At 41.5% G+C, this 144179-nt stretch overlaps 3 protein-coding genes across 4 annotated transcripts; 1 reads left to right on the top strand and 2 right to left on the bottom strand.

The window, feature by feature from the left end:
* Positions 1 to 3072: 3072 nt before the first annotated feature.
* Positions 3073 to 10469, top strand: st3gal7 (ST3 beta-galactoside alpha-2,3-sialyltransferase 7). Its single transcript, XM_061228620.1, has 7 exons — positions 3073 to 3476; positions 3591 to 3764; positions 5402 to 5525; positions 6730 to 7061; positions 7619 to 7805; positions 8432 to 8572; positions 9359 to 10469. Exons 1-7 carry the CDS (start codon positions 3454 to 3456, stop codon positions 9593 to 9595), a joined length of 1218 nt encoding a protein of 405 aa, XP_061084604.1. The 5' UTR covers positions 3073 to 3453; the 3' UTR covers positions 9596 to 10469.
* On the bottom strand, positions 10072 to 22490 carry hps1 (HPS1 biogenesis of lysosomal organelles complex 3 subunit 1). Of its 2 annotated transcripts, XM_061228619.1 has the most exons (19): positions 22323 to 22490; positions 21604 to 21720; positions 21396 to 21530; positions 20653 to 20795; positions 19820 to 19928; positions 19328 to 19488; positions 18966 to 19065; positions 18371 to 18437; positions 18062 to 18123; positions 17506 to 17673; positions 16615 to 16794; positions 16285 to 16361; positions 15891 to 16019; positions 15505 to 15569; positions 14975 to 15114; positions 14526 to 14639; positions 13913 to 13995; positions 12498 to 12674; positions 10072 to 12425 (listed from the first exon to the last, which is right to left on the bottom strand). In XM_061228619.1, exons 2-18 carry the CDS (start codon positions 21718 to 21720, stop codon positions 12512 to 12514), a joined length of 2013 nt encoding a protein of 670 aa, XP_061084603.1. In that variant the 5' UTR covers positions 22323 to 22490; the 3' UTR covers positions 10072 to 12425; positions 12498 to 12511. The 2 variants fall into 2 exon arrangements, with proteins under 2 accessions (XP_061084603.1, XP_061084602.1); XM_061228618.1 differs by having other exon boundaries at positions 10072 to 12674.
* Positions 22491 to 32484: 9994 nt separating this feature from the next.
* On the bottom strand, positions 32485 to 131992 carry hpse2 (heparanase 2). The gene is made up of 12 exons (XM_061228803.1): positions 131733 to 131992; positions 126022 to 126176; positions 122212 to 122373; positions 87647 to 87820; positions 85495 to 85666; positions 75396 to 75443; positions 66810 to 66903; positions 60570 to 60676; positions 59712 to 59826; positions 48771 to 48916; positions 44151 to 44297; positions 32485 to 32647 (listed from the first exon to the last, which is right to left on the bottom strand). The coding sequence occupies exons 1-12, from the start codon at positions 131990 to 131992 to the stop codon at positions 32485 to 32487; spliced, it is 1743 nt and encodes a 580-aa protein (XP_061084787.1).
* Between the last annotated feature and the right edge of the window lie 12187 nt (positions 131993 to 144179).

Below are 144179 nucleotides of genomic sequence, written 5' to 3'. Positions count from 1 at the left end.
GTTTTGATTGGAATAAGACTAGAGTAAATAAGCAAACGCTTTTAAGGTTAGTGTGTCAGAATGCACAAAACCCTTGACATGTTATCTTCACTATTCAGTACAAGATGAAATGTATTATCTGACAAAGGAATGCATTGATGCACAATGAAGTGGTGCATCATCTTTTTCACCTCTAATATCAAGTCCTGGATTCACAGTCTTTACCTTTGACTCATCAATGTTCAACAAAATGCCCAAATCTCCAGAAATGTGTTCTTCATTTATGTTCTGTAAATAACTTTGTGCACTGCTAGAAAAGTGCTGGATAAATAAAGTTATTAGTATTACAAATCAGATATTTTGAACTTTGGCCTCATTAGTGTAGAATGGAATTTGCTGACAGGGTTCTTTGCTCCATTGAGTGTGAGTCTGGTTATACAGACTACACTTTGACCCTCTCACTTTTCCATGGAGACCTTTTTTTGGTTTGCTTTTATCTCCAAGACCAAGAGCTCTCAACTGCGCCACAGTCAATAGTAACAAAGCACTGAAGCGCTTTCTGGCATGCCTCTGAATCTATCTGCCAGTTAAGGGTTGATTGGGAAGGTTTCAATCTGTTGTTCTAGACAGACTCCCCAGCTGTTCATGTTTACAGGTCTGCTTTCTCATTTCCTCTTATTCAGAGCTGAACCTGGTTATCGTATCAGCTAAATGGGTCTCTCTCAAAAGCTTTAATGGTGTGAGAAATACAAACAAATGCTGCTATTAACTTGTTTGCCTATATACTATTGGAGAAACTGTTTATGGCAAATGAACAATTGCAAGGATTTGTAATTTTGTGAAACTAAACCTGACTCAAAGGTACATTGTGAAATCCTCTGAAGTGAGAACAAAAAAGGAAAGTTTTGAAACATAATTTTCAGATCCAGTTTGGCTTCATTTTGTCATCAACTCCAATCAACTCCTTGTTAAGGGCTGACCAGTACTCCATGATGTCCTTTGCCTACAAGTATTTTATCTACATTTATACAACAATGCGCTATGGTAGCCTCTGTGGGTTTTCAGTTCATTATATCAAGGTGCTGTTTGCACCTGAGATACTTTTCATCATTCATGTGTTTATGTCTTGTTTGCATGTGTCTGTGGGCAAAACACATTTAAAAATGTAAAAATTACTATGTTTGAAACCCATCTTAACTAATTGTTCCTGCAGAATATACCCTAATAATAGGGTTCAAAGTAAGTTCCTATATTGAAAACAACATCCAATTTTAAAACCGACTTGTAGTTTGTTTGTGTGTGTTGGGTTCTGAGATCAGCTTTGTTACTGCACTGATGTGTGAGCCACTGAAAAGATACTGAGGGTCTCTATGCACTTTTGAGGAGGGAGGGTGAGTCTTGAGCAAGTGATTTTCAGTCAAAAAGGTATCTGTAAATTCTGTAGAAAAAACAGGTCCTGGACCTTCCTGCACTTTCCATAAGGCACAGGCATATAGCTGTCCTTGCTTTTGCCACGTTCTGTACGGTTGGGCCTGGTTGCAATATTGTTTATCCAGAAGAATGCCACTTTTGTCTTTTGTCCTTGGGCTACGAGCCGCATCAAGGTCTTACATCTTTTAAACTGAGGAGCAAGGGACAACTATGATGTTACTGCATTCATCTATTTCTTCTTCTTTTTCTTTTTTTTTTTTTTTTACCTGCACCACAGTGCCCTCATGTGGGTGACTCACGTTGTTACATGCTGTAATGGCCCAATGTTGGTCGGTGTACTATCTAGCAGGACAAATGTGCTGTAAGACTTTGAAGTGTTTGCAGCTTGCTTTGTAGCCTCTACACTACTGAATCTTGAGAAAATGACAATAAACTCAGAATGCTTTGAAAGTGTTGGGATTGTTCTTTTTGTGTCACGTGAGATTATATTAACATTTTGGATACTTTCATCATGATCACGGTGGATTTAACACATCATCTTTCTTACATTATCTACCATTTATCTTAAGGCTACCTTTTGGTTCTTTTGTTAGCAGTAATAATTTCCATCGAAGTATGCACTCGTGCCCTTTTTCACATCGAAGTCCAAAAAACATATACAGTTCATATAATATAAACATTTGTCATTCTCAGGTGACCTTGAAAACACCTAATTATAGAAATGTACATTTCTGAAATTAATTAACACATTGACCCTTAGCAAGATGTCTTTGAAAAAGACATGAATCATAAATCACATGAATAGACATTGCACAAAAAATTGCACAATTGCTACCATTAAGGCTTTCCGGAACAGCCACCAGAGTGACAGTAGGGTTGGATTCGCGCATGATAATGTATAAATAACTGACACGGGTCAGTAGCTTCCAAGCCTCTGTTACACCGTGTGCTTTCGGAATAATGGCAGAATCCATGGACCTCGGTCAATATTCCACCTATTTGATCCTAGATTCCGTGGATTTGACCTTACACGAAAATCAAATAATAATTTGACATTTATAAAACTTGAAACTGACGTGACTAATGGGCACTAGACTTAGTGTGAATCGGTCGCTAAGTATGCTTATCATAGTCCAGCATGTCTCCCCCAAAGTTGAAATTAAATGTATGATAGCAGCTCTTGTTGTTAACATTATTAACATCAACGAACAATCTGTAGGATTCTAATCATTATTCAAATTTTTGGAAACCCATTTTATAACGAATAGTTGTGCAGATACGACGTATTCAACATGCTTTAACACTTTGTTGGGCGTCCAGGTTTTGGACGATATCCCAACTCTGCCTGCTTATTACTTCCTTTACAAAGAAATAGTGTGTTCAACACTGTGACTTTTTGCAATTATTTTTGGTCCACCAAAATCAATAACAACATAAATGTTATTGTTTATAGCTATGGTCCCTACACAATCCGCAGTATTATCGTTTTAAACTGTAGAAAGAAAAGCGGAGATCATTCATAACGTCATCATAATATAGCTTGACGTGCGCGTTCACGTGAAGGGGAGTATAATGTGTAGAATGGGATGTAACAGGTACTGAAGCAGACAACCAATCATAGCGAACGGTTGTGTGCGCGTAGCATGTTCGTCAGCAACTGAGTTCCATCTTTTATAGCCTATTCGTGCACTAAAGAGCTAAAGTATTCTTTAAAAATGTGTTCCAATCTGTCTGCCAGATGAACCAAAATTTGAATATATATTGCCGCTATACTATAAACAGTAGGCCTATAAATAGTATAAACAATGATCAGATAAATGACAGCAATGTTACAAAATGTAACATCGCATGCAATACTCTACAGCTAAGCATAATCTTGTCTAAAGTCTATTTGAACGAAGCATGTGAATTATTAACCGCTTTAACCAAGCCTAGAGTTCAATGGCGCCTGAGAACAAAGACGGGCTGTTGAGCGAGGCCATAATCTGTGTTGGCCATTTCCTCAAAAATAGGAAAATGTGAACTTCATGTCAGCGTCACACAATGAGAAGCATAAGAACAAACAGGTAGGCTATGAAGGCTGACTATACAGACAGATATTTGTACTCATGCTGCATAAAATTGGAATATAATGAACCGAATTCACCGGTTTAATTTGCCGTGTCATCTTTTCATTAAAGGGACTACCAAGAGCACATCCGGGCGCTACGTGACCAAACATTAAGCGCTATGGGTGTTTTTAAAGAACTTGGCGTTAAAGATCCAGAGGACGGCTTGCCTCTTTTGGCGAGAAATATTGAGAAAGCAGCAGGTATAACCGGCAAGACGGAGTCCAGAAAATTCTTCATTAGCAGGTAAACCATCTTGCAATTGCGAAAGTAAGGTCGATAAAACACGATACCGTAGGAGACTAACATATAAGGCTACTGGTTTATTGTTGGAGTGTTTCGTCTTTTTAGGACGGTTAAGGGGAGGTACCACAGGTGAATGGGGGCGAAACATGGGGGGATTGGCTTAGTATAATTGACAGTGGGCAAAAATGTTGTAGTATAACTTCAGGAACATATGCAAATTAGCTCTGAATTATTTAAAAAGAACAAATTCGCATATTAGTTAAAACCCTTTTTTGTCTCACTGTAAATGTTTGTCTTACCTCTTAGTCAGAGTACATTTTTCTATTTCAATATTATGAATGACTCAATAGCTGGTCAATTAGATTGGTTTTAAATGATTTCGTTGTATTGATGAATTATTAACCCCCCCATGCATATGCAGGAAAATTCAGGTTTTAGTTATTTTTCCCACATAAAATAACCTTCTTTCTTTTTAAGAAGCACAAATTAAAATTTGGTGGCTATATCTGCAAGTTAACTGCGCATGTTGAGTGTAAAAGGGCTTGCTTGATTGAAGTCAACATGGAAAAACAAGCTGATTTGACAAATAATATATATTTTTTGTGATCATAAATTGAGCTCGTGAAACGATAATTGTTTCCGTCAAATACTTTTTGGAAAAGTGTTTCGGTAAGAACTGATCAAGTGACCGCTTCAGTCTCCGCTTCAGTGGAGGCACTGAGGAAATTCACTCACTGACTGGGCTGCATTTTGTATTCAAACTCAATATGAGTTGTTTGTGAAATAAGTCAATTCCTATGCCAAGTCCAAAAAAAAAACCTCACAGTCATTATTTAGTTTTTAATACAACTTGTCTGGTCTTAATTAAAAATGCAATATCTAGCGTGCAATATCTAGCTTTTTAACATAAACAAATAATACAAAAAGAAATCCACAGAACTTGCAGAAAGAGTTAAAGTATTGCTATTCTTAAACAATATATCAACTATAATATATTGTATTATAGGCAGTATGCCCATCTGTTTCTCAGGAATAAAATGTGCAGCCAGTTACCAGTTAGAGCTACAGTGGAGACATGGCTAACTTGTGTATGGCTTCAATGGAGAACCAGCAAAGTCCAACCAGGACCCAGAAAACCCCACGATCAATCTCAAAAGTTGAATGACACCGATTGTGAGAAAACATTGTTCTGGCTTTTGAGGAATTGTAACCTTTGCTCTGAAGCTATAGTTTGGTCATTGAGAGGGCGAGCTGTTCTTAACTCAACATGCACAGTAGAGGCCGCTTCCCTCTCCAGTTCCTATACACGCTCTATGATTCTGATTGGTCCTCTGCCAATGCAAATTTTGGATTTTCTCCACTTCTCTCTCGCTGTGTGGTCAATGGAGCCACAGTCAACAAGCATATGCAGTTACCCCACCTCTTCCGGAAGGTCACCTGCTCACTGATACCTGTCAGTGGAAAGAAATCTCTTGCAAATCAGCAAACAGTCAGAAGTGAGGTTTAGAAATGTGTATTATCCTGTCCCGAATCGACAAATAGTCACAAAGGAACTGCACCCCAGGCACGTACTGCACAGCCCTTTCTGAGCTGAGCTTTACAGACCGGAGACTCATGCTCTCTATCCTCTGCGACAGGGAGAGGAACCTGTGGTTGAGTCTGGTGCTGCTCCTGGGCTGCTACTCGGCTGTGCTGCTCCCTGCCTTCCTAGACCAGGAGCAGGTCACGTGGAATGACGGAAGCTCCCAGAAAAGAGACATGGTACACGGAACAGCCGCCCGACAAACTAATCAACACAGCCTTTTAACAAGTGCCTGTTACCCCACCAACAGGGAGGAATCACTGCATGTTGTGAAAGTGTTTTTTAGTAATTTAATTACTGTTCGCAATAAATTTTTGTCCTTGATTCTGTCCAGTGCGCCTATGAGGAGACCATCTTTTTACTTTATTAAATTAACAGTAACCAGTTTTAAATTCCCATTGCTTCCTTACGATTTCAAACGGCAAATTTTGGAGAGTGCAGAAAAGCATTCAGAACAGACAGACGTCCACATGCTGGAGGCAATTTTCTATATTAAAAATATATTTATCAATTCTTGTACATTCTGACCTAATAACTGAAATAAAGGTGTTCACCACTTGCAGAAGTGAGTTTCATGTTGCATTGTGTGTGGGCATGAGCGCATACACTGTGATCAAAATGATGAAAGTGTAGATTGTATTGCAGTTGGTATCGAGGTATAAACCATACAAAAACAGAGGCGGCCAGCAATATTTTAAGGTAGTAGTAGTAGTAGTTATTTATTTTGGTCCTTATTAACATTTTTTACAGAATGAATGCACATAGAAATAATGAATGACAATATTAACCGAAAAGATGTAGGCTGAAGCTTTAGGTTATTACACCTACCCTTTTTACATAACATATGTGAATGAGTGAAATGCATACAAAACAAAATGCATTTCAGATATACTGTATGTATATGAACTACTACTCATCCCTGACTCTACCCATCCCTGACTCTACCCATCCCTGGCTCTACCCATCCCTGGCTCTACCCATCCCTGACTCTACCCATCCCTGACTCTACCCATCCCTGACTCTACCCATCCCTGACTCTACCCATCCCTGACTCTGCCCATCCCTGACTCTGCCCATCCCTGACTCTGCCCATCCCTGACTCTACCCATCCCTGGCTCTACCCATCCCTGGCTCTGCCCACCCCTGACTCTACCCATCCCTGGCTCTACCCATCCCTGGCTCTACCCATCCCTGACTCTACCCATCCCTGACTCTACCCATCCCTGACTCTACCCATCCCTGACTCTACCCATCCCTGACTCTACCCATCCCTGACTCTGCCCATCCCTGACTCTGCCCATCCCTGACTCTGCCCATCCCTGGCTCTGCCCATCCCTGACTCTGCCCATCCCTGGCTCTGCCCACCCCTGGCTCTGCCCGCAGGTGCTGCTGAACCGGTCGGCCGCGGTGCTGTCCCAGGCCTGCAGGCGGGGCTGGTGCGGGGAGCGTCTGCGGGCGACCGCTCTGTGCCCCAGCCTGCCGGGGGTCCGGGCCTTCCTGCAGGAGGCCCACGCGCCCTGGAGTCACCCCCCGCCCCTGGGCCTGCAGGGGAGCGAGGACCGGGCGGAGCGGGCCCTCAGGGCGCTGCCCCGGACCGGCCCGCCCCCGGGGCTGGAGGGCCGGGCCTGTAGCCGCTGCGTGGTGGTGGGGAGCGGGGGCGTTCTGCACGCCAGGGGCCTGGGGGCCCACATCGATAAGTATGACATCATCATCAGGTGAGCGAATCTGCTGAAGGGGTGCCACTGTCACGTCCACTTCAAAAAAAAAACCTGATACCTGCACACCATACCAAATATTTACCAGCAGGTATAGTAGTGCAAATAAGGTATTTACCTAGTTAGGGCGGCCTGTAGCATTGTGGTTGAGGTACATGACTGGGACCCGCTAGGTCGGTGGTTCGATCCCCGGTGTAGCCATAATAAGACCCACACAGCCGTTGGGCCCTTGAGCAAGGCCCTTAACCCTGCATTGCTGCAGGAGATATTGTCTCCTGCTTAGTCTAATCAGCTGTAAGTCGGTTTTGATAAAAGCGTCTGCCAAATGACATGTAATGTAATGTAATGTAGGTAGGACATCCTTGAACCTCCACAACAGTTCTTATTCCAGTCTATGCCGACTCAATTGCATCGCAGTTCCTGCAGTTTAATATTAAAAAATATTTAAACCTAAATAATATTAGTCAGACCTTATAAAGAACACCACAGATTAATGATAGAAAAGTAATGGTTGAGAGTTTATAAAACTGCCTGCATTTTATATCTTTTCCCGGTAGGTTGAACAACGCACCCGTGTTTGGGTTTGAGAGAGACGCTGGGTCCAGGACGACCATCCGTCTGATGTACCCTGAGGCAGCCCCACGCTCTTATAGAGAGTACCGGAACACGTCCCTGGTGGTGCTGGTGGTGTTCAAGGGGTTAGACCTGGACTGGCTGGCCTCTGTCGTGTCCAAGGAACGTCTGGTGGGCATCAGCTTGCATCAAGACATTTCCAACCATTTAAAAAAGCTGCATGAAATCCATTGTTAAAACATGAGGCAGGAACTTTAAAGTTCAGGGCAACAGTCTATTCCATTTCAATTCAGTCAAATTCAGTCATCAACCCTTACTAGTCAATCAGGCTTCCACACATGAATCATCCGTCACCAGCTGATGGTATTTGTGCTAAGACTGTCAAAATTTCATCCAGATATGAACCAAAATGTTTCTTTTCACTCAATATATAAACAACAGAAAACACATCAAAATCTTTTTGAATGTCGGTTAATGACAGAAGTATGTAATATCTGATTCAGTTTTGATTCTCTATCTCCTGTATGTGGACACAGATTGAATTTCATTGCATTGAAGTTTAATTTCATTTTGCTCTCATCAAAGTACACACAGGGATGAGACACAAGTCACAGTGAGGATAATGTGAATTTACCCAGGAATATGGCTGCCCTTCCCTAAATTCACAGCAAAGCTTGCAGCAATCATGCATTGCAAACTGGGAGAAAAGTGGCAGATTTGGCAGCAGGAAAGCTGACCTTTAGTTGCTGGACAGAACAGATTTTCGGGTGACGTTCCCGTTTTCACGGTCTTCCCAGGACTGGTGGTCGAAGCTCTGGTTCTGGCGGAAGGTGGTGGAGTCCATTCCTCTTCAGCCGGAAAACTTCCGGATCCTCAACCCGGAGATCATCCAGCAGACCGGTCTGGCGTTACAGGCGTATTCCAAGCAGCCGAGACAGGTCACCTGCCCTCCGCCTCCGTTAACCTGTCACAGTTGGGTGTCTCGGTGGTGCAGCCTGTAGAGCACTGACCGCATGCTCATTGCGAGCCGCGACGTCGGCGGTTCGAATCCGACCGTCCGACATTTGTCTATACTATATACTGTCCAATAAAGCTGAAAAAGGCCTAAGAAATATCTTAAAAAAAAAAAAAAACCTGTCGCAGTTTACCTGCAGGGTCTCAGTGTCTCTGACCTGCCCTCCGTCTCCATTAACCTGTCGCAGTTTACCTGTAGGGGCGTGGTTAAGGTAAATGACAGGGACACGCAAGGTCGGTGGTTCTAATCCTGGTGTAGCCACAATAAGATCCGCACAGCCTGTTGGGCCCTTAACCCTGCATTGCTCCAGGGGAGGATTGTCTCCTGCTTAGTCTAATCAACTGTATGTCGCTCTGGATAAGAGCGCCTGCCAAATGCCATGAATGTAATGTAATGTAATATGGAGGGTCTTAGAGTGTCACTGTGCCCTAAGTGTGCTCCAGCAAGAACTCAGCGCACATTCATAATTCATAAAGCATCAATGATAGTTTGATGGAAGAGATGGAGATTTGCATCTCTAATGTAGGAAGTTTGTAACATTAAAATCCATTGCTGTCGAGTAGGTTATCTAACTTGCACTGAGCCATAATGTCTCAATTACAGTTAGGGAATGTGTTAAAAGCACATTAGGAACTCAAGAGTCAGCTGAGAGTAGGAGAGAATGTTGAGAAGGACATGGCTGGATGTGAATGTTGTTTCTGTCCTGTAGACCATGCCCACGCTGGGCGCCAGCGCGGTCGTCATGGCGCTGCAGCTGTGCGATGAGGTCAGCCTGGCGGGGTTTGGGTATGACCTCGCCCACCCGGACGCCCCGCTGCACTACTACGAGTCCCTGCACATGGACGCCATGCGCTCTCAGGTGGTGCACGACGTCGGCGTGGAGAAGCTCTTCCTCAGGGAGCTGGTGACGGCCCAGGTCGTGACCGACCTAACGGGGGCGCTGTGACCGGCCAAGCGCCCTGACCCGCCCTGCTGACTGACCCTGGATCAGTTCATCCTTACCCACCCTGCTCTGACTGTCCCTGGATCAGTCCACCCTTATCCACCCTGCCCTGCTCTGACTGACCCTGGATCAGTTCACCATTACCCGCCTTGCTCTGACTTACCCTGGATCATCCATCCTTACCCGCCCTGCTCGGACTGACCCTGGATCAGTTCACCTGCACTGGCAGGTGGCTTGGGTCTGAGGGATGAGGCAATAGCAGCAGGATGTTCACTGTGACACATTGGGGGGATGTTGGGGGCAGTTAACCAAAGACATATCACCAATCAGTGAAATCCACAACCAAGGACCACGCCTGGCCCAACCGCACACAGTCTTAATGAAATGATTGGATTATGACTATTGATTAGCCTTTTAATGTAAATACATCTTTGTGCAGCTATGCCGATTTAAACTCAGTGTCAGGAGGTGCTTCAGAAGGCAGTAATTGATCCATTTTTTCAGTGCATGTAATTTATATAAAGTACATCCATAGAAGTTTACACAAATGCAAAACAGTCTAGAATAATTACGGACAAGTTATAAACATTGTTATAAATAATCCTTCTTTAAGCTTTAGACATTTTGTATTGAGTTAAATACATTAAGTTAAGTACTTACATTTTCCATGTTAAATATTAGCATAATTAGAGAATACAAACAACTTAAAGATGAAAACTAAGAACATATTGTATTTGGTGTTGTTTGTCTACAAGGCAGATTGAGATAAGTGTAGGACTAGAACATATTGTGGCATATTGTACGATACAGATTTCCTTGTAAAGTGTAAGAACATTATTATTATAATATTATAATAAACCGTAACCAGAAATCATCAATACAATTGTCAACTGAAGATCAGTCAAACACTGGAATTTTAAAAACAGACAATGTATATGTGCAGAAAAAAACCCAAAACATTTTATGCATTTAAAGGAATTTGTGCAATACGTCATGGGCTTAGACAGTGGACAGTATTTCTACGTTTGTCGTTCAAGTATGTAGGTCACTGGAATGTAACCTTCACAGACTACTGCTGCAGACAACAGGAACAGGCCTGAGCAAGTCAATATATGCACTGTACTGTACAAAGCAGCACACAAACTTAAAACACTAATTACCTCAGCCGCTATAGAAAGCACCTTGTCCAATGTAAACCCTAGAATTGAGACCTTGAAGAGTTTAAATGACAAACTTATACAACAGGTGCTACCAATCAGCACGTTAAGGACCCAGTGATGCATTCTGTAGGCAGGCCTGAACCCAGTCACTGCCGACTCTAATAGCACATGGCACGATTGGTCATCGTGTCGCCTGGGAAAGGAGGTTAACCAGTTGCCAGGGTAGCCGTGTCTCGCGGCTCAACAGCGCCCCCTCTGGAAGGCCTGCAGACTGCGCAGGTCTCAATCAGTCTGCCCTCTCTGAGCTCTAGAGGGGTCTGAAGGGCCACGGGGCCCCTTGCTGCGCAGTATGGCAACCGGGGAGGAAATCTCTTAAGAGGCACCATCAGATAGACCATCGAGATTACAACAATCTCAGCATGGTGTGATCCTCACTGTATCTTTGTCCAGTTTTCCCAGAAGGCCACTAAAGACTGCTTCCAGTGACAGGACCATTCTTAACAGATCTGCGTGAGGGCAGCCACAGGAAAGACAGTGCATTCATGTATCAGTACCAAATTGTATTGCTGAATCCATCATTCCAACAACAGCTCGATATGTGTAAGTGCAACAAATGTAAGTGGTATTGTTGGTGTGTGCACGCATCCACGCACACATACAGTACACAATGCTTGCATTTCTTAGAGGAAGATCCGCACCATCAGGCATATAGGAGCGTGGAACCCATGGAGGGCCTTGTCCACATCAGCACTTTACCTGGCTTTGTTATATCACTGCATATTAAATCATCGGGGTTTTGTGGGCTGAAATCCAGAGAAAGACTGAGCCCAACTGGAACAGGGTGCCTTACCCTCATCAAAGGGTACCGATCATTCAACTGTCCACATGCACCGAACCTAACCGGAAATGATCTGTTCTCATGACTGAACATCCAGAAAGCAAGAGTAGTCCAACATCAACAATGTCATCTCTAACCAACTGCAGCCTCGTTTATCAGAGCAGTTGAACAGTACTGTTGTTTTGGTGAGGTAGCCATTTTGCATTCTTTATGAAAGCAATTGCATAGCTGCTAGCTGGCAGTAGTGAAATTCCATCGAGAGACATGCTGCAGTGAAACGAGAAAAAAAAATACGTTGGGTTCACTTGGATGTGGTTTTTCAACAGTGGTTAGCAACTGGTTCAGTGGTGACATGCCATTTGGGTAGGGCTAGCTTTTAATGCAGTGGGTCTAAAATGATGATCCCAGGCCCAAGTTTTGATTCAATTCATGACTGTGCCAGTGCCATTCATGGCTGGATGTCTTGCAGGGAGATGCATTACTGGCCCAACTGTATCACAGGAGGCAGGGTTTCCTACTGCCAAACCCATGGCTCAACAGCGCCTCCTCTGGTCAGTAAAATCCATGTTTCTTCTGCTGTTCTCTGGCACCGTAACCACAGCACTGCAGAATTGAAAGGACACAGTGGCTGGTTGTGCATGCTCCTGAACTGATAAAAAGTACATAAAAGACATGGAGACATTCCACGTGATGGGCAGGTGTCGGAGTTAGGGCTGCAGTCCAGAGGCTGTATCAGATCAGAGCAGAAGGATGGAGGAGGTCTGGCTGTAGCAGATCAGAGCAGAAGGATGGAGGAGGTCTGGCTGTATCAGATCAGAGCAGAAGGATGGAGGAGGTCTGGCTGTAGGATCAGAGCAGAAGGATGGAGGAGGTCTGGCTGTAGGATCAGAGCAGAAGGATGGAGGAGGTCTGGCTGTAGGCTCAGAGCAGCGGGATCCGAGACGGTTCCCATAACTTGCGGGCCAGCTGGCAGCAGTGCTGCAGGACGTAGTCGCTGGGGATCACGCCCAGGTGCACGGTCAGCAGCTCGTAGCACTTCACCACCTCGCCGCTGTGGTACTTACTGTAGTACCTCAGCAGCTTCCTGTCAACAGAGTTCAGCACGGTCAGAGTCCTTACTCACAGAGCTTTCACACCACGCGTTCCACACAGGGCTCAATACGGGTTCCACACCGTGGAGAGAATAGTCAGGGCTCAATATGGGTTCCACACCGTGGAGAGAACAGTCAGGATTCAATACGGGTTCCACACCGTGGAGAGAACAGTCAGGGTTCAATACGGGTTCCACACCGTAGAGAGAACAGTCAGGGTTCAATACGGGTTCCACACCGTAGAGAGAACAGTCAGGGTTCAATACGGGTTCCACACCGTAGAGAGAACAGTCAGGGTTCAATACGGGTTCCACACCGTAGAGAGAACAGTCAGGGTTCAATACGGGTTCCACACCGTGGAGAGAACAGTCAGGATTCAATACGGGTTCCACACCGTGGAGAGAACAGTCAGGGTTCAATACGGGTTCCACACCGTAGAGAGAACAGTCAGGGTTCAATACGGGTTCCACACCGTAGAGAGAACAGTCAGGGTTCAACACGGGTTCTACACCGTGGAGAGAACAGTCAGGGTTCAATACGGGTTCCACACCGTAGAGAGAATAGTCAGGGCTCAATATGGGTTCCACACCGTGGAGAGAACAGTCAGGATTCAATATGGGTTCCACACCGTGGAGAGAACAGTCAGGGTTCAATACGGGTTCCACACCGTAGAGAGAACAGTCAGGGTTCAATACGGGTTCCACACCGTAGAGAGAACAGTCAGGGTTCAACACGGGTTCTACACCGTGGAGAGAACAGTCAGGGTTCAATACGGGTTCCACACCGTAGAGAGAACAGTCAGGGTTCAATACGGGTTCCACACCGTAGAGAGAACAGTCAGGGTTCAACACGGGTTCTACACCGTGGAGAGAACAGTCAGGGTTCAATACGGGTTCCACACCGTGGAGAGAACAGTCAGGATTCAATACGGGTTCCACACCGTGGAGAGAACAGTCAGGGTTCAACATGGGTTCCAAATCATACTGACAGGCCTGACAGAGTTCAATATAGTTTCAACTCAGTACAAAAATGAGACTACAATGTAAAGAATGGTTTAAGAACAAGGCAGGTGTAGGAACATGATTGGCTATGTCAAACTGGGAGAAAAACAGAGTAAGAATGCCTATATGGCCTGTAAGATATTCTGTACATCCTCTCAATATTGAAGTCTGGTTCTTCTCTTCAGAACATATTGTACAATCAGAACTGTTCATATTTAACCTCTCGGTACCTGTAGTAGTCCCATGCTAGCATTCCTATGGGTGCGGAGTCCTCTAGGAGAATGGGAAGGTCTCTTACATCCAGCTTATAGCCCTGGCAGGACAGTGAAACAGCATTAGCCATTAGACAGTGCAGTAGAGCACTGTCTGACAATATAATTGTTTGCTGCACAAAATAATAGCAAAACTGAAGTTCTTATCATACTTCATATTCAATTACAAAATATATTTTGAGGTGGACTTTTTTCTTGGTTGCTTGTCTCCCAAAATATCCTACAGATAGATTATCTTCTAAGACAAATAAGCACTCCATCTGCTCCTAATGATGGCTTTGAATGGAATAGTGATAGTTTGAGTGTGCAAACATGACCACTAGTCACCACTGAAGGCACCAAATCCACCAGAATTGAAAAATTAAGAACAACCACTTTAAACTTGAACATTGTAAATTATATTATGTATTGTTTGTCCCCAATACCCCATTTCTGAAGAGTTATGTTGGAGCACATGATACTAGTCCAAAATAGGAGGAAAAAAAAAAAATCCTTAGATGTTAAATGGTTACCTAATCATCTTACAATAGCCTAGTGGACTGAATCGTTACAGTACACCAGCAGCACGTACCGTCTCATTCTCAAACCACAGGAAGTAGCAGAAGTAATAGTCTCCATCTCGGAAGGTGGCAGTGGAGTAGCCCTTCTGCAGGTAGTGCCGGGAGGTGCCCACCAGACTCCACACCTGCAGGAAGCACAGCGACATCAGCCCTGCAGCTGGAGTAATACCTGGAGTAATAACCTGGAGTAATACCCAGTTCACCACGTGAAACACCACTGCTGTCCTGTCTAAACTGTGTACCACATTTCAGCAATTCATTTAACCATGCTTTGACACTTTCCTACAAGTCGGGACAAAAAAAAAAAAAACCTGCTTGGTTATCAAAATTCACACATTGATATTGTTTGGCGTCGACACATTTCTAGTACGACCCCAGGTGGGCTACATTCAGATTGTAACCAAGACGTTGTTATTGACTAGCAAGCCGACGGGTCTTGTGGTGCGCTCCACCGGCTGACCTTGCCCTTGATGAAGTGTGGCAGGGGCCCGCTCCCCAGCTCTGAGTGGTCCGTCACGTTGAAGGAAGGAGCGATCATCTGCCCGGCAGTGCGGTCCACGTAGATGAAGTGGATCAGGCCGGGAAAGTCTTCCAGGTATGTGACAATGGAATTAAGGACACATCCCAAAACCTCACATAACATACAGGGAAGTGAGAGCAAAGCTGCAATAGAACAGGAAACAGAAAAGCCCAATAGCGCGGAACATGGTAATTTCTATTGCATATAGAAACCAGCTTGTTTTTTTGTTTTTTTTTGAAGGGGTGGGGTGGATATGAAATGCAGGTTATTTGCATCATTTCTGTATGATTCATACCGCTCTGCCACCTGCAAAACAGCCAACACCACCACTGTCCTGATTATAGTATTTATTTGGGATGTATTTATAACACATTTTTATTTTGTATTATTATGCATTCCTGTTGTACAGGATACAGTCAGCCCGTTTTGCTCGACCATTTTAAACAGCAGAAAGGCCAGGACAGGATATGACACCATGGTGATGTTCCTTTTACTCTTCACCAGCAGGAAGTCCTTCCAGTCCACCAGCTTCTCCCTACATTTAAAGGGTAAAATTTAAACAGCCATATTTCCACTGACCCAGATTTCCGTCTATCCTTCCAGGTAATTTCACAGAGATTTTACAAGTTTTCTAGATATCAGTTGCCAAAAACCATTATTATGTTAATATGTTTAAAATATTATTGCTTAAACATTATTGCTAAAGATCTTTTACAGATTCAGATGAACATATTTAATCGTCAATCATGAAATACAGGTCACACTGAATGCTCCTCCATGAAAGGGGGTACTGAATGATGATTTTGGGCAGAGCGCCCTTTAAAGAGTGCTGGAGGGAGTAAGCGCGTGTACGTACTGCACCAGAGCCACGGAGCGGTCCTGCAGACTGGGGGCGAGGCGCTGGGTCTCTGCGCTCTCCGTGACAAACCACTGCCTGTACAGCCCACACAGCTGGGTCTTCATGTTCCTGCACGAGGGCAGCAACCTGCAGGGGGGGGTCAGTACAGCACTCACACACTGCAGCACACACACTCACACTTACACACTCACTCACACACACACTGTCACACACACACACACACACACACTCACACTCACACTCACTCACACACACACTGTCACACACACACACACACACACACACACACTCACACTATCACACACTATCACACTGTCACACACACACACTATCACACACACACACTCACACACACGTACTCTGGGGGAGACTGTGCGGAAAGCGTACTCACTCTCTACTGACCCCTGGACCTCCCCGGGAGAAGGCCTTGTTTTTGAACTCTGTCCAGGTGCTCTGCAGCAGTGAAGTCTAAACACATTTCAAAGAAGAAGTGGATACATGAACATGCCATCACTGATATTCTCAACATCTCCACTCCAAATGACACATAGATGTATCATGCTTAAGCTGTCTGTATTAAGTGTGCCATCACATTTAATGTGATACACATCTATATTTAGTAATAAATAAATCCAAGTGTTGCTTGCAGGGTCGGTATTAGGAGGAAGCCTGCTGTCTGTAAAACTCTGATCTCTGACCTTTGACCCCTGACCCCGCTGACCTGCACGTCGTTGCCGCTCAGGGCGCGGGTGAACTTGTCCATCTTGCTGCGGAAGTCCTGGAGGGGCAGAGGACTGCGGGGGGCACTGGACCCCTCCGCCCCTTCACCCAGCCTCTTCTCCAGGTTAGCCAGGGTGTCCAGGAAGTAGTATATGGAGATGGCCACCTGACTGCTGGGGATCTGAGAGACAGCGCACAGAGACAGGGAGTAAAGACCTCAGTTTCACTCAACAAGGTGGATGTTCACAAGCATCTACACACACCTGACAACAATGCATGCTATTTACAGTATGTGTGGCCCTAACATTCACCAACATCAGCAAAGTCTGAAAAGGGTAGTGTATATAAATATGTAAACAGAAATGGCTGTCAAAGGAACTGAACTCTGCAGAGGAGGCAGTGCAGTATTTCACATTTTGGCTGGCTGGTAAGAGAGAAGGAATATAATGTTTGATTTTCAAAGCCAGATGTATTATGTATTGGTCCTCTGTAGCTCCATACAGTTTCGTGTCATGGCTGATGGATTCTTGCCAAGAAAACATTGGCCAGCTTCGAGGTACAAAATTAGCCTTTGTCAGCAAAAGTTGGACTGTTTTTGTTTGACATGTGGAACCGTATGACTCTTTATGACATTTAGCCTATTCAAACTCAAACTAAAATTTCTGTTACACTTTCAAAGTTCAAACAATTCTAAGGCCACAAACTTTCACTGCATAAATAATAATGACTAAGTGCTGCCACCTTGTGGCTCTCATAGGAACTAAAGCATCCTATTTTAATTCAGAATAAACCATCAATCTAACTCAACTTTCAACCATAAGGTGTAGATTTTTCATGAAGTATACGTAGTTTAATTGGCTGTATATGGCAGTCGGGAAAGCAGAGTGCAGACCTTAGTCAGCAGCACCAGGGTGATGCCGGGCCACAGCTGCAGGGAGTACATGTTGTGAGGCATCATGGGACAGTAGCCCTCTTTGATGGTGGCCTCCAGGAAGACTCTGGTGGGGTTGGCGGGGTCAGGGGGCGGGACCACCAGGGTCTGGAGGCTGTCCTCGGCCATCTGGGAGCAAAGCGAGCAGAAATGATTCACCATCTTACCACAGTTTCCACTAAACGCCCGGCACCCAGGGATGAGCAATGAGCATGTGGATGGTGCTCTACAAGCCGCACCAGTGAGACACCCCCCTCCTGCTCATATCTACACAAGACTGGCCTGAGCAGCAAACTACGGTGTGATAAGAAGGCAGACATGATACGTTTCAGAAGAGAACAACCGTTTGCCTGACAGTGGAGAAGATTATGGCAAAGGGTGAGACATGTAATCGACAGAATGTGAAAACCACACTGTCAACAGTGATGATACATTAACTGACTGTACTGAAAAGTAGCACATTTATGCCCATATGTTTATTCTTTATATAAGAAAAAAAGAGAGGAGCAGAACCTACTTGAATATCTGGATCAACAAACTGGAAGATTGGAGTCTGGCTCTCCTCTCCACTGCCTGTCCCTACAGAAAGAGAACACACAGGGGTATATGAACAGATCATAATGGAGAAGACCCCTTAATTGCTGCCTGTATCTATATTTTGTAATTGCTTAATTGCATAATTTTTGTAAATGAATTAATATGTTCACCATGGCATGCTACCACATACTGAGCAACAAGACATGCAACGTGTCCCTCTCCCAAAAGTACTGATACCTTTTTTGTGAAATTTTGTGTTATGTTTCCGTGGTTCAGATCACTGGCCTACCTGAACTCACAGTAGGGGAAGGTTCTGGAGTGTAGAAGACCTCTGGCACTGAAGTTTTCTCCACATGCTAAGCGAAGACATTTGAGCACACGGTTACTGATGTAAACAGAGGGCGCACGCACACACGCACATACACAGGCACAGGCACAGGCACACACACACACACAGACACACACACACACACACATACACAATCAGTTATTGGTCAAATGTCAACGACCTCCCAAGCAGTGAACGTCTCATTTGTGTAAGCACTGAAAATGATTTCATGTTGGGGACTGCAGGCAATTATTTTACCTTTTTTTCAACAATAAAGTTTACAAACAACACACATCTTGACTGTATTTAATGAATGTGTTCTTTCACAAAGGAAAACAAAGCTGAAGACACATCTGTCTTGAGTCGTGGGAAACGTTTAGCAATTCTAAAAATAAAAAAAGGTTTCATCATTTTGATAAAATACAATAGAATCAGCATACAATAAAAACAGATAAAACAGGGAGGCTGAAAGGCATACAGGTTTGTTGCATACAGGGTATGGACTAGCAGTGTGACACAGTAAGAGGAGATTTAGCAGGCAGCTGGCCTGCCATACCTCAGACAGCTGCTCCTCCAGGTCACTGCTGGGATAGCGGTCCTGCACCATCAGGATGAGGGCCAGGAGGTCAGAGGAGGTCAGGGTGCTGGCGTTACGGCTGGGGTGGAGGAACACACAGGCATGATTTTTACACATTTCTTTTCTTTTCTTTTCTTTTTTGCACTCTCTGTTTGATGGCAGGGTGGAATATTAAGCAATAAATCTCTAAATAAAAAAAGCCATGTTAAAACTCCAGGAAGCATCAGGAAATTTAGTTGCTGTTGCTTTTTGGAAGAAAAAGAAAAATCAGTTTGCACATCAACACCGTACAACACAGCGCTGGGAAACAGCGCCCCCTGCTGGATGGGGGAGCACGGTACCTGGAGTAGAAGGCCAGCAGTTTCGTATGCACCAGGATGAAGGCGTGCAGGACCTCCTCCCCAGCACGCTCCGGACTGCTGTTGATCTGATGGACCAGCCGCCGCTCCAGGAACTCGATGCACTGCTCACAGAGCGTGGGGTGGATCAGTCTCTCCACTGCCTGGAACAGAGAGAGGAGCAGAGATGGCAAAGAAAGCAACAGGGGGGGGGAGAACAGTAAATATAATCACTCAGGAGCTAAACATACACGGAAATGTAGTTTCTTGCAGAATACTCAATAACTACAGAATCCAGAAACTACAAACAAAATGGGGGGAGGATAGGTTGCTTTGCAGGTGGCACCGATGTGTACACTCGGTTGAAAAAAGTACTTCATATGAAATACATACATACAAATACATAATCCACACACATGCATTTCAAATACTGCCAAAGAGCGCACGAGTGATTAAGAGTTGTCCCAAGGTGTTCTCCTCCTCACTGAACTATACCTCCACCAGAAAGCTTTGGTCCTGCTCCCGGAGCTGGCTGTAAGTACCCAGAAGGCCTTGCAGCTTCTTCCACAGGCGGTTCCTCTGATCGGTGTCCTGGGGCCGGAGCCTAGAGGAGACCGGCAGGGTTCGTGAATAACAGGCTACTGTCCCTGTTTCCTCCAAGCAGCTACCATTACGCTTCTTGCAATTCGTTCCAGTTGTGGACTTGCTGCGTTCAACAAAACTCTTCTTCTGATTTGGCATTGTAATATAAGTACTTAAACAAGGACTTCATCAACATGTCTGACATCATGGATAATGACCCTGCAATGAACTGCGGCAGTTGAGAAAAGGGAAACGTACGTAATGCAAATGGCAGCTTACATACTTCCAAGGAAAAGTTTGAAAGGAATATTGTATCTACATGCCAAATTGCTTAAAAGTACTCCCACATTCACAGAGGACTCATTTTGGAACTGTAAAAATAATTTGATTCTCTTGTTAAACTGGTTATTATATTTATTGGGTGCCAACATATAGTGAGAATATATACATATACATATTTAATACAGTATATGTATTAATGCAAATCCATGCATATAGTAAAATATATAAAACAAGTAGTTGGCCGAATACTTTACGGAGGAACAGAAATAAATGTGTCATTAAAAATTGACAGATTGACCAATTTGACTGTGTACAACTTGAGTCATTGTACCACAGTTGGCTATGCAGGTAATTTATACCTGCAGTCCAAAGGCAGGTATTAAAAACAACACCTGGTCAGATACAGTAGCACAGACTGGCACTTAAAATCATATTCCATGATAATAAATTAATAATGATCGTACTCTCTCTTCAGGTGGGAGCTGCTGAGTGTCACAACCCCAAAGTGCACTTCCAGAAGCTTCTTCACCACGTAGATCTTCCTCCTCAAGTCTTCATCCTTCTCGTCTCCATCTCCACTCATAGCAATGTACAAGCACTCATCAAACTGCAACACAGTAATATACAGGCACTGGTCAAACTGCAACACAGTAATATACAGGCACTCATCAAACTGCAACACAGCAACATACAGGCACTGGTCAAACTGCAGCACAGCAACATACAGGCACTGGTCAAACTGCAAGAGCAATGCACAGGCACTGGTCAAACTGCAAGAGCAATGCACAGGCACTGGTCAAACTGCAACACAGTAATATACAGGCACTCGTCAAACTGCAACACAGCAATGCACAGGCACTAATCAAACTGCAACACAGAAATATACAGGCACTCGTCAAACTGCAACACAGCAACGCACAGGCACTCAAACTGCAACACAGCAACATACAGGCACTCATCAAACTGCAACACAGCAACATACAGGCACTCATCAAACTGCAACACAGCAACATACAGGCACTCAAACTGCAACACAGTAATATACAGGCACTCGTCAAACTGCAACACAGCAACATACAGGCACTCATCAAACTGCAACACAGTAATATACAGGCACTCGTCAAACTGCAACACAGCAATGTAATGGCACTCGTCAAACCGCTACACAGCAATGTACAGATAGTTTCTCTGATTTTTTGCAAGTTACCTGATGAAGGACATAGACGTGATTGTTCTCCGTGGTGAAAGAGGTGTAGCAGTCGTCGATCCTGTCGATCATGCTGCTGCAGGAGATGATTATGGGGGCAAACCGCGTGCTGATGCTGTCTTCGAAAGCAGGAGGCTGTCGGTGCAAGAAGGAGCCATTCAGCGCGTGGTCCCACAGTGCTACACCAAATATAGGGAGATATATTCACCCTCTGTCCTTCTTCTTGAGACGCTCCATACTGCTCCTGAATAGTCTGCTCGAACTCCGGGTCTGTCCAGTAGAAGAGAAGCTCCGCACTCTCGCTGGTCACCAGAAGGCACTTCATCTGAAGAAGGGAGACACCACGAACTAATAACGTCACCGTATGAAGTGCCTGCGACAGTTCAATTCTATTTTAGTTTCGGCGTGAATCCCACTTCGAAATCAAATCTAGAATAACTTGCAATCATTTTCTTCTGTAATAACTTACAGAAAGAGAATGGTAATTTGTAGCGTTAGTAGGCTATGTGATATTACTGATGAAACGGAACGTTTATTATTCAGATTTGTGCAGATTTGTCCAGTGACAAACATTTCTTTTGAAATATTGCCCCTCAGATGAAAGGATTTTCTAATCCGTGCCTGATCTTTGCCAAACTCTGTAGTCATAAGATGAAGCGCGTGAGCAATAAAGACATTTGCGAGGTTACTCCTGCCTTTGCACAACGCACTACTCGAAGGTTCTGCTTCTCGGAATCAGGAAAAAACTGTTCTATTGATATTTCGACGAAATAATACGAACGCTTGCTTAAGCAGTCCACTTTTGCATAAATACATTGACGCAATTTACAGTTAGCCAAGAAGCCATCTTAAACTAACCGGTTGCTACAGCGATGTTAGCTAACGTTAGTTTCACATAAATATAGCTGAACAACAATAAGTTCAAACCTTTTCCGTTTCTGATGTCAGATTAGCTTAATGTCATCTCTTCTCTGGTACGTGGTTGACACATGCGGTATCTGAAAACGCATCTCTTCACACTTTCGAATGGTTTTGTCCTGATCCAAAACTATTTCAAAAGTTTAGTGACAGCATGCCTTTACTTCCGTTGATTAACTGTCACGTGTCCACACGGCCGTCACGTGACCCTGGCAGCGTTTGCTACTGCAGAACTATATCTGAGATTCTCTGGGGGATTGTATACTTATTGTAAGATTCATGCATTTCATCCTTGTCGTGGATATTTAACCAGTCAAAAAACATGCCCTCAGCCCACCGTACCGTAGAATGTATCATGGACTCTAGATGATATTTGTGGAAATATGTATACTGTCGCAAAGGGCTGTCAGGAGAAGTTAGCACCATCGCATGATGACAATTATTTTGTTATTAAACAATCTTCATACCAATTTCAATATGAATTATGTTCTGGAAAGAACCTATTTTTATTTATAAACATGCTCTCGTCATGTCATGATCTCCATATTTCTGTTCCTTAGTAGAGGAAACCGCAACTATCCCAGGTACCTATTCCACACTGTTGTCAGGCTGACAAAGAGTAATATAGTTGATCCTTGTGTTACAGAAACATTTAGCAGTAATGAATTTGGTTAATAAGGTCAGTAGGAACAGAAGGATGTGGAATCTTCAGAAGCCTTGTGGCTTACTTTGACTCCTTTGTTCCAACTGACCTAACAGAGTTAAAAACCATAGTTTGATTGAAGGCTCAAAATAATAAACTCACTTACCAACCATAACCATTGGTTTTGTTGTGTTTATATAGCCGTTTTTGAGGATATCACAAAGCCTTGTTCCTATACAAAAAACTTGATGGTATTTATTACATATCTTAACTTGGAAACGGGTCAGAATTGACCATAACACAATTGAAGGCATAACATTTTAAATATAAGTTGCTCTTGCTCTTTGACTGACACTTGCCATTACTTGCACTTGCTTTAGTCTCAAACATGAACAGCAAAGTGGTACACCGATGTAAACATCCACATCTGGATTGTCATGGTAGCCAATGTGCATTTCTTAAGTAGGAACTTCTAAAACCGGGTAATGCAATTAGATATTAAGCACAAAGAGGCCATAGATTGGATATAGCTGGATTAAAACAGAGCATTTGCATTATCTTCTTTCCATCTCTATATAAATATTTATGTCCTTTTGAATCCCAGTTTGGTCAGAATGCCCATAATGGCTGCAAAAATCCAATATTGCAAGGCATCTGCTAATCTGTTCAATCAGTTTAGGGCAGGGTGACATGCATGCAAGCCATATTGGAGCCGACTACTGTATACATTGTGTAAACATCGCAAAATCCTCCATCTTGGCTGAAGGGCGAATACAGCCGCCATGCTCTAAATGGTCCCAGAATATAAACAGTTTCACGCTAGCTTTGGTTACAGTTATCATGGTTAAGGAGAGTTTGTCACGCAATACTAGCTTGACTCTGTGCAGACCTCTAGACTCAGGCACGGTGCTGCTTAATTGTATGAAGAAAAGTAAAGCAACGATCAAGAAAAGCAAAGCAAAGATGACAAAAAACAGAATGAAACGATGCATGTTTTGAGCTCCTGTGTCTTAACACAGGCCATGGCTGGAAATAAATGTAGACAATTCATTAGTGCAAGCATGTTATGCTAACGTGCATGAACACAATACATTTTCAGCTGAATCAAACTTCAAAATAACCAGGACAACTCAATGTATGCACAATCATGGCTTCAGTTATTAAACACCTTTATATAATTGATGTATATTAATTTATGCACTAAAGTTAAGGAAAGGAATATAAATAAATATATTCAGTGGAGATTATGGTCATGCAGTAACCCACATTAATATTTTTCACTCTTTCAATCTATCACATTATTCTACTGAAATAATATCAGTTATTAACATTAAAGTTAAAAAATAAATGCAAAGCCTTTTGTTTTATATCGCATGCGCACATGAATGGGAATGTTTTCTGGTTTCATAAAATAATCATAAGTAACAATAATAACCCATTATTTTGGATGGTTATTTACCACCCCAGCCAAGTGCAAACTCATCTTTAACAGCCATTTTCTGAAAATGACATGTTTTCACTTGACAGTTCACCACACAAGTTGCCGCCACACAAGGTTACATAGATGGGAGTGTACATATGTATTTTTAATAAAACATAAGCTTATTCATTTTATGTGTTATTATACCTTTAAAAACAGGCAGAAATGCATTTTTTATATTTACGTAAAAACATTTTTTTATATTTATGTAAATTAGTGCTGAAATGCACTGCACAGGCCGTTTGAATGAACTCAAGTCACCGCCATGTTTGTGGAACCATCTTGAGACGATGTGGGACATGACACTTTACCCTGCTGGACGTATCCAGTGAAAGAGGGAAGTCTGTGGCCATAAAGGTCAGCAGGAATGCTTAAAATCGGCCTAATGTGTGTCAAGAACACATTCCCCACAGCATTGCACCACCACCAACAGCCTTTGTGCCGAATTCTGACCGTGTCATCTGCATGTCACACCACAAATCGAGATTCATCGGTTGGGCCTTTTTGGCTATCATGTGCCTACTTTAGCATAATCGGCCTGTTCTTCGACAGAAGTGGGATCCTGCATGGTCATCCACTGCTACTGCCCATCTGCCTGACGTTTTGATGTGTTGTGCATTCAGAAAAATGCCCTTCTGCACACCAGTGTTGGAAACAGTCTGACCATTAACCTCTGACCTCTCTCATTAATGAAGTGTTTTCACCAATAGAACTGCCGCTCACTGGATGTTTTTTGCTTATTGGACCACTCTCTAGACAGTTGTAGCCTAACAATTCCCGGAGGACAGCTGTTTCTGAGATGCTGGAACACCCACGTCGGGCACCAACAATCACTCCATGTTCAAACTAATTTCTTCCCCATTCTGACATTTGGTCTGAACAACAACTGAACCTTTTTACCATGTCTGCATGCTTTAAATATTGAGGTGCGTGCCACATGATTTGCTGCTTGGAGAACAGGCTATTAGTGGTAAGAAGCAGGTGTTCCTACAAAGGTGGCGACTGAATATACGTACATGTGTACATAGTTTCATAAATATACGTACACGTGTACATAGTTTCATAAATATACGTACACACGTACATAGTTTCATAAATTTACGTACGTGTACATAGGTTCATAAATATATGTACATGTGTACATTGGTTCATAAATATATGTACATGTGTACATTGGTTCATAAATATATGTACATGTGTACATAGTTTCATAATTATACGTACATGCGTACATCATTTCATAAATATACATACGTGCGTACATAGTTTCATAAAAATGCGTACATGCCTACATAGTTTCATAAAAATACATACATGCCTACATAGTTTGATAAATATACGGACATAGTTTGATAAATATACGTACCCACATACATAGTTTGATAAATATACCTACATGCGTTCATAGTTTCATAAATTTACGTACAGGTGTACATATTTTCATAAATATACGTACATAGTTTCATAAATATACGTACACACGTACATAGTTTCATAAAACTGTATTCAGCCATTTTCTTCGGTTCTGCCCCCTGGTCCCTCCCCCATCCTTCTACCCCTGCCCCTCCTCTCCAGGAGCCCCTCTCTCCTGTGAGACTCGGGGATGAGGCGTGGGTGGGTGCGGGTTACCGTCTCTCCGGCTGGGCCCAGACTTGGGGAAAATTTCAGAGACGTAGCTGCGGGGCTCAGCGCGCGCGAGTGTTTCTCATCAGCCCTGGCCTCGTGACATTGCCCTGACAAGACAATGCTTTCGCCAGCCACAACAAAGCCCGGGCGCAGCTGCGGGGAACATCTGCTGGGCCCCAGCTCAACCCTGGGCTTTCCGGACGCCCCAGCACCGGGCCGGCAGACAGCCCCTTTGAAGGCTCTCTCTCAAACTGCAGGGACATAAAGCCTGCCCTTTGAGTTTCTGATCGCCCCGTACTGTCCCGGTTTATTTCTGATCTGCTTTATGCCGCGGCACAGGTATAAATCACGGCGTTGCGCGTTCCTTTTATCCTTCCCCTCTCCCCCCGCCGAACATGTGCGCTGACATACCGCTCCTGTGTTACCCCATTACTCCAGTCCTGTGCACCCCACTCCCTAGAATAACTCCGGTATCAGCACTGTACCTGCACTGCTCAAATTGCCTCACCTGGAGCCAAAATGGCTACTTTGTACCCCCTACTCCCCAACACTAATTTCCAATAACGCAAGGGTTTGACATTGGCCTAAAGACCTGGGGTCGCCATCTGTTATAATATTATATACACCCACTTAGCACTTTATTAGGAACACCTGTAAACCTACTTATTCATTCGATTATCTAATCAGCCAATCATGTGGAAATGCAATGCATAAAATCATGCAGTTAAGGGTCAGGAGCTTCAGTTAATGTTCATATCAATCATCAGAATGGAGAAAAAATTTGATCTCGACTGTGGCATGATTATTGGTGCCATTATTATTGGGCTGGTTTGGGTATTTTCTGTGACTGCTGATCTCCTGGGATTTTCACGCACAACAGTCTCTAGAGTTTACTCAGAATGGTGCAAAAAAAACTAAAAACATCCAGTGAGAGGCAGTTTTGCAGACGGAAACGCCTTGTTGATGAGATCAACGGAGAAGGGCCAGACTGGTTGAAGCTGACAGAAAGAACAGCTGACAGAAGAACATCTCTGAACACACAATGCGTCATCTCTAAATAGATAGACTATAGCAGTAGAAGTCTAAAAAATAAGACTAATAAATACCTAATAGCTCACTGAGTGTATGGTATAATGTGGACACAAGAAATACAATACATGTGGCCTCAGTTGGTCACCAAATCTTTTGTCAAATACATTCACAAGCAGACATTAAATAAACAAGTATGTCTACTAACAAAATCATATGTGTGTAGTATTCTTGAAATGTAAATGTCTGGCCTCCGTCTGCATTCATGTGCTTCCAAAAACTACGAATGTGAAAGAGACCAAAAGTTTTGGAAATTGATAAATGTTTTGAACAGTTGTGGGTATTCATAATATTTGTTTATCTATGATTCAGCAGTCAAGCATTCATATTTGTAAATAACAGATGGATAATTTTTTTTTTTTTTGCCGGCGGATGCAATGCATTGTGAGTGTGCAGCGTGTTGTGTGAATGTTTTTGTTGGTGAACATAAGGTCTAGAGAGCATTTTAATTTCACCACAGTCTTAGCTCCGTGTAGGAGCAGAAAGTAAAGTGCAGTGCTGTCTTAAGCATTTTTAGCATGTTGGAAGAGTAACAAATTATTTGAAAAAAATCATATGAGAATTTATACTGCATGTGTGTCATAAGCTTTGTGAATATGCGTAGATTGTGTGGCTTAGTCACTTTATATACGTTGAATTTGCATTTAAATATTGCGTTTTGTAGAAATTCACCAACCCCCTGCAACAAAGAGTGAAGCCAAATCCCTAGAATGAGCCTTTTTTCTGTGTTTGCAACGTAAGCAATGAAAAACTAAGTGTGGTTAGGTTGTGTTAAGTGTGATTATGTATTTTCACATGTTAATCAAATGTTTTTTATCTGGCTTTTTATGGTTAATGAGTGCTTTCTGGTGGTATTATGAACGTATATAACACTATGCTTAGGCTGCCTAGGATCACTATTAGCCTAGTTTAAAACCACAGACCAACATCGGTTAGCATATGAAATATATTTCATTTTCAAAAATGACAGGTCGTACTCCCTTACCTATAATATCACAGCCAAAATGTATTATGTCATTATTTGGTGTCAAAGACTTGGTCATGTAAATTTAGAAATATGTCATTGAAAATTAATTAGAAAGATTTTGAATTTGATTAGTCAAAATGTGTGAGCCCTGAATTAAAATATAATATTTGATCCACGAAATTGGCATCATACCCACCAAATTCAACGACCTGGTTACCTGGAAAACCCAACTGTCTCACCCTGCCCATCTCCGCAAGTAGAATGATTTGCCTGCCATAATTTGGACTGCAGTGTATTTCTGTTATCATTTCATCACATGCATAACCACTGTCTGCATTTCCCTTACTCTTTTATTTCTCTCAGGCTTTCATTTAGTTCTGTACATTTTATGGGTGTATTTATTTTAATTTATCACATGTATAGTCTCTTATATCACAGTCCTTGGGCATGTTTTGAGGATTTCCCCACTGTGTGTAAGGGTAGTCATGATGTTTCATGATGGTTACCTTCTACATTTCATTCTCTTTTATAATTAAAAATACTGCTACAAATACTATTAATAATAATAAGAAGGAACAAGAAAGAATGCAAACAATCTCCCTTTGCCTGAATGTGCACAGCAAATGTTTGGCAATGCGGTCAGTGCTGTTCACGATGTGTTCAGCCAGTGGTGAGAGACGAAAAGCCACGCATCATTATTATTAAAAAAAAATAAAGAAGTGAAGAGGGCGGTCGGTTAGCTGGTGTCCTTTAGCACAAAATTTTTTATGAAAGTTTTGCAGACACTAAGTTTTCAAGCTTTCAGAATTTCGACATTTCAACAACATTAGATGGTTAGTGCAAAATTGTGTTCAAGATTTTCAGAGAATAGAGGAGTCAGTGACAGTTCATTTTCAGCCATTCAGACGCATTTCAGCCATTCAGACGCATTTCAGCTATTCAGACGCATTTCAGCCATTCAGACGCATTTCAGCTATTCAGACGCGTTTCAGCCATTTAGATGCGTTTCAGCCATTCATACGCATTTCAGCTATTCAGACGCGTTTCAGCCATTCAGACGCGTTTCAGCCATTCAGACGCATTTCAGTTATTCTTGACTGGATTTGTATGAAATATGATATACTTTCCTATAAATATGATGGCAAGGCAGATAACCATCCATCCATCCATTATCTTAACCCGCTTATCCTGAACAGGGTCGCAGGGGGGCTGGAACCTATCCCAGCATACATTGGGCGAAAGGCAGGAATACACCCTGGACAGGTCGCCAGTCCATCGCAGGGCACACACACCATTCACTCACACACTCACACACTCGGGCAATTTAGACTCTCCAATCAGCCTAACCTGCATGTCTGACTGTGGGAGGAAACCGGAGTACCCGGAGGAAACCCACGCAGACACGGGGAGAACATACAAACTCCACACAGAGAGGCCCAGACCGACAGGGATTCGAACCCAGGACCTCCTTGCTGTGAGGCGGCAGTGCTACCCACTGCACCATCCGTGCCGCCCAGATATGGCCTCACCTCTTGACATGAAAACCTTTATGTCAGTGGCATAACATTTCACCTTTCTGGCCAAATTCCTGCGAAAATTTCACAAAAACAAATGTATTAGGTTTCTCCTTTGACCTCTTTATTTATTTATTAGACTTTGTTTATTTTTGTCTTTTGGTTTCTAATACACATTTTTTGAGGATTTGTAGCACCCAATCATGCATCGTCAAATCATTAATTAGTTATTGGTCGATTTTAATATATCTATAGATATATGATGGGGAACCTCCCTTTAAATGGGCACCAAAAGTCATTACGATTGGTCAGACTAGTTAGTATGACCAATCATGTTGCAGGTGCCACCCATTCCCATGCTCACTGGTTAATGGTGGCCATGTTGGTTGTCCAATCAGACTGGCTCATAGTCCATTTGTGTATCTACGTCCAATAAACATGCATTTTGGAGACTGGTTGTAACTAAAGAAGCCTTAGGAATATGGCATTAAATCCATCCACATACATTTTTAGAGCTCATTCATCAGTAGAGCTCATTCCCAAGATTCGGTGGGAGCGGGAGAAGGATATAATAAATAATAATAATAATAACAATAATAATAATAATAATAATAATACAAAAACAACAAAATCACAAAAAACAAATACTACTATTACTACTACTACTACAAAAACAAATAATAATAATATGTTAATTTATGTTTTCCAATTCTGACACTATGAGAGCTTTCAGGGTGCATGCAGAAAACCACAAAAATGAGACTGAAGGTCTTGTATAATGATAGAACTTAAATTCATGAAAATGTTTTATTTTTAGGACTATATATATATTTATATATATATATATATTTTTTTTTTACAAAAAATAGTGTTCACTCATGTATTTCCCAAAATATAATAACGATCTTTGAAACAGAAAATATGAACAACTCCACATTAACAATCAAAATATTCATAATAGAAGGATGTTCGTTTAACACATTTGAATGCAAAAGCCCCCCCCCCCCCCCGTTCTCAGCTCAGAAATCTGTTCTATACCGTCGCTCACAGGCAGTCCAAACTAAAACCCATTGCACTGGAGTTTGCTGTCTATACATCCTTATTTCATCATCTGAAGCAGGAAATCCATTCTCAGAAAAGGGGAAAAGGAATTTCACCACTGATTAAAAGCTGAGTTTCAAAGCAAGTGGCAGTGTGATATAATGGCCAGGGAACTGGGCTGGTATCATAAAAATTACAGATTTTATTCGCAGGTAGATTACTGCCATTATTCCTCTGAGCAAGGTACTAAACCTGAATTATGTCAGTTCATATCCAGCGGGAATACATGGATATTAGTAGTGTACTGTAAGTCTCTCTGGATAACAGTGTCTGTTAAATGCCTGTAATATAACATAATGCATCTGTCCCCCAAAAAACAATTACTGTATAAACATAAACATTTATTTAAATTAAAAAATATATGAAATTAAACATTTTTTGAAGCACACATCTCCCATCCATTATATGCTTTTATATACAATACATATTTTAATAGGATAATGCATGCATTAGAAAAAACTGTACAAAAACAATTTATACTTAAAATTTCATATGTACTCTTAAAAAAAAAAATGCTAGCAGCACCAAGCAGATGAGCGAGGGTTGTTACTCCGCATCTGAGTAACAACAGGAGCAGTCAGACAGCGAGTTACAACTGGCCTCGATGGGCGTGCAGCTCCGGTTAACACATACATATGATATGTACATAGATATTCTTAAAGCTTTTTTTGACTGAAATATAATTTAGGAAAACCAAACATTTACAGCATTTGGGAAAACGTCACAGGATGACAGGTTGTTTATATCTTCCGCACTCCATACCCAGACCGCTCCTGAGGCCTGCTGAATCCCCATGCCCAGGCTCCAAGCAGCGGTCAGTACTTCAAATACATCATAAAATTCATTTTAAAATAAAATATTTAAATTCCCTTGTATTCGGACTATGTCTGCCGCATACACGCAGAGTGATTTTCCCTCGTATGAACGAGTCAGGGCCTATGATATCATCGGTAATTACTGCCCTTTTCTGTCGAACTAGCTTGCTTCAACTCAGAGCAGCAGAGAGAACCTCCCAGCCTGCCTGAGTTTTGAGTCGCATAGAGAGGATAATGTGGTCTTTAAGCACAAACAGAGCTCACCCCCCCACCAGCAAAGAACCATTTCAGCAAAAGAGAAAAGAAAAAGAAAATACAGAAAATAACACAGTTTTCAGTGTCCGTTCAAAACAATGTAAGTGTCGGCTATCGTGGCAGACGAAGCAGGGATGAACAGCGCTGGGATGGAAGGAAGGGTTCGGGCGTCGAGTGTGGCCCTCTCTGCAGGCTGGGCCCCCCCTGCTCCGGCCGGAATGTTCCGGAGGGCGTGGGGAAGCTGGAGAGCGCGGAGGCCTCGCGGCCTGCAACAGCAGTATCCACTTTACCCGGCTCCGCCGCTGAGCCCGGCGTTACGGCACGGCCGCGTCTGAGAGCTCCAGCGAGGGGGACTCTGCGGCTCCCTGTCTGCGGTGCGCCGCAGTCCGGCAGACTGCTTACATTTAAGGAAACTAAAAACACTAAGAGCTAAAAACGAAAAGAAAACTTGAGTGGCGGGGATTTTGTGATTGCATTTACCGTCAACAATGGATAAGGTCAAAGCGACTTCAGGATGTAATGAAAACATTCGCCAGACTGGGCCATGTCTGAACACATTATTAACAGACACGTCTAAGCTGGTCTCGGCGCGGCAGGAGAGAAGCGGGACAGTGAAAGGGTACTCAGTGCAGCCCCTGCTGTGCGTAAAGGACAGGCCTTTCTCCGTGTGGTGCGGTGCTGTTATCTGCGGCAGGCGTAGGCGTTGATGTTCTTTATGACGTAGAAGCCGATGGCCATGGGGGGCAGGGCTATCGTCCGGCCCGTGCGCAGCGTCTGTGGCTTCAGCTCGGGGAACGTCTCGTCGTCCAGCATGACCAGAGGCTCCCCGTTCAGCTGCACAAACCTGCCCAGAGACAGACAAGAGTACAGCTCTCTGTTCAACCAATCGAGGTCTCCTTCTGACCCTGCCAGCAGAGTTAAGTTCTCTGTTCAACCAATCAAGGTCTCCTCCTTCTGAGCCTAGGTGTAGAGTTCAGCTCTCTGTTCAACCAATCAAGGTCTCCTTCTGAGCCTACCTGTAGAGTTCAGCTCTCTGTTCAACCAATCAGGTTCTCCTTCTGACCCTGCCTGCTACAGCTCTCCATTCAACCAATCAGGTTCTCCTTCTGACCCTGCCTGTAGAGTTCAGCTCTCTGTTCAACTCGTCAATTTCTGTTTCTCCAGTTTCTCCATTAATCTCTCCAATTAGCCTCTCAAACCGTTTGCAACACTATAAATGAGAAGAAAGTGCTATGTGCTGCTAATGTGCAGAAAGGTCCTTGACCTTCATAAACATTAGTTTGATAAATCTGGACATAGATGAACTGAGTCAGAGAAATAAAAAAATCAATATAGAAGCAGAGAAGCATCATCATAAGGTAGTGAACAGTTAGCTCACAGAACAGGACTGGGTTGTTGGGGACTCCTATCGGAGTACATATACTGTAAAATGTGTGTTTGTGTGTGTGTGTGTGTGTTTGTGTGTATGTGTGTGTGTGTGAGTGTGAGTGTGTGTGTGTTTGTGTGTATGTGTGTGTGTATGTGTGTGTCTGAGTGTGTGTGTGTGTGTGTGTGTGAAGCTTCAGTATACTTCACTAGATGGTCAGTGGAATAACTGCAACAACTACAACTATAACAGTTTTTTCAATTTCAAAATCTATTTAACCCTGCTCTGCAGTTAATATGTCTGTGAGGGTTCATACCTTAGTGTTTCTAAATCTGTAAGGGCCTTCTAGTGCAATTTTATTTAGTATTACATTATTCATCAAAAACATTGTAACCCACAGTAAATGTAATAACCACCAGTTATTACATTGTAATAAGTTATTACAATAAATATCAATTAATACATAAATCAGCAATTATGGCATTATAAATGACAATGTTATTAAATCAACAGTTTTCATTACGTTCACCATTTTTATTACATTAGCCATTGTTACACAACCCTTCCCTTTTAAGAACAATGGGAATTTATCGCTGAATAAGAACACCTTTAGTATTTATGCAATGCTTAAACTTAAGCCAATATGTCATCAGGGGAAATAAATTGTAACGATGGGAAGATTGTTTTCCTATTTGATCGAGATGCCCCGCTATCTGGGGCAAAAAGCTCCATGGGGTGCATCTGGTTGAAACTGCCCCCTGAGTCTCACAGATGTATTTGTACTGAATGTCCTTTGTACTGTAGGGTTCAGCACAGTACGATACGTGCTTGTTAAGATCAGAGACTCATGGCCCTACAGAGAAAAAAATGCATTGCTAGGTCTTAGGTGGTTATAATAAGCTAATGAGAATGATAAACCACAGTGACATTTTAAATATACATTTTCATCAGCACTTTACCTGAACCCCTCACCAGAAGGCTGACATAACACTTTCATACACATCATACACATCATACACATCATACACATCATACACGACACTTTGGTATTCATTAAATGATTAATGTCATGTAAATTCATTTACTAATGCAATATATTTCTATTTCATTATAATGCCCACAGATGAAGACATTTAACATTTAAAATGCAATTGAAAATTGCAACCGTTTATCTGCAATTAATTAATATTTTACCTCAGGATGCCCTGCTAAAGCAAGCAGCTTGGGTGCTAGATAGCTTGTGATCAGTTCTAATGTTAGCGAGTTAGTGACACATGGCCAAATCACTTCTCCTCGACTTGAGCCACAGATCCGTTAATGACAAAACATGTTTTGACATCTCTCCAATTAAATTGGCGAACACATATATAAATAGTGGAAAGGAAATAAAACTAGCCTTGCATGGCAATGATCTACACTCACTGAGTACTTTATTATATAACCCCACTTTTTCATGCAATTATCTAATCAGCCAATCATGTGGCAGCAGTGCAATGCATAAAATCATGCAGATACAGATTCAGTTAATGTTCACATCAACCATCAGAATGGGGGAAAAATGGGATCTCAGTGATTTCAACCGTGGCATGATTGTTGGTGCCAGATGGGCTGCATTGAGCATTTCTGTAACTGCTATTCTCCAGAGAGTTTCACGCACCAAAGTCTACAGTTTACTCAGAATGGTGCAAAAAAACCCAAAAAACAACAAAAAAAATCCAGTTCTTTGGGCAAAAGCGCCTTGTTAACGAGAAAGGAGAAGAGGACAAGGGCCAGACAGGTAGGTAATACATTACATTACATTATTGGCATTTGGCAGACGCTCTTATCCAGAGCGACGTACAACAAAGTGCATACCCATAACCAGGGATAAGTTCGCTGAAAGACCCTAGAGGTAAGTACAATTTCAACTGCTACCTGTACAAGAAAGATAAGGACAAGGGCCATTTTTTTTTTTTTTTTTTTTTTTTTTTTTGAACAAACAAACAAACAGAGCAAAAGTCACCAAAGTTAACTATCCAAACACTGCTTACCTAGCCAACTAAAATACTGATACACAAGTCACAGAGACAACAATTAAGGTTCACAGGGAGGTAGGGAGGGATGGGGAGAGGTGCTGTTTGAAGAGGTGTGTCTTCAGCTTGCGCTTGAAGGTGGGGAGGGATTCTATAGTTCTGACCTCAACGGGGAGTTCGTTCCACCACCGTGGAGCCAGAACAGACAGTAGTCGTGAGCGTGAGGTGGAGGTTCTGAGAGGGGGAGGTGCCAAGCGGCCTGTGGAGGCTGAACGAAGAGGTCTGGCAGGGGTGTAGGGTCTGATGATTTTTTGCAGATAAGCTGGGGAAGACCCTTTAACTGCTTGGAAGGCTAGCACCAATGTTTTGAATTTGATGCGAGCCATGACAGGCAGCCAGTGGAGGGAAGTAAGCAGGGGGGTGACGTGTGAGTATTTGGGAAGGTTGAAGACCAGACGAGCTGCTGCATTCTGGATGAGTTGGAGGGGTCTGATGGCAGACGCTGGGAGGCCAGCCAAGAGGGAATTGCAGTAGTCCAGGCGGGACAGAACCATCGCTTGGACCAGGAGCTGGGTCGAGTAGGGGGTGAGAAAGGGGCGGATTCTCCGTATGTTGTATAGGAAGAACCTGCAAGACCGGGTCACCGCCGCAATGTTCTCGGAAAGTAACGTAAATAACCACACATTGCAACAGTGGTATGCAGAAGAGCATCTCTCTAAATCTAAGTGGATAGGCTACAGCAGTAGAAGTCTAAAAAATAAGTCTAATAAATACCTAATAAAGTGCTCACTGAGCGTATATCCTGGTGATTTTCATCCATTTCTCACTGGAGGGCGCTAAAATCACAAAATTAGATTTTCAGCTGAAGACACATTTCACAAAATGTATTTTACATAAGAAATCCCTGAAGCAACTCTGCCTGCTGCAGTAGATTTTAATATCAGACTTCACTTCTGTGCCTGAAATAATTTCCAAGAAATAAAATAGTTATTTAAAGATTAACCAGGTCCATTGTGCCGGTCTTTAAATAGACATTTCAGTCAATATAAATGACCTTTTCATAAATGATGAGTTCATACAACCAAATGTTTGTACAACGATTAACCCCCATAGAAGTGACAATTTCAAGTTTTTCTGACATATCTATAAATAACAGGGCAGCCTGTTAAGGTACGTGACTGGGACCCACAAGGTCGGTAGTTCGATCCCCGGTGTTGCCACAATAAGATCCGCACAGCCGTTGGGCCCTTGAGCAAGGCCCTTAACCCTGCATTGCTCCAGGGGAGGATTGTCTCCTGCTTAGTCTAATCAACTGTATGTCGCTCTGGATAAGTGTGTCTGCCAAATGCCATTAATGTAACAATGTAATGAAAAAGCAAAAGGTACAAATACATAATCAAAATGACCTAAAATGAACATACGTAGCCATCCATTAAGAAAACAGCCATCTACACTTCTCAGACAGAGACACGCAATCCATCACTGCCAAGTCCAAAAGTAATAAAATGAAATAAAATGTTTAACCCTGCTACTCTCACCTTTCCAGAAGCTTTCTGATAAAAGCAATGGTGGAAATCTAGTAAGCCTGACAGCGAATCAGTCTTGTGTCCTGCCTCTGCTCATGTCATCTGAATGTACTGACGGATCTTTCTGGAACAGAGACTATACCCGTTACTGTCTTACTCCACAACTCTGCTCGTCCATTTCCTCTGTACTAAGGCCAGAGATGCTGAAAAAGTATCTTTAAAAACATTTCTGGCTGCTTGAGTTAAATTCAACAAACTTTGGACACACATTAAGACCAATGCGTTCTTTGATCAACTGTAAAATGCAGCTGTATTCCTAAATGCAAGCGACAAAAGACAAAATTCAGTCAGGATTTGGTCGACACTCCTGCCATGAAGTGATGTGATCAACTCATGCTACCTGCATGCTATTCTCCAGTGAAACCCCTCTAGCCTGCCGTTCCTCTGAGGTTTGGTGCGTTAAGGATGCGGTGACGCTTCAGAGGTGACACCAGCGCGCCCGCCTGTTCATCACCGCGGTCGCTTCCCCGCAGAGGATTTATGCTGCCGGGTTCAAAGAGCCAGGCAGACTATGTGAGCACACTCTGCACTGCGCTGTGCACAGGGGAAAACGGAGTTCGCATTTCCTTTAAATATGATGTAAATTACATTAAACTCCCCTAATGGTTCCATATGTTTGCGCTGCAGCAGCCCCGCGTACAGATGTGGGCATGTGTGCACACAGATGACCTGACAAGGCAAACTTAAGAGAGGAACATAAAGAGAGACCATAGAAATACATTTTTCTTATTGAACTTTGCGAGACTATAACGTTTTTGCAGAGAACAGGCGGGCGGAACTGTATATATGCTTGTTCATATTTTCCCCTGCCTTTACTTTTTGACTGATCACATTTGCCATCTTTACATACACAATAAGATTCATTATTGGCTGCAGCTGCAGCTTATTAGCAGTGCTTCGTCAGTACTTTCTGTTCGCTTTGTGCCAATTTTGTGAATCAAACTATGAAGGCCACTAAAAGACAAATGCAATGAGAACACAAAATAAGTGGGGAAATGATTTAGGACTCTGTTTTAGGTTTGTGATTGGATGCTGTGAGCCCGGCTCTCTCGGCCTCCTGCTGATGTGAACAGAGCTGGAGATGAGCACGGCTACAGCAGGCAAGGCTTTCAGTAAGCCCAGACAAGGGATTCAGCTGGAGCACGCACTCACACACACACACACACGCACGCACACACACACTCACTCACGCACTCATGCACTCACACGTACTCACACACACACAAACACGCACACACACACTCACTCACACACTCACACTCTCAGTCTCACACACTCACACGCACTCACGCACTCTCACACACACACACACACACCCAAAAACACACACACGCACGCTCACACACGCAGTCACACTCACACACTCTCACTCACACGCACACACACACACACACACACACGCAGTCACACTCACACACTCTCACTCACACGCACACACACACACACACACACGCAGTCACACTCACACACTCTCACTCACACGCACACACACACACACACACACACACAGTCACACTCACACACTCTCACTCACACGCACACACAAGCACTCACATTCTCACACATGCAGTCTCACACACTCACACACACTCATGCACTCACACACACACACCCACCCACAAACACACACACGCATGCTCACACACGCGCACACACGAGTACACACGCGCACACACACACTCACTCACTCACACACTCACACACTCACACTCTCACACTCTCACACTCTCACACACACTCACACACACACAATTACTGCACTTACAATCAGCACTTCTTTGGTGAAGTAATAATCCAGATTGTGCCATTGTCATAATATTTCTTGAAAAGAAATCTAAATTAATCTCCAGCCTTTTCATAATTGTGCTGGAAATTCAGTGATGATGAAAAAAATACTTTTGATCAAGAAAAACAGGGCATCCAGTCTAATTAAGCTGCCATACTAACGCTCAGCTCCAATACAAAATTAAACTGCCAGGCAAAGTAGAAGTAAGTAGATTACATATTCTCTCGCCACAATTTTAGATTCCTTATATTGGCAACCAGTTGCATTCAGGGTTTGGTTTAAATGTTTCTATTTGCTCACAAAGCTCTGCATCGTTTAGCACCAGAACTGAGCACCCTAGATTCCCTAAAGCAGCTGCCATCTTACGTAAGCAGTAAGATGCAATGTTGGTTGTTTCATTGTCCAGGTTGAAGAAAAAGGGGGATTGCACATTGTGGGTCTCAGCTTGGGAACAATCTTCCAATTGTCAGGGACATTTGAAAGTTTGTTCATTGTCTTAATTTTCTCATGGTCAATCTCAATGCCTTTTTAGTTTTTTTTTTTTTTCCAGGAATATAGTTTGCAGTTACAGTACACTGTATGTATATTTTATTTTGGCAGTGTACATTTCCTACTGTATTAAAGTGCATGTTAAATCATATACTAAATATTTTATTCTGAATTGGTGAGTGCTGCATTTATGTTCATGCATATGATGTTATCTTTACGAGTTTGTAAGATTGCACAAGGTCTCTTTCATATCACATGAGTAATTAAGTATTTAATTGGAATAAAATTATATATCAGGGCAGGCTATATTTAAAAAAAATGTAATTTGCTTTTGTAACCCAGCAGAACCTAACCATCTCTTCGGTAGAAAACCCAAAGATACACAAGGACAATGTCATACCGTGCTGTTTAATGATTTTCAGTCTTCGCCAAAATGTTTGTTTGTACAATTTCAAACTTGAAAATCTGTTCAATACAACAGACTCAAGCTTTACACTATACAGAAAGGGGTCCTTGACAATGCTTATGCATTTCTAAACAAAGATGAAAGGGTTCCTTGGTACATGGATTTCTGCTTGTTGCAGTCTGTTTAGGTACTCTGCTGAGAATAGTTTTTTGGGGTGGAGATTAAACAGTCACCATTTCTGTGACAAAGATTTTCCACAAGTGCAGATTCTGTCACACATATACAACCACATTTTGCATTGAGTCAAATATACTCATATCCCTGCATTGTGTTAGATATAGTCATATCCCTGCATTGTGTTAAATATAGTCATATCTCTGCATTGTGCTAGATATAGTCATATCCCTGCATTGTGTTAGATATAGTCATATCCCACCATTGTGATAGATATCATATCTCTGCATTATGTTAGATATCATCATATCTCTGCATTGTGTTAGATATCATCATATCTCTGCATTATGTTAGATATCATCATATCTCTGCATTGTGTTAGATATAGTCATATCCCTGCATTGTGTTAGATATAGTCATATCTCTGCATTATGTTATATAAAGTCATATCCCTGTATTGTGTTAGATATCATCATATCTCTGCATTGTGTTAGATATCATCATATCTCTGCATTGTGTTAGATATAGTCATATCTCTGCATTATGTTAGATAAAGTCATATCCCTGTATTGTGTTAGATATCATCATATCTCTGCATTGTACAGGTACTGCCACTTTGTAATTTCCTTATTCATTTTATGTTACCCCTTATTACATGCATTATATATAATACTAAGTCACATGTTCATAAACAATGTTATAAACTTACATCAATGTGATAAACGTCTAGAGTAATAAAAATCTATTTGTACATAACCATTAAAATAATGTCTTATTGAATTAATATTATTATTATTATTATTATTATTATTATTATTATTATTATATAAATATTTATTATTTCATACATCTTTTCATTCTTATTCTCACAATATATTAAAACATAAGGGTTAACATTTGTCAGATGAACAAAGACATTTCATTTGAAAGTACCGGCGTAAATCAGGCCATGTACACACATAAAAACAAATGGGCAGCGTGTCAGCTGGGTGAGGACAGTAGTGTCTTGGACACCTGGACTTAAGTTCAGTTACACCCACAACAATGAGAAACAAGAGCTCTTAAAATGACCTACAACATAGTGAACCATGAAACCATGCACCCCCTAAATGTCTTCACATTTTTCCTGTTATAACTCACAGTTTTTATGCATTACCCCCTTCAACACAATACATTCACCACATTTATATAGCACCATTATTTATTTTAGAACATAATGTGGCTTTGTTTATGTTTTTGTTTATTTTGTCTTTATTATTGAAATTAATTATGTGTACCTAGAACCCATGAGGGGAAAAAGAGAGGATTTGTATGTTTTTATTTGTGTGAAAACTCATTCTCAGTATAAAATGCCAGTGCAAACCAGAACGATCACCCCCAGTCACCTCCCTGCGGCCAGCTGTTCCATCCCTGGCATTTTCAGTAAATCAAAATTTTGTATTTAATATATACTTACTTTGTTTTGTGAACATGGGCATTGTGATGATTGGGCATTGAATTGAGGTGTTGTGCCTGCTTTGAATTATAAATGGAATCAGTTTGAGAAATGCACTGTACAATAGCTCATACTTAATAATACCGCTAGATTTATATGAATGGGAAAACCCTTGTAAATGTCTTTGGGGCAGTTTCAAGTTCAATAAAGCCTCACCACATGCACATTGTATGTTAGTGCACCATCCAAGCTGTCCAAATACATCATGATTCTTTATTTTTCTATTGGGGTCTTAGAAATTATATTTTACTGTATATCTTATCACTTGGCTCCTAAATGAAAGGACTTCTAAACTAGAACTGAAAGGACTTTGGTCCTCCAGTAAAAAAAAAACACAAAGAACATTCTGTTGGGTGACAAAAATGGAAGAAAAAACAGGAACGTAAAATCACATCACATTTAATTTTGTTATAACTATATAGTCTCAGCGGCCAGGTTATTTGGGCCTATTAACATCTGGTCCTTATAAATTCTTAATAAAAGCCGCCCCCCTCCTAACTTGCTTCCTCCTCCATGAATAACATCTCTGACATTTTGCTCCCGAGGTTACAGGTTCATTAATGACCATATAATCCACCTTCAACACTACAAACAACCAAAATCCTTACAGTGTAATTCCAGGATTAGGGTTAAACCTCAAAAACAGAGCCAGGAGCTTAATGAGGTGTCACAGTTCCAAACATCTCAGAGTTTACGGCCGTGAATTGCTCAAGACATACGAACTATAACAAGTCCAAAACAAGTCTTTGAAGTCTTACGCACCATGCACAGGACAACCTTGTGGATGTTTCTTATCAGCTAGCTTTCAATTTCAATAAACCGAGACAAAACGCATATGGAGGTTCAATTTAACAGTCAACTTGACATTTTGCACTGGTTGCTTTCATTTCAATTGAAGTTGAACCTGGGAGTTAAACAAATATCTACGAAACCCTGATAGCATAGCTACATAGGGCCGATGCAGGTAAGACTCCCGTGGGACGTAGTTGTGACGTAGCATGGAGGTAGTTTGCCCATTACCTAGATTCAGCTTCGATGAGGTGATTTAGCAGCGACGAGGTTTCTATAGGAAATTATGTGTAAATACAACAATTTGCCAGGTCGTGCTAATGGTCGAACAGATTTCCATTGCTTCAGTAAATGCCAATGCCAGTCCAAATATACAAAGACAGACTAACAGACATAGGCCCAATTTCAGCCAGAGCCTGGATGAATTTATTATTTATTGTGGTAATTTAATCAACAATTAAAATAACACTTTAGTTTTAATTCATATTAAAATCTTACATTAATTATTGCATTTTCCTTTATATTTTGGCATACATTATGCATAGACACAATGCGTGTACACATGATGAGTTAATTAAATTGCTATGTTTTTATGCTTCCAAAGTATGAAAATGGCAAAGCTAGCAGTCTGATCTCCAAATTACTATAATCAGGTGTGTGAAATTACCGGGCTTGAAATGAAAACCTCCATGTATGGTAGATCTCCAGGAAGAGGAAGGGGCAGCCCAGGTCCAGAGGGTTTGCACTTGTTTGCGTTAGCTGTACTTTGCCGTTCTTAAGCCGACAGTCCTAAACTATGGTCCTGTTTATGTATGTATGGAAGAACGGTTCACGGCCTTTCCCTAAGCGATTACAGACTGTAAACAGAGGGTCCGCCATGTTATCGTAACCTGGGTCCCCCTCCTCAGCATCGTTTTCACCCTGCTTCATTTTTCAGGTCAGGGCCCGTGAAACGGGATATTCCATTAGCACGGCTGTTTGCTATTGTTTCAGAAAACAAGCTCGGCGTTCTTATGATGGTAATCGCCGCTTCCCGGGCCTACGGAGGGTGTGATCTCCTTCAGATTCAGAGAACAGAGCCCCCTTGTTTCGTGAAAAATGTTTTAAGTTGTGATCGTTAAAGCTGGAAATTGAGACAAGTCACGCTCGTTAGGGCCAATGATGGGGCAGGCCCTCTGAGCCAGCGAGAGCAGGAGACCAGAAGAATATGGGCTCAAATTCCACACTAACATTGATCTCAACTGCTAGCTTAGTTATACTTTTCTCCCAGTTTGGAATGCCTAGTTTCCCATCATGCATACCTGTCCTATTACTGTTCTGGCCTGCTTATTCCTTTCACCACCGGACACACTGCCCCAGGAACCTGCAGCCATCTGACCAATCAGAGTTCAGGGATGTGATTTCTTCCTGATTGTCCCTGATTAATCACAGATATTGAGCCATGTCTCAATGGCTCCCCGTTGCTTGGCATTGTAACAGACCCTGAAGGGTCCAATGACTACTCAACGGCCACCACAGCACCTCAAACAGCCAACTGCACCAGGAAGGTGTGTGTGATCTCCAGGGTGTAACATGGATATTTCTCTTACTACCATTTGTTTTATGTTATTTCAAATGTAATCCACTGTATGTTTTCATTTGACCCAGACAGTGTTTTCGTGTGGTGAATATAGTTTAAGCATTTGCAGAAGTTTCTGCCAGTTTCACAAAGGCTGGTACAGGGCTATTTCAGGGTTTGCGGTCTAAAGCAAGGACATACGCATCGAGTCACTCCAAGGCAGCTTGTACAGGGACTTCAGGCTCCCAGAGGTTGTATGTGTGCATCTTACCCCATTATTCTTTTTAAAATGATGTATCGTCTAATTTTCATTTGGAACAATTTCCTACATTGCATGCAACCTAAGACCGCTGTTCTCAAGGAAAGAAGTCCTGGTGAAGATGTAAAACTGATATTTATGTTTACAATCATGAATAAATTATTTGACATTAATCTGTTCATATGCATCTTCTCTGGAAACATAACATCACTGTACAAGTTGCTTTTGAATTACATAATGCGTATTGCGTCCTGCTATTGACCACAAATTCCAGAACGTACTGGGCTAAACATGCAGCGTGCGCTAAAAATGAAATAATAAACACACATAGAAAGTGTGAACTACCCCTTTAATCTCTCTGGTGTGGCCGGGCGGATACAGAACCCTTTCAGGATGTAATTAGTTTTCATTAATTAGATGTACTTACTTGGCCTGGAGTCCATCCGCTCCCAATGGCTGCAACAGGTACTGATGAACTGTTTTGTTGCGCAAGGTCCCGGCTAGTTTGATTTTCTTTCGGGACCGGTGCAGATTAATGATGTAGATGGTTATGGATCCTCGCACATAATTATGACTGTGAGATAAAAATAAAATTAAAAAGATTTCAGTAGTGACAACGTGACCCACTGTTATCTGCTTTATTTGGGAGTTAGACCTCACATAGATGAGGTCATATTTATTCAGCAACATCCATTTCAACACAAGTGGATTCAAAATCAATGTAAGTGGACCTCGTCATGTGTAACAAACAGATTAAGCCTAGTCCTATAAAAAAATCCATTTTGAATGGAAATTCTCCATAGAAAAGTCTATTTAGTCCAGGACTAAGCTTAATCTGCTACTCTGAAGCTGACCCAATGCTGATCCAAATTTCATTTATATTATATTTTGTATTTTTCATTTCAACCAATTCTTCAATAACATCGCAAAAATGATTCTAACTGTGAGTATAAGCATTTATACACATGAATTATTTCACTTGAGGTGCAAACCTAACTGTTGCACTAAAATACATTTTCTGAAAAACTAAACTGTCTAATTCCCAAGTCATTCTCCCCAATTCTCAATTCCACATTTGGCTGGACAGGTTAGTCTTCCTGTAATGTTTCTTAATCATTCGAACGCAATGGGAGATGGGAAAACCAGACTCCACTTAACTCCAAAGGAGCATAAGAGCGTTATTCACCTGAGAGAGAAATAGCACGAAAGATCACACGCACTTGGAAAAGTTCCAGTTGCATCCAATGATCGGTCATAATGTCCTATAATTCTAAACCTATCCTTTATTTTTGGAGCGCAACAGCATTAAACATTCAACGTGTGGTATTTGATGGTTTTGACTGGCTCTTGTCATATGCAAAGAATGTGCTGTTTTGCGGTTGTGATGTCCCAGTTTCATCATGTTTAAGGGCTGATTGTGTCTATGAGAGTGGCAGACCACAGTGCTTGAATTACACAGACAAAGAGCATCTGAGCCCTGCTCAGCTGTTAAAGTGTTGGGGACTATGGGAGTATCACATAAAGATAAATATCTAGCAGAAGATAAGGCAAACATGATAAAATCCAATAAGGGATCTCACACAAATGGCAGAAAAACAGTGCTGTAGTGAATACCACATGTTGTGTGTGGGACCAGTGAGCAAAAGGTCACAGCTTGGCTTTGTCAGAGGGGCCAGCTCATAAGGTCTCTCAACAAGAACTAGCACCCAGGCCAAGAACTTACTGTTCGCTCTGGCATACAGCACGTTTCAAAAGACACCATCAAAATCACAGGATGAACTTAAGAGATCAAACCTGAAGATTCAAAAATCTTGCTAAAAACGAAACAAAAAAAGCAAGTGAATGAACGTTTCGTATCCTGGATTCTAAGTAAAATCCTATTCTATCTTATCTTATCTAGAGCAAGCAGCAAAAGACTTAAAACCAAATGAGCCTTAAACAGTAGTGCTAGGCACTTAAGCGTACTTTGATCCATATTAATAAAATGCAGAAGATTTTAATTTTAGCTGTCGTAGATATGGTTAGGAAAAGGCAGAGGCAATCCTGATCGCCGGACAGCACTCTTACCCTGAGAAGCTGTATCGCACTACACGCAATAAAGAAAACAAGCACGAGTGCCTATTTCATCCAAAGATGACAAGGCAGCTGGCCCAAACACCAAGATCATATCTCTACATTAGCTTATCCCTGACTTACTCAGCTTATGGGGCTGGCTCTACGGGGAAGGCTGCTGGAAGGAACACGTTGTCAGTGCGGTTGGATAAAGTGAGGGCTGGAGCCAGCACTGTTTCTGGGTGGCAGACTATGCGAGGGGTTTGGGAGACTCCCTCTGCCCACTGCTGGCTCCTCATTGCTCACAGCTGCATGGCTAAAACACCAGCTACCAGATTTCTACAGATGCCAGAGCGCACTCTACCCACACTCCACTTACACCAACACTCCCCTCCCCTATTTTAGGTCATGGGCTCACTGCTGCCCACCTTTTTGCACAGATATGTACTGCATTCTTAGTGAGATGTGGACAACATCTGTCCAACACACAGGCGGAATACATATACATTCCACCATTACCTCGCATACGGGCATAGACGCATCTAGTTTGACTGCGGTACCTTAAATCTGCTGCAATTAGTCTTCATCTTGCTCGGACAGTTTAACAAGGATAGGAAATCATTGTCCTGCTTAAGGATAAAGGGGAGCACCAGGGAAGGCAGCCCCGGCTGTAATGGAGAAGTGGCTGAAGGCAGTATGTCTGCCCGGGTGCTGACAGGCTGGCCGGCCCCGGCACAGATCTCCGCGGTTAACTGATAACCTTCAAAGCCCGTGGTGGCACTTTGTATCTGGTCTGGAGACAGACCAGCTTATTGTTTCCCCCAAGGCGCTGGAAGTATCTGAGATGGGATGAAGGCCCGGGCTACTTTTCAGCAGCTCTTTGACGTGAGAAAGAGGCTCTGCACGCTTGATAATTGATACTGGTTAAGTTTTATGGCTATGTGCCCTGAAAGGCCAGGTGTCTGAGCCCGGTTATTTATGCGTCTTCATCATCAGCAGATAAGAGCCCACACATCTGACTTTGACTGAGATGACCTAGACCTGTTCTCGGGTGTCTGGTGAGAAAGAAAGAACTGGAGTACATGTCTGCTGAACAGGGCACGGTTTTGAAAGCTGCTATAGTCTAAAGGGGGACCTATGGCACATTTGTTTTGGAATTGCATTCTGGGAGTGGAGGTCTCTCTGAATTGCTTCCGGAGAGTTCCCTATTCCCATGTGACAAGCCATTGTAGTACATTCATTTAGTAGACACACTAGCTCAGAGTGACTTGTAAATATATACAGGCAAAAAATACTGGCCACACAAGAAACACTAGTTTTGTACAAAAGTACAAAAACACATGCACACAAAAAAGCCCTCTCACACTGTACTCCAGTAGGACTGCAGAGGTTTCTGCCTCAAATTAAACAATGTAAGGCCAATGAAAGCACATGGATATTATTTTCTGACTCTCAGTGCCCAATTTTCACAGTCAAGGCGGAACTGCAAAACTAGAAGTAATGCACAGTGTTTACAAATGAAGGCATGTTCAACTTAATTTTGGTATTTTCATGAGTTGGCCGGGTGTAAGTGCTGGTTTCATTATGGGCAATTTGATCAGCTGCTTTTGCCTCTTTATTACCATTATTTTCTTCATTATTTGTCATTTATTTGTTTTTTTAATTATTTGGAGTCATAAAACTTGTTTATAGCTCAATACTTTTTAAATTTTTGACAGCACTACTTGAGGGACTCAATTCATTGTTGCACTTGCGAAGCTCCACAGCCATTGTAATGAACCAAACCCGAAAGAAACCTGAAATCACATGCCACACATTTTGTCTAATCAATATAAAGCTCTTACATAAAAAGGTGCTCAAGCCTTTCATTAAATGGACATCAGTCAAATTAAATCATTAAATGTTCCACTTAAGATAAATGCAAATGCAATCAAAATTAGACAAGAGGGCATTGTGTCAGCAGGACTATTACTGAATGATTACACGATTTCAAAACAACGTGGCTGATATAAGACTTTGGTTGGAGTGAAATGCAAGTTGCACTTAAATAAGCCATAGCTACATTCAAGGAATGACACATGCAATCACTTTGTATTATAGCAGAATTAGTGCAGTTATTTTGCAGTTCCCACCTATAAACAGTATATGCTGAACTGCACACTACAAAAAAAAAAACTAAAAGAATTCCTCAAAACCTTTCAAATGTCATCTGCAACTGGAGTTGTCAGCAACGAGGGCGAGCTTGCCTGTTGCCTGTTACCTCCACTCTGATTTCCGTATACAAATCTGGATATTATTTATTTGTAATGTATTTTTTGTAGTGCACATCTGCACATCTCACAGTGTAATCCTGTTAGGTAGGATGCCTTAAGACCGGGCCCTACAAACACACTGCTTCCTGCAATTTGCCATTTAAAACCAGACAGCCAGTCCCTGCACAGGAGTATTTTCAGAAAGTAGGATGTTGACAAAACAGTTCTGAATAGACCTACAGCTGGCTTGATTATTGATTCATTTAAACTAATTGGGTTAGTGTAAAACCACAGATGCATTATAATACACCAACCACGCATGGTGACTAATACTTTTATCTTCAAACACATGCCTCGATGTAACCACCAAACAGGCACATCCTACTTTGCTGCCTAACCCATGTTGACACGAACAGTTTACTGCAAACCACAAAACTACCAAACTGGGCCATTCCATTAGCAGCCAGGAGCATTTCCGAAACTGATGTCACCAAATTCAGGCCCAAAATATCTCTGGGGCCAGGAAGGTTTGGTTTCAAAGCTGAGCATTCTCTCTTCCTATGAGCCATCTTCCCAGCGGTCTGGGAATGCGCGTTTACGACAAACCCCGATGCCAGGAAGTCGGAAAACATGTCCAGACCCAAATGAGGAAAAACGATTTGAGCGATTCCGTGCGTCCGTGCCAGCCCCCCCCCCCGGCAGGTTCAGCGGTACGGCGGGCTCGTGCGAAGGCGCGGACGTACTTGTGGAAGCTGGTGCAGTGGGCGTATATGCGCAGTTTGTCCCGGATCACGCGGCCCGGGCGTGGCTTCCTCTGCAGGCCGGCCACGTGGACCGCCAGGACCCGGGGACCCACCAGCTGCTTGAAGAGCAGGGACAGCCAGTAATCCTGCAACACCAACACACACACACGCCACACATTACACGACCGCCACACACTACAGGAAAACAAGCCTTCTCTGGAGAAACAGAACACTTGGAAAACATTTAGTGGGAAGCAGCGAGCATATACAAATCATGCTGGGATATGTAAAGTAAAGAAGGACCAGTAAAGAATACACTGCAGCAAAACAAAATCCGGCGAGTCTAAATCCCTGTTAGATGTTCTGTGGTCAATCACATGGCCTAACTGCTGCTTTGAATTATCAAATAAATTTTAGTTGGACAACTTTACATTCTATCTGTGAAACCTTGACCACTGGAAGAACAATATCATTTGAAATGAATCCCTGAAATAACTCAATAACAGGTGACATGTTCCCATCAAGACAGTCTCATATTACTGTGCTGATCATGTTGTTACTTAAGTTTCATTTGCATAGTCTGTACCAAGCTGTGACCACCAAATGGACCCATGTTATGTAGTGGATGTAAGGTCCCGAGGTACAGGCATGTTTCACAGCCAGTGAGCAAATGAACATATACAGTGTAATAGTATATAATACTATCCAGCAGGGGTGGAGCGTTCTTGGAGAGCCGGTGTGTGCAGGTTTTGGTTTCCGAAATGAGCTAATTGGTTGTGTACTCCAACAATGACTCGCTTGTAGATTAGATCACAGAAAAACATTACAGTCTTCAGCTGTCAATCATGCTCTTAACGTAGCTAAAACGCAGATAGTGTTACTGTTAGAGCTAATTGAGCTAATCATGTGATCAAGGCCAGAAGTTGGTATGAAAACCAGAAACAGATACAGCCATTGTTGTCCATCTCTGCTATACAAGACAGGACACAATCTATGTAATTTATCAACATGAACTCATCCCAACCTACAGATAACAGAGTAACTCATGACAAGGTGTTTTTTGCATGAAGTATCACTATTTGCAAGGTGGCACACAGACACATAGCTTTCAACTAATCATTTCCACCGTCATTTCCAAAAATGGTGAATCAGTGTTGGGACAGCCCTGCCATAATGAGCACAGGTTTCTGTCATTAGACAACATGCAGATTGTGTCATAACAATGGAATGTCACATTTATGACAGGTATTACGGATTCCATTGACAGTTTCATGGTGAAGATTATTCAGGTTATCATCATAAATTAAGATGACAAGGTCCAGATCGAATAAGATTTTTGGGATAAGCATAAGAATGTCACACAAAATTATTCAGCAAAAAAAATGAGCAAATTAAAGATTTTTTTAAAATCAATTCTCTCATGCTGCAAGTTTTACAAACATCTTATGGAAGAAGGAGCTCCTGCCTTCACATTCTGTGCTACTGAAGCGGTGAGGATGGAGTACAGAGCAGCAGGGGGAGCTGGCCTGGGTCTCTCCCCTGAAACAGAGGAGTGCATAAGGGCCATGCGGTCAGGGGGACCTGAGGACAGGCTGGCACATGTGGAGCTGAAGGCCCGGCACACTGACTCAGTGCCTTCACTGTCGCCAGGCAGAAACTACACCACTACTCACTCTCTGGATCTTCAACTCAGCTGAATGTAAAAAAAAAACAAACATGAATGGAAATCAATGGCCATTTAACACCACATTCCTGCATAAAGTGAACAGTCAACGCTCCTTTAAAAAGGATGAATGTTTGCAGGGGGAAAAACAAACACAGAATTCAAAGATAAATGCATTTAGCATAGACCTAGTACAACATATGAACAATACGGATGGGAATGGCAAAGGTTTGTTTATTTGTAGTGACTGGACTGCCTGTTACCTCCTTTAGCAGTGAGATCCCAACTCTCTTTGTTCCCAGATTCGACACCTAATCGAGTGATTCAGAACAACTTGTGCTGCAGAACATTCCCAAGGCAGTGCTGCATATGGCAGCATTTAAAGGCTTCTTTTTTCCGCTGTAGCTTTAACTTAATTTTCAGCCTAATACCAATCAAACATTGCAGAATACTGTACAGCTTGGCTGACGGCAAAGAGAGGGCACCAAGCCCTGAAGGTGATGCAAAAAGAGCCATGTGTGTTTATATGTGTACGCTACACACACGCATACACGCACACACACGCACGCACGCACGCACGCACGCACGCTAGCACGCACGCACGCACGCACGCACGCACGCACGCACAAATAAAAGAAACGCCGCATGAAATAGACTTTATCGTTGAAGTAACACACAATTATAAAGGCAGCTACAGATGAATCGTATTAAGTTTAATGCCAATTAAAAGCAGGCGTCAGCTATGACAATCAGCACATTGAGCAAGAAGCATAATGAGAGTTCCAAAGTGGCTTAATAGTCCTTGGCTGAATTGCAGGTACATTGGTCACAAAATCAGCAAAATGTGGCAAAGGGAGCAGTGCTAAAAACTATGAAAAAATATGCAGTACAACTGCCTCAGCAAAGAGGAACAGAGGTTGCAAGTCAAAGTTCATTGACAAAGGCAGATAGATGCTTGACAGGACAGTTGCAAAACACTCCAAAACTACAACCTCAAAAATGTCACAATTTCACCACGCCTCTGTGGAGGACCCAGTCTCAAGAACAACTTGACAAAGCTGACATTTATAGCAGGGCCAACCGTTTAGAAATCACTTGGATCCAAAACTAATTTAGAAAGATTCATAGCCTAGTGTAAAAAGCACATATTTTCATTTTATCTAGAAGGGTACAAAGAAAGTCAAAGCAAGCATCCAACACAAATGGGAGGCATTCGTTCCAATATCTCCATATTCAAAGATGATAAACAATTCAGCTTTCATGGCCTCTGCAGTCACCACATTTAAACATCATTGAACCTTCACTGAAATTCTGGGATGCAGGTTCAGGAGCACAGAGGAGGTTTGCACCTCCTGGATCTCTCAATGGTCTGTGAAACGCGGTCAGGGTGTTATTTGGCCATGTGCTGTATGGCTGGAGCAGGTCCTGGGTCACTCGTCTGTGTTGATAATGTAACTGCTGGTAGCAGCAGCACAATGAATCCTGAAGTTTGCAGAAGCATCTCATCTGCTCAAGTTCAAGCAAATGCCTTCAAATTAATTGAAACAGCAAGACAATGATCCCAGGCATAATGCCAAAATAATAAATTAGGTTTTCAAAGACTACAACTGTAAAATGCTTGACTTACCTGAATCCAATGAAACATGCATTTCATATGAAACAGGCAGAGCGGAAAAAGGCTGCAGTAGAGGCCTGGCAGAGCATCAACAGAGAATATACCCAATACCTGGTGATGTCCATGGGTTACATATTGCATTGCATGCAAAGGATATGCGAGAAAGAACTGAACACAATCACTTCCATTTAACAACATTAATCTGACCCAAACATTATGGTTCCCTGAAACGGAGAGTGAAAGTGCTGTAATTTCTACATGCTAAAACCAAAGTACACAAAAATTCCCTTTCACAAAATAAAAATGTGGACTTGTTAACTACATCGAAATTGTTTGATTACAAAAATGACCAAGGCAAAGTGCAGACCTCTACCCGATTGAGATGTTGAAGCAGGACCTACAGAGAGCCCTGTTTCATAAACAAACACCCTCAAATACCAACAAGCTGAATCAGCTTTGTACTGAGGAGCGTGCCAGAATTCCTCTGATGCGATGCATAAACTGATAAACCCTCTTACAGAAAACTATTACACAACCTACTGAACCAAGGGGTGCGCGTAGTCCTGGGGGACATTCGGATTTTGTAAGCGCAGATGAATCTGCCCTGTCAATGCCAGTTGATTCACAGATATTGGTAGTGATTACCAAGCTTTTCGAAATATCTCAACACCAGAAGAATCTCAGCAGGGCATATGCACAAAATGCAGTTAGTATAAGCATGGAACAACATGGGGCTTGTGATTTATTGAGACCTGTTTGGGGTTGGCTTGGATGGCATGACTTTATGCAGTCTCACCCAACTCACAATCGGACTCCTTCTCCAAACTGAAGGCGGTGGTACACAGAAGGCTGATGACAAAGTCCAATGTTTCCAAGAGCCAACAGTATTAATCTCCAACCACAACCTCATATACAGTCATATACAGGAAAAGTCTTAGGTACCTGTATAACATTCTGTACGGATAAGATTCTTTCAAAAATAATTAAATGAAAGGTCCGAAATAAACGTACTATACATTTTACGTTACATTTTAGTAATTTGGCAGAATAGTTAAAAACTAAATCAAATCAATATTTTTTTGTGACCACTTTTGTGTTCCACGCATGTTAGAGAACTTGCCACAGTTCTTCTGCAGACTTTGGTTGGCTCCTTGCTTGTTAAGGGCCTTGCTCAAGGGCCCAATGACTGTGTGGATCTTTGAGAAATAAGAAAAAAGTCTATTTTTCTTATGGTAGTACATCACTGTCTATCTATGTTCAAGGACATTGAAGACAGGTCTGCTTCAGCTACAAAAATACCGGTAATATAATCCCCTTTGTGGACGATTTCAGATAATTTGTTCTTCACTAAGTAGAAGAAAAAGGTTTTTAAAAACTAAATGCACTTCTGAAGTGTCAGATTCTTGCAAATTCAATAAAGAAAGTAGATGCTATCAAACTGGAAATAATTTGAACTATCTCTCAAAGACTCACAAAGAGGAATAGTTTGGACCACAACATACAAAGTTCTGGAATGTTTTTTTTTTTTTTTAAGCACGGGCAGAAAAACAAAAGAACCCCAAAATAAGCGAGGTTGCAAAGGATGCAATCACAGAGCATTTCAGTTCACTTGAAGAATATTGAATTAAAAAGAAATAAAGTCCCATGACCTATAACAGATGTTCAAAATACAAAAAAATAGGCACCGTAGTTCCATTTTATATCAATGTGTTCATACATAAAATATGTTTGGCAGCTCGGTCTCACAAACTGTGAAGCACTGAGAGCTGAGAGCCATTGTTGTTCGCGCTGATGGTCTGCAGAAGCGTCCCTCTCTCGATCTGCTCCTCAGGACATAGTTTATTGAGTATCTGAAGCGTTGCCGCTCAACAACAGCGGATGCATTGTCGCAGTGTAACACGGCAGCTCCTAACCGAACCGGTGCAAACGCAGTGCAGAGCGTGACAAAGTGCTTGTGAACACAAAACGCAAAACTGCAGCCAAGTGTGCAGCCAGATGCCATTGTTTTTCACTCTGTAGAGGACTGCAGAGCACTTGATATTGGCAGAGGGGTCCCTAAAGGGCGTCATTTTCATTTGTGTCCTGCATATTACCCACCAGTACAATCCCCCAGCTCCTTAGCGTAGCATTTTGCTTTCTGGCCAAAGAAGTGAACTTTTGTCTCAACAGAAGTCTCAAAGTCTGTTACATGACATTACATTTCAGGCATCCAGCAGACGCACTTATCCAGAGCGACGTACCACGAAGTGCAGATCGAACACAGGGACAAGTATTATGAGGACCCTAGAGGACAGTACGTGACCATAGTGTGACCATATAGATACAATTTTAACCCTTAAAGAATACACCAGCTTACCAGCTGGCATACCATGGTTGGCAGCTAGAATACCCCGAGTACAACAATACAATACAATATCTAATATAATACAATATAACCATATCTATATATAACTATATATACGTGCTAATATAATCTATATATAATCTAACATGGCTTCTAGACCGTTACAAACATTCTAAACCTTTCTATTTAGAAGCCAATTCTGTGAAATGCTTAAGTGCTTGTTGACCTGTGGAGCGTCATTTTTACCAATGACTTCAGCGACTCTGTCAGTGCTGTAGCTGGCTTCGTGGTCCCCTCCCCGACAGGCTGGTAAAGCTGGGAATACGCCAAGGCGACGATTGGCTGAGCGGGCAACGATCATCAGGGTACAATCTTTCTGGTGTGTGTAAATGTAAATGGTAAATGATTGGCATTCATATAGCGCCTTTATCCAAAGTGCTGTACAATTGATGCTTCTCATTCACCCATTCATACGCACACACACTCGCACACCAGCTCGTCAGGAGCATTTGGGGGTCAGGTGTCTTGCTCAGGGACACTTCGACAGGCCCAGGGTGGGAATCGAACCGGCAGCTCTCCAACTGGCAGACGACTGCTCTTACCACCTGAGCCAATGTGTGTCTGTGTGGTCGGCACATTTGACAAACTTCACCTGTGGCCAAGAATCGAGTAATCCCTAGCTGCTCCCCAATCAAGATGCCGTCTCTGTAGTTTGTATTCTGCCACAGAAGAGTTACCTTCTAACATGTGAAGTTGGTTGGAAATAACCAGGGGGAATCCCTTCCCACTCCAGTTCAGGACACAAAGTCCTGAAGGAACCCAGCACTTGCTGCTGTATAGCCTACAAACAGTTTGTTTTGGTAAACCTATTGTTTGGCGTATGTTTTTTCTTATTTCTCTGCGTCATAATGGATTCCTTGACTTCCTTGACTCATTGGTCCTCAACTCTGATCCTCATGTTGACATGCCAAAGGCAATCAAAAGCCTAGAATCAAGAGTAGATACTAAAAGCTTCTTATATCTTTACTAAGGAAGCGACTTTATACACCTGACTAATCAGAAACAGCTAAGAAGCCAACTGTCCAATTACTTTTGGTCTGCTAAAATGGGGGGACTATGTATGCAAAGGGATGCCATTCCTACACGGATCACCCAGTATGGATGAGAATAACCTCAAATGATAGGTGTCAGTCTGCAGTTTAACCTCATATGCATTGTTTAATTTCAAATCCAATGTGCTGGAGTATAGAAATTATACCACTGTCCAAATACATACTGACTACACTGTATATATTACAAACAAATCATCATAAAACGATACTATAGGACTGAAGCACTGAATAATCCAGGGTGGCCTATAGTGTAGACTGGGACCCGTAAGGTTGGCGGTTCGATCCCCGGTGTAGCCACAATAAGATCCGCAAGGCCCTTAACCCTGCATTGCTCCAGGGGAAGATCGTCTCCTGCTTAGTCTAATCAACTGTATGTCGCTCTGGATAAAAGCGTCTGCCAAATGCCATTAATTTAATGTAATGTAACAGATCTGGATGTTGGTAAAAATGTATTCAGTGGAAATACATTTTTACCCAAACTCCACAGCAAAACAGCTGAGCCGGAGTAGAATGTTTTTTCAAGGTCTTTCATAACCATAACCTGTTTTTGATAACCTGATTGCTAAAGTCAAAGCAATCCTTCCTCATATATCGCAGAGAACAAGAACCAGTTCCAGTTCCAGTGCTGAAGACCACAGCTTTCCCGCTGGAAGGCCTGTTAGCAGTCACAGAAATCACACCACTTCCACACAGGAACCACCACAACGGCACTCACAGACTGCCACTAATGAGTAGATGAGGAAAATACTTTTGAGCAAAGAAATTTGTGGGTTACGATTTCAAAGACTTCTTAATTTAACAACGAGGATTTTTTTTGTGTGTTTTCCCAGGGTGGATACAATGTGCTCTGGTTTCGACATCAGGAGCTTTGAATCAAAGACAACTGGATGTTCCTTTCGAGCTGGAAGCACAGGAGAGGCACCGCTCGCTGTGATTTTATGACGGGATGGCACGGACGCGGCCCGGAAGAGACGCGGAAGGAGAGCGGGGCGCGGGGGGGAACGGCTGGCCACGTGGAGGGCAGGGGGGGCCCGCTTTTGGCTGGGTCCCGTGTTGTCCTGTACGGGGGGATTAAAGGGAACAGACAGGGACATAAATTTGCCTGCGGGCTGACAGGTTGGGGCTGTTAGGAATTCTCACAGTGGGATGCCTGGCCGCTCGGTCAGACGCCCAGCCATGTTAAAAGCATTGTGATCCCAGCAGGAGGGGAAGGCTCCTGGAACAGACCGAAAAAGCTGACCAGGGTGGGATGCGAAAACGTCAAACCCACAAAACTTCAACATATTTTCATCATTTTGTTTCAGAGGACTGCAGCATGCTACGCCTCGTGCATTTGTCAAGTTGCTAGCACGGATTTCAGCACGCAAATTTGGTCTGGGCAGTTCCTCAGCAGACCTGAGATAAGCTTTAAAATGCACGCTACTGTACATTCAATTTTAATGTAAACTGTGACATATTGCTTGTATTTTTACAGCTGCCATGCAAATTACTAGCAAAATATAAAATATTTCACATATTTGTGTGATTCCCAGATTAAGCAAATCGCTTAAGACATTCTCCACATCTCTGTGAAGCAGAAACTCTTTTGTGATGCAGAAACTCTTTTTACAAATCATTTTTATTAGCTTGGCACAAATGAATTTCTGCTGAGCTCCTGCTAAGACTTTCCTGGAAACTCTCCCGCATGTTTTCCTCAATAACTGGTATTTCAGGGGCACCCAGAAAAGCTGAGCGATGAGAGTCAGCCCTCTATCCAGGCTCATCGGCTTGGCTGAAGCTGAATGCAGTTCACTTGCTTTACTGTACATCTTATGAGACAAATGATGTCTAGGCCAGAGTGACACTTTGGGCCGTATTTTCCAGAATCAACTTCGTCCAGTGCACTGGTGCTGTCACTGGCGAGGTGTGTGGTGCACTGGGTGCGTGGTGCACTGGGAGCGTGGTGCACTAGGAGTGTGGGGCCCTGGGAGCTTAGTGCACTAGGTGTGTGGGGCCCTGGGAGTGTGGTGCACTGGGTGTGGCTGTTGAATGTTGGAACGTTGGAACGAATGTTAATTGGCTTTTGCGCAGCATCATGTGCACATTGCTTGTGAAAGCCCAGAAACCAGCAATATGCCCTAGCCTGGGCTGCGACTCACACCTTAGACCTGGGTTGAGCAGGTGGGTGGCGGACCTGTCTAGCCGGAAAAGTGCAATAAGCTACACTGAAATGGCAATGAGCTGCTCACTTGACTGACACACCTCGAGCAGCGAAGTGCTCCTCCAACTTCGACGTGCGGCGAGTCTCAAAATGTATCAATAGCCATTTTTCCTGAACGTTGTCCCTCCTGTTTCCTACGTGGAGCACCTAGTACCTCTTGGCTTCTGTTAGCAGTAAGTATCTTGGATATGGAGCGAAGAAAGCAGGTTTCCATAGACCGAGAGGCAATTCTTGGCAAGTGTGGCAAAATTTGCATGTGGCCAAACTGACACTGGCACGCTGTGGTAACACAGATGCGTTACTCAGTAGTCTCACCTCTGCACCGATAGGAAGCGTGTGCGTTTGCAAAACCGCAGAATTAGAAACACTGGAGCAATCTGTCCTTGTCGGGGAAAATGGGAATGGCAAGCAAGGAAAATGCAGTATATAATGCAACATAATATCCAGCAGGAATAAAGGAAGCAGCCTACTCTGACCTGAAAGCTTCATACTCAAGTAAATCCACAAATAAAAGTGGTCTGCTGGTGTTGAACTCTGCAAACACCACACTCAGACCAAACACCTCCAGCAAATTTTTCCAATTTAATTTCAATTAAAATTTCTGTGTGTCCAAGCATGTAGTACGCTGACAGTAGATGTGCAAAACTTGAACTAAGACCCAGGTTTTCTTAAGGGGGGGGGTAAAGATGGGGGTTGTGTCAGTGCAGGACAGTGGCATTACTGACTGCAGGTCTTTGGTGGCTGCCCGTGGAATGCTGGGAGCTCGTGTTACCGATCTCTCAGTGGTTGGCTGTTCCACACAGGGGGCGCGCATGCCAAAGGGGAGGGCTGGCCACGGCCCTAACACAGGACTAATGTTTCACTACGGCGCTCCCCTGCACCCCAGCATTCAACACCATTAACCGCCTTTCATCTCTACCAACAGCTCCCACGGGAAAAACTGCAAGGTGCTAGAGCAGGCAGGCAGGCAGGCAGGCAGGCAGAAGAAAGACCTCTCCCCAATCTGCTCGGACCATCTTTACTTGACCTTCCTCTCTGGAAAACACTCCCATAACATGCGTTTAAATGTATACCAGGGAGTCAGTAGCATTACGTTAACTCTTTACCTGGGTAATTTATAAATCAGCCATTCAAGAAAACAGCCATTGGCTAAGTACAACGTGCTTGTGTGACCACTCTTTAGTCTGTGACATAGTATTGGTAGTACATAGCAGTCGTATGCTCAGATCTATATCATTAAAATTGGTCAGGCACCATTGGAAGTGCTTGAGAAAACATACTTTTAAAGGTATTATTCCATCCTGTACTGGGAATTTTGCTGCTTATTGAAAAACAGAAAGGTTTGGTATGCTGGCCAGAAGCAGTTTCACTTACAGGTACAGACATTATTTTAGTTTTGGAGTATATTAACACGGTGAGAAAAAATTAACAGGCATAGAAAAAATATATAAACACTACATACTTATAATCTTTGATCTATGATCTATATCCCTCCTTATAAATCTTTTTGGTTTGTTCAGATGAGGTAAGCAGAGAGGGTAACACTGAATTGGCATGAACTAATGTAGTTGTTAACTATTACTGAACAGTTCATCTTTACAGCTCTGTTAATGTATTTGTACATAATTAATTCATGTTAACAACTACATTAGTTATTGCCAATTCATATTGGAGTGAAAAAGCGTATTTGTTAATGGTTAAATAATTAGTTCATCCTATGGGTTTGTGAATGTATAAATATCATGAAGCATATATGTTCGTTAGTTGTGCATTAACTAATGAAAAGGTAATTTCATGCTTAATTAATGTATTTGTCCATCATTGATTCATGTTAACAACTGCATTATTTCATGCCTTATTGCAGAGAGTTACAGATCACAAATTCATGGTGGGAAAGCCAACCCCTGGCCACACGGGGAGATTAGCATTTTGGTCGACAGTCAGCCAGAACTAAAACCTGCAGAAACCTGGAATATTGACGCTAATAGAGTAATAATTAAAACTCACAGGTAAAGGGTTGAAGTTCTGGTCCACCAGATGGTTGTACCCGTAGTCGAAGAAGGAATGTCGGAGTACAACATCGATCCCCTGCATGGCAGCCATGCCCAGAGTGTTCAGCCATCTGGACGCAAGGAGGAAACAGACAGCATAAAGACACGAGCCCGGTGGGTGTTCAGGCAGTGAATGTGTGCACTGAATCTGCCCAATCTTGGATTTAATCCACAAATAAAACAGCAGGGCAGTCTGATGTTTGTGGAGCTGAGCTGGTATCTCAGAGGTTATATTTCCCAGGAGACACACTGTTATTGTATCCTAGAGCAGGTACTTCATGTAAATGATACATTCGCATTGTGATTAGCTGAGAGACCTTCAAAGGAGGGACATTAGTACATGATAAAAATGTTCAAATATATAAACGCATTGATAAAACAGCTGTATAATTGCAATAATACTCTAAGTTGTGACTTACTGTGAGATAATGTCACTGCAGAGCTGATCTACTGCAAATGTAGCACAGCAACAACATTAGCTAATGGTAAGTCAGTCATTCTCCAGTATTATCACAGAATCGCTTCAGTACTGTAAATATAGCTGTATAAATGTACTACATTGAAAATAAATGTGACATGGCTGATGCTTTTATCCAAAGTGACTTAAGAGTTGATTAGACTAAGCAGGAGACAATCCTCCCCTGGAGCAATGCAGGGTCAAGGGCCTTGCTCAAGGGCCCAATGGCTGTGTGGATTTTAATGTGGCTACACCGGGGATTGAACCACCGACCTGGTCCGGGTCATGTACCTTAACCACTACACTACAGGCTGCCCTTTTAATGAGCAGGCTTCGGCTGCAGGGATGGGTACTCACAGGAATCCAGCAGCGTACGTGTCTGAGAGGTTGTTGGTTCCCGCCGCCCAGGCTGGTCCCACGCCACCCAGCCACACCTTCTTACCGGGAGCGTGTGTGTTCACAACCTGGGGCAGAGGACCAGCTCACATGAGTACCCCATCACTGGAACACCAACATGGTCAGGCCTAAAGTCACTCCAACACTTCACTTACATTTCTACAGTCAGTAGAGTTTGGGCTGAATACACTGTCCTGATCAAATGAAAATTGTAAAAATGTTGTTTGATTATATTGTATAGTCGCCCAATATTTGCAGTTTGTACATTTGGGCTTTTACCGTATGTCAGCTATCCAAAATTTGACTGTCATTCAATATTCTTGGCTGTATCACCATATTGTTTTCATGTAATATTTGTATGAAAACAAATCAGTACTGTATTATCATGTGACATCACAAGACATAAAATAGCAGGTAGGTTTAGCAGAAATGAAGCAACATCATATTGTGTAGCAGCGTGGACAGTTGAACATGTTATTTGGGCTGATCTACAGGGAACAGAGGCACTGTGGCTAGCTGTTTTACACTGATGTTTGGACAAACTGAAAAAATCAGTTTGACGTTGTTGACTGTTAGGCCTTGGAGGCAGAAATATCACCAAATCCTGAATGTACTGTATCACTTATATTCACACAATACTCCTATTGGGTAATGTCCAGTGATGCCCCTTACGTCTATATTTTGATAACAAACACTCTTGACCATACCCCCGCCCCTTTACCCTGACTGCTCCCATGAAGACCAAAGGGAGTAAAAGGGTGAAAGAAATGCTAACTCCGAGAAAGTGCAACTGAAGCCTTGTTAAAGCCCAGAAAATCAACGAGCGTTGGCACTCACCAGCACATCCGCCATTAGCATGTGGCTATTCAGCCTAATGTTTAACGGCTGTAAGAACATATGAACGTTTTATGATGAGAACTGGCTTTGCGGCCCATCTGGGCTGACAGTCAGCAGAAAATGAACTATAGTTCACGCATCATGGAGAAGATGGCTTTGTGGTCAGCTGCTATAACAGACATTCTAGGAGCACCAGTACTATAACAACACATTTTAATTGAAGGCAAAATATTATGGAGCAAAACTGGGTGAAGTTGAAGACATCTCACCGCTTTGGGCCACAGGAAATTGCGAATGCCCTATCATTAACTCATGCCTTTTACTTGGTTGTAACACAGGGCTTCCTTCCAGGCCAGCACTTTAAATGGGAAATTTTATGTGCTCTAACACAAAGCGGACTGGGAAACTGGAGCACCCGAAGTATGAGTATAAGAGCTGCTAGAGGCATTTACATGTTATGTTCTCATAACACGGCTTCGCTAACTTTTCCTGGCATTAATAGTACAGTAGGAACCTGGCCAGGAAGCCGGATTTTCATTGCCAGCAAATTGTCAAATTCTAATACACAATTTCTTCACTCTATAGAATCCATAACTGGATATGGGAGTTTAAATAGTGTCAATCTATGTGACATCCACAACATTTACAGAGGGCAGATTACAGAGATTACACCAGCCAAATACAGAACCCTGTCTCCCTTAATAATGATTAATAGCGTTAACTGCGATGGAGTTTATGCTAATCTCTGAGAAAAGACAATGTTTGGCTGGAAGGCCTAAACATTCATTATCCGGTAATAGAAGGGCTGAATACGTGATGGGTTCTTTCAAATCACACTCAGATTGAACCCATCTTTCTTCTTAATTTCCCATCTAAATTTACAAATATTTGAAGTGAAAGTCTCACCTATGAAATATTACTTCAGTTTTCATGTATGTTTTTACTTGGCCCAGGTTGTATACGCAATGAAGGATATTTTAGATACTTACATAAGTTTCTGACAGCCTAATGGCTTTCCAATGGCTGGTATCAGGGAATTATGGTCTAGAGCAGTGCTGAACAATGAACAGACTAATTGTATATTGTTTATTCACGTTTATAAACATAATTATCAGTCTTTACATTACACTAGTAATTATATCCTTCTCAGTTTGTGCACACCATGCACAGCTGGAAATGTTTCCAACTGTCCTAAACATACATAGATAGAGTACAACCTCTGGCTGCATAAACTTACTGTGCCACCTGCTTTTGTTACTTCAAGTGTATTCTTGTGAATTTCCCAATACCAGCCATTGTAAAGCAAATGCATCACAAACTTCTGAAAATATCTAATATCCTTTTCTTGCACACAGAAACTGTCCAGTAAACTCGCCAGCAAAAAAAACACAAAAATGTCACAAAACCAGTAAGGGGAATATCAGTTCTGTAGTATTAACAAGGTAAACTGCAGCTGTTTTGATAATTGCTCTTGTGATAGCTAATGCAACAAATGGTAAAATGGTAAATGGTTGGCATTTACATAGTGCCTTTATCCAAAGCGCTGTACAATTGATGCTTCTGATTCACCCATTCATACACACACTCACACACCAACAAGCATTTGGGGGTTAGGTGTCTTACTCAGGGACACTTTGACACACCCAGGGCAGAATTGAACTGGCAACCCTGCCAGACTACTGCTCTTACCTCCTGAACCAATGTCGCCCCCAACAAGTACTAACAACAGGACGTTGAAACGTTGTGTTTCTTAGTGGCGTCTCAAGATTCACACCTCTTCTTCTTCATCACTTTGAAGCGACGTGCGGCCAAACTCAGCTTTCTTCTTCACGCCGCCAGATGTGCGGAGGTGTGTGGTCGCAGCGTGAGCAGTGTCTTTAGCGAGCTCTGTGAGGAGGGTTTACGCGCTTGGGAAACCTGGTGTTGCTCGTTAGATGAGCTCGCTGGTTCCCGAAGGCCAGGTGGGGGGTGTGCGGGTAATCCCGCGGAGAGGCTTGTAAACCCTTCTTCTCCTCTCCTCCTCCTCCTCCTCCTCCTCCTCCTCCGACGCTCCACCTCGCAGGCCCGGATGACTGCACCCGGCTCGTAGGCCCAACCCAGCCTGAAGCTGATTAAGGCCTGGCACTCATAGCTGGAGCTTCCCGACAGCGCTTACAGGCTGGGGTAATAAGACTGGGAGCGCTAATGAGAGCAAGACAGGCTTTATTACCCCCACAGCCCGGACACGCTATTATAATTAACCTACATTAAAGCCTACACTTTGACGATAGGAGGCCAACACCAGTAAAAGGAAATTAAAAATTAAAAAAATCCGTCACCTCAGCTTTTTATTTATTTATTTATTTTTATTCTGAGGGCAATGCACAAACAAGAAAATAGAGGAGACAGCATCCAAATCATTCATAAAAAATGTTTTCCTTAAGCAAACAAAAGAGGAATGAATTTATTTTTAACCTTCCTGTTGTCCTCAAGTCAAACAAGATCAATCTTTTCCACAGCAGGGAAACCCCCACTTCTTTTTTTTAGCATGGAATCTGATCACTTTTCCTGGAGCAACCCTACTGTTAGGAAGTTAAACTTTGCCCTTTTTTTTTAAAGCGGTCCACCATCAGGGTTCAAAGCTTCATGTCTAAAGCTTGTGCAGAGTGGAGTGGGAGGAGGACCTTTCATATTCAGTTTAGACACACAGTCAATGGACAGCCACTGGGGGTTGCTGGAGAGCGATGAAACACAGAGCCCTCTCCCCAAACTGACCGAAGCCCCCCACACCCTGGGCAACACAATCATTCGCAGTGAATTACCTTATGGGCCATTCCTTCAGCGAGTGAGCCACCCAGCAGCCTGTCTTAGGGGCATTTTTTTACCCTGCAGTTATGAAATGAATATGAATCTAATTAAAGTACCAATAAATGATGTATAGTACATTATATTACATTACATTACATTATTGGCATACGCTCTTATCCAGAGCAACATACAGTTGATTAGACTAAGCAGGAGACAATCCTACCCTGGAGCAATGCAGGGTTAAGGGCCTTGCTCAAGGGCCCAACGGCTATGTGGATCTTATTGTGGCCACACCGGGATTAGAACCACCGACCTTGCGTGTCCCAGTCGTTTACCTTAACCACTATGCTACAGGCCGCCCTGTAACTATAAAGCATAGAAAATAAACTGACCCCATTTTCTCATGATAACCTTTTCACATATAAAAATGTGCATATGCACAGACATACAGGCGTAGCATCAAATGGAGTTCCCGTATTTCTCTCTCTTCTTCTCTTAGTTGTTTACGGAATATGTCTGAATTGAATTTAATGAACTGAATTCCCATCCTCATTTGCACTATTTGTAGCAGACTGTGGTGACACCTGCCTGGCTCGTTTCACACAGCAGCCTACAGCCAATCTTACACACTGTCCTGTATATGTATATGTATATGTATATGTATATGTATATGTATTGTAATGGACATGTGATCAACCAGCAAGAGTCATTAGAGAATGATGAAACAAAGCCAGCTGACCCTGAGTCTCTGCAAGAATTCATGGGGCTCATTCCTACACCATAGCGTAGCCTTAACAAAATGACCCAGCAGGGCTTTTCATCTAACAGCACCTGGCATGCAATTTCTGAGCCAAAACAATCACAACACACACACACACACACACAAACACACACACACACACACATACATCACCCATCAGTTTGTCTATGTTTTTCAGCCAGAAACACATCAGGATGAGATGCGATTTATAATCTCAGAAATAAATCTGACGCCCATGCGTGCAGACTTGCATACAGTCATACTAGCACACTGTAGTTCTGAAGAGAGAAATACACAGCCATTCACTGGGTTCTCAAATGTTTCTTAACATACTAATAGTTCAACATGATTCTGATCCTGTTGAGGAAATATTTTTGTCACTGTTCCTCCTTGTCCCTTCTACGTGGGTGAAGTTGTTCATAGTAGTGATGTTGAAAAAAACACTGAGAGTCAAGTTGCTCAAACTAAAAATCTTTAGTTTAAAATAAAACACCTTATGTGCCAAGTTTAAAATAAAACACCCGATGTGCCAAGCAAAAAAAAAAAAAACACCCTATGTGCCAAGTTTAAAACAAAACACCATATGTGCCAACAGATTAATCTGGGGAGTCTTTGTGTCCCGTGCAAGAAACTTCAAGAGACCAGAGAATTCCAAAGTAACAGTAGGAAGTGTCCTAGCCTTTATGCAATATAACTAACCAATAACTAATCATCTGTCATACAAACATCACATTGTCTCTCTTAACCCGCCTTAATATTTTCAGTCACTCTATGACAGCTGAGCTGTCTTAAGCCCTCATCTCTGCAATGTCAGGCTGCCTGGCCTGCAATCACCAAACGGAAACATTTCCCTCGTGAAGACGCACGCTACTACGCCCGCAATCAGAAACCAGCATCATGGCCTTTTAAACACCGGATTAAATGAGCTTCTAGTACTTTGATAAAATGTACTTGTACTATGCAGCTCAATATGTTTGAACAGACACCTTGTTTTAATCGCTCATGCTGCCTGATTCATTTTAACAGCATTAAAATGATCCTTTAAACATTATGACTTGTTTACATTATCATTGTAGTACTAAACAGCATTTAAATCAAACTTCATAATTATTCTAAAATAACAGCATTTTGATCAAACTTAAATAATTCCTTAAGCTATTATTATTTTTTTAAGTTAAGCACCACTCATCTTCAACAAAAGTAAAAACGAGTGGTGTAGACTGAATCAATAAATTCTTTCTGGACCGTGAAGTAAGCAATATAATTATTCACTGATTTGTTGATGAGTGCTAGGTTGTTTCTACATGCAAAATAGATGTTTTTTAAATGGTAAAATTCGGTGAGGGTGTTAATGTGGAGTACCGTGGAGTGTGGATACGAGGTGCATGCATAATATGATGATTACACAAAAGGGTAAAGAACATGTTGCCTTTTCTGCCTCTTGCTAATGACACTGACGTTTCTACTGAAGACCGAACTAAATTAACGTTATTGCGAGATTTGACCCGTGTTGCCGTCAGCCAACCCTGTAAGTACAGGCTCTGACCCGTGTTATCAGCCAGCCCCGTGTTGGGCTCAGCCCGCCCTGTAAGTACAAGCTCAGACCCGTGTTGCTATCAGCCTGCTGTCAGTACAGGTTCTGACCCGTGTTGTAATCTGTAAGCGCAGGTTCTGACCTGTGTTGTTATCTGTAAGCACAGGTTCTGACCTGTGTTGTTATCTGTAAGCACAGGTTCTGACCTGTGTTGTTATCTGTAAGCGCAGGCTCTGACCCGTGTTGGGCTCTGACCCGTGTTTATACCGAGGACCCGACTCACCTTCAGTACCTTAGTGATGTGCTCCGTCAGCGTGTCCAGCAGCCGGGTCTTCATGAAGTCCTCCACCTTACTCACTCGCCCGTCCATGAAGTAACTGCGGGAGACAGACTACTGTAGATCCTGATACAGGCCACGACACAGCCACAGTCAGGGGTTACCACAGGAGAGACTCACATTACACTGGAAACAGTGCCAACGTATACTGAGAATGAAGATCTTCTGATTCCATTTAATGGAAATAAATGAGCAAATAATGCACACATAACCAGGCTATGTAAATACACATGGACAAAAGGTTTCAGACAAATAGGATCACCCGGTCATGGTAATGACAGTTCAATAGGTTCAGGGCTCAGGAAAGGTTACATCTGCAGATCCACCAGCTGTAAATCTCAATCTCGGTATGCCTGGAGTAAACGAAGCATCCTCGCCTTCCAACTGTTACGCTTATATAATAGCAGAGGAACCACTGGATAGTCTTTCATACGAGCTTCAGAACGGAGCGGTTCGAATGAAGATTAATAACAGATTTACTCTGTGATGTGAATTAAGATGTCAGGAGAGAAGGCAGTGACAAGACACAGAGCTCCCTCCGCCTTCCCTGGCCAAGCTCAGGTCAAGGCAGAGACGTATGTGAGATGAAGTAGCGCGGGGACGGCCATCTGGAGAGGCCGGGGTAGGCTCTCACCATGGTGACCATCCATTGGGCAAATTATCAGAGGGCCTTGTGAGTTGTGGTCCTCCGGAGGATTGGGCCCCACAATTTACAGTTCTACCGAGGCTTCAGTTGCACAACTGAGGCAACAAATCTCTCTCTCTCTTTGGTTCCTCTTCTGCAGGAAGTCGTCCTCCGCTCCCCACACGTTACTCTGGGGTTGTTCTGCGAGTATCTCTATTACACATCTCAAACAAAACAATGCTGCTCACAGAGAAGATGAAAACCAATACAATGCTGCCAAAATGTGCAGCCCCGAGAGTCCAGATGGGCCAAACTATGGAGCATTTACAGAAATGTTATTAATGCGCATGGTCCTTGTCAAATAAATGAAAGAAATATTACGAAACCTGTGCCCAGAGCTGCTAGATGCTAGACGTTATATCCTGATTTACACAAACAATTTGAAACCATGTCAGAAATGGCCTGATAATTTCTACACTTCTGGATATAAATCTGGAGAAATAACAAGGAATGCAACTAGACAGCTACTTCTTTAAATCAGGAAGATCACAAGATCGGTCTCTCAGGAGAAGATTAATGGCGAGAAGGGAATTTGGATTCCACAGTAAAATCACAAAGTAAGAGTGGTGTCACTCTCTGCAGCATGTGTCAGAGACTACGCAATTAGCACAGTTGGAGAATCGGTAGGGAAAGACCATCTCCCCTAGGCATCATCATATGAATCCCTAAACATCTTTGGCACCATGTATGGAGGAAACAGACTAAAGTAATGATCCTCCCTTTCATCCTGTCCAGGATCTGTGTGTTTAGCTGTTAAGATCTGACCCTGTGAATAACCCACTGTCTCAGGAACATCAGGCAGTCTTCATCCCTATGTTTGACTGAAGGAACCTGGGATCCCAGTTCATTATCGTACGCGGTGAAGGTGACTTGTGAGCATATGGTTTAACTTTGCCCCAGAGTTAACGGTTGTGTTTGTTGGGAGGTTACAACGCTCTTCTACCGTGTTCTTGTTCCATAATTAGGGCTGACCTCCACAATAACGAGCCCGCGGTTACATTTTCTTTTCAAAGACGGACCCAGGTTGAAGGCTAGGTTGTCCCAGCTCTACGATAATGTAGAGACACGGGGGTTCTGTTAATGGCACATGCCAATATAGTACATCCTCAAATTACACAGCACACCCGCTGTAATTACCTTTTAAGCAAGCCTTTGTAGGGACGGATGTTGTAATCAAATATATAGGCTCATTAATTAGAATAAATTAGCTGACATCTGTGCTTGGTGAGCAAAACACATTTCACGTTAAACACAGTACACGTTAAATGTCACCTGGATCATTACAGCTTATTACAGGTTTCTGGAGTTAGCAAAAAAAATACACTTCAACCATCTCACATGTCCTGCAACATTCTGCTCCAAGAGGCTGTACACACAAATATTGTGCTGGCGAGTACAGTACAGCATGTACTGTATATAGGAAATAATTACAACTGGAAATAAAGTAGAGCATCTTTTTTTCAATATCCTTCATTACACACATACAGTGGGAGCAATAATTATTTGATCCCTTGCTGATTTTGTAGGTTTGCCCACTTACAAAGAATGGAACTGTGTAGAATTTTAATCATAGGTACATTTTAACATTGTGAGACAGAATATCACAAAATAATCCACAATAACAATATGAATTTAATACATTTATTATCGTATTTTTGCATGAAATAAGTATTTGATCCCCTACCAATCAGCAATAATTCTGGCTCCCACAGACCAGTTCGTTTTCCATTAAGAAGCACTCCTAATCTCGACTCATTACCCAAAACACCTGTGTCAACTCGTTACATCGTTATGTAGCTGTATAAAAGACACCTGTCCACACAATCAATCAGATTCCAAAGTTTCCACCATGGCCAATACAAAGGAGCTGTCTAAGGACATCAGGGACAAAATTGTAGACCTGTACAAGGCTGGGATGGGCTACAAGAAAATAAGCAAGCAGCTTGGTGAGAAGTTAACAACTGTTGGAGCAATTATTAGAAAATGGAAGAAACACAAAGTCACCGCCAATCTCCCTCGGTCTGGGGCTCCATGCAAGATCTCGCCTTGTGGGATATCAATGGTCATGAGAAAGGTCAGGGATCAGCCCAGTACTACACAGGAGGAGCTTGTTAATGACCTGAAGGCAGTTGGGACCACAGTCATGAAGAGAACCATCAGTAACACACTACACCGTGAAGGATTAAAATCCTGCTGCGCGTGCAAGGTTCCTCTGCTGAAGAAGGCACATGTACAGGCCCATCTGAAGTTTGCCAAAGAACACCTGGATGATCCAGAGGAGGCTTGGGAGAAGGTGATGTGGTAAGATGAGACCAAAATAGAGCTATTTGGCATCAACTCGACTCGCCGTGTTTGGAGGAAGAGAAATGCTGAGTACAACCCCAAGAACACCATCCCCACTGTGAAGGATGAAGGTGGAAACCTTATGCTTTGGGGGTGTTTCTCAGCTGAGGGGACAGGACGACTTCACCGTATCGAGGGGAGGATGAATGGGGCCAGGGGCCATGTACCAGGAAATTTTGGGCGACAACCTCCTTCCCTCAGTGAGAGCACTGAAAATGGGTTATGGATGGGTCTTCCAACATGACAATGACCAAAAACATATGGCCAAGGCAACAAAGGAGTGGCTCAAAAATAAGCATATTAAGGTCCTAAATCCCATGGAAAATCTGTGGAGGGAGTTGAAGCTTCGAGTTGCCAAGCGACAGCCTTGGAACCTTAAAGATTTGGAGAGGATCTGCAAAGAGGAGAGGAACAAAATCCCTCCCAAGATCTGTGCAAACCTGGTGAAAAACTACAACAAACGTCTGACCTCTGTGCTTGCCAAACAAAGTTTTCTCCACCAAGTATTAAGTCCTATTGTTCTATGGATCAAATACTTATTTAATGTGAAAATATGATATTAAATTTATAAAATTTATATGATGTTGTTATTGTGGATTATTTTGTGATATTCTGTCTCTCAATGTTAAAATGTACCTATGATTAAAATTCTACACAGTTCCATTCTTTGTAAGTGGGCAAACCTACAAAATCACAAATATTATTGCTCCCACTGTATACTGCATGGGCCACCTGAGAACAAACAGTAAAAGTGAAATAATATCAAAAGCTCCAGAGAGAAACAGTCCCTTCCCGTTAAATACCATGCGCAGGTCACTAGACAGCCTGGTAAAGTTCCTAGCGCATTGTTTAGATTGGCAAGCCAGTGGCATATTCCATATTAAAAAACATGAAGGTACATTTTAACTTGAAGTGATGAATTGCTCCATTAACATCCCGAGATCTCAATGGCATGCGCGGTAAAGGGTTGAGTATAAGCCCTTCCCAGTGTTGTGCAGCAAGCTGAAACTATGGAAAAGACGGAATACACAGCGGAATAACACTTGTTGAATGAGTTGACGTCATCTGTTGGAAATCGATGTGCATTTTAGGAATGCTGGGATGTTTTTAGATGAGGATTAAAATAAAAACAAAATATATCTATCCTGGAAAAATAAATGCAGGACAGATTTGCGAATTTATGAGGTTCCTACGATAAAGTATGAACCTCAAATTATTCTGAAAACACCAATTACATGAAAAAACACATACAGTAAACAATACCTTTGTAAGTACAGTAGAGAAACACAAATAAGCAAGAAAGCAATATTTTCTGAAAAGGAAATGTGAATGTAATGTATTCCACACATTTCTGAGACGAGTTCCAATAAATTGGTGAATAGTGCTCCTGAGGGTCTAAGGAGAGGAATTGAATTACAGAATCCTGTTTTAGGAACCATAAAAATTGTAAGAATATATCTAAGGTAATCCCTTGCAATGCAATCAATCAACGAAACAAGAGTCTTACTTCGGCAGAACATAAAAATAAAGGATAGGAGACCCTAGATATGACCCTAAATATGTAAAAAGGATTGTCCTATGGTGAGGCATTTTAAAGAAACATTATGCAACTGCAAAAGTGGAAGGCAATAAACGACTATATTACAGGTGCAGGGGAACTGCATTGGATTTTCAAACACAATGTAATGCTTGTGAGTATATTGGTCTAAATGATGACATTGAATTAAGACCAATTTTATGGATGAAACAATCTTGATAATTGCATTCACACCCCACTTATAATCATCACTTGTCAACACTGATTCATAGCACTGATCTGAAGTTATGTCTGGTACAGTATCTATACATATAATGGTAGGTTTTGTTGATGGCTTTGTAATAATGTAATAGTCAGTGTGGTAACACAGGCATACCCTGTGTTTAGTTGGCAAAGGTGCAGGCCTGCAGCATGGTGGATGTGTGACTGGCTTTAACTTTAACTTTAACTCTTCTTAGAGTAGAGGATACTGGAAAGTTTAGACCCATTAGTCTGTGAATTAAAGGAAAACAAGTTTTATAGTGAATCTTTCGCAACACAAAGTAAACATCAGTAAACAACATTTTATCATGTCAGTATGTCAGTGAACATCTCTCACTTTGTGTTGGATGTTTTCTTAGCTGTGCATTTTGGCAAACAACCACCTGCACTTCCTCATGTTGTCAAACAAGGAACTTTAGCTGATCTGCCTGAAAGGGCTCAAACAGACTGCCATCTCCTCATGGGTCCTGAAGTGCAGTAACGAGAACAGACAACAGTCTCATCTCTGGCCCGACCAGAGCCCCATCTCACACTGAGCTGCTGCCCCAGAGGCCCTGTCTCACACTGAGCTGCTGCCCCACAGGCCCTGTCTCACACTGAGCTGCTGCCCCAGAGGCCCTGTCTCACACTGAGCCCCAGAGGCCCTGTCTCACACTGAGCTGCTGCCCCACAGGCCCTGTCTCACACTGAGCCCCAGAGGCCCTGTCTCACACTGAGCTGCTGCCCCAGAGGCCCTGTCTCACACTGAGCTGCTGCCCCAGAGGCCCTGTCTCACACTGAGCTGCTGCCCCAGAGGCCCTGTCTCACACTGAGCCCCAGAGGCCCTGTCTCACACTGAGCTGCTGCCCCAGAGGCCCTGTCTCACACTGAGCTGCTGCCCCAGAGGCCCTGTCTCACACTGAGCCCCAGAGGCCCTGTCTCACACTGAGCTGCTGCCCCAGAGGCCCTGTCTCACACTGACCTATCTCTCATTACATTACATTATTGCCATTTGGCAGACCCTCTTATCCAGAGCGATGTACAGTTGATAAACGGCTGCATGGATCTTATTGTGGCTACACCGGGATTAGAACCACCGACCTTATGTATGCCAGTCATTTACCTTAACCGGCCGCCCCATCTCACACTGAGCCCCAGCCCCAGAGGCTGCCCAGCTGTACTGAGACAACGCAACTAAAGCATCTCCTCCACAAACAGGACATTTCTTTACCGCAAAGCAAGGTACATTACATTACATTAATGGCATTTGGCAGACGCTCTTATCCAGAGCGACATACAACAAAGTGCAAAGTGTATCCCCATAACCAGGGATAAGTGTGCAATGGATATGTGACAATTGAGGAGCTGGATGCCTTCTTTGCAAAGATGTTACTGGCTTATAAAGCAATACAGATCAAAATAAATATAAAAGTCCTGAGGTACTGTAGGTTTTTAATCATTTTAATGAAATGCCAGCTGTTCTGTGTCAACACCCACCTACCTACTTGTGATAAGGAAATGCCTTGCCAAAATAAAATAAACACCAACAATAATAATGTTTCTTGGCAAGGGACAATGATCTAAATATAAACATTAAGCATCTAGTTGCTGTATTGTTTTCTTCACCACGTTCCCCAGTTTGAATTGAGGGACAATAAAATAACAATTACAAATAAACAACTATACAAACAAACTAGAAAGCCTTTGTTTACACAAGGTGATGAGCCGTGTTTGATGAACGAATCAGACGTGAAAACACACTCTTCAGATTCAGCTTTCGTTACACACAGATGAATGATGAAATAGTTTCACAGCTATTGGAGCCATCAATTAAACCATCTTTCTCCCTGCCCTCTAGTGGATAGCAATGCATTGCCTGCATGGACGGCTTGAGTACAGCACAGTATAAAACTATGCATTTTCATAAATTAACTGTATGTCCCAGTCTGAATTTGATTAATATTCATCATTAACTTTGACTCCCAATTGAATGTCACTGTTCATTTTTTCCCCCTTCGCAGCAGTACTTTCTCGGGTTCATTTTTTTAAACATTTATCTCTCAAGACTGTTTACTGTCCAAAACTTTTTCTTTCAATTTTAGTATAATTTTCATCAAGCTAAGGACAAATGTGGACTGAATTCAGGGCAAAGCATCTTACTATTGTGGTTTTCAGATTTACACACAGAGCACAAGGGAATGACGGTCCTGTCATTTCAGAAGCTGCCAGCTCCACTCGCCCTGCGGTTCAGCATGGAGGCATTGGTCACACACATCAGGCACACCAGTTAGGAAGGATTAGCCAATAGCAGATTAGCGAAGGTAATGCCTTCAAGATAATCAGATAATGGTCACTAGTTATAATAATTTACAGACCTTTTCCCTCTAATACTCATAGGAATGCGCTTGCATATATGCCCAGCATCAAAGGAAGGCAAGAAGGAATCTGCACAGTGTAATTGGTTTTTAAGGAAAATACCAGGAGCTAAAGCACCTGGTTTAATTCATGCAAGACTGTGAGGATGCATACAGCTAGATGTTGGTATTGAAAGGTATCGACTTGGACTCTTAACATTATTGTTCCTCAATGAAAAAAACAGTAGCCGACTGTGATAAACTAAATCGACTAAAACCAAACATGATATAGTTTATCTATAGTAAATAATTGGTAACACTTTACAATACGGTCACAAGAATTGGCCTTAACTAATGTAGTTGTTCACATGAATGAATGATTTACAAATGCATTAATTAAGCATGAAATTCACTTTTCACTAATGTATTCGTTACATTAATGTTTATGCATTAGCAAACAATCGGATAAACATATAATTGGTTAAGTATTAACAGATACATTAACTGTTTTTCTCATTCCAATATGAATTAACATAAACTAATGTAGTTAGAATGTATTCATGATGTACAGATACATAAACAAAGCTAAACAGCTTAACCTCTCAGTAGTGAATAAATAACTAAATTAGTTCATGCCAATTCATGTAACCTTATTGCAAAGTGTTACCAAATAATTATATTGTATTTCACATGTACATAAAGCAGTATTCAGACTAATTCGTTTTGAGTCGATATACAACGTGCGTGCATAGTGTTCTCTAAACACAGAACGGTAGTGTCAGTAGCTATTTAAAAAAACTAAATGGAAAGTGGGGTTTACAATAAAAAAGGGTTTGCACTAAGGCCTTCAGACTTCACACTGACTGCTTGCATCTCCCAGGATAACTGGATGCAACACTACTTTACTGTATGTAACGTTACTATACTGTATGTAATGTTACTTTACTGTATGTAATGTTCACCTGCTGGCATTGTTCTAGTGGCCAAAAGTGAAACCAAAAGAAGCCAAGTGAGCAACAGAGAGAGGGAAAAGTTATTTTTAACAACAGTTTTTCAACCTTAAATTGGGGCAAAACAACAGTATTATTAACAATGGGATGATTTATCTTATCTTGAATTACCAATATTAAGTTAAATATTACATAAACAACTTTAATCTTTATTTACCAACTGTTAAATATTGCACATATTATCTATGCTTTCACTGAAACAATGAAAATTAAAAAAAGAAAAAACTTCAATTCAATATCAGAATCTATTAATATGGTCGTTACTATAAATATAAAATAATACAGAGATAATGATAACAAAACAGAAATAGTAAAACATAAAAAGTAAAAGTTTATAAATAATAAAAAAGGTAAAATACCTACTGTTGCCACGTAACTGCATCAACGACAGAGCCAGCATTCTTCATGAATCTGCAGATAAACAATCAGCATTAATTACTGCTCGAGTTTCAAAATGCTTTACACTGCAAATTTACAAACCACAAAATATGTTGTTCCTAAGTTTATACCTAGAGTAACGCGAGTAATAAGTGGTAATATGTATGCTTAGACATACTGTATGCCTTAGCTGTCTGCTGTTATAATAATGCATCCACTGCCACTTCATAAAAGTAGGCATACCTGCTTATTAATGCAAACAGACTGCTCCTCCAAACAGCCAGTCATGTGGAACTGAATATATGAAGCATTCATACATGGTGAAGAGGTTTAGTTGTTGTTTGGCCAAACATTAGAACGGGCAGTAAGCCTGTTTTTAGTGACTTTGACCATGGTGTGATTGTTGGTGTCACACGAGGGGACTCCAGCATCTCTACAGCTGCCCTCCTACACTGCCAGACATAAAGGCACAGTGGAGGTACAGTTTTGTTCTTTGAGGAGCACATTTGTGCCAAATGTACCCTGAAAGGTGCAACTGTGTTCTTTGGGTACATAGAAGTACCTTTTACAAGCAGAAAGAGTACAAATGAGTGATCAAACAATGGCTACGGGTACTATTCTATGTACCTAGGGTACCACCCCAGTGACAAGCTGCTGTACAATCTTCGTAGCTTTTGTTCTGAGAGTGTAGGATTTTCACACACTACAGTCTGTAGAGTTTACAGAGAATGAGGATGGGTAGACTGATTTAAACTAACAGAAAAGCTACAAATGCTCAAATAACAACTGTTTATAGCATGGTGCATGGTGTGCATAATTCACAAGGCAGAATACAGAACACCACAGTGAGGCTACAGTTGACACAAGATCACCAGAACTGGATGACTGAAAATCTTTGCATGGTCAGATGAATCTCAATTTCTGACTTGACAAGTAGAGGACAGGGTCAGAATCTGGTATAAACAACATGAATCCATGGATCCACCCTGCTGTCTGTGGATGGTGCAGACTGGTGGTGGTATAATGGTGTGGAATGTTTCCTGGGTAGACTGTGCCTCTGAACACAAATTGATGTGGTATTGCTGTGGCATCATTTGAATACCACCGCATATCTAAGCATTGTCTCTGACCATGTGCATCAACCCTTCTCAAATGGATACTTCCAGCAGGATAATGCGCCATTTCAAAACGATGCACCATCTCAAACTGGCCCTATGCACATGACAGTGATTTGAGTTTACTCCAATGACCTGCACAATCCCCAGATCTCAGTCCAACGGAGCACCTTTGGGATGAGGCAGAAAGGGGGATTTGGAGAATGAATGTCTGGCTGAAAAAAAGCCAGCCTGGATGATAAACCCTAAGGAAAGTTTCCAGCACCTGTGAAATCCATGCCACAGAGAATTCAGACTGTTTTGGAGGCAAATGGATGCCTTACATGGTAAAAGATAGAGTAGGGATACCTAATAAAATGTCTGGACATTCTACTACATCGAAACCTTTAAAATATTGGGTGTAATTATTTACAATGTAATTACATGCAGTTCAAATATAACTGGGGTTTAGTGATAATGATCCTGGGTGACAAATTCAAAGGCAAAATTCTTAGTCATATACGTACATTTAAAAAAATGTTTTTATACATTATGTTTTATATTTATTTGAAGAAATCTGAATGTATTCACATTGGGCAGGCAAAACCGCAAAACCGAACAATCAGCCAAACAGGATTGCGGCACCTACCTACGTTATGCGTAGGAACTAACCGTGGGAATTTTCACAGGCCTACAGCACTCTAAGCTAAAGGATATGTCAGAGGTCCATTTAAGACACAATAACAGAAACCTTACGCCACCAACCCCCCCTGCGCTTCCTCATTAAAAACCATTTATCTCGCCCGCAGCCGGCGTGAATCTAAGTGACTATTTACGGTTTGGGGGGCGATAAATTCAGGCGGCGCTGCAGTGTAAATAACCTGCGCCCTGTCGGAGCGTCTGAAGGTGCAGAAGACGGAGGGGAAGCCGGGCCGGAGCGCCGTCTCTCTGGGTCTCTGTGTTTATAAGCGGGTCCCTGGCACGGGCCTTTATCTCTGGAGCTGTGTAAACTGTTTGTGAGGGGAGATGGCCCGCGGATGACACGGCCTTCAAGGGCACTGTGGAAACTCCAACAAACACAGATATCCTTATTTGGGAGCAAATATTCTGCTCGCGGGGACCCGTGTATATATTTCTGCGCTGACAGGGCTCGGCAGGGGTGTGGGTGGAAGACCTGAGCGCTGCTAAACATCTGGTTTAAGTGTCACTTGCAAGCTGGGGAGGAGCGGGGGGAGTTTGAGAAAAAGAGTCTGATCGCAAAGTGTAAACCGTTCTGAAAAAAAAAAAAAAAAAGCGATGCTTATTGTCCGCTTGACGTTTCTCTCTTTCCCTCTCGACCGTTTCTCTCTCTTTCTTTCACACTTTTTCCTCTTTCGCTCCCTTTCCTTCACCCCATTTCCTTTTCTGCCCCCCAAAACTTTCACTTTATTCCTGTAGTCTCTGAGCGATTAATCATTTCCATCTGAAGGGAGACTGGTAGCAGCATGGGGTGGCGTCTGCCTGTGTGGACGACCCTTGCTAAAGCACTTGTGGCCATCAGTCAAGCTCCATTCCGGACTGCCAAAGTACACAATGAGCAGTCCAGGCCTTGCAACCGGGAGGGATCAAACCCCAAGGCACGCAACACGGCCGGCCAGGGAACTGCTACGGGGTGGGGCCACACCTTACTCGGCTACCTCACCAGCTCTTGCTCTGAACTGCCACTCTGATCGTTTGCGCCGATAGATTTCCCGTAACCATTCACTGGACCGGTCAGTGGGGGGCGGGCTCTGGGCTCCAGGTTCTCCTGAAGTTCTTTGCCACCGGAGACCTTCTCTCTGATTTAACTACGAGGAGTTACATATCACAATAAACCTGGAAAGTAACGACTGGCATGTGTTTGTGAGGGATATAATATATGGGAGCAGTGCAATATGACAGCACATGCCTGTCCCTCTGCTGATGGAGAGAGGAGGCAATAATGAGCACTGAGAAATGACAACTTAGCATTCCCAATCTCATATGTAAAAGGCATGTAAACATTATTTATTTCAAACAAGGGTTTTGTCCCCCTTTTTGAATTTCAATTTCTGAATTTGAAGTTAATTCCCTTTCCATACAGGACGTTTTAGTTTAAAATAATCAAATATTAATACTCTGAGAAAAGCATAACAAGACATTAATCATGGTATTATAATTAAAAATGTCTGATATTTAACCATTTTCGCTTATGGGATTTATTGAAATCACATTCTTGTCATTTTGGAATAAATCACCTAAATATGAATGTATTGTTGTGTACATAAAAAATGGTTTAAAATAGTATATATTGCTTACATAAACACCATGTAGACTACATACAACCTTTATAATTTCATTATTTTAATGTTTTTATTTGATATTCTCATATAAAGCATGACCATAACCACATCATGAGCAACATATGCAGTATATCCCCTTGCGAGGCCTCTACCATATATCACAAGATTCACAGATTCTTCACAGTTCAAGAATTCTGTTTGTGGGCAATGTTCAGAAAGATGATATTTTCTAAAGCATTTCCAGTTACACTGATGTATATATGGGAGGGGATAACAGATCAATGTGAAATCCCATTACTGTGAATTTTGCAATTAATATCAAGCAAATATGAATTCATAGTTGATCCTCCAGCGCAGAATTTTCCAACCTTTGTCCTTCCGTGGCACACTTTTCAAATATAAAGTGACATACTTACGTTTAGAGTACTAAGGTTTACAGCACTGACATACTGATGTACTGACATTTACAGTACTGACATACTGATGTTCACAGTACTGACATACTGACGTTTACAGTACAGACGTAAACATTTAAGCGTCAGGCCTTAATGTTCTTTCCGGGTTTTAATTAAGTGGAATGAATTGTATTTACTTTAATTTTGCCTTTTGTGAATGGGATTTATTTATTTCAGCTTTCTTTAACTCATTTGAACTTAAAGTTCTTAAGAGGAGTTTTACACGGCAGACTTGACCTCGCCTGACGGCACACCAGAGTGCTGTGGCAAATACAGCTCCACTGAACATGAAATAGTTTAAAATAGTATTTACAGACTGAATAAACACCATGTAAACTGCATACAGACTTCTATAATTTCATTATTTAAAATGTTTTTATTTAAGTTTCACTTATAAAGCATGACAGTAACCACATCATGTGCAACACATGTTAGCAGATTCCCTTGCAAGTTCACTACCATATATCACAACATTAGAGATTCTTCACAGTTCAAGAATTTATGCCCATTGGCTAACAGTCTAGATCACTGTATTCAAACACTTCAAACTCTCTTTGAAAGACTGCCATAGGAGACAGGTCAGATTAAGATGTCTGGGAATTTAAATTTGGACTCTCCAGTGAATGTGTTATTCACACAGATTTAATCTGTAAGAGCTATGTAAATTACTTTATAAAACAGACCGATCCGATCCTGGATGCCGACTGTCTAACAAGCCTTCCGAGCATAATGACACAGCTACATAATCCTGTAGACAACAAACCGTTTAGCCATGAATTTAAAAATGACTTAATATCTAATTCCACCTCCTCAGCCAAATGCGCAGATCTACAAAGTGAACTCCGGTAATTAATTAACGGATGTGTGGAGAAAATAACACCAAACGCCAACAAAGGGCAAATCAATTCTGCATGCATGCTTGCGTTACCATGGAGATTAAAACACTAAATCTTAAAAGATTATATTATGTTATAAAACGAGCATCAAAAGCACAACTTCAGATGGAGTGTGGATGGTGAGAACGAACTGATAATAGAAGTCCGTAGGAGTTACAGTCATAGTCAGAAAGTATGGAAACTGCCATAAAACTGGGAATTCACACAAAGTAGCAACCACAGCCCAAGGGTAAAAGCATACAAACTTAACAAAGTACTATGCTCAGCCGCTGCTTGAGAGAAATGATATGCCACTCATTCTCCCTGCCAGGAACATTCAGGGCGTTCAGCTTTAGCCAGTTTTTACTGTGTGTTAAACAATTTATTGCACATTACCACAGTCAGACAAATAATTGGTTCCAAATTCCCTCTGCAGTCAGCCGCACTCTCAGTCACTGTCAGGCCTCCCACAGCACCCTGTAGCCTCGACAGCTACAACAGCTTCTTTGGGGAAAATAATTGATTTTGATCGGCCCGCAAGAGCCACATAATTACTGCGGTGTACATTTGGCCCTCCGTGTTTATGGGGTGTATTTCACAACATTTCTGGGTGATTCTTACTTCTTTTCATGACGGCAAAACCCTTGACAGCTGTATGATGCATTTCCCAAAAAGGCATGCATTTCCAGCTTATCCCCCCTCCAGAACTGTTAACTGCCGAAATGGTTCTAAGGGCTCGTACTCCCTCCCAGGGGTTTGAACAGGTGTATTCACTGTTCGTTTTCTGGTTTTCTGGTAGCAGGAGCATAATGTGACTGTCAGTGTCTTCCTCAAATGTTACAAAGTCCTTCAGCCAGGTGCTTCTATTTAAATAAAAGACAGTTCTGATTTTATGCTTTTTTTTTTTATGCTTATGAAAACATACCAGCAGACCAATTCAATTTCAGCCAAAAACAATTAGGAGTGGGTGATATGCCCGCCAATAAATCCTATCACTATGTATTTCTAATAAGGAAATATTTATAGTATGTGCGTGATTTAAAAGGTGAAGGTTTATAGACGCTGATAGTTTGTCTGATGTTTTTATCATAAGTAGCTCTGTTCCACACAATTACCAGACATTTGTTTACATACAGACATTAGATAACACAAAGGACTTGCCTTCCAAAGTTCACCAAACGAGATAATCAAAATCTGCCCCTAACTACACTCTGCCCATTCACAGAAATACTGCACCTGCCATTCTCTTACACAAGCCCCACTTGCTCTGTATCTTTACATGAGCTTAAATTCAGCACTGGAATTCAGAAACTCAATAACAGTAGTTTAGTCTGTTTGTTCTAAATTAGGCCATGACATTGCACTGGTAACAATATGAACTTACGACCTTATGAGGGTCTATGTCAATACAACAGTACTGTACTAACTCATGTTGGTGCAATAATGCACAATTTGTGACCCCGTTGTTCACAGAGACGTGGCTGTTCGTTGAGTCTCCTGTTGTTCACAGAGACGTTGCTGTTCGTTCAGTCTTCTGTTGTTCACAGAGACGTGGCTGTTCGTTGAGTCTCCTGTTGTTCACAGAGACGTGGGTGCTGGGTGATAAAACGTGGTCACCACCCCTGTCTTTCATTTCCGCCTGTAAATCTTGAGCAGCCCTGAGGTGTAGACTTGTAAGAGCAGGCACCTGATTGTGTCATCGCGGGAATACAAACTGATGCGGATTCTCAGCGCTAACGGGTCTTCCTATTCCTCACTAAATACTCTACGAGACAAACCATACCCAAAAAAACAGGACAATTCCGCCAGAGAGGGTCTCCTTCGTACTACCAGCGTCCCTTAACTTCACAAGGAACTTAAGAGGTGCTCTCTAAAGAAGTGGCACTCGTTAGAAGAAAGCATTGTCCTCCATTTCAGCACGATGACAGGTGGACATGCCAGAGGCAGACAAACACAAAACCGGTGCAATTTGACCCCATATTTGTCATGAGGATTGAACCTTATTTGAATGTAGTGTGTGATCTGCTGTGTATCTGCACAGTAACCATGAGTCTAGTCTCATGTCTATCAACATCTACTGTAAGCAACTCAACTCACATGTCCCTCTCTTATTCCTGGTCCCTCAGTAAACAAGCAGTGTGAGAGAATTAAAGAATGAGTACAAAAGCAATGTGGAGCTTTCATGGAAGGGGGGATGAACTGGGAGTGCTGTATAAACCAGTGTTTATGAAATCAACCCAATATCACTTTTTATTAAACCAGTTTTCGAGCAACACTATCTCCAGCCATTCCATCACCACCGGCGAAAAAGTGTCTGATTCCATCGTAAAAAGCTGTGACTCTGAGGGTGTCGTAAAGTTATAGTGCCTTTCCATAAATCACACCGGTTCATTTAGGATCATATGCTGTGAACCAAAAAACACGCTTCATTCCTGTTGACTATCCGATGGATCACTTCCAGCATCAACAAGCTGAGGGGAGAGGGTTTTCTGCTACCCTTTGGACTTCCGCAGACAACGCTTCGGCTGGACGTGTTCATTCAGAAAGTCAGCAAGGTCAGACATTTACACTGAGAAACCCGCCGATGACGTCCGTCAGACACCAGAAAGCCCCAGTCGTGGTGGGAGGGGTAGAGACAAGATATTTTCTCTGTACATCCCCTAGAACTTGCAGGTGGGAAATTGCTCCGTCAGGTTGTAAATCTAGAGACACTTTATTTAGCTGACAGGGCTAGTAAATTGTGTCTCTGCCCTGGGATTAACAGTCTGCTTGCCGGGAGATGAGCACCTTCTGTCCGGTAAAGAGCAACAATCCTGGGAACCCACTGCGCTCTCCATAGCTATTCACCAGGCCACGGTAACACACCGTATGATCAATCCAACATGTACAGCTACAGCAAAGAAGCCCTGAGGATGTGTACTTTCTTTGGGCTGAGAACCACATGCCTTTTCTATTTTACTGTATATTTCATATAGCACTGTGCATTTATGAAATGCACACACACACATGCACGCACGCACGCACAACTCAGACAGCTTTGAAAATGAGAAATATTACACCAGTGCCGCCATTTTCTACCATAACATTTTTAGGCATCTTGTTGGCCTTGTTTGGTTTACAGACATTTGAATAGAGCAATTTAATGGTTGTTATTTTGTATTTTTTTTTGCTGAGCCCTTTAAAGTCTATAATACTGGTGACCCCATTATTCCTAATTACTACCATATTTATCTGTTCTATATTTGGTTTGTTTATCATACCAACATGTGGAAGGCCATCTATGAAAATACAAGCATCTGTTCTTTCAGTGAATTGAACAAGGGTTGACATCCAAATTAATTATGCATCCAATGCAGATTGTTGCTTTGAAATATCCTTTATAGGATTAGCATTTTCAACCTACAGCAACCTCTTAATTCAAAAATGTACTATTTACATTTACATCCATTCAGCATTTGGAGGGCAGGTATGTCTACAACCAAGTTACAGATTTGTGGGACATACCCTAAACAGCACCTTCAATGGCAGACATGAACTTCTGTTCTCTCTGAACTTACATAAACAAACAGAACTCAGGTCCAATTTCACACAGCAACACGATAAACACCACACTTTCTTCCTCTCTTCCCTTGTGAAGGTCACACTTCTGGTCTCTGGTCTGAAATGCTCTGAATACAGCACACGCCATGTACTGAATACATGCTACGTCTGTCCTGTTACATATTTTGCTGGTAATTGGTCATCTTTAACTAAATTTTTAATCTCAAGACAAAACATTGTTAGCGTGGCCAGATGAAATGCATGTTTGAGATGGCTGGCTACTTTTTTAATAAAACAGTCTGGCAGTACACTTGGAATGGAACTACTTAAGTGTGGCTAATGTTAACCGACGATAACTACTAAGTGCGGCTCCATTCAGAGATGCCCTTAAGTTACCATGAATGAGTGCCTATTCTGACCTCTGACCTCTCATTCGCCCATAGAGCTAACCGCCACTGGATGGTTTTTGCTTATCACACTATTCTCTGTCCACTGTAGAGACTGCAGTGAGTGAAAATGCCAGGAAGGCAGCCGTTTCTAAAATGCTGGAAGCACCGCATCTGGCTCACACAATCATACCACATTCAGAGTAGCGTAGATCGTGTGACTTGCCGGTTTCTAATGTAAACCCTCACCATGTCAGCATGGTTTATACACTGACCCACAGCCACAAGGGTTGCTGCTTGGGGAAGCCGGATATTTGCATTAACAAGCAGCTGTACCAAATAAAGTGGCCATTCACTGTTTCTTTTCTATTCTAATGAATGAAAGAAAAACAGACATTTTCTGCCCACAACCTTTGTAAAATAAATTAAGATAACTCAATTAGCATAAAGCAAATAAATATAATTAGGCCAAATAGGCATAAACAGTCAGCAAAAAGAAAGTTGTGCAATTGCACGGTAGGCCATGGCCTGTTCGTGCACAATTTTAGGCCTCGTCCTTGAGACTCCAGTAACAGAAGAGAAGCACTAGGCTTCCTTGTAACAGTGAACAGGGGTGACTGCATTTCCTGTGGTACTCAGTACGTAGAGTGCCCATTGCACAACTACACATATGTTTCCATGCCTGATTTTCCAACAAGGAGAGGGATTGGATATCCCACCGCAATATCTAAACAAATTAACTTAAGAATCTGATTGTTTGGAGTACTGTAGGACAAAAAAACAAACAGTCAGTGTGCTGAATATGTATGGCCTGTCTCTTTAGAATCAACATTAGCTGTCTTTGCATCACCAGGAAAAAAACATTAATAGGCTATTTTTAGATTCAAAACCGTTAGCTCACATTCAGAACCCTTTCCCTACCCTCCCCTACTGGTGCTGACCAGTCAGCCAAGTTCAGTGCTGGTTACCACTCCTGACAAAAAGGAGGAGAGTCAAATGTGGAAAAAAATAGCTAGGAGAAGATGCAAAGATGAATTCCGTAACTGATAATACACATGCGACTGCTTTGTAATAGGCAACATTTACATGAGCCAAATGAACAAATTAAATGGCATCAATTTTTAAAAACTCAGGACTGTGAAGATTTGCATAACTACTGAAATAACAGTAATATGGTGATTATGACACAACTACCCTGGAACGCATCAGTACTGCAGTGTACTCGAAGTGACACCAGGGGTGAACCCCACATGGACCTCAAGTTTCCTGAAATTGAATTTTGAGCGTCTGATATTTATGTTTTTTCTAGTATTATATGTCTGTATATTTAATTTTTTACTAAAATAAACCTGTAAGCCCCCCTGAGTCTGCCCCCAGGCCTCCAGGCTGACTCACCCCTCCTGAATCTGCCCCATCTGCCCCAGGCTGACTCACCCCTCCAGCAGCAGCAGGGCGTTCTTGCGGGGGCGGCCGATGTTGGGCCCGTACAGGCTGGCCCGGCTGTAGAAGCGCACGGACTGCAGCAGGGTCCTGAGCTGGGTGTAGTCCTGGGCCAGCTGGCTGCTGTTCAGCGTGCGGGACACCATGGTGCGGTAGCTGTTGGGCTCTGCAGGGAGAGAGGCAGCGTCAACCCGTGTGCTGTCTTCAGGGTCAGAAATGACCCGCCACTATGTTCAACAGCAGAGAAAACACCCTCAGTGATATTTTCTAAACGTGAAATTTGATGACAAAGTTTGTGATGGTTGACAGGTTGTTTCTTCATGCAAAATAGATTTGAGGTTTAAAATTCAATTAAGCTGCTTCATTTTAGTGGTTTAGTGAAGGTGGGTCATTTTTATACAGAGTTTAAAAAGAAGGTTAAAACTACACAAGGGTTAAAGGAAAACGTCACTGGACACTAACCCTACCTACCTTCATTCTGGGAGTAATGTATACACAATGACTCATTTTTCAAAAAACATGCGTTCTCTCAGCAAAGCCTTCCCATTTGGCACAATAATGCAATTTCCATCAAGCATACAAGTGTTTCACAGGTATTATAGACACTGACACTGACTGAAAGGCAGGAGGTCGAGGTAAGAAAGGCATGAAAAGTGCACACAATTTTTCAAAACAATGTATGAAAGATACGCAAATGATGCATGTGCCTTTACATTTACAGAAATCACACAGATAACTAAAAGTAGCAGAAAGACGTGTGCGCATGTACTTTTGATATAAAATAGGAGCAACCTTTAATCATCAGAGTGCTCTCTTCTCAAGCAGGCCAGTAAATGCATCATGCACAGGGTGTTTTTACGAGTGTCTACAGATAGTAAAAATATATTTTGGGTGATTATTTTTCCTTTAAGAGAGGGCAGATAGAGCCCACAGTGCTGATTCACCCCAGAATATTTCAATTGAAATGATCATAAATATCAAATATATTACATCCAAATAGCAGTTCCACTTTGTATTTGGCATACACGTACTGCCCTGAAAACAGAAATGTGGATTAAACGTCTTTAATAGTAATGTGAATTTGTGGGAGTCACAGCTCCTTAACCTGACAATGTTGACGGTTAAACACTGTAGAACATTAGATACTGCACATTCAAAATGCATGCAGTGTATCCTTAAAGGGGATGTGAACTTACACTGCACATTCAAAATGCCTGCAGTGTATCCTTAAAGGGGATGTGAACTTACACTGCACATTCAAAATGCCTGCAGTGCATCCTTAAAGGGGATGTGAACTTACACTGCACATTCAAAATGCATGCAGTGCATCCTTAAAGGGGATGTGAACTTACACTGCACATTCAAAATGCATGCAGTGCATCCTTAAAGGGGATGTGAACTTGCACTGCACATTTAAAATACACACAGTCAAAATGCATGCAGTGCATCCTTAAAGGGGATGTGAACTTACACTGCACATTCAAAATGCATGCAGTGCATCCTTAAAGGGGATGTGAACTTGCACTGCACATTTAAAATACACACAGTGCATCCTTAAAGGGGATGTGAACTTGCACTGCACATTTAAAATACACACAGTGCATCCCTAAAAGGGGATGTGAACCCTCCTAAGATTCTCGGTGTAGTTTTTCCCCTCATGATTCATCACTGAGCTCACTGAAAGTCAGCAGTGCAGTGAAAGGAACAGCTTGAGCGGCCAAGACAAATCAACAGTGATGTCACAACCTAGCTTGTTCCAAGGTGGCTGCGGCCTAGTTCTAGTAGCTGCAAAGAAAGCAAAGTTTTGTTTATACGGGTCAATTTCAGATTGAAACGCGGGGCCGTTTTTTCTGACGTAAACAGTGCATCACATCCCATTTAAGTCACCCGGCAATTCTCCTTCAGCTTGGAAGTAAACACAAGTCTAACATCTAAAAAAGCCCCAAAAAACCCCCCCCAGAAAACAACAACAACAAATCACAACACATTACCAGTTTCTGGGGTTTGACGATGACTGAACTGTACATTGTGTATGTATATTTACACGTGCGTGCCATTAACTGAAGTCATGTATACGCCGTCTGCTCCTGGTGTTTGCGTGGGACGTGTTGATGAAGGCTTCTCGCGGCAGGCCCGGTGAACTCACCGTTGCCCAGCTCCCAGGAGATGTTGTATTTCTTGCCGGCGCTGTACTTGAGCAGTCCAAGAGCACTGGAGCCGTTCCAGGAGTTGTCGGGATTGCGGTGCAGGGCGTTCAGCCCGAAGATCAGGTGCAGGCCGGCACAATCGGCAAAGTTATAGAGTTTGTCTAAAGACCTGGCTGGGAGAAAGCGAGATGCAGTTGTAACTTTGTTTCTTTTTTTAATTCCCTCTTTTAAGTCTCAACAATATGAAAATCCATCCTCGTTAGAACACACACAGCATTGCCCCAAAACCGGCAGGGTTAATGCTGTATAGTACAATAGCACCATTAGCCCATTAGCAAAGCTCATTGGAGTAGTTTGAAGCTATTTTTTTTTCGTTCTTTTTTTTCCTATAGGAATTCTTTTGGTATGATGGATTACAGGTGAACACACTGCTCAGAAATCTCACGCTGTGAATATGTTCTCAGCAAAAAAAGTATAAAACAAAGTTTAAACACACATACATATTCAAGATAATCAAGGTACATTTCAGTAGGTTTAAAAAAGAAAATCAGCTCTGCAAGGACTCTGTCTGTGTTTTTGTTGTGTTGTTTTTACCAGGGGGTGGGGGGGGTGGGGGGGGGGTAGGCAGAGAAAGGTGGGGTGGGGTGGGGGTGACTGATTTCTGCATCAAGGACCCCTTGAGGGATAACCTAAGCAATGCCTGCTTCTTCAAAGCTTCAAATTCTTTTATGACCCACTTTTGTCTCTAACAGATTCCAGAGGCAATAATAACATGGACACTTCTGATTTACCTTTACGTGATTTACCGTGTTCATGGGGCTCATCTGTCTGAATTAGTGCTTTCACCTCCCTGGCTCACGGCTGGACACGGGAGGGAATTAAATAATTCTGTCTGTGCTGAGCTGGGACAGATGTGTTGCCCAGGCGATCAGCAGGATCTCAGGGCTTTCCTGTACCTCCTGTATCACCCCCCCCCCGCCCAATTACTTCTTGTTCCTGTTATTAATGATAAACATGTCAGAAATTATAATAAGTAAAATAAAAGCAATCTATCATCGCTAAATATGCACTGATTATTCCAGATTAAAAGCAGATTGACAGGTCCTGCTTATTCCCTGCTCAACCATGGACATATATGGAGACATGAACATGACATAAAACAGAGTTTTAGAAATCTGGAAATCATTTCACAATCATTATTTCATAACTTGGATGCCCCAATTATTAATTTAAAAACACCATTGGGTATTATCAGGTAGTGGGAAAGAATGTGTAAGCACAGAGGAAATGACTAGCTGAGGTCTCGCCATATTCTGAAACTTCAAAATCTGTAGTTACTCTTCTGGTTAACCCCTTAAGTATCGCCCCTTTTCTTGACACAAGCTTAAAAATGACATACCCCCCAAAACAATGGTTACTATTCTCAAACCCTTTTGACTACAGGCATAATCCTGGCCTCTTCTGAAAAGTAACCATCTGGGGTTTCTGTTTCAAGAATCAGAATTACTCCAAATATTACTAAAACAAGGTTACAGAAGCTCATACAGAGTGAAAGTGGAAGCTTTTTTTCTCACTGAAAAGAAAAATGTTTTTGACGGGATACAGATTATTGTAGTTGTGGCTGGTGTGCTTAGAAACACAATGGATCCAAGTCACAACACTGAAAAAATCCCCTTTCAAATTTGAGAAGGTTTACTGTATCTGTACTAGGTCACACTGCACATGCTCTTCTGTACAACACACAATTTTCTAAACTTTCCATGTTTTATTTACTGTATTATTGCCAATCATATTGTCGGCTTATACACTCACTGAGCACTTTATTAGGTATTTATTAGACTTATTATTTTGACTTTTTGGTCTTCTGTTGCTGTAGCCTATCCACTTAAGAGGCATTGTGTGTTTAATTGACGCATTGTGTGTTTTACTTGATTTAATTTATGTTATTTATCAGGGATAGTGCACATGAGTCAACACTTTGAGTTTCCACATCAATGTAAATGTTCATCTGTAGTTCCGAACCAGCACGTCTTTGGACTGGGAGGAAACCAGAGTACCCGGAGGAAACCCACGCAGACACAGGATTCAGACATGCTCTTCTGCATACCACTGTTGTAATGTGTGGTTATTTGCATTACTTTCACCTTGCTGTCAGCTTTGACCAGTCTGGCCATTCTCCTCTGACCTCTCTCATTAACAACGCATGCCCACAGAACTGCTGCTCACTGGATGTTTTCTCATCATTCGCTGCAAACACTAGAGACCGTTGGGCGTGAAAATCTCAGGAGATCAGCAGTTTCTGAGATACTCAAACCACCCTGTCCGACACCAACAATCATTTCACGTTCAGAGTCACTTAGAACACGTCATTCCCATTCTGATATTTGGTCTGAAAAACTGAACCTCTTGACCATGTCTGCATGCTTTTATGCATTTAGTTGCTGCCACATGATTGGCTGATTAAATATTTGAATTATCAAGCTGCTGTACAGGTCTACTTCACAAAGTTATCACTGGGTGTATATTGTCATTATTTTTATGCCATTACTACTTTACACATGCACAGACATTCCCATTGAAAATGTACAGAGGGATCTTAGCCTACATTCAGGCCTGACCCTATTAACCGCCCCCTCTTGTTTTGAAACTCTATACGTTAAAAGCAGAGCAATAAACATAAATATTGCGCTGCACTTTGACCGCATTTCCTGTGACAAAAAAGAAACGCATTAAGGCACCAGATGGACTGAAGCATTTTGGCTGTTTAAAGAGTTGTAAATCTGTCACAAATGTGTCAGGGGTATTGCAAGAAATGTGTTAAATGGAGCAGTCATATTTGTCATTTCTGACAAATGATTGGTGAAAGTGATTTGACATCCTTGATGAATAATAAACCATTAGCACACCTGTGCAAATGCGATAAAGAGGGGGAGAATATAGGCCTGTCAAAAGCAGTCCAGCATTCTAACATGGCAGTCACACAATGAATTTTTTAGTTCTGATTTTTTTCTGCCCTCTAAAGAAAACATTGCAGTTATTATTCATATCCTTTCTAACATACAACCAACATACTGAAGCGAACGAAAAAGTTAAGCTCATGAAAGATAAAACCAGGAAATGTCCATGAATAGCTCGACTGTTCAGGCAATCCTTTTGTCTGGGTTTCATCTTCTTGCGGAGCTTTTAAAACAATTGTGTATTTTGTAAAGTGTCAACGGGGAAATTGACATGATATTAAACTTGAAGTATTACGTCTCTGTATCTATCCATCTACACGGATCATGAAAGTTTATAGGACTGTAAAAGCTGAAGAATGTCAACTTAAATTATAATTCTGTCCCCACATTCTGTCAGCAGACATGTAGAATTTAATAGGAGTTGCCAGGGAGGGCAACGAATCCTTTAAAGTTAATTGCTTCAATAGACATTGACTGATTCAAACCAGTTGAGGCAATTTACCGTCTACAACACAATGCAAAATCAAATGCCATAAACCCCAGAAAGTCTAAAACTAAAGTAGCATGTTTTGTATGGAAACAAAACAGCGTCAATATTTTATAAAAGTTATGCTGATAATGAAGGAATGATGAAGTTTCACAACACTGAATCAACCCAGTAAAATAAAATAAGACGCATAACATTAACTGTGTGGCTGATTTCACATTTCACAATAAGTTTCTGTTCCATACTCAATTTAATGACATATATTATTGTTTTCATTGCAAGCATAAAACACACTCAGGTTACACTCATGAAAGAAGATGGCTTTATTGTCACTCTACACACTGTATGTGCTTTCTCCTTGGTAATGCTAACATATGGCCAGGGATAATTTAGCTTTTTTTAATTTTCTTTATAACAGAAACTAAAATGTAACACAGTGGACTGTGGAGCAAATGAGTTAGGAGGAGTGGTCAGGTGGCACAAGAACCAGTCCAGAGGTCAAAGTGCCCCCAACTGGCCAAACAATAGCTCTTCCAGGAGCAAACTAATTCTTCCGGAAGGCATCACATTTAAGTAATAACCCAGTTCACACCCACTTACCCTCAGCAGTTTGACATGAGGGGCTTACGGGGTGTTATGACTGCCGGCTTGTCAAATAAGCCTGTTTCAAAGAAGCCATTATTGAGATTGAGATTTCCCCAGACTCAATCAACTCTGTTTTGCCAACTTCACCCAGTGGATTCTGTGCTCCTGGACCTTCTGCGGTCTAAGCTGCACTGCTCTGCCTGTCTGGAGTTCTTGATGACCAACCCCACCATTTCTGTATACTCCTAATCAACGCCTCCGGAGAGGAGTGCTTAAACTTAACTGTGGTCTGAGTCTGGCAGTCTGCGTCCTCACCAGTCACCCGTTACAGCCCATCTCATTCAAACTGATTCCCTTCTTCAGCGATTCTCTGCAGAATCAGAATCAAACGCGTTATTTTACACAATACAACAATTCCTTTTTGGGTCAGACTTCCCTGAAGCACTCCAGTCCAAACAAACCCCACCCGAGGTCCGAGGGAGGGGGTGGGGAAGAGTGCAGACTACAGACTACAGACTACAGCATGCTGGAGGTCTGCGGTCTCTACCTCCTTTCGCATCGATGGTTGACATGAATGAAGAAATATCAAAGGCAGGTGTGATGAGAAGCAGGGCCTTGCTCTCTGAGCAGTGGGGAAAGAAGAACCATATGTGAGCTGAGGGTTTGCAGGCTCACCCACACCTGAGCTCACGTCTTCCCAGTCCTACCCAGCCGTCCTCCGGCAACCGTAAGGACATTACGCTTTAGCGGGGTAATAGGCTGACCTTGGACCAAACTACATTTATTACAAAATAAAAAACACACATTTCCCCCGTGAATGCCTGAATCCAGTTTGACTTTGACCGGTACCATGACTGAGTGTGTGGTACCCATCACTCTCTGCTGAAGTTTCGACATTTCTTTTTTATCTAAACAGAACCGTTCTCTGGTTTGTGTTCTCGGACAGAGAAGAGCTACAGTTTAGAGATAGAATGACATCGTTCTCTGGTCCTGCAGTTCAGCGGGTATCAACACTAACCTGATTACCTGCTTCGATTATCTGCTAAGCTTTTTAATGTTTACAGCTAATTGTCCCCAAAGTTAAGATTCACAAAGTATAGGCAATGAGGCAATGTATTTCTGAGAAACAGAGCTCAGTTAATGCGTCATTATAATTATTCCACGTGACCTTTCAACCCTGTGCACAGGTGAGACATTAAAATGCAACACAGGAGCAAGCAGGGAATATTGACATTTGGAAAACAGACCCAAGCTTTTCTAGATCAACACTACGGATGGGGACTTCCAGAATGAGTTTCAGCAGAGCACACACTGAGGAGCGCAGAAATCACTTATGCCTGCTCACTACAGCCAAACAACGCCACAGTAATTAAGACAAATGGCAGGATTAAGACAAAGCTCCCAAATCCAGACGTGCTAGAAGCCGACTGTTATTGTTGGAACATTTCAGTGTTCATTTTATAAATTGGGCACTATGATACGGATTGGACAAACTGGACACCAATGATAGCCAATACCCTTTTTTTCTCCAAACTATTACCTCATATTCCTCATGTACAGTATGTGTGCAAAATATTAGCATACATTTTCAGAACATCGTTTACCCCTAACATTTCACAATGAGTTTTATTTTTTATTGTTAAGTAGACATTTCCTGGGAGTGACCAAACGCAGAGGGCCAGCTTCACAAAGATCTTTCGATGTTTTCATCCTGCAAATATGAACATGCAACACGTCTCAAGGAACGTAATTTCTTCATTGGGTTTTTATACCTCTAAGTGCAGAATTCCCCTGTTGCCTGGCTGCAGTGGAAACAGTGGGGTCTGGAGACTGTCAACGTGCTATCTGATCCAGGCCCACCAGAAGAACCAGACCCATACAACAGAGCGCCTCCACGGCTCATTTCCCAGCCAGCAGGCTTGGCATGAAAGACACGATTACTTAAAGAGCGAGGGATAGACAGAAATGAAGATTTAGTAAATAAACACACTCAATCCCCAAAAACCCTTTTTCGTAAAAAAAAAAAAAAAACTATTTAATGGCAAAGTCCAGACACTACTAAGATCAGGCCAAATTGTGAAAAAGTTAAATAGTTTCCGAAGGCAACGTAGCAACCTTGGTGGCATGTGGATTGGCACACACCAAAGGAGTGTGCATCGTACAATCACCCAGGCAACACTAATACAACTTGAGAAACTCCAACAATTAAAAAACAAAAGAAAAAAGTTGGTCTTGCGGTAATGAGTGCAATTATATTCCAGGAAGTCAGAAACAAAAAAAGTAGGTCAGGTTAACCTTGACACGCAACTGGTAAACATTATGAAAACGGACGGATTTTTCACTGTCCATTTGCTGTTCCGGCCTCTTCTCTGGGCTGTGACCAGGCTTGGGGGACGTCTACGATACAGCAATTTTCAGAATGATGTCTAACAACATTAACAGTTCTGAGTCAACAAACCGTGTCCTAACAGTGAGAGATCGAATGGAGATCTGGATGTTGGAATAACATTTCGCTCTGCAGTTCCTTCTGAAGTGGAAAAAAATGAAAAAGAAAAAACTGCAAAGGGAAACAGTTTCACCCTCCAAATAAACCACTTGCAGATTTGAAGAGTTCAATGTCAGAGGAACCTGGATGTGTTCAGCTGATCCTTCAGTAATATTGACTGACAGGCCTGCTGTAATAGCGCTGGGTGTGAGTAACATGGCGAGACAAAATGAGAAGAGAGAGAACGCACTGGGGTTTCTGGCCTGGCCTAAACCACCCTGCACACTGAAGAGACTTAAACAACACGTTACACATCCTACAAACATATAAAACAATACTGACACAGTATAGCCTATGCCACACCCAAGGTTTTAAACCACCCCACCCTCCTGAGGCCACCCAACACAGAACCCTAAGGGTTCTACACTAAGTGTAATTTGCACAGGTATAGAACAACAAAAAAAAAAGTCTTCTTGAAATCAGTATTTTTCTTTGCAATGTTTATTTATTTGTGCTCATAAACCTATATCGAAGGGATGATAATTTTGACACAAATCTGATTCCATGGTAAATGACGTAGTCGCTACATCTTATTGGAGAAACTATTTCCATGCTATGTTGCAACTACCTCCCACAGACAGAGCGTGAAATTGTGCCTACAACAGCCCTACACAATGTAGCTGTGCTGTCAGGGCAGATTCAAATGGATGTTGTGTTGCTGTTATCACTGAAGAAATTATATACATTAATCGATTGACTTGCCATGCATACATACATACCCAAAACTAGGTAGGACATACTATATATTTGCACACTGTCGTTGCAGTTTATTCCAGGAAATTACATTTTGTTCTGTACGAAAGTAACTTATTGGATTCGCATATGCACGCTACCAGCTATAACATGCAGATAAATGCATGCTTATCATATCCAGATTGTATCTAGTTATGATTTAGCCAGATTACAGTTACACCTGGCATTAATATGTCCCCACTGCCTGCATTGAGATCCAATCACAATCCGCCTCTCTCCCAGCTTTTTTTTTTTTTTTTAAAGATATTTTTTAGGCCTTTTTCAGATTTATTGGACAGCATATAGTATAGAGAGACAGGAAGAATGGGAGCGAGAGCGAGGGGAAGACATGTGACAAATGTCGGACGGTCGGATTCGAACCGCCGACGTCGCGGCTCGCAATGAGCAGGCGGTCAGTGCTCTACGGGCTGCGCCACCGAGACACCCCGCCTCTCTCCCAGCTTAAATTTCGATATCCTGCTCTTCGTAGTATCCCAAAAACGATTGTATGACTTATGCTAACATTCCTGTTGTTTGCGTAGCTTTATGGACAGCCACCATTAGCTTTCAAGGGACCCTTTCCTATTGCTGAAATAACACAATACATTTGGCTTTAATTTATAGCAGTTTTAACCCATAAGTCTGTGATTCTGAACAATAATGTTAATTGCAAATAAAAATATCACGGAAATGAATATCAAGAGATGATATGGGATACATTTAAGCCTACACAAACATGCACACAAACATGAGGGACAGGAGTAAGCAAAGCCCACCACACGGGTGGCTTGTCCGTTATCTAATCACATAAATAACATTCTGGACAGGCCTGGTTGCTGATGATTATTGCCATCATGGCTGAAAGAGGACACATCTGTGACACTGAAGGAGAGGTGCATGCTGGGACACGTTGGGCGGACTCTGACACAGCTCAACTTGCCAGTGTTTCACAGGCAAAGGTGCCCGACATGGGGATATCTCTGCACGACCTCTGAGTGTTTTACTTTTCTGTCATGTGCAAGTCGATTCACTCTCCAGTGGAGGAGTGGTGTCATATTCCTGCAGCAGAACTTCAGGCTCTATGACCTGGTGCACAGAGGTCACACAGCCCAGAGGACCCGGCCCGGGACCCCAATAACCGCATTACCGGAACCTGCGGGGCTGAACCACCCTACGAGGCTGAACAGCAAAACACCAATACATTCAGTGACACAAACTCAAATACAGAACTGAAATCACGGCATGACTGTACTACCGATACTATACTGCTATAGCTACTACAAACAGAAAATCCAAAATATATAATCCAAAAATCACAGACTTTTCCTCAGTCATTGAATTTCAAGAGAAGAACAAACCAGACTTATTGGATGAAGTCGAAACAATCTTGTTCCCACATACAGAACATAATTATTATATTCAATTTTACCTTGATTCAAATACATAGCTTCCCTGCTTTCACTGCACAGAGCTACTAGCTGAATGATTCACATCTGCTAAGACAGGAGTCACTACTCTTCTTTGTACTTGCTTGGCGACGGGTTTGTTTTAGAATAGGTTTTCTTACTTATTTTACAACATTGTGCAATACTCAGTCTCTCACCAGAGTACAGCACAAATCTCTTTATAAAATGTCAGCCTTGCCAGCGATCTGCAGTAGCTAAAACAAAAAAAGTTTGGAGAGATTTATTTCCCTTTTTATGCCCCTAAACACTGGAACTTCCTCCCACAGCAGATCAAACAGCCTAAACCTATTGAAATCTTTAACAGTTGACTTTTTATATCATACTGTTCCATATTGTCTCCCCAGATTTCACCTATTTTTGGCCTTGCATTCTATGACGTTGCTTGATCCATGTGTTGTTTGTTTTTAAAGCCATCTTTAAAGGACTGTTTTTACTTGCTCTATGCTGTATGCACTTTGTACTTGTACTTGCCTTGCATGGCAGCCAATCACCGTTGGTGTGAGAGTGTGTGTGAATGGGTGAATGAGAAGCAATAATTGTACATCGCTTTGGATAAAGGCGCTATATAAATGCCAGCCATTTACCATTTACTGAAAGTCAGTGTAGAAAGGGTGCATTATAAACAATATCAAACCGCAGTGCACCGGCACCCTAACCCTAAACCCTAAACCCTGCTGCACCTCTACTCCCACTTTGGCTCATGGGGATTCATTATTATACCCAACTATACCAAACTAGCTCAGGCACATCAAAACCCCTGACCGAAATGGCACTTCCCCAATGCGCCAGTTCACCACAAGCCATGTGCCAGTTGCAAAATATATCCCTAAATCATATATTTATTTGGAAATGGAAGTAGTGGGGAAAGAACACTAAATAAGTAAACAATGAACAATAATAATGAATAATTACGTTTGATACCAGTTCTCACATATTTAAACAGTACAGTACAGTACAGCTCGCAGGCAGGCTGAGGGACAGACGGGCCTCACCACACCTCTCCACCCCGGTTGCGTGGGACGTGGAGCGGCGGGAGAACGGAAGGAGGTGTGCGTCTGGGGGAACAGCCAAGAGGCAGCAGGTTATAGAGATGGCCTCCGGTGTCCATTTCAAGGGAACAGGTCCTGCAGTGGCCCTGTGGCACCGTGGCCAGAAGCCGGCATGGGGGCTCAGGCCTCTGCATGTGTGAGCGCCGTGACAGTTTAATAGCCTGCAATTACTGCAGGTATGCAGAGAAAACAGAGACTCCTTCTGGATTTACTCCTCAATACCCCCCCTAGCCTTATTCCAACACTCCTCTTTCTCTCACACCCAGACGCAGAGTGGTGGGCTTCTTAGTAACGCAAAACAGGGGCAAAAAAAAAAAAAAAAAGAGAACAGCCCTAATTGATTAGCTAATAATGTGGTAAATATATACATTTCTCTCCGTCCATCTTCTTAGATTACTTTCAGAGCCATAACAGAGTGAGATCATTATGCCATCGCATCTCGAATGTTGAGCTGTGAACAGCGCACCGAGTTGTTGAGGAATTTAAACTGGTGCCTATTACAAGTCAAATGAAAAACAGACTACAATAACAATGGACTGGTTCTCATTTATTGCCTTGTGCTGGCTCTAAGAATAACCTGAAGAACTGCAAGCAGCATCGAGCTAGGAGGATGAACATTGGGAGGATGTTGAAAGCATGAGGCTTTTTCCTAACCGCAAGCAGAACACTGATACCGGGAAGCCTTTTAAAAGAACATCAGCCATGTTTAGCACCTGAGAATACAGGAACTCTGTACCTTAACTCATATTGAAATCTAGATAGCACACAGTGCCACTCTATCATTGCTCCTACAACATGTATGTGGAAACACAATAATAGCATTTTTAACATTACTTTAAAATAGAAATGTATCTTATTAAAGAGGCATTATTAAATATATCAGTTTACAATTATATGCTAAAGTATTTTGACCCTTGTGTAATTTTTTGGCATGGCAGAGAGGCCATTATTAAAAAAAAAAAAACATCTAAGAGTTTTGCCTTTGCAAAAGAGCACAAGAGCAATCCAGCTGAAATGTGGGAACGGGTTTGTGGTCAGATGAGACTAAAGCTGAACTCTCTGGCCTTGCGGTAAGTCTGGTGCAAACTGAACACAGCACATGTCCCACTCATTACCAGCCTTACAGAGATGCAAAGTGGCAGCAGTATCATCCCAAAGGGACACTGCTTCTCCCAGCGACTGGCGAACAGTGCCTTTACAGTGTAAACAATAAGCACGTACTGTTAGCTAGAGGCCTCGCCAGGAGGACAACGATCCAACAAACCTTTCAGCTGGGCGACGATCCAAAGCACAGGGCCAGAACTACATTGGAGTAGCGCAGGATTAAAAAGATTAAATGACCTCAACCGCATGAAAACTCAGCGGTGTCTAAGCACAAAGCTGGAATGAGGCTATGAAGAACAATGGGCAAATCACTCCCAACCGACGTTCAAGATGGTATAAACCAACCAAAAATGTTGTTATTGCAGTGAAGGGTCCACCGAATATTAGTTGAGAAAACAACATGTTTCTGTTTTGTTTTCTTAAAATGACATGAAACGGATTTTGCCTTTTAAAATCTATTGGTTTGGGGGGGGGGGGGTTGAAATGTTTTTTGTGAAAATTTTGTTCTAAATAAATAAAAAACATTTTTTATCATCCATTTTCAAGTGTCCAGCAAAAATACTCATCTGCTTGTCATTCTGAACACTTCTGGCCAACTGCCAGAAGATTAGTGCTTAAACTCATTCAAGAAGAGCCATTGTTGGTGTGTTTTCACACTATGTTTATTTCAGCCTCTCAAGTGGACCCAGACGGATGACTCAGAATGTTCTGTGCACATGTGAACATGACAAACAAACTCAGACCTATCTGAAACTAACCGAACTCAGGCCACTTGAGGAGGTGGTCTCAGCATGGTTTTTTTTTTTTTTCCCCGGTTCTTTTCAAGGTCCACTTCACTTGTGCACTGTGAACACAAAGTGGGCCCAGTCCACTTTGCGTTTTGCTGTAGACTTTAATACCTCGAGACTTTGCCGTACATTGATTATTTGCAGCCGCGGCGACTTCAGAGCATACCTAGCAGGGAATAGAAAGCAGAACGGCGGCTGGTGGCGTTTGGGGGATTGTGTGGTCAGGAGAAACCTGCACTCTCCTTGTACCAGCATCCTCAAACGGTAACACAACCAAATTATATACACAACAGCAGAGGCCATCTTGAAGAAAATGACCCATAATGAGGGTTAGAGGGTTTGAACTAAGTGGTATACAAGTAACATTTAAAAAAATATGTTAGAACATTTTACTCTCTGTATGCTTCCACTTTATTGTAATAGTAATATATTAGTAATATAACAGTAATAATAATAGTGATAATAATAATAATTATGGATAGCTTCAATACTTGAACACATGGCATTTTGTAAAGATGAGCATTTGTAAATGGATATGTCTGGAACAAACACTATGATCCTGTATTTATTTATGTAAAAGTTGATGTGATTCTTTCTCTTATGGTTCTGATCTGCTCAGAGATGCACATACATCCTAAGGGGTATGGCAAATATTCCCGGCTGCTCTCTTTTTAAGGCAGATCCCCAGGAACGCAGGACTCTTGTGGTGAAGCGTTCTGGTTCATTTTAAACATGCTTCAAAAAGAAGCCTTGGGGTGGGTAGTGGGGGGGGGGGGGGGGTTGAGTGTACTTCCAGCTTCCAGACAGGAGAGAAGACAGGGGGAAATTAATTGAAAACTTCTTCAATTTTTTTTTGGGGCTTTTTATGAATTCAGTATGAGGTTTTTCCAGGGCGTACTGTGTGTGCTTTGTGACCGGTATCCAAACACTCAAAGCTTGTGTATCGTCTATGGCGGAGGTAGCTGGTTGCTGCAGACAGGGAAATGACATGTGCTCTTGAACTTAGGTATGGGGGCGATTAGAGCAGTACGTACCCCAAAACAAAACTAGTTCACAGAGCATATCAGATGTGCTTGAGAAGTTATAATCTTGTTTCCATTTCACCACGTCATAAATCTTGAGACAAAATCTGATCATACCCAGCAGTATCTTGCTGGGATTTTGAGCCATGGTTTGTCAGGAAACATACCATGTCAGATCCATACCATTACATACAGGACAGTGAAAACTCTTTGGAGCAATAAAAAGGATTAAACATACATTCCAGATCACTGACAGCTCAAATGAGATTACTGTCCAATTCAAGTTATCTGACCTCTGAACTTTGGGTTTTTAGGGCTTTCAACAATTTCTGTACTAATGTACTTATCTTTGTAGCTCCTGATCATTTTAGTCATGTTGTATGCTATTCATGACTTTGTACAGCAGACATGTTAAAGGTCCAGTGATGCACTGATGCAGTGATTGAGTGAGTCATCCCTTCATATTAATCCAGTAATTTCAATCTAGGCAATAGAATAAATGCGCTTCGTCAATAGAAGGGGTGAGCATCGCTGGCCAAAAATAAATGATCACAGACTTATTTAAGGCACAGAGTAAGACAAAATAAAGTGTGTTCTCTGTGACTTATTGTACTTTCTACCTAGTGGTACGGGTAACCGGGAGGACAATGTGGTTCCAATAGACTTGCTATGTGCCTGTGGTGATCTGCTAAATACTGTAATGTCATACAACCCAAATATGTTCATGTTTATAAACACAAAATTACATAGACCCTCCTTTCATAGCCTGTATACTACTTTGAGAAGCGCTCAGGTCAAACCGCTTTTGTATTAGGAAGAATGCAAGCTATGCAGGCACCTGTTTTTCATTTCATAGGGTGAGGCCGGGAAGCCTTTTCACGTTTGCGTACTGTACGTGTTTGTGTTGACGTGACTTTGCGTGGCGTTCCCGTTAGCGCTGAAACCCTGGCCGGGGGAGATGGAGGGGCTGAGTGAGATGTTAACATCTCGGCACACACTCCAGTGTATATACGTACGCACACGTTCGTATACACAAACCAGCGCTCCCCGGAGAACCCGCTCCACGCAGCAACACAATCCCGCAGCGACGGAGGTATGCAAAGCGGTGTTTGGTTTCCTCCTAGTGTCAACAGTCCTGGGCGGTGGGCTAAGCTGAGCCACGTTTGACGAGGACAAAGACACAAGACCATGCCAAATTACATCAACTGGTTTCGCGTGTTATATAAGATCTGCATTAAAAGTTGAGAGTTGCAGCGGAGCCAGCTCATTGAAAAATGTTAACCGTTCAGTGCAGGGAGGAGGAACAAGCCCATGCATTTTCTAGGCATCGCTTCCAAAAAAATCTGCAGCAAAAAAAATACTATCTTTGCAAATAAATACAAAATTTGCTCCAACAAGGAAGTAACCACGCCCTTCTATCTCTTATAATGCGGTTTTGGATGCTGTATGGAAAGTAGCTATTTCCATCCAGAGATACTGAACAGCCAGAATTATGACATCAGTGACAGTTCTGACTTGTGTTTGTTTGAAACTAGGCAACAGGGCAGATATGTTATAACTTCATGGCAGTGTGATAAGAAACTGTGTTTTGAGGGGGGAAAATGTTTGAATCTTAGTCCAAGTCTCACAACATTTCAGAAAACAGAAAGTCATACATTGCAGAAACAGTTTCCATACATTTTGATAAAACACAGCCAGGACATGTGTTCTCCATCTTCAAATTAAACAGGAGTCAAAGAGGCAAAGCCACTTCACAGAGACTGTAGACTCAAATGTGTGAATACTATGCTCAAAGTCACTCTCAGAGTGCACTCACTCCACAGGCACACAACCAGAGTAACCAGACCACAGAGCGCAAGAGTCAAAAACTAACATTCAACCCCCCTTTAATCAGCACTGTACCTCACTGTTCCTGGCTCTAAATCTGGGCGAGTTTGCCGTTCAGCTCAGTGTGTAGAGTGAGGATGAAAAATGTCATCACGTGAGAAGCTGACCCCAGGTGTGCTGAGGTGAGCTCCAGTTCTGATGGATGCCCCCCAGTGCTACATGTGTCAGAGATTAGTCACACTTTCAGGTTCAAAAAGCCCTGGCTTAAATCTGTAACCGCCATAGAGTATTATTACGATTCCTGTGACCTGCTATTACTGACCCAGGTAATACTGTAATTGACCCTTCCTGAAGCTCTGCCCAAGTTCCATTATCCTTAAGTTACTGGTTTAACCTCAAAGAGAAAATCTCCATTGGGAACAATGGAAAACCTACTGAGGATTATGAAAACTAGTACTGTAATATAAGCAAAAAAGGTAATCTCGAATAAATCATTGCTTTTAGGAGGCGATCGGGTACAATATGGTCACATTAAATTACTTTATACCACGGCACTGAAAAATAATACGTCCTTTTGATTGGCCGAGACGTGTCATTACTATGGGAATGGCTCCATTCACTTGCATAGCAACTGAAGTCTGGAATACAGCGTAAAATTTTTATAAATTGCTTACTATTACTTTGCGAGCTAACATTAGTTAATAGCCGAATGTTTTATTTCCTTTCGGCGATGGTGAGCTAGTGAACTTTTCGTTGGCCATGATGCAGTTGGCTTTTAATTACAGCAAGCAATTTTAGGCTGCGTAAAGATTTTTTTTTCTCAGCAACAGGGACTATTATTTCTCCCGTTCCCATTGTGTTTAAATTAATACATTTGTTTCTATACTAAAAATAAATTGTCAATAGCTACATTACTATAGCAAGCTAGCTGTGGTATAAGCAGGATAATACCCTATGAACGAGTCAGTTATGAGAAAAGGATCGCCGTTCAGGTTGGTAAACGTCAGGAAATTATTTCCTCATAACTGACTCGTTCATAGGGTATTATCCCTTATATAGGCTATTTCACAACAATCTGTAGCCACGACTAGTTTCTGTCGCATCCAACAACTAGCTGCCAGCTATGAAAGTTTCGGAAACAGTGGTTTCATGAAACAAAATGGTTACCATTGTTCTAGCATTCAACTTGCATTAACAAATTAGAAAAGTCATTGACACATTCACAGTAAGATCGTTGACAATGTAACTGCTAGCAAGCAGAAGCCAAGTTGTCAATTTCGGGAATCACTGGAAATTGCCCCATGTGTACTGTTTTCAGTCAATTACATACCTGTCAACCCCTTGCAACATCTGGACATATTTAAAGCTTCCAACCAGTATAGCAAAATAAAGACATCAAAAAACTGTATGGACTTTCTTTAGTGCTAAAAATTGGTAAGAAGATAGACACATTCAAACTAGATAACAAGCTACTACCACATTTCAACCTAGGTTTCTGGTAATGCCTTCTTTTTGACATAGTGTCTTAAGGAACTATTCACTCCCTTTTTTTTTAATTCACATTTTGTCCTGCGCCTGTTAGACATGCAACAGCATCAAAGTAGTTTTTCCCTTTCAGCAACACAATAAATTCAACAGGTTTATTGTACAATATTTTTAATTGAACTGGCTATTCATTTTTTATTAATTTCATCATGGCTCCATCTATCTTGCCCTTGATGATACCTTCCTAGTCCCTCCTTCTAAAAAAAAGCGAATCCATATCCTGATGCTGCCAAAACCACGCTAATGTTGTGTAGCATGCCCCACAGTACTTGCACAGCGAAAATACTGCCATCTGATGCTCCTGTTGACTGTTTTCAGACCTCGGTTTCAGGTTGGTTGGTTCAGTTGGCGAGGATTCACGCCTCCAGTGATCTCCACTGTTCCACTGGACACCTGGAAGTCAACCAAGACTGTGCGAGAAGGATCTTCCTCCAGCCTATCTCTTTGCAAGCCTGACTACAGCAGGCAGTGATGCTAAGAAGCCGAGCTTAGCATCACCTGACTCAGAGGAGAGCAGGTGCTCGTACCCTCCCAAACCAATAGTGGGGGTCCAATTACGAGTGCTGACATATTTGAGCATTCCAAATTAGGAGAAAAGTAGGAAATATGCCGTATTTTGGCACCACTTCTGAATCCTAAATGACCTCCCAATACCTTCCTGCCTGCCAATGTGTTTTCAGGGGCTATACTGTAGACAGGGTATCATTATACTCACAGCAGCATTAAGGCGGAGGCCGATGAACAGTGAAGACTGAAAGCGCTCGAATGGACCGACACATTCTTCACATAACAGTGACTGCACTGTTCCTGGGGTCGCGTTACACAGCACAAAGTGCTTCTCCGTCAACACAAAACAAAGCCAGAATGAAAAATATTACCCATCTGAGCTGTCCATTCAGCACCATTTGCTCTGTTTGCCACACAAACTGTTGAGCCAATTTCCTTTCGCCACAGAGACTGAAGTAATCAACCAATAACACGCACAGATACAGAACAATAGCCCACACCTGATATTTAGCCCATTGCATTATGACTGTGGCATGACATTACAACTAAAACACAGATTGTGTAATTACGTAACCCTTTTAAGAACTGCGATTTCAAGTTGATACTTACACTTACAAGGCTTTTTTCCATTTTTAAACATCCAAAAACTGCTTTGCCAATTATCATCTGCTGAAATTCCGCTCTTTCGTTGACACACACCTATATGTTTTGTGCTGGCAGGCTGTACATTGTGCAATAAGAGAGCTACATGAATTATCACAGAGTAATCTGCAATGTATATTATTAGTATGCCTCTTAATGCACATTAAATATGAAAAAAACAAAACAAAGTGAGCCAATGTGGTGTTTTACCCTGTTACAACTTTTCACATTTACACATTTTCAAGTTTCAAAAAGCTCTGTCCTCACAAACAACACAGCGGCACCTGAAACTCGTGTCTGGTGAACCAACTGAGGCCAACTAAACGATCAGGCCAACAACCGAGCTGGAGAGTGTTCATTCTTGTTCTGACAAAAGTAAAAAGAGAACCGTTTTGACACTGAAAGCACATTCTCACAAAACAACTTGTCGGGAACTGAGGAATGCTAATTTTTCCCAAGGAACTGCACTTTGTAAAACAATGGACATACAAAACGTAAACACTCTGGTGCTCTCAAAGTAAAGCAAAAAGAGCTTCAAGTGATGTCTTTGAACTTTTTTTTGTGAATACAGTATAAAAATGCACAACACTCAAGTATCAACAATGGTAAAAAAAAAACAAAAAAAAAAACATTTCTTCTTTATTCATCTCATTCATTTTAACTAGCTAATATTTTATGTTTCACAAATGCACAACCTACATTACATAAATATCTAAAATATGCTATAATATGTATATAGCTTATTTTAAATCCTTGACAATCTGCATGCAAATAATGAGAATATTGTGGTTGAAGTGGATTGTGTAAAAAAAAAAATAAAAAATAAAAATAAAAAGAATATATATCCTTACATTTTAACTGTCAGATGTTTAGCATTTCACAGAATTAATCTAATCTAACATTGTTGTAGATTAATTACAACATACAACAGTGTTGCAGGACAGCATTTAAAATACATTTTAAGATCTATGGATTTTTGCACTTTGTTTTCCTTAAAACATACACTCAAAACTGATGCTCCATGTCATGTAAATTCACATATGGGATGAACTAATTTAGCGTTATACTGAATCAAGGGTAATCCATCAGTGCAACCGATTAAAATATCACCATGGGAATGACTATCATCAAACAACACAACATTGTACACTATTACAATGATTCTATGGATGTTAAGTTCACATATTAAATCTAGCCATTTATAGGAAGGTAATCATATCCCATATCTAGGTTACAGTCATATCTTCCCTCAGATGTGGAAACCGACAGTATGCATCTGAGCCCTTGATTACAGAACTGGGCCATGGAGATGCAAAGTCACTAGAAAGGACAAGAAGCTGCACAAGAAGCTGGAACAAGCTGATGAGACTGAAATGTGTTTACGCACCAGCTCAAACCTTCCCCCACAATGATGTTTAACTGTTCAACCAGCAATCCTAATGTTCCAGGGATCAATCACGTAGCCAGGAATATTAAAGATTCAGGACAGTATCTCAGAATTAAGTAAACAAAACTTCAGTGAAGCAAATAGATCAGCGGTCGATGGGGGCTTTACTCTGACACAATAGAACTGACACAAAGGTACAGACCCCGCCCTGTTCTGCGGCATTGTGGTTTTGTTGTTTTGATTTTTTTTTTGCAGTCTTGGCACTGTTTCCTTTGTGCACATCCTGTGATCACTCTTGCTTGCTAAAGAGGGGGCTGGACCAGAGAATGAGGATAATTAGGGTAGTAATGAGGGGGTAGCTTTGAAGGGCTGCTAGACTCTGTCAGAAGGGTGAACAGACTACAGTGATGCCTGGCTCTCCGGTGGACCCAGCGAAAACGTAAAGCAGGGCCTACACATCTGGTTCTGCTTAAAGGTGTCAGGTCCCGTCAGTCAAGTTCAAGATTAAAAAGACCAGGAAAGAGCTTTCTTTTGGCTTCCTTCTCCCAGAAACATTCTACATCCCCAGCCCCCGTGAATGAAGCAGAGGTCCTTATAACATACCACAGAAAATTCAATTTTACTTTTCCGCTCCATGCTTCCGAGACCATGGCAAATTTCATTACACAGTTATGACAAATGAAATTATTTCAGAAAGATAGTCTTTCCCCCAAAATTTCTGCAAAATCAACATTTATAAAATCAACATGTGAACTGGATAAAAGCAGATATTCTTTTCATAGTCTACATTCTGGTACACTTGTTAATATAAGTGCATCACACAGAATAAACTTATTTAAATGTTGAGAAATCAAAGATAAACCCCAATATTATCCCCTGATTTCAGATTGTGTCATTCTCATCGTGTACCACAATACTGGCCTTACATTTTGCAAAGAAATTCTATAGGGACTACACTTTCTTCGGTTTTGTGCCATTGCTTGAGTTTAGTATACATTTTTTATTGGCTCAAGCTTTTGTGTATCATGAAGGATATTTTAGAGCATTTGTGGTCTAACGCAAGATATTAACCTTCAAGTTACCGCTAAGCAACTTGTACTTCAAACATTATGCCTCCAGTGGCTGTTTTCTCTGGTCCTGGTTCTCTTCTCAATTAAAGGCAATATAAAGTCATAATTTGTCTTAAATATAGCTTTTAAAAGGGAGACAGGGATATGATACCAGTTTCTCTAAGAGTACACTGTGCAAGTGTGGCATAAAGGAACTGAAGTGGGACAAGATGGTGAAACAGTGAACAGTTTCAATAGTCTGATGCCCATTGAAATCTCATGTAAAATCAAGTTACATCGACAGGTCAATAAAGCCTCATTGGCCATATTTTAATCCTCAATCCTGCGATAGTAAGGTTTCTGACAGTATTTACTCTAAGCTTGAGAAGCAATAACCATTGGTCAACTTTTGGTCAGAACATTTTCGGAAAATGTCAAGTTTTAGAACATTTTCATCATATAAATCTATATAAATTATATAAATATAAAGAGTTCTTTTTACTGGACCCTGTGTTGTCTGATTAAGTGCTTAATGCCGTCTCTACTTCTAACTGCTTCTAACAGTGAAGTAAACAATGAAGCATCCTTTGCAGAAGCAAGTTTCACAATGCGTGACCGGAACAACATTTCATTTTGAAAAAGTAATTGAAGGGATGGCAGTAAAGTTGATGTATAACTAAGGAGAGGATGAACAAAGGAAGGACGTACTTTTTATGTCATTAACAATGAAAATAGCATAAATAAAAAGATTGTTTTTGATGGAAAGGCAATAGTAAAGTTGCTAAAGAAACGTTTCTAAATATTACATATTGTTGCTGTACTCAAGCAGATTGAGATGAGAGTATTTCAGGTCTGTTTTTGCTTCGTCCAGGAGGGATTTGGCAATGTGCATGGTTTTCTCATACGGATGCTGTTAGACTAGTGTGGACTTATTGTGATGTGTATGACCTCCCACATCTCAGCAAATGTAACCAGCTCACAGAAATGCGAGGATGCGACTCCATATCTAGGGAAGGTTTCTTTTATTTTGTGGATTACAGCTGTAGACATTATGGTGTGAAGCTTGTCCAGCTTGAAGCATGTGCTGTAGCACTCAACGGTAAACATGTAGTCTTCATTGTTCCATGTAAAGAGATCTGTTGCCACAAGCTGTCAGGGATCATAGATTCCGCGATGTTCGACGGGCAGCGTTTCAGACAGGTGGAACATTTTCCAACAATATCCTCGATCCGCTTACACGTCCTTCGCCAAAACAGTATGTTACGGTCTATGTTTGCATTTCTCCTTACCCATGTGACCAGTGGAGATTAATCCTGCATCGCTCCTCTGAATGAGGTTCTCTTTTCTGAAGACAATACCATGGGTTCACAGTCCATACTTATGCTACGTGAACTTGGAATGTTGGTCATGCTCTTTATATCAGTTTCATCAGGTGATGCAGCATGGTATTGGCATCTGAGAGGCGGGGTGTGAACAAGTGTAGTTCACTTAGCACAGGGGTCTGCCACCCTGGTCCTGCAGGTCTTCGTTTTCACCTTAAAATCAGCACTGAATTTGAGGCAATGTTCAGTTAGCCACCTGCTAACTAACAGCTACAATGGTGCTCATCTCTCACGTAAATGTTCTTCTGCTGTACGACCATATACAAAAATATCATCTTTGTACATCGATCTTCTGCTGGAGCTCATCTTGAGCCAATATGTGCCCAAAGGGTAGGTGATGGGATATACAGTATCCAAACAGTGCTGCATGTTGGTAGCTTAGATGACTCCAGTTTTATAACCCAGTAGTCTGAGCTAGCATCCAGTACAGTGTAGAAGCATTCCTGCTAGCTCAGTTGTGATGTCATCTAGTGACTGTAGATGGTATTTGATCCCAGTCCCTGAGCCCCGGACACAAGTTTGCCTGTGCAATGCCCCTCCACCACCACCAGCACGTTTACCCAATGCATTTGTATTGTGAGTTTGGCGATAATGGCAGATTGCTGCATTCCCTGAAATTCAGTGGGTAGCAGGGGCGCACAAGGACCCGACCAGAGCATGCCTACTCTGTTGATCTGGTATCTGGTACATTATAACAGATTATACAGTGATTTATTGGTTCACAGCAGTGACACATTTTCAATATACCACTCCTGTGTGTTCTAATGCTTGATTACAGTCTTATTTCAAGTATGACTCCGCGGCAAAGCAGCCAGAATTTGCAAGCACGCTGCCTCCGCTTCCACGTGATTCGGAAACTATCCGATGCGGGTCTTGATTTGCGAGAGAGATTTGTGTCCGTAAGCAGGCAGAAGTGCGAGAGCTTTTAGGGTGACAGAAACTTGGAAACGTGTGGACCAGAGAAAGCAGAGCAGCGCCTCTCCAAAGAATGAGATGAGTAGACCTATGTAATGTGATCCCAAGAATGTTGGACAGTTTTTCAGTGCTTGCACAATGGGTATGTTCAAATAAACAAAAACAAATAAAAACTAACTCTTGTTTGGTAGACCAACGCCCATTAGCTGTGAAAAAATGTCTATATACCAGTGGTATTACCAGCGTAATTATTGCTTATTTACAACACCGATAATGAATCTTCATGTGCTCAACTCTTTCACCAGTCTCAGAGATGTAGACAGGTGAAAGAGACATCCTCCTTCTTTTCCAAGGCATGGTGATCTAGAGCAGTCAAAGCCTCCATGATTTCTGCCATTTGGTAGCAAACACATGAACACATCATCTGGCTGTTGAGCGCTTTCACAGCGAGCATGACATGATTGACCAGCGCTGGGAAGAGGCGAAAGAGCTGAATACACTGCAGAGGTGATGAAGAATACCAAAGGACAGGGAAAGGACAGACGATTTGGCAGGCAGAGCCACAACAATGTTCAGGGAGCGGCTGCTGCAGGGAACATGCAGTTCTTATTGACCTCAAACACTCTTTTTTTTTTGCACTCCCTGCTTACATTACATTACAGTTATTTAGTGGATGCTTTTATTCAAAGCCAAACCTCACAGGAGCAATGTGGGTTTAAGGGCGTTGCTCAAGGGCCCAACAGCTGCACTGATCTTATTGTGGCTACTCTGGGGCTACCAGGTCCCAGTCAAGCACCTTAGCCACAAGGCTACACAGAAGGCTGCCCCATAATGCATCAAGTAGGCTTTCCTTGTTGGCTACCCTTTAGCAAAAGCCATTAAGCTCACTCACTCACTTGTCTAACTTCGTATCATTTCCAGTTTTTCTTAATTGTGTAACTTGCTTGCATTTTGCAGTTATCACTCTGTATTAATGTTATATTTCTGATACCATCCATCCATACCCAGTTGACTAGACTTTGTTGTATGGTACATATGACAGTTCCTCCCATTTCAGACACTGAAGTCATAAACTCTGTAACTGTTGTAGCTGGCATCTTGGTCACCTCTCTGACGAGTGCATCCCTCGTCTGGTTGCTTAGTATGAACTTCCGATCTTGGCTGTTTTTTTTTTGTTGTTACAATACCCTGGGTTTTTTCCCCCCATTGTGTTACAATGCTCTGAAAAAGATCCAAAGATTTGACAAGTTTTTTATAAGACTGTCTAGTTTTTTCTGCCTGAGAACGTAATCTTGAAGTTCCAGAGACCTTGGTCTTCAGGACATCAGGCAAAAGGATTGAGTACACTTACAAGCTTTTATTTGTAGTTATCTGGAGATATCTGAACACTTTAATTCCATTTTGACTTGGAGAATTACTTTATAGGAGTAGAAATTATTTTTAAAAACATTTTCGTGTGACTTTGCAACACAGCAAAATTAGAGATAATTAATGGGAGATGAAACCCCATTAATTAGTTTCATTTCACCTGTTGTTACAGGGGTAATCATTTTCCCTTTAAGTCCCTCAAAGAGTGGCAACCACATTCACCCAGTGAAGCAGCTACAAGTTGATAAATTACCACTGACAAGTCCTAAAACATCAAAACAGCTACCGACAAAGAAATAAAAATGAAATAATATGTAACTCACAGGTGGTAGCGTTCAACAAAGTGCCACATTCTTACATAATTCATACATTTCCTGGGCAGATTTAATATATTTGACTTTGCTTGAAGAGGACCCACTGAGTCAGATTTCTCCTTTGGTTAAGCTGGACGTTCACTGGCAGGACCAGGACAGCCGCAGCTGCAGAGCATAACATAAACCTGAGAGATGAGGGGAAACCCAATACTGTTTGGAGTGAGAGAGCCATTCACTAAGATTTTTTGTTCGCCACAAATCTCCCCCTGCACCTCTCAAAGCTTCGGCGATCGGCGGACGAGAGCGCAGAGGGAGGGAAACAGAGAGGACTGTGGGAAGAGGGGCGGCCTGCTTCTCAGCGCTGCTCCTTGTGAAAGATATCAGAAGTCAGACGCGGTTGCCCTGTTTTTGCTGAAGGAAAAGGCACCCACTTGGAAGTGTTGAAACTGCAGGGGTGGTTATCATGGGCACTGAAGCCTGCTGAAGTACCTTGAAGTGAAAGTGGAAGGCTGGCTCTGACCACTGCAAAACTTCACAGTAGGTGGTTTCCACACTCAACACAGCAAAAAATCTTAGCACTGGAAAAATGGTAATGACGATTGGTTTACACAGTGGAAATGCATAAACCAAGCAGATCTGTTGTTGTTATTGCATTTTTGGATTAAGAAGTAAAGATTCAATAAAAATACAAGCTAGACATTCATCAACTAGATCATTTTAAAAACATGTATTCATATCTACAGATGGCTGCATGCTTTGGACGCTTATGTGGTGGTGAAAGCTCTTACACTTCTACTGTAGCTGCATGCTGAAAAAACTACTCCAGGAATACCGAGTCGCTGGGGACACGACATTAACTCAAATAGGGGTTCTGACATCCACACTCTGTTCCAGAGGACAGAGTTCAAAGCGCACACTGGAGCACTGGGGAACTAGCGGGACCAGACAGAGGGTCACCCCACGTCCCTGAGGGCAGGGAGCCCTCAGACTGCCAGGTGAAATCTCCACGTCCGTAGATCCCTCTGCCATCCCGCCCAGTCACGATCCCGGGGAGGCCTGTGACCGCTATTAACAATATACATAATTGTGGCAATTCTTCAAAAAGAGGAGGGAAAAAAAAAGAAAAGAAATCATCACATTCCTTTGGTGTTCTCATCAATAACCCCTGACAGCCTGGGAGTCAAATTAAGGAGATGAAACTCGTCTGCCCGTAATGAAGGAGGCATGTTTCAGCCCCGGGATCTGGAAACTTGACTTTGTGCAAAACCCCCGAGGGTGACAGAGCCTAAGCCCGGCTCTCTGGGGGAGCTGTACTCCTCTGGAAGACGCGAGACACCCTTGCTCTTCTGTCAGCGCTGCGCGAGGCTCATTTGAAGCCAAAACATCAGTGTGCCTGTTTTAGGATGTACACTACCCCCTCAAAATCTGCGCTCAAAACGGCACCAAAAAATTCCAAGGAAAACATTGTTTATTTTAAATTAAGCATGGTTATGAATGAACATTCACATGAGATTTGACGTACACTGACAACCATATTGCAAACACATGTAATGACATATTCAGCTAGTTAGTAGTAAACACTTTAGGTATGTCAACAGTTTAATGGTAATGATAAAGACCATGTGCGCGGACTGGTAACTGATGGTCATTTAGGAGTCCTGTAGTCTTTTTGCGGCCAGACCGCTTCTTGGTCAACAGGAAATTAAGCCAAAGGGCCTGCAATGCCAAAAACATATTTGGTAAAATGTTTTATTCATGTGAACTGCTGGGGTGTTCTTTTCATTATATGTTTAATTAAATTTAACGGAAAGAAACATAATGTTGAGATTTAATTTTGACATTCGAGTTTAGTTGTTACCACTGGTTTGTAGATTCTCACATGTAATGTTCTCGCATGTAGTGCTTATACTTTATATAAGTTACCACATCTATATGCTGTTTGTTGTTCTTGTGGTCATACAATGGGGCAGCTTGTAGCTTAGTGGCTAAGGTACATGTCTGGAATGATAAGATCCACACAGCCGTTGGGCCCTTGAGCAAGGCCCTTGACCCTGCATTGCTCCAGGGGGGGATTGTCCCTCCCCTACGGTCTAATCAACGGTAAGTCACTTTGTTATTTGCTGACACTTTTATCCAAATGATTTATTGCCATTACAATGGGTGAATTTACTGGAGAAACACGGCCAAAAGTTCCCCTGTTCACTGGTCCATAACTCTACAACGGCATAGGACATTCAGGGTTATTTCATTTTAAATCAGACAAAAGGCGGGTGTAAAGGTATCGTTGTCTCACACCTTTTCTATGATTTTCCGTTAAGCTATCCAGTGTAAAATATAAAATATAACATCTTAATCTTATTTTGACATCCATGCACAGTTCATCTTTGTAAAATTAGATGTGTACAAGCTTGATATGTGCACGTAAGCTAGCAAACTAGCTACACTAGTTTAAACAAGACCGAAATACTGATACCTAGGCAACCAAGCCAAAACTGTAATGCTGATACTGGCAATCCATTTATTAACTGTCAAGTTTGAAATATATCACTCCCATATTTAATGTCAAATTAAGGAAACACAACGAAGCTGACAAGCTATGTTCAAAAGCCATTATGCAGCCCTGAATTAGCAGGCTAACGTTAAAGGAATCCTCACCTTACCTTGCTATAAGTACTGGAGGCCATTTTACATTTTACAGACTGCTGGTTTGAGGTTTCAAGATTTGATGCATTTGAGCGAAGACCTCTTATTACAGTGCCTTGTTACAGTTTTTGTCAAAGATTGTTAGTGTTTCAGAATGAATTATTTTTGAGTGTTTCTAATTTCAGGTTCTTTGTGCTGATTGCATGTTAATTATTTCCAAGCTTCTCAGGGGCACACTGGGAACATCCAAAGGAGTAGAACCATTTCCAAAGTCCCAAAGTGCTTGTTTTGGAAAGACTGGTGGTCACAATCCACTTGCTCCGTCCATTCTGTTTTGTTTGTGTTTGCACACATTTTCTTCCCAACAGGGATAAATTACAGGAAATAGCCATTAAATGGATTTCCACTGAAGCATTTAGGGGCTAAATTCAATTTAGACATTATTGGATCTAGTGCTTTGTTGATCTGCTGATAGCACAAGGCATAGCTTTTCACAATTTCAAAATAACTGCACTGCTGTTCCGGAAAAAAAGGATCAAAATGATTATTGATTTAAACACGTTGCCCTCAACAGCTTTGGCTCCCCGATCATGTAGAGAATGCCCGTTAGCAGAAGCACAACTGGAGCAGAGATAGAATCAAACGTGAATACTGAATACTCCCCTGCTATAGTTTTACTGTGGTCTGACCAATTCAGCAACATTTTTCTAACGGAGATCAAAAATTGTACATATGCAGTCTAATCTTAACAAAACAAACCCTTTGAGAAGAAATTGGAGCCGTCAGGTCATCTTACTTCCCTTATTGAGATACAATGTTGGAGGTCAGAGGCTAGTGCAAATTAAAATAGGTTTTTATTGAATGGCTGACCGAGGGTTCAGTCAGACGAGACTAAAGATATGTAGATTCATGTGATAAGTGTACTCTGTTTGGGTCATACATTTCCAGAATGCTAAATTCAACTCAATTCTTTCTCTCTGTAGCACAGCATTAGGAATATACTGTGATGTGAAAAAGTACTTCCTCTTTCAATTATATGGTTTCACATATTAGGCCGTAAGTAAGTGTAGATACCTGTGTGAGACTCATAACATTTTAATTTGTTATTATTTATTCAATCAAAAATTAGTCAACATGCAGAAGCCATATGTGGAAAAAATAAGTGCACCCTTACTGTTACTGCTAATACAACAACAAAGAAGGTCATTTGTCAGTTGCTGAAAATCAAGTGCATACGATCATTCGATCATTCGGAAGTGCAAACACCTGTACTGTATGTATGAGCAGAAGATAGATATTGTGTTAAAGAAACCTAATGTGTACAGAAGGTGTACAGAAGGGATTTACATTCATGGTTGGATGGTCAACAATCTAGAATGATCTGTACAAATATTCACCAAGATCAGATGATATGCTCAGATAAAGATCCCCAAGGCTACATCCAGGAATCTACTGGCCTCTGGCAATGTAGTAAATGTGGGAGTTCATGACTCCAAAACTTGGAAATGGCTGAGAAAATGCCTTTTTCCTGAAAGGAAACATGGGAGCCTCCATGTAATGTTCAACAAAAACCGAGCACCGTCTAACACCTGAAGAACCTCATGTCAGCCTTCACGCATGGTGAGGGATTGTCTATTTTTAAATGTAGCATTTGCATATCATTAGTGAGGGGAAATATAGTCATGTAAGGTATGATGGCACATAAAAGTAAAGGTTGTTGCACAAACCGTTTGTTTTTGTTTTGATGGATCATTTTCAGAAAACTGTTCAGTACACACAGGCAGACATTCTAGGAAATGCACTCCCATTATATTACACTATTTACCCCCTTACAAAGCTTCACACTCTCTCTGACACTCCACTACCTTTGATCATACAGTCCAACAAAACTACATTTTATTTGTTTTGCCAAATCATCGGAATTGTGAAATCATGCTGTCTAGCCATTTTACAAGAAGGCTTTTTATGAAAATAATTATTTTTGCTCTTTTACACTTTCAGTTCTCCAGTTGGCATAAAAAACACTTGAGGATTACTTTAATGCTTCAGGTGTTTGTGTTTTACTATACTCACAGCTTACCATAGCTTAACAAAGTCCCACATGAGGATGGATTGTCAATATAAGTGCCACTTTAGTCAGCTGTGTGTGTGAGTGCATATGTGTGTACATGTAGTAAAAACAGTGGAAAATGCGATTATGCTGCATAATTTAATACAAGCGGTATTGACACTTCAAGTACTAAATGCCACTCAAATATTTTGAAATATGCCTTCTCATGTTTCTCTTTTCACAAAACAACATCTGCTGGAAACTCACATCTATCACTTGCAAAGAACTACAGCTACACTTGGCACGCAAGAGCTGAAAAAAAAAAACATACAAACCTTTTTGATCAAAGACAATTTTGTGTTGTGATTGCATGAATATAATTTACTGGAGGAGTAAATAAATAATAAATGTAATTTTACAATTCATTTCAGCCATATCTTTTCAAGATATGTAAACTGTCCTTATCAATCACAGTATGGGCTTCAATTGTACTGAACCTCGAATGCTACCAGTCTTAACATTTAAGGCAGGACATATTTTTGGAACCTGTGTTTCATTGGGGGTCACATGTTTAACATGCTAATATTGAAGTGAATCTGAACAAATTAAACTAAATTCAGCTTCCTTCAGTACACTTTAACTATAGATGGCAAAACCATGGCCTCTGAAAAGCACACATACGGTACGGAAACGGTCAAGATCACTTTTTGTAAAGCATCTGGAGAAATTTAACAAAACTACAAGCGTTTAAGGCTGACAGGAAGTTTACAGGGTGGACAGCTTGATTCCCCCATGTGATAAACACGGTGGTGTTTCTGCACAACCCCACAACAGCTTTCACTTGAAAAAAGCCTGAACGATCACGCAAAAGCTGAGAATGCAAACAAGTTACTGCTGTTTAAAACGAGGGTCCAAAGGTCACCTCAACTAGAACTAAACTCCTCTCACTGGACAATTTCCTTTGAATTTGTCTTCTGAACAGGAAATGGCTTATTATAAACATCCCTAAAATTCATTTCTGCAATGCAGAATTTGAAGGTTGAAGCTATGAACGAAGTCACTGGACCTGGCCAGTCCATGGTATGGCTTCTCTCAAGGTTTGGGGAAGGAAGGAGGGAGACAGAGCGAAAGATAGATGAAAAGAGAGATGGAAGATGGGGGAGGAGAAGAGAAATGGCCTGTGATCACGAGGTGCCAATCCCACAAGGCTTCAGAGCAAGCTTTGGCAGGGGCTCCCTGAAGGGCAAAAGTTACACGACTGTTCTTTCCCTTTGCAGAAGGTCATGTAAAATTCAAAGTCAGTTCCAATTGAACAAATCACACCAATCATTTACAATGTCCATCTCTTAAAGCAAAGATGAAAAGCACGGAGACACGTATTCTGCACCCGAGATCAAAAAGAACATTTATGCTGAACAGTAAGTTAACAAAGTGGTTAAAGTGTATCCACAGTTGTTATGTTGTGGCATCCATGGTCTTGCGCAGTGACCAGACACTGAACGAGGAGTGTCCTTGGGGAAAAGGGGCAAACCGCAGTGCGATAAAGGCGGGCCTACTTATGACCGCTTAATCTACAGACAGCTGCAGACAGTCATATAGAGCAGAGGTCAGAAGGCAGCCCGTGTTAAGCAGAAGCGATAAAGGCCAATGATTTAAATCTGTTTCCCCCACCCGCCAATGGTCAAACCGTGGTGTCTGATTTCTCCTGGGCCCTTGAGGCACATCACAAGGGCCAGGAGCATGGATTGTTCCTGCTGCTGTTGCAAACGTGCTTGCAGCTTTGCATCCTGGGAGTGGCACTGCAGTCTTTTCCTTACTGCATTGAATTTGGGATGAACTGTATTTAAACTGTAGCAAAATTTTGCTTTACAATCCTTACTGCAATGGTTGGCTAGTGGAGTCAGTGTTTGCTTCAATGTGAAATTTTTCCTTGATATACTTCCAGATAAAGTACTCTCCACTAAACAATTGCAAAATAAAAACCCTGGTTTTGTTTTTGAATCATGTTCCAGTGTTTTCATAATCAATTAAACGGTACTGTGTGACTTGCATGAGAACTTTAAAATAAATACAAGGGGTTCTTGTTGTTGTATGAAAATGCATTCTGTGAAGGCTTTCCATTGTAAATCAGATGGCTGGCCTTGCTATTAGATCATCTGATTTGAAGTACGCAAGCTGTTTATGCTACGAGAATAAAGCAATGGCACCTGCTCAAAAATAGCAGGTTTTGCCAGGACAACCAAAGGAAATAAATGTTTTCCATCAATTGTATTAGATTATTCATTATTACTTAATTTCCGGACACAGACATTTTTTCATGGATTAATTTAGAGTTTGTCTACAATTTTTTTTTTAAATGCAGCACATTGACCAGTAAGGCAAAAGATATTTCAGTCCTGGATTGGCTGAAGATCCATGACCAATGCACTTTCACTTCCTGATGAAAACACTCCTTTGTTTAATTATTATTTCCAGATGCAGAGTCACCTATCTATACTGTATTTTCTCATATGATTCAATTTACTATATCAATAAAATCCTGACTGGATTCAAACAAACAAAGGGCCAGTTTCACAGAATAAACCTAGTCCTAGATTAAATTAAATTTTTTATGTTTATTCTCCATACCAATCTTGATTTAGTCCAGGACTAAATTTAATATGTGTCTGTGAAGACTGCTTAAGGCATCTTGAGCCAGATTAAGAATTGCCACCGAGCCAAACCTGGCAAATACTGGCTCTTCAAGAACAGGAAGCTCGGAGTGGTACTTACTGAAAAACAACAATGTGCTGGTGAAACCTGATTAGTAATCGCTAATGTTGTTCATTTAATGTAGTCAATGCCCATTTTGGTAGTTTTGTCCATTTTTTAAATGTACTGTTCGATAGGGTAGTTGGATTCACTTCAATTTGTCAGTCAACTTGTCAATCTGCATTTCTAGCAATGGCTGTCTCTATTGGGACAATATTTCCCCCCGATAGATAATTACCCTTCTGTATTTGAATCCCAAATCGAATCTTTTTTGCACTGTACCTGCTAAATTCCAGAGAAGTAAATAAAATAAAATAAAGTAATTCAAAGTAAAGGTACAATACGTAAGATTTTTGTGCTTAAACATTGTTACAAAACCATTGTAAATCCCTTCCTATCATTGAAAAAGGCTCACTGACATGTTGACTTTATAGTCCTTAAATTCGGGGTTTCAAAATATGCAGTTGATAGGCCGGCACTATGTACCAAAACATTGTATAACTGTACAGTAATTCAAGCTCATTGGTACAACTGGTACAGCCAATGACGTTTCAATGTCAGCGCGTTCACAGAGAAGGGGGTGGGATAAACAGTTTTGTGGTCTGAGCGTATTTGTTGCTGCAATTCCTCTCTTGACCTTCAGAAGTCAAAAATTACCTATTGTACCTTTAACTCTAGATTAATTTGGTGCCTTATCTCAATAAGGGCTAATTTCCTCACACATTCCCAATATGGAGGCAAGAAGAATTGCAAGAGTTTTTTTGATTGACAATCATGCTTCCAATGGCCAAAGCAACAGAAAGTTTTGTTGCATGTGTAACCAAAATGGTCAAGGCAGTCAATCAAAAAATGCAGCACTCCCTCATGCACCAAAACTTGAGAAAGACTGACAAATACAATAAGATTAGCTTGGAGAGCTCTCAGATTTTCAACATATTCTCTGCCCCAGTTCCTCATAGAGGGCCATTCTGTTTCGAGACTGTAGGGAGTCGAACACCTCTCTCTGGGCAGTTCCAATTAGGCATATCAGTAATGACAACATTACTGATTATTGGCGCCACCCTAACTTTGGCTCCCCTCAGCACCACACTATTTATCCAAGCATAACATCCTGCCGAAGAACAGGCCAAAATGATATCTGATCAATTCCGTGGCATAAGCTCAAGATCACTGTTTGCCATAGCGCTACAACAGAGAGCTTCAGCACAGAGATACATCATCTGTGCTTTATTAGAAACAACCACCCAGACTCAAAGAATACTTTCAGAACCAAAGGGAAGAGATAAATATGCACGAGATAATGATCTGTTCATATTTTGCATTCTAGTTGTCTTCGGAAACTGTCAAGAGCTCAGAGCTGGCCACCTTCAACTCAAGACGAGAATACGTTTCTTAGCTACAGGACAGATAAATGAATGAATAAATACATAAAACTGGACCCTTCAGCACTCGAGGGAGTCGTGCTGATGTCCTGGCGGTCCTGCCCAGAATGGGGAGCTGATAAGCGCACTCCAAAGCACATCCGTAGGAACATGACTTCTCTCCAGATAAATGCTATAATACACTTTCACACTATCTACCGTGCACATCATGTACATTCAAACATGGCATGTGGGTGGCTTCAGAAAGCCTCATTTTTAATTATTCATTTTTAAATCATTAGCAGCTGCTATTGCTATTTTACTTCACCTTTCCCCCACCATGTTTTATTTGAACCAATTCCCAGCAGTTCTGATCTGGCAGTCTTTCTTACCTCGACTTCCCTCAAAAGAAAGTTCAAAGAAACATAGATATCACATGCTTATAAAACATATTTTCTGTTCAAAATAAAATCATTCTTTGATAAAAATCAACTGCGATGTATGAGACAGATGAAGGAATTTACCTTCAAATGAACTCATTTTAACCTCAGCCAAATGCCGCTCCACTCTATGCGGAGCTTCAGCTCTGAAACAAGGCAGCAGCTGCCAGTGGCTGCCTCCCATTAACACTTCAGAGTCAAGCTTGCTTAGCAGTCAAGAATGCTAAATGGTTGGCATTTATATAGCGTCTTTATCCAAAGTGCTGATGCTTGTCATTCAAAACATTCACACACACACTCACACCAATGGCAGTTGGCTGCCATGTAAGGCACCTACCAGTTCGTCAGGAGCATTTGGGAGTTAGGTGTCTTGCTCAGGGACAATTTGACACACCTGCTCTTACCACCTGAGCCTACTAAGAAACTACTTGCTTGGTTTATCTAAGGCACAGAGCCCTCGTTCTCTATAAACTACCTAAATCATTTGAACGGGATATGATTGACAACAATTGCCCAGACACTGCCGCCCAACTGCACAGGCCAATAGCCACAACCTGCCCTGCATCAGCCAAACCAATGACAGTGATACAAAAGGGAGAAGACAATTTAGGCTGGAAGCATACACTGGAACAGGTAAACCCAGGAAACAATGCTATCAAGATCTGTCAGCCATTTGAATGTCCAATAAGAGGGGCATTCATTTCAATCTATAGCCAATTATTAGTTAATTCATATGATTAATTACAAGGGAAATCTAGCCGGCTAGTAATATTAATATGTTGCTCCCCACCTTATTATAGTGAGCACAGTAGCTATATGTTTGCGTCGGTTGGCTCTCCCACTGAAAACAGCAATGTTTCAACCTCAAAATCTCACCCGTTTCAAAACCAATCTTAATGCTATTTCACAGGCCTACTAAAATGCCAACAGGCTTGCCAACAACCATTTATGTGTTACAGATACCCTTAAAAACTAGCATAAAAAAAAGACTGTAGTTGCTGTCAGAGGTCTTTTCAGGTTTCAGCAAATACAAAGAAAAAGTCCCACCCCAAATAATGGCATCACTCACACACAACTCCAATTAAACTTTTTCCACTTGCACTGATACGGTAAAAAAATAAACAAAAATGCGACCAGTAAATGTAATCATTGCCAATGGCTTCTCAAGAGTTACAGGCCCCAGTAGTATAACCCATGGCTTGGAACATATGTGAATTAACACCACTAGTATAGGTGCCAAGTTAGAAGTATAGTTTAATTCATGAGGGTGCAGAATCTGTGATGCAGCTTGCAGCTGAAATGTTTTTCTTTAACAACCGTAAATTTGTTTGAAAGATTTGTCTGTGTAATATTGTAATTTTGTCTTCACAATGGTTTAGGCTGCAGTACAGATTACAGAGTAGATTTGTCTAATTACACAACAAAACACCACAAGACAGAGAAGAACACTTGGTTTTGACAAAGTGAAATTAAATAAGTCATACCAGTTCTATATAATGAAATAAATTATGATCATTGGGTGGAGCTGCCCAGTAATGATCAGTGTCATTAACCAGAAAGAAACCGGGGGAAATTGGTGCCCCGTGTGAGGGCGCTGCTGCTGGGAGGGCAGGAACAGTGCACTCTGCATGTGTGTCTGATCTCCTACCTGTTATTGTGATGTTGCTGTAGATACTGGAGAGCTGCTCCTTCAGGAGAACCAGCTGCATCTGGGCCGCCTTCTCTCTCTGAAGCTCCAGCATCATCTCTGGGTGGTTGGCCAGCTTGCAGCCCTTCTGCTTGTCCAAGGCGATGTCACTCCTCACAATATCTGCAGAAGCAATGGGGTGACATCAGGCTTGGGTTTACCCACACCGTGAAATATTTTACTTTAAAAAAATAAAGAACAATTGCTATAGTGAATTAAGCAAGGGAAATTTATATTCTCAAACCCCCCCACCACACTATGCATTTGAGAACCCCTGCCCAAGAGGTATTGAGGTTTCGGGGATGCAAAGACGGCACTTCTCTTTTAATGATATATTACTGTATTCATCCAAAGTTTTTAGACTTATCTTTTTGACTTATTGGTCTTTTGCTTCTGTAGGCTATCCACTTAGAGGTTTGATGGTTATTTTTGGTTTGTCACGAGATGCTCTTCTGCATACCACTGTTGTAATGTGCGGTTATTTGCATTACTGACACCTTCCTGTCAGTTTCGACCAGTCTAGCCCTTTTCCTCAGACCTCTCTCATTAACAATGCATTTTTGCCTGCAGAACTGCTGCTCACTGGATGTTTTTTGTTTTTCACTCCGTTCTCTGCAAACTCTAGAGACTGTTGTGTGTGAAAACTGCGGGAGACCAGCAGTTTCTGAGATACACAAACCACCAACAATCACTCCACGGTCAAAGTCACTTAGATCTTCCCCATTCTGACATTTGGTCTGAAAAACAGTTGAACCTCTTGACCATGTCTGCATGCTTTTATACATTAGCTGCCACGTGATTGGCTGATTAAATATTTGACATTAACAAGCTAGTGTACAGGTCTAGCTAATAAAGTGCTCACAGTGTATATTATATATAATAATATATTGCGAATAATTAAACATTTTTACATTTCCTGGAAACAGGTACAGGGTCTGTTCTATACATTTGAATTATACATTTACAGAACTATGCCCATCCTTAACTATAAGACTGTGTAAAAATGAAACGGAACAGAGAATTAGAGAATATATTCAAATGGGAGATCTTAATAGAATATCAGACATGGCATTTAAACACAGTGTTTGAAAGTACTAACCCTGGCAATGAACCAAAGTTGCCTATTATGTCTAGGAGACGTTGATGAAATATTTTATGGGAATTGCAAAATCTAAATCAGAATGTGGAAGTACGACAGAATTCATAACTTACAAAAACAGAGAACGTTATTTTTGGCTTGATTATTACCACAAAAACAAAAGTAACAACATACAGATTATGTGTGTGGTGAACTAAGAGTAAAGAATGTTTTCTTTGAAACAAAACAACCAAGGATGCTAAATATTTTCCCCTGCAAAACCAGAACAGTTAAAATATCTTATTTGTTCTCGACAGAACTCCCATCCTGTTCTGGCGTTCATTCGAAGGGCACAGACTGCTCTCAGGACTAGATCTGATTGAGTTGTGTTTGTGTGTGTGTGTGTGTGTGTTACTGTGGCTCGGACTCCTGTGCGGTGATTGGTCACATTGTTGCCTAGGAAGGGTGGCTTCCAGTTAGCAGGGAAACTACTGTCAGCCAGTTACAACAGTAACAACTCAACTGAAGTAGCAACTCTCCTTCTTGGTGGCCCATCCTATTCAGGCAATGCTCTTGTGTGCTGATGGGCTCAACACTATCAAATAGGGATTGAGCCAGTGCCGACTGTGGCCAGCAGGTCCTGTGGGGAAGGGAGGAATGCCAATCTAGAATGATCTCCATGCAATTCCTGCACCATCAACCCCTTCTGGTTAATGGACTACTCACAGTCAGCACAAGCTACATATGAAGTGTGCTCCTCAGAACTGACCCTGTAAGCTTGAATTGACCTGAGCACGGAAAAGCAGCAGCAGCAGCAGCAGCAAGGTATCCCATATCTCAGAGAAGTGCACAGGCCTGCCTCAGCTCTTCAGAATGGACAAAGTGAGCTACAACCCTGTAATTGTATAATGAGTAAAACTGGACAATGCAATTGGCTTACAATGCATTGTTCACCTGGTAGAAAGAAAAATGGAAAGAAAATGCAATTAAACAAGACCTTTATTTGTATAGTGCCTTATAGGGCAGCCTGTAGTGTGGTTAAGGTACATGACTGGGACCCACAAGGTCGGTGGTTCGATCCCCGGTGTAGATCCGCACAGCCGTTGGGCCCTTGAGCAAGGCCCTTAACCCTGCATTGCTCCAGGGGAGGATTGTCTCCTGCTTAGTCCAATCAACTGTACGTCGCTCTGGATAAAACGTCTGCAAAATGCCATTAATGTAATGTAATGTACAAAGCATTCCTACTAAAGTGCCTCATAGTGTCCTCTCAAACTGCTGCAGTGATGGCAAGGGCCTATTGTTACATGCAGAGATGCCATATCGACTGGGAAATATAAAAATAATAATGTAATTTGTGATAGCAGCTTTAAACACATATTAAGGGAAATTAATGCAGAGAACGCACATTCAACAACTTGGTCGACAAAGAGAAAAATGATAATCTGAGTACAGGCCCAATCATGCTCGACATAACCCTTCCACATGCGTTATTCGAGAGGCGATGCTCCAATAAACTCTGACTGTAATGAAACTGGACGCCCACCGCCTATCTGAACTGACGCACAGGCCCCAACCCCTTAATTAACTGGATAGAGTTACGAGGTCCACTGAGTGCTACCTGGCTGAAACTCACAATGCAAGCGCTTCGTCTGTGTCAGGAGGCTGCAGCGAATGATCTGAACATTGATGACACTGCAAATCAAGAAACATTTCAGGAGGTAACGCAGTTCCCCCCGATAAGAGATCAAAAGTTTGAGAAGATCCTGAGTGTATGGAAAGTTCTGTCCAAACTGGAGATTGGTGGAGATTCCATCATTTCAAACACACCAGGAGATTCAGTGCCTCAATATGAAAAAACATGCTATCTTATCCAAAATGGCTATAACACACTTAACATGAAAGTTGCCAAACAACAGTCTCATGCTGGTGGATCTATAATTGTGCAGACAGTCATCCCATGGAAGTCACTGGGTCCAATCTTGCTTGTGGTTGTATATGGCCGAGGAATAAGGAGGTAAGAGCAGGTGCACATGATGTAACCATATGCACCATACAAACAACAAAATGCTTTTGCTTTTTTTCATGAACCCCAGGATGAAGTCAAATGCCTTGGCCTCCAAAATCACCAGATCTAAACATCAACCTTTGTGGGATATTCTGGATCACTCTTGGAGCATTTCTGGAGAGCAAAGTAGATTTCTATCTACTTCATTCCTAAAAAGAACTGGAGGCTTTCCTTCTTGAAGGATGATCCAAACTCCCACTACACACAATTCAGAACTTGTATGACAGCATTCCAAAATGGATGGACAGTGTTCTAAAGGGTGGTCATCCTTATTATTTACTGGTTATTCATTCATGTAAAAATGAATAAATATATAAATACAAAAGGGTAAATATGGAAATATCTACGTATATCTATATACATTTATCATACATTTATACATACATTTACCTGCACAGCCATTTAAATCAGGCTGGTGCATTTTACCAAGCAACCAAATGCATTGCCTGGGTTCTACAGTGTAATGTTTATTAGTGTTGCAAGGAATTTTAAAAACAATTCCAAATGTTAAGTAAATGACAAAGGCCTTCCCATAAAGGATGCTCTAATTCCTGGGTGACATATGCCACGTCCAAAATTGTTGCAAACCCTAGATCAATCCCTGGTATACTGAGGAAGCATTGCTTACCATCCTCATAGTTCTTCAGATAGTAGTCTGGGCCTGGGCCTCTGAATTTAGCCAAATTCTTCAGGTTGTGGAACTGAAGAAAATCTGTTCTCTTGCTTCCAAATCTCAGGTAGGCTGGTGAGAGTCCTCGAGCAAGTGTCACCAGACGTTTGGAGCTGGAGGGAACAGGATGAGAGAAACTCAATGGTAGAACACATAGACACACACAGACACACACAGACACACACAGACAGGCACACACACACCACTGGTTTATTAGGTACAACAGCTAATTAATGCAAATATCTAAATCAGCCAATCAATGCATATCATCGGAATGGGGAAGAAATGTCAAATAACTTTGACCGTGGAATGATTGTTGAGGTCAGTGGGGGTGATTTCAGTCTCTTATGCACTGCAGGTCCCCTTAGATTTCCATGTTCAACAGTCTGTAAGGTTTGCAGAGAATAGTGCAAAAACTAAAAAAAGATCCAGTAAGCAGCAGTTCATGGGCGAAAACAGCTTGTTAAGATCAGAATAGTCAGACTGGTTCATGCTGTCAGGAAGGCAACAGCAACTTAAATAACCACACTTCACAATAATGGCAGTATTTCTGAACACACAACAGATCAAAACCTGAAATGGAGGGGCTACAGCACAGGTTCCACTCCTGTAAACTAAGAAACTTAGGCCACAGCACAGAAAACTGGGCAGTCGGAAAAACATTTTCTAGTCTGACAGATCTCAATCAAATCTGGACATGCAGACGGTAGGGTCAGAATTTGGTGTAAACAACATGAACCCATGGATCCATCCTGCCTTGTGTCAATGGTTCAGGCTGGCGGTGGTGATGGTGGTGTAATAGTGTGGGGAATGCCCCTTTATAAAAACTGAGAATTGTTTAAATGCCACCAGAGTATTGTTACCGACCATATGCATCCCATTATGGCCAGTCTATCCATCTCCTGATAGCTACTTCCAGCAGGATAACAAGCCCCGTCACAAAGCGCACATCACAAGCCGATCCCACGAACATGACCATGAGTTCAGAGTACTCCACAGTCACCAGACCTCAATCCAACAGAGCACCTTTAGGATGTGGTAGAACAGGAGATTCGCACCAGGAATGTGCAGCAAATCTGCAGCAACGGCATGATGCCATCTTGACAATGCCAGAATCTCGAGCATTGAGCATTCCAGCACCTTCCTGATTCCATGCCACAAAGAATTCAGGCTGTTGTGGGGTCCTACCCAGTACTATAAAATTAGCTTTATAGTGTACCTAATAAAATGATCACACACGCACGCACACACACACACACACACACACACACACACACTATAAACACAAAAGTGACACATTTTTGGTGATTTGGGCTCTGTACACCAGCATATTGGATTTTAAATAAATAAATGAATATGGTTTAAGTGCAGACAGTCAGCTAAGCTCTAACTTGACAGTATTTACGTCCATATCAGGTGATCTGTGGAGGAATTACATTCCTTTTTGCACACAATCCTTCATGTCATACATAACTGGACATTTAGCTGCTCAGCTGCTTCTAGTCTTTGCATCATTAGCTCATGCATAAGAAAGTTAACAGAAGGTCTAGAGGAGATTCTAGGTGTAGAATTTACATTTGGAGACTGATGCTGTCCCTCTCAACATGATGACCAATTAAGTTTCAATGCCATAAGGCTGAAAAAAAAATTTGAATAAATTGACCAACACATAGCCAAAACATTACGCGTTTCAAAGGTGTGAAACTGTTTGGTATATTGTTAAGAAGCACCTGTGAGTTCAGTGAGAGAAAATGACCTGTAGACCACAGATGACCACAGTAGGGTATGACTGATGGTTACTTTGAGTGAACAAAAATTACTTTCTATCAGCATGGCAAGCCACTAAATAATGTGGAATACATTTAGAAAAATGTAGTCTTGCCAGTGGGGACAACATTACCAGAAAAAAACATATTTTTCATTCCATCCACAATTCCAGCATTAATTTGATCAGGTTCATAAATGGCCACAACACTTTTGTTGTCTGAAAAAACTAAAATAATAACAATAGTGTATATATACATATATATATATATATAAGATAGCATTTGCCAATCCATTTGCTTCACCAAGAAAAAATAAAAACACCCTATGCAGCTTTGGAAAGAGAATTGCCCTTATGTTAAACATACTTTCATTTAACAATTCTGAAATGGCCTGTTCACCTGCATTTGGAGAGAGCGATTCGGTGCCCATCTGTAATACTGAATCCGACTCCGGTCGTTCTCATGCAACACGAATGTTTATCTGTGCATCTGGCGATTTCAAGAGTCAGATTCAATCCAACTAATGAATGTTCTCCGTCATTTTGAATAAGAGCATACACTTGCTAGGCCTACTGCATTTTCTGTGTGATATCTATACGGCTTTAAAAAATATTTATTTGATGAATAATAACGCACGTACTAAGGCCTCGTCGTATGTAGGATCTATTCGCCATGTTCCTCTGAAACATGTGACTATGCGTCTATATACGTTGTATTGTCTATAGCCGTTAAAATATGACACCCCTATTTACTCAACAAAATTAATTAATTATATACATTTAATCAATAAAATAATATTATAGTCTATTTATTCAATAATAATACTCTGTTACATGAATTTTATAGAGTGGATACGGTGTAACATTTTTACGGCATATTTTACACCCCGGCATATCGACCACACACTGCCGCGATATTTCGTTTCTTAACCCGATGAAAAAATAGGCCAGTTTTTAGATTTTTCTATAAACAGGTTTATATATTTTTTTAAAGTTCGCACCTTTGCAGAATCTGAAATTATGAGTAAGTTTTCTACTTATAGCCTACTAAAACCGAAATACCATCCAAGGTATATTTTTTGCTAGGCCAGTAGTGTAAAAAGAATGTACAAACTCTCACCATCTGCTCGAGTTAAAAGCTAACCAGCAAGCTGCTTCACATTCTAATGAGGATGCGCTAATTCCAGAATCTGACAAAATTCTGAGGCTGGTGCAGTTATGAAGATTTTCTGCCACGCATGCTGGGCATCGGATGCAGGACGTCGGCGTGACCTTTGTGTGAAGCGATAACACTGACGCCTGGAGTACTCCCTCTGCAGGTCACGCTGCAAGGTCACCCGTGATTCACAAAAGCAGGGAAATATATAGAAATCAAGTAAAGGTTAATGAGTGAAGGGCAATAACTTTAGACTTTTCACGCTTTGTTTAATACTTGCAAAAATGTAACATATTATACATGTATGTTATAAATATTATTTAGTTGAAAGTTCCAGAACTGTAAATAGCCTACACTAAAAGAATGCGAGTACAAATAAAGAAAATCGAGTTCACGGCCATGCAGAGTGGAGCCTTATTTCTGACAACACGTGTATCATTAGGAGAATAATTGTGGGGACAATAGTCCGCTCTCCAAACTGGAATGAAATTGGAGGAAAAGCCGGTATTTCTGAGCCTACTATTTCTTAGAAATGCAACCAAGTGAGATTCGCTGCAACAGTATTTTTCTCCAGATCACTTGGTGAAATGGGGTCAATATGCAGTTGGACATCTTATAATGGAAAAGATTTCTATTTTTATGGAAATATAGGCTAATAGTCATTATGTTCAAGACTACATTGTCCTGTTGTAAAGCTTTAAAAAGATAGGCATCTTTATAAACCTATTAATAGTGATTGGGAGCGCAATTTAAAAAGAAATACAAGCGGATAAACTACTGATATCTTTAATGATTTTAATAAATCATACTTATGAATAGCTTATCGTGTCTACTGATTTTAGTAATGCATATATCGAAGTTACATAATTTGTAGAAACATAATTTGTTAGAAACTACATTACCATTATTAGCTATTTAGTTGATAAAACGCTAAATAAAATAATTTGCAGATGTCCTACATAGGTGGTTAAGAAGTAAAAACACTTGGGCCTACTTGTAAAAATGTGAATCTAACTCTGCCATCGCTGCAATGTAATTTTCCCTTCCTAGCAGGAAACTGCATTTGCATCCAGATTTTACTAGCTAGTCCCCTGTAACCTTTATTTTCGCAGGAGAAGCATTAGGCTGTCGGCATAAATGGCGGGAACCATCAAGCATTTAAAGGCTTTATATATATATGATGCTTTTGTTCAACACAGCATTTAGCAGAACTAGTGTAAATACAGCTTGAGTGAATTGAACGCATTGCGACGATGTATGTATTCAGCTCTAAACAAAGCATACGGGACCGGTGGTTGGAATTAAACCATGTGAACTATAATATATGTAGGTGGATACAAAACGGTAAAATAATTCGAGAACGTTACTAATAGTCTTGCCGAACCCCATGAAGAGGCAACGATCTACCGCTCGGCAATATTCTGGGTACAAATAATAAGGGAAAATTGCCTGAGAACATGTCGCAATGCCCTCTGACGCATTAACTGCGCATGTTACAAGGAAATGTACATACATACTCGTTATTAAATTGTCTATATTAACAAATTAGGAAAACGAAGCACATTATTTACTCACCGAAAGAGACGTTTAACTAAACATTTGCATCGTGCAGCCAATATATCTCGCTTTTGCCTGCGCATTTCGTTAAATAAAAATTGTAATAACTTTAAGCGTAAACCGATTGGAACGTTTGATTTGGTCATTTCGGAACGAACTAAAGACACATTTTGTAGATTGGGATATACTGTATATCAAAGAATCTCGACAGCATTGCAATTGGCTGCACGTTTGAATCTATTCACTTCCAGGTCGTGATTTACAGGCGTTTTCCATCATTCACACCAAATCTCCGTTCTTTAGCCTTAGCCGCTTGTAATAGTTTTGATCTCTTTTGAAACGATCTATCGAATAAACAATCAAATCAATTATCATAAACGATATTTAAGTTCAAAGGTCATACCCCCCCTCCTACAAGCTGCGGGTTTTCGTTCCATTCCCAAATGCAAAGCTTATGCCACAAGCGCTTCGGGAGGAACCTAATGGTGGTGAAAGTAGCCTGTGCTACTCCATATAGCCTACGTGCCAAAACTTGTGGTTTCTATAGTTCACGTATGCATTAATAATAATATTATTATTATTATTTACTAGTATTAGCTATTATTAATATTGCCGAGGCATAACGTTGTGGCAAAAACAGCCATCAATCTAGGCTACTCACGGATGCCCTGTTGTCAGCATCGATTACATTTTCGCTAGAACGTGTCCACAACCAAGAACTTTAGGCTACATATACATTTGCATTATTCCACATGGCGATAGAATTCTATCGTCAGTGCGTCACTGAAATTTGTGATTTTAAAATACCACACAGAAAACGTAGCTATATCATCAAGAAAACTCAAGTAGAAAATTAGTTTAAAACGGAAATCTGATAAATTAGGACGCATTTTAAAATGTCCCCCAAGGACAATTTCGTGCCTGCTCTGCAAATTTGTCACATTTATTGCAGAAGCGAAAGAAAGAACAGTCCGTTCTGTCTATTTAAAAATTTCAGCCAACATGTTTTCACTATTCGAATCAACCAAAAAATGTTTAGGCTACTGTCTAACCTTTCCCCAGTTGCATGGAGTCCATCTTCAACCATGAATAAACATCATGTTTGTTTTGTTATTAAAAACGAAATCAAATATTAGCTTCATAACAACAGATTTGCAAAGCGTAAAGAACAGATGAATCAATGCTAAATACCTTAGGAAGTCCAGCCATCCGTCTTTAATGATAGAAGGATCCAACTGTAAGGAAAGGAAGTTCTCATTTAAAATCTTAACTGGACTCCGCGTGTTCACATCTAGAAGAATTAGCGTCCTTTCCATAAAACCTCGTCTTTTCCCTCCAGCTACAGGTCTCCTGTATGTAGCAGCTGTAGATATCAAGGGCTGCACCATCAACGCAATGGATGCCAACCACAAAGAAGAGCCGAAGATGGGGAAGAGGTAACGATGCGGCATCTTCATCCACCGAACACCGGGCGGAGCTCTGCGACCGATACCCTGCTGTGTGGCTTTAGAAAAAAAAAAGTGAGGAAAAAAGCTACCTTAAGTCCGAATGTCCCTATCCGTGAGCGAGGATATCTGTTTATATCTTCCTTTCTGTTTCTCTCCCTTTCCCCCCCTAGAGTTTTGGAGTTGGTGAGGGAAACGCACGCCCCGGGCCAGCCTCTTAGTTTGCTGGTGCCAGGAGCAGTGCAGACCGAGCACCGCCCCTCTCGGAGAAACAGCGCTCGTTCTTAAAGGTAAGGTGGCTCACATTTAACCCTGGGGGATTTGGAGGAGGAAGATTGTATGATCAGGACAACCATTACTCATGTACGGGGAGCCAGGATAAATGCGCATTGCGCAGCGTAATGATCAGGTTTCCAACCCTGCCCAGGCCGTAGTGTTTTACGACATTCTGACAGCGCTAAATGAACCAGTTCAAAAGAGGCTAGAGCCTCTCCTGTCTCTTCTTGCTTGAAATGAACACCTCTCAAAACTATCACCTGTTTATTCCAGCTCAGTTCATGCTTTGGACAATAGACTCGTCATTCAACGTAAATGACCAATGCTGTCTTACTTTTAAAGATGGCTGGTTAGCCTACATGTCTGCACTTAAAACAAGCGGTGTTGACCTAGCCTGGCCTGTAGGCTACACTCCCTGAAAAAAACAATGTTAGAAATGTATAAATTGACCAGAATTGAACTGCACAAAACTGCACTTCCACTTGATGAATAAACTGATAGTATAACTTAGCTAAAGAAAACAAGGCTAATACGAATTTATAAAACATTAGCTGTCCGATGTCTAATGATTCAGTGAGGACAATTTCAGAAGTAATTAGACTCATTATAGCCTATGCGTTGTTTGAACTCCACAATTGTCCACTGTAGTAATGAGCACATTGTTTGTAAGTGGAAAATAATTTGGGGTTGTACAAATAGGCTACCTGATAGGTCCGTACTAAAATATAGGCAGAGACTCCTTCTCTCATATACCGGCACACATAGTTTGTAAAAAATTGCAACATGCATACATTGTGAATGCTGTTAGAGTGATCATTGTTAGGAGACCATGGATGTCGGAAAACCTGGGATTTCCATATTTAATGAAAGCAAGTGCACGGGGAAGAGCACAATATTTGACAGATAAACATATTATGGTTATGCTTCGAAGTTTATCTTTTGTAAATCCATCACACTTGAAAAACGCACCTATTACAGCAATGCAGTATAAACCCATTCAAATAGTCCTCATCAGCCTACCAGGTCCTGTGCTCACGGCCAATGAACCAGCATTTCACGGAACGTGTTTTTGAAGAAAGAAAATAACTGGGCTAAGATAATTAATCGCATTCGCAACTGGAAATATATTAGCCAACTAAATTCGATTATGTTTGAATGATGTGAAATGATGGTGGAAGTTCGCCCTGTTTTGATTTGTTAAAATGTAGCCGACATAATTACCAACTGTATTCAAAGCAATAACTAACCACACGGGCGGCTCAACGAATTGCCCTAATAAAATCGACACTAAGCGATATAGCAACTGTTACTATTAGATTTTTTTCTGGAGAGCTGCATGTTATGCATATAGCCTCTACATTAGCTAATTTTACTTTTGGCTTGTAAAAACATAAAATGTAGCATACGATGCTGCAGCGTAAGTCCGGTTCAATTGGGCCCTATACTTCGACTTCGCAAGGCTATTACAGAAAGAAATGTATCACATAAATAAATCGATAAATACATATATTTGAGGCTTATCATGTTGATGAACACTTCCTCATACCCCTGACGTAATTTAATTTTATTTATTAGTCACCTTTATATTAAACTTTAGGAATGTTCATTTTTCAAAGTTGGAGAACATCGAAAAACCAGTCCGCGGATTTGCCGTTAAATCGGAGGCTGCAGTACAACCTCTGAAATGGCTGCTTCCGGACATTTTTACTTGAACAAAATGAGGCCACGTCTGGTGATGTAATAACACAGGAGGGATACCAAGACCAGAGCCTGCATCTTAGCATAATTACAACACATAATTTAGCAAAGCAGTATAGTCAGCATAGTCCTCAGTGAACAACTTTAAAAAGCCATAGCCCTGTCCTGTATTATGAAGTTAATTGTAAACTACGGAGTTAATTTGATAAATTAAAGTAAAAGACACTCTAGCGATTATTAATTTATTTTTTAATTTGTTTCTTTGTTTGTATGAACCGCCAACTTGTAATACATAAAACGATCTCGTGTTGGTTTCTCACTTTGGCGAATTAGCCTAATGTTGAACAGAATGTTATAATTTTAAATGTTGAATGTAACGAAGCTATTTTATTTCACAGCTAATATGGGATAAAATGAGCTAATTCTATTTTCATTGTAGTCTATTTTTTTTTAAAAGCAAGTAAGATTAGCCTATAGCCTATAAAACGCATTCAAATGTTATTTTTATAGGTATAAATGGTACGGTGTGACATATAACAGTGTTAATATGCTTATATCAACCCCGATATTAAGTTTATAACTAAAAATTTGAACTTGAACATGTATATTTTTAATAACGTAGGTAGGTAAGATATTTTTTTATCCTCTCCAGATTTTAGGAGACCATGGATGTCTGAAAACCTGGGATTTTTTCCCCATAAGGAAGACTTTATGAATCATGAACCAAAGCGTGTGTTCTTTGCCTATAAAAGTCAGATTAAACAGTTTGAAATCAGACATATAGCTACATGTAACCAGAATGTTACAAAAATGTAAAAGATTAGGGGTTTAACGAGATTTTCTCGAGTGACACAAAAAAATTGCCGCGTGCTTAATTGAATCTTGAATGTTCTCGAGCCAAAAATGAATTATGTTTATTTTAATCATTCAAATTTAAGGAATACAATTTTAAAGTTGACACATTTTTAGTCCCACTATATTTATCACCCATACACTCTCATAAAGGATGTTTTAATGTCTAACACAATGTTTGTGTTACTACGTAGGCTACTTTCAACACATGTAGTGCCTAAGCTGCTACTTTTTTGTTAAAAATATATAATGTTTTGTGTTTAGTGTTTCAAAGGGAGACGTTAGTTAACTAAATATGGAGGCATATTAAAAATAACACTTCTTGTAGGCTACATTGCAAAAATGGCAAGTAATAAAACATAATTATAGTTGCACTATAACGCACGTATAGTAGATGAAGACTGTGGAAAGTGATCCGAAGTGTGATTTTCTCTGGGCACGTAAATCAGGAAATATTTCTTGTCTGTATAATCTATTCTCTCAAATATCAAGGCTACTCGTTATAGTTTTGTGCTCATTTGTGGGCATAACTGGGCCTGATCGGTTAAATTGAAACAATTGCTGGACTAAAGCAATTCATTGTTTGTATTTACAAATATTTCGAACGGATCTTCTGGTCAAACTAATGTGTTAATGGAAAAGTTATGCTCAAGACATACTCTCAAAATAGATGTACACATAACGTTTTTAACACACCTCTCGTGTCTAGTTAAGGATACATTCTTTGTTAGGCAGTCTGTGTTAAAAAAAGAAGAACATTTCTGACGCATAAATTGTAGGTTTTGTAAAGCAAAATACCAATACAAAAATATTTAGTAACACAGTTGTAACACTAACAAATGTGTTGGACATCAACTCATCCTTTTTAGGGAGCTTAGTTTCGCTGTCAAAGACCAGTTTCAGTCCCATTGATTCTGAAAGGCTGTAATTGACTTTTGGGACTGGATTAAATCATGTATCGTTCTTGCACATTTACGGTGTAACTGAAACGGGCCCGCATTTACGAAAGTCTGAGTTCGATGGGCTAATAATGATTTAAAAAAAGACTTTTTTTAAATTAGACCTAGGCATATAGCCTTCCTTGTTTGTGTTCAGATGCTCCATGAACTTTCATGCAGGATAACTGGATGATATAGGTTTTATTTCCATATAGTTAACAAACTACTTCGCAACACCCCTCATATTGTGTGACCTTTCCGTGGATTCATATGGCGCTCCAGACAGCCAGTCGTGTTCTATGCTGGAGCAAGAATATTCACAGGCCCCGCATTCAGTAGTTATACTTTGATATCTACCGCGCCCCAGACACGGTTTCAGTAAAGATGACAGCTGCGATCATTTTGAGTCGTTCAAATAAAATTTGGCAGGGCGGCAAAGAGGTTTATGGACCCCTGGAAAATAATAAAAGTATACCTTTGAAAATGTTCGCGTACATGGCACCGGTCCAGAAACTACGTCTAAACCGCAATTTCAAATACACAGAGATAAAAGAAAGGCACATTAAAAAGTGTTCCCCAACCCACTTCCATTAATGCACATGTGAGGCTTCTGCACCTTTGAGAAAATAAATGTATCCTGTCACAACACTGAGTTTACCTTCACCTTCGTCCGTCCTATAGCAATGTAGACCTATTTTTTTATTTTATTTTATTTATTATATATTTTTTAAAGCCGTGATTGAGCAAAAATACTCAACTGGACTTTGGAGTGCATGTAAAAAAAAAAAAGATTATAGGGACCGGACCTGAGCCATTGCTGTTTGTAGAGTCTAGACTAACGGTTGCTTAGCATCACCAAGATGGAATCTTGATTGTCGGTTTCAGCTCTGAAAACTGCAGCACCGTTTTTAAAAGCTTGTTTTATCGCCCGTTAAAATACGTGCTCATAGTTTTTGCAAGTTCATCATATTCTGCCGAAGAAAGTCCTCCATTTAATATCCGTCTGGTCTTCTGCTACCTGGGGTACGGAGAAGCGAGCCATTGGCCGTCGACCAAACAGTCTCTCTTCATCTTAACACCCTACTTCACTGCCATTTCAGAACAGAATTGTCCAAGCTGAATCCCGAAACTACACTACAATACAAGTAAGCACGTTTTTGAGCGACCACTGACGAAGAAAATGTCCTAAATAAATAAAACTATACATATTTAACGTTTAGGATAGGGTTTTGGTAAGTCAAACATACCCTACCTTCAGGCCACTCATTATGTAGTCTGTTTGTGAAGGTTGACGATATTAGTTAAAAACTTGCATAACATATACTAGCCTACTGCACTGGATGATTCGGTAAAATGTTAGTAATTAATCGCAGCAATTGTATCGCAGTAAAACACGAATATTGAGCAGTTTTCGGAATTGAAATTCACAGCACGGGATGAGACGCAGTCTGTTTTACAGTTAACGACCAGTTTAAAAGAGTTTACTCAAGTTTCTACAAATATATCAAATTTAAACAAGCTTTGAAATACGGTAGCCACATTTCCATTGATATAACGAATTCCAAATGTAGTCTCAATTGAAATATTGTCTGTATTAAGAAGATGCAAAAGCTGGTAATTCGTCCTGTTTTCGTATTTGCTATTCCACGATTAATTATCTTTTCGTTTTGTAAATTTTTCTAGAATTTAATTGAAATTATTTAATTGGATTATACTGAAGTATATTGTTAAAGTATCAAATTCTTGCTTGGTTTTATACAGGGTAATAGTTTTTGTGGCTATTATTGACTCCATTGCTATAGCAATAACACTGCGACAATTAGCCAATTTGAATAACGAAGCGTTGGCTGTTCATATTTCTGGTGGGCAATGCAATTCGAACGTTAAGATTGGTCACGTTGAAAATCTGAATTAAAGGCGAGCAAATTAGCCACTGAACTGTGAAAAGGCTTACAACACGCGGCTCATGAATAGCCTATAAATAATCTTTGCTGTGCTCATGGAATTCGGAAATGTAACAGTCGGCAATAGGCCAACTGTAGAAACTCAATAATGATAGTAAAACTATATTATTCACGAAGTTAAAATAAGTCTGATAATTGTGTGGTTGACTCATTTCAATAATTATGAGTGGCTGTCAAAATAAAGCACATGGAATACTTTCGTGCTGTAATTAGGCTATTATATGCAGTATATAGCCTATTATCTACGGTACTGTTCGGCTCTTTCATGTTAACAAATAGCGTGCACCCATGAAATCATTCAATTTAGAAAGGAAAAAAGAATTCTGTATCTAGGTAACATAACGCTTGCGCAGGTATATCTTCTCTATACACATTATACAGATCATTCCAATTTCCAAAACCAAACTCGTTGATAGAACAATATATATATATTTAAAAAAATTATTACAACAAAAACAGCAATTGGAAATCTGCAATCTAGCTATAGTTATTTATGTTCCGTGTCATTATTCTGCCTACAAGTGCCAATAGACAAGAAAAGGTGGCTGCATTGAAAATTATCTCCCAGATACATCCCATTATGCCAGTCCTGCAGAATGTGAATTTACATAGCCTAATTGTTGACATCTAGTTCCAATCTGAAATAGCTACACATCCACGCAGCCAATTCGTTTTTTAAATAAATGCGTTGTTCAGTCCAAACTGAACAAAATGCGCATAACATAAACCAATATCTTAGAACGGAATGATTGTGCATTCGTTTAACTGTAGCCTAGCCTAGAAACGGGTTGTACATTTGGCGTCTCTTGAATTATATCCCACGATATCTCCACGGAAAATAACTAAAATACATTGGAGTTCATTCCATCTGTAGAAAGGTATTTTTATTTAGGGGAATGTATCAAAGGCTTGGGCAAAAAAAATCGTTTTGCAATACAATATTCACATTTCCACCGAGAATTGGAGTCGGGGAGATCAAGCAGTTAGTAGCCGACCGTTAATTTTTCAGAATCACAAACGGTTTCATTTATCGTCGCGGCAGTAGCGTATCCGGCTTAACATACCAATAACACAGACTTTGTGGGAGCATTTTATCTCCAGCCAATAAATCATTTTGCTCTAGTCTGTTTTATTTACTGGCGAAGAAAAGGTTACGGTCTAGATGACTCGCCCTTGGCTTTATTTATTATGTGTGATAACTCGAAGAAAAAACAAAACAAATAGCCTATTCGGTAAGAATATCTGTTGATTTACGAAGTGAGGGCAGAGTTGATCCGAGTTGACATTAAAAGTTTTCACAATAAGCTAACATGGCCAAGAAGCTCTCAAGAGCTGTCATTCCCTTTAATTTAGCAATGTCAACAACGTAGGCTATTTTTGATAAGTAGCCAAGAGAGATTGAGTGCTGTCGACAGTCAACGCCTAAGATTGAGCAAATTCGTGGTCGAATACGCTACAAGAAAAAGACCGTTCCAAAAACAGGTCATACAGCAAAGCAATGCTTCCAGGGGATGTACATATGGATGCATTACCTGTATTGTGTTTATTCACAATTACTAACCTAAATATCAGTTTGTAGGCCTAAATTATGCTGGTGTTCTTCAGTACATTTGTTGCATTTGCCAAATCAAATAGTTCCAACCGAAAATAAGATTACATATTTGTTTAAAGATAATCGTGATCGTTATTGCAAAGCCGGCATACCATCAGAAACTTCTGTAAACACCTCAAATATACCTCGCACACAAAAACTGCCTGGCCCAAATTAAAATAATATTTTGAAAACCCCAGAAAGTGAACTATCGCTGTAATCCGGACTCAAAAGAAGCAAATTCAAGTTGTTGCAGAGACTGCCACCTTGTGGAAGATTTGATATGTATTATCTTAATATATCCAGGCATTGACAGTGTCATGGGAACTTGGCAAGCCGACCAAGTCCCCATAAGAAAACGTGGGAGCGTATATTCAGCACTTTCAGGCCACATCAGTGAAAAGTTTAACTGCGCATGAATACTCACATTTACAACGACATAAAAAAAGAAAGAAATACAATTAACCTTCCAAGTCGTGGCGAAAAAACAAACAAAATTCTTCTAATTATGAATAGCAATATGTCTAATACGATAGCCTACATATGGAAAAGTATGTGAATAGTGCATGAATGGCAAATATGGCATATAATGCTGATAATATAGCAATAAATAATCAGTATATTTTGGCTGTACATGGTAGCCTACATGTTGCAACCAGAAATCAGCACATAGACCTTCAGTGAGCTCACAGCTTTTAAAGCGCTGCCTTACGTAAACAGCCATGGGGATTACACAGCAGACATAGCGTGTGTCTGCCAAGGAGCCAGCACGATTCCAGCTGCCTCTTTCATTAGGCTGACTGGGCCCAGAACCCCACAGCCCCCTGCTCCCGGCAGCCTGGGTACCTTCCCCTGACCAGAAGGATAGAGCCACTGGTCCCCAGAACGGCCATGTTGTGCAGTGTCCATCCCCAGTGATCTGCCACAGTTCCACAGTGATCAGTGCTGTACGTCTTTCTGTATGTGACCGAGACCCCTGATGCATGAGTTCTGAGATTCTTTCATCTTAAGGCCCCCCGAAAAATCAACACGGTCTGGGTGAGGCCTCCCGTACATCGACCTGCCCTGGGACTGCCGATGGAAATTCGCTCAAAATTATGAATCGACTGTGGTGTAAATCTGGTGCAAAGCATCTCCTCAAACACAATTTAGCTGGTCAGAGAGGAATGGCTGAGTGGATTACATCCTGAAGTCTGTGGGGACGTACCAGCCTTTCTTCAACAGGTCACCAGGAGACTGACGCATCGGGATCTATCCAAGTTGTAGTTCGGCATAAAATAAAAGACATTGTATGGTTTCTAGTTTCATTCTGGGATGTTTGCCTTTCCAAATAAAATGTGACATTAGAGTATGAACTTTGGTCAAGAATTTATCAGGTGGGGCAATCTGAATCATAGTGGCGAAAAGACGTATACGTGAAAGAATGGCCATTTTAATAATGGAGACTCTAACCTGTAAAGAGCTAGGAAGACAGGACCATTTATTGAGATCAGCCTCTATTTCTTGAAAATTGTTTAAGGTAATCAAATAGAGCGGATATGAACACCAAGATATTTAAAGTCCTTAATTATTTCTATATGTGATAGTTACGGGGCATCACTCCCGATTTTGTCCAGTTTATTTTGTACCCAGATACTTCACAAAACATTATCCACTTTTAGAATGTGGTAGCAAACAAGTAACATCACAAACAAATAACAGGATGTCATGAGCATACAGGGATATTCTATGTTGAGTGTTGTTAACACTTATAGGTTTAATGGATATACATTTCTGAATTGATTGAGCCAGCGGATCCAATGGCAGAGCAAACAGCCCTGATGAGAACCACTGGAAGCGAGGAGCAGCGGAGAGCAGATATGATTGGTAAGAACCATTGCAGATGATTGTTACACTAAACATAGAGGTTTCAAAATGGTTGTGTTCCAAAGCCCCCCAGGGATGCCCCCAATCTGAGCGACCAGCGCCAAGCGGAAGCACTGTGCATGGGCATCATCGGCAGAATGATGAAGATATTGCACAGATGCAAGTCAGGATTTGATTTAAAATGTTTGGTCATGGTAAATGGCTGGCATTTATAGAGCGGGCCGGCACGGATGGTGCAGTGGGTAGCACTGCCGCCTCACAGCGAGGAGGTCCTGGGTTTGAATCCCCGTCGGCCGGGGCCTCTCTGTGTGGAGTTTGCATGTTCTCCCCGTGCTTGCGTGGGTTTCCTCCAGGTACTCCGGTTTCCTCCCACAGTCCAAAGACATGCAAGCCAGGCTAATTGGAGAGTCTAAATTGCCCGTAGGTATGAGTGTGTGAGTGAATGGTGTGTGTGCCCTGCGATGGACTGGCGACCTGTCCAGGGTGTATTCCTGCCTTTCGCCCAATGTATGCTGGGATAGGCTCCAGCCCTCCGGCGACCCTGTTCAGGATAAGCGGGTTAGGAGAATGAATGAATGAATGAATGAATGAATGAATGAATGAATGAACGAATGAATGAATGAACGAATGAATTTATAGAGCGCCTTTATCCAAAGCGTTGTACAATTGATGCTTCTCATTCACCCATTCGCACACACTCAGACCAATGGCGATTGGCTGCCATGCAAGGCACCAACCAGCTCGTCACGAGCATTTGGAGGTTAGGTATCTTGGTCAGGGACACTTCAACACACCCAGGGAATTGAACCGGCAAACCCTCCGACTGCCAAACGACTGCTCTTACCGCCTGAGCCAATGTCGCCCCACATGTACAAGTTTAGTCATATATTGTCCGAAGGGTAAGGATAGGGAGGCAGTAGCTGACTTTGGGAATCTGCAAGTTAACCCAGAAGTGTTAACCCCTTCATTTTTTGCATTCATTCCTTTTTTCACAGTCACATCCTGTACCACTTCAAAGCATTAAAACTCACTGTTCTATCTGTATAAACTATTTTACGATGCCATTGCTTTATCAAAAACAGTTCCTTATTTTGTAACATGTGGGGCGGGGAAAAAAGAGAGGGGGCCTCGCCTTCTCTGCATTTTGGGAATCTGCAGGCTACACCAATCAGGGTAATGTCGGTGTCCTTTCCAGCGAATCAAATCCATCATAGTTTATAATTCCAAAAACGTGTTAACTGGGAGAAACATTGAAATATGGCATTGTTTACTTACCTCAATTTCTCAGGAGGAATTATTACATTGTTGCCCATTTCAAACTGTATACAAAAGTACTTGTATATAGGAATGCTATTATCTACAATTTGTACTGGCTCTCTCGAACACTATCAGTGCAACTAGGAGGTTCTCTGCCCAGTCCTGGTAATAGAGTCACACAGTACAGACAATGCCCCTCTCTGTGAGCACTCACCTACAATATAACTTTTGATCATTGCCCAGCCAGTTAGGAGTATGCTATTAGAGTGAATACTGAGTAGCATTGTAGCTAATGAAATGACGTTCCAACGGTGTATTGTTTGTTGGGCTTACATAAAACAACACAGATTTTTTATGCAAACAAGACAGTGGTAATGGTAAGACTGTTACGCCCCCCCATAAGTTATTTATGCCTAAAAAAGGTAGATTTGTTACAACAAAATGTGTATTTTGTGATGACTAAGTCTAAATAGAAGACTCGTTTGGAGGCTTTAAAATAAATTGTTCGACTGAGTGAATAGTTGTGGAGTGAAAACACATTTCTCTCCACACTAAAGGGCACTTTCAGTGACATGACCCCATTTTATATTGGTGAGCATCTAAATATTCTCAAAATATTATGTATGCTTATAAATAAGGAGCAGGTTTGCTTTTGGATAATAAATAGCACATGAAATTGTGGAATGTGTTTGGGGGTTGGGTATTTGCCAAAAAAAAAAAAAAAAAGTTACCCGCAAATTTATGATATCGTTTTAAAAAACTATCCCACAGAAGTGCATAGACATTTTGGGGGCAGGGGTAAAAAAAAAAAAGGCACTCACCCCACCGACACACGCTGTTCCCACCCGATGTTGCCACACCGCCGCCAGCCATAATCACACACTATGTTCATAACATATTTAAATTCTGCTGAACACGTTATTCCGTGAAGAAACCATAGATTTGATGTAGTCCTACTCTGACATGCTTCATACATAAGCCCCCTGAATTTGGAGTTTCAAAACTTCCTTCTGTATCATTTTGTTACACTGCATATAATGAGACATATGGTACAACTACTGAACTACAGTTTGATTTTAGTTTTTGAACATCACCCGCGCACGCGCACTCATATTTCTTACATCTGTGCATATGGCTGAAAAACTGATCCAGGGTCAGGGAGGTGGGAAGTATTTCGCCTTTCATTGGAGACAGGTGTGTTTGCCTCTTCTAGCAGTGTTTATGCCGCTGATTGTTTCCAAATCAAAATTGATTTAAACTTTTATTTTAACAGGGAAAACGCACTGCGACATGCCTAAACAATAATACACTTTTAGACATCACGTTTTTAAAAGACTGGCTATAAAGAAAAGGGGCCGACTAAACTACCAAAACGTAACTACGTTATGGAATTAGTTGCATATTTGTAAATTATGCATGACGAAGATTACGTCGTTTTAATGAAAATTAGACTACCTCGCAAGTACCGAGGCTAGTAATGACGAAATTAGTGTGAAGGTGGAAACTGGCAAGGCCTTCTAACCTACCTCGTAGTTTTTTTTAACGGATATACAACATAAAAAGTAAATCTTGTTTAATAATTAAACCACTGCCTACCCGAGTGACATCATTAACCGTAATCGAACTGGGGCTGTGGCTGCGGGTGCTTTTCATGACAAGTTGTATTCGGAATGTCGGAAGATGCGACGTTGATTGATCGCTTGAACGATTGAGACAAAACCATTTGGAAGGGGCGGTTGGAGAGCCGAGTA

This window comes from Conger conger, chromosome 18 (assembly GCF_963514075.1).
Source record: "Conger conger chromosome 18, fConCon1.1, whole genome shotgun sequence".
NCBI lineage: Eukaryota > Metazoa > Chordata > Actinopteri > Anguilliformes > Congridae > Conger > Conger conger.
Note: the sequence above shows the minus strand (reverse complement) of the source record. Positions and strands in the feature narration are given on the sequence as shown.

Coding starts and splice junctions, on each gene's coding strand:
- st3gal7 (XM_061228620.1), top strand. CDS start 3,454: ATGAGAAGCATAAGAACAAACAG. Junction 3,477..3,590: donor AGAAGCATAAGAACAAACAG/GTAGGCTATGAA, acceptor TTTTCATTAAAG/GGACTACCAAGAGCACATCC. Junction 8,573..9,358: donor ATTCCAAGCAGCCGAGACAG/GTCACCTGCCCT, acceptor TCTGTCCTGTAG/ACCATGCCCACGCTGGGCGC.
- hps1 (XM_061228618.1), bottom strand. CDS start 21,720: ATGAAGTGCCTTCTGGTGACCAGCGAGAGTGCGGAGCTTCTCTTCTAC. Junction 19,929..20,652: donor AGCTCCCACCTGAAGAGAGA/GTACGATCATTA, acceptor GGTCTCCTCTAG/GCTCCGGCCCCAGGACACCG. Junction 18,124..18,370: donor TTCCCCTACTGTGAGTTCAG/GTAGGCCAGTGA, acceptor CTCTTTCTGTAG/GGACAGGCAGTGGAGAGGAG.
- hpse2 (XM_061228803.1), bottom strand. CDS start 131,992: ATGCCGCATCGTTACCTCTTCCCCATCTTCGGCTCTTCTTTGTGGTTG. Junction 122,374..126,021: donor TCTGAAGAACTATGAGGATG/GTAAGCAATGCT, acceptor TTGCTTCTGCAG/ATATTGTGAGGAGTGACATC. Junction 44,298..48,770: donor CACTGCACCAGCTTCCACAA/GTACGTCCGCGC, acceptor TTTATCTCACAG/TCATAATTATGTGCGAGGAT.